This window comes from Biomphalaria glabrata, chromosome 4 (genome assembly GCF_947242115.1).
Source record: "Biomphalaria glabrata chromosome 4, xgBioGlab47.1, whole genome shotgun sequence".
In the NCBI taxonomy this organism is placed as follows: Eukaryota; Metazoa; Mollusca; class Gastropoda; family Planorbidae; genus Biomphalaria; species Biomphalaria glabrata.
Genome location: NC_074714.1, coordinates 36,306,359 through 36,449,948, shown reverse-complemented (window position 1 = coordinate 36,449,948; position 143,590 = coordinate 36,306,359). Strand labels below are relative to the sequence as shown.

General features: G+C 45.3%; 1 protein-coding gene across 1 annotated transcript; it reads right to left on the bottom strand.

Moving 5' to 3' along the window:
• Nucleotides 1-31,352: 31,352 nt before the first annotated feature.
• On the bottom strand, nucleotides 31,353-82,654 carry LOC106051722 (uncharacterized). Its single transcript, XM_056027624.1, has 55 exons — nucleotides 82,564-82,654; nucleotides 81,184-81,261; nucleotides 80,086-80,382; nucleotides 78,959-78,986; nucleotides 78,749-78,835; nucleotides 77,339-77,573; nucleotides 76,518-76,635; nucleotides 76,136-76,166; nucleotides 75,906-75,992; nucleotides 75,238-75,472; nucleotides 74,950-75,067; nucleotides 74,667-74,697; nucleotides 73,821-73,907; nucleotides 73,227-73,461; nucleotides 72,568-72,685; nucleotides 71,451-71,478; nucleotides 71,183-71,269; nucleotides 70,366-70,600; nucleotides 67,774-67,891; nucleotides 67,203-67,233; nucleotides 64,477-64,557; nucleotides 63,708-63,942; nucleotides 62,915-63,032; nucleotides 62,040-62,070; nucleotides 61,776-61,862; nucleotides 61,417-61,651; nucleotides 60,051-60,168; nucleotides 59,834-59,861; nucleotides 58,627-58,713; nucleotides 58,270-58,504; nucleotides 57,823-57,940; nucleotides 57,559-57,589; nucleotides 57,296-57,382; nucleotides 56,885-57,119; nucleotides 55,257-55,374; nucleotides 54,831-54,861; nucleotides 54,034-54,114; nucleotides 48,314-48,548; nucleotides 46,156-46,273; nucleotides 45,373-45,403; nucleotides 44,935-45,021; nucleotides 43,876-44,110; nucleotides 42,959-43,076; nucleotides 42,794-42,821; nucleotides 41,055-41,141; nucleotides 39,222-39,456; nucleotides 38,896-39,013; nucleotides 37,617-37,647; nucleotides 36,127-36,207; nucleotides 35,643-35,877; nucleotides 35,204-35,321; nucleotides 34,121-34,151; nucleotides 33,924-34,010; nucleotides 33,544-33,778; nucleotides 31,353-32,136 (listed from the first exon to the last, which is right to left on the bottom strand). Exons 2-55 carry the CDS (start codon nucleotides 81,242-81,244, stop codon nucleotides 32,014-32,016), a joined length of 6,456 nt encoding a protein of 2,151 aa, XP_055883599.1. The 5' UTR covers nucleotides 81,245-81,261; nucleotides 82,564-82,654; the 3' UTR covers nucleotides 31,353-32,013.
• Between the last annotated feature and the right edge of the window lie 60,936 nt (nucleotides 82,655-143,590).

The following is a 143,590-nucleotide window of genomic DNA, read 5'->3' as shown; positions in this document are numbered from 1 at the left end:
ATTTTCTTTATTTTAGGTAAGATTTTAATACTAAACCATCACTTGCCCCAGCGCAGCCAAAGGAGTTTTGAGTTTAAAAACCCTACCATGGGGTTTTGAGTTTGGAACCCCCTACCACACGGGGGGGGGGAGGGGGGGAGACGGACTTAAGTGACTGATTTTTTGCTTTGATTTTCTTTATTTTAGGTAAGATTTTAATACTAAACCATCACTTGCCCCAGCGCAGCCAAAGGAGTTTTGAGTTTAAAACCCCTACCATGGGGTTTTGAGTTTGGAACCCCCTACCACGGGGGGGGGGGAGAGGGGGGGAGACGGACTTAAGTGACTGATTTTTTGCTTTGATTTTCTTTATTTTAGGTAAGATTTTAATACTAAATCATCACTTGCCCCAGCGCAGCCAAAGGAGTTTTGAGTTTAAAACCCCTACCATGGGGTTTTGAGTTTGGAACCCCCTACCACGGGGGGGGGAGGGGGGAGACGGACTTAAGTGACTGATTTTTTGCTTTGATTTTCTTTATTTTAGGTAAGATTTTAATACTAAACCATCACTTGCCCCAGCGCAGCCAAAGGAGTTTTGAGTTTAAAACCCCTACCATGGGGTTTTGAGTTTGGAACCCCCTACCACGGGGGGGGGGGGAGGGGGGAGACAGACTTAAGTGACTGATTTTTTGCTTTGATTTTCTTTATTTTAGGTAAGATTTTAATACTAAACCATCACTTGCCCCAGCGCAGCCAAAGGAGTTTTGAGTTTAAAACCCCTACCATGGGGTTTTGAGTTTGGAACCCCCCTACCACGGGAGGGGGGGAGGGGGGAGACGGACTTAAGTGACTGATTTTTTGCTTTGATTTTCTTTATTTTAGGTAAGATTTTAATACTAAACCATCACTTGCCCCAGCGCAGCCAAAGTAGTTTTGAGTTTAAAACCCCTACCATGGGGTTTTGAGTTTGGAACCCCCTACCACGGGGGGGGGGAGAGGGGGGAGACGGACTTAAGTGACTGATTTTTTGCTTTGATTTTCTTTATTTTAGGTAAGATTTTAATACTATATCATCACTTGCCCCAGCGCAGCCAAAGGAGTTTTGAGTTTAAAACCCCTACCATGGGGTTTTGAGTTTGGAACCCCCTACCACGGGGAGGGGGGAGGGGGGAGACGGACTTAAGTGACTGATTTTTTGCTTTGATTTTCTTTATTTTAGGTAAGATTTTAATACTAAACCATCACTTGCCCCAGCGCAGCCAAAGGAGTTTTGAGTTTAAAACCCCTACCATGGGGTTTTGAGTTTGGAACCCCCTACCACGGGGGGGGGGGGGGGAAAGGGGGGGAGACGGACTTAAGTGACTGATTTTTTGCTTTGATTTTCTTTATTTTAGGTAAGATTTTAATACTAAACCATCACTTGCCCCAGCGCAGCCAAAGGAGTTTGAGTTTAAAACCCCTACCATGGGGTTTTGAGTTTGGAACCCCCTACCACGGGGGGGGGGAGGGGGGAGACAGACTTAAGTGACTGATTTTTTGCTTTGATTTTCTTTATTTTAGGTAAGATTTTAATACTAAACCATCACTTGCCCCAGCGCAGCCAAAGGAGTTTTGAGTTTAAAACCCCTACCATGGGGTTTTGAGTTTGGAACCCCCTACCACGGGGGGGGGGGAGGGGGGAGACAGACTTAAGTGACTGATTTTTTGCTTTGATTTTCTTTATTTTAGGTAATATTTTAATACTAAACCATCACTTGCCCCAGCGCAGCCAAAGGAGTTTTGAGTTTAAAACCCCTACCATGGGGTTTTGAGTTTGGAACCCCCTACCACGGGGGGGGGGGAGGGGGGAGACGGACTTAAGTGACTGATTTTTTGCTTTGATTTTCTTTATTTTAGGTAAGATTTTAATACTAAACCATCACTTGCCCCAGCGCAGCCAAAGGAGTTTTGAGTTTAAAACCCCTACCATGGGGTTTTGAGTTTGGAACCCCCTACCACGGGGGGGGGGGAGGGGGGAGACGGACTTAAGTGACTGATTTTTTGCTTTGATTTTCTTTATTTTAGGTAAGATTTTAATACTAAACCATCACTTGCCCCAGCGCAGCCAAAGGAGTTTTGAGTTTAAAACCCCTACCATGGGGTTTTGAGTTTGGAACCCCCTACCACGGGGGGGGGGGGAGGGGGGAGACGGACTTAAGTGACTGATTTTTTGCTTTGATTTTCTTTATTTTAGGTAAGATTTTAATACTAAACCATCACTTGCCCCAGCGCAGCCAAAGGAGTTTTGAGTTTAAAACCCCTACCATGGGGTTTTGAGTTTGGAACCCCCTACCACGGGGGGGGGGGAGGGGGGAGACGGACTTAAGTGACTGATTTTTTGCTTTGATTTTCTTTATTTTAGGTAAGATTTTAATACTAAACCATCACTTGCCCCAGCGCAGCCAAAGGAGTTTTGAGTTTAAAACCCCTACCATGGGGTTTTGAGTTTGGAACCCCCTACCACGGGGGGGGGAGAGGGGGGAGACGGACTTAAGTGACTGATTTTTTGCTTTGATTTTCTTTATTTTAGGTAAGATTTTAATACTAAATCATCACTTGCCCCAGCGCAGCCAAAGTAGTTTTGAGTTTAAAACCCCTACCATGGGGTTTTGAGTTTGGAACCCCCTACCACGGGAGGGGGGAGGGGGGAGACGGACTTAAGTGACTGATTTTTTGCTTTGATTTTCTTTATTTTAGGTAAGATTTTAATACTAAACCATCACTTGCCCCAGCGCAGCCAAAGGAGTTTTGAGTTTAAAACCCCTACCATGGGGTTTTGAGTTTGGAACCCCCTACCACGGGGGGGGGGAGGGGGGAGACGGACTTAAGTGACTGATTTTTTGCTTTGATTTTCTTTATTTTAGGTAAGATTTTAATACTAAACCATCACTTGCCCCAGCGCAGCCAAAGGAGTTTTGAGTTTAAAACCCCTACCATGGGGTTTTGAGTTTGGAACCCCCTACCACGGGGGGGGGGAGAGGGGGGAGACGGACTTAAGTGACTGATTTTTTGCTTTGATTTTCTTTATTTTAGGTAAGATTTTAATACTAAATCATCACTTGCCCCAGCGCAGCCAAAGGAGTTTTGAGTTTAAAACCCCTACCATGGGGTTTTGAGTTTGGAACCCCCTACCACGGGAGGGGGGGAGGGGGGAGACGGACTTAAGTGACTGATTTTTTGCTTTGATTTTCTTTATTTTAGGTAAGATTTTAATACTAAACCATCACTTGCCCCAGCGCAGCCAAAGGAGTTTTGAGTTTAAAACCCCTACCATGGGGTTTTGAGTTTGGAACCCCCTACCACGGGGGGGGGGGGGAGGGGGGAGACGGACTTAAGTGACTGATTTTTTGCTTTGATTTTCTTTATTTTAGGTAAGATTTTAATACTAAACCATCACTTGCCCCAGCGCAGCCAAAGGAGTTTTGAGTTTAAAACCCCTACCATGGGGTTTTGAGTTTGGAACCCCCTACCACGGGGGGGGGGGAGGGGGGAGACAGACTTAAGTGACTGATTTTTTGCTTTGATTTTCTTTATTTTAGGTAAGATTTTAATACTAAACCATCACTTGCCCCAGCGCAGCCAAAGGAGTTTTGAGTTTAAAACCCCTACCATGGGGTTTTGAGTTTGGAACCCCCTACCACGGGGGGGGGGGAGGGGGGAGACGGACTTAAGTGACTGATTTTTTGCTTTGATTTTCTTTATTTTAGGTAAGATTTTAATACTAAACCATCACTTGCCCCAGCGCAGCCAAAGGAGTTTTGAGTTTAAAACCCCTACCATGGGGTTTTGAGTTTGGAACCCCCTACCACGGGGGGGGGGGGGGAGGGGGGAGACGGACTTAAGTGACTGATTTTTTGCTTTGATTTTCTTTATTTTAGGTAAGATTTTAATACTAAACCATCACTTGCCCCAGCGCAGCCAAAGGAGTTTTGAGTTTAAAACCCCTACCATGGGGTTTTGAGTTTGGAACCCCCTACCACGGGGGGGGGGGAGGGGGGGAGACAGACTTAAGTGACTGATTTTTTGCTTTGATTTTCTTTATTTTAGGTAAGATTTTAATACTAAACCATCACTTGCCCCAGCGCAGCCAAAGGAGTTTTGAGTTTAAAACCCCTACCATGGGGTTTTGAGTTTGGAACCCCCTACCACGGGGGGGGGGAGGGGGGAGACGGACTTAAGTGACTGATTTTTTGCTTTGATTTTCTTTATTTTAGGTAAGATTTTAATACTAAACCATCACTTGCCCCAGCGCAGCCAAAGGAGTTTTGAGTTTAAAACCCCTACCATGGGGTTTTGAGTTTGGAACCCCCTACCACGGGGGGGGGGGGAGGGGGGAGACGGACTTAAGTGACTGATTTTTTGCTTTGATTTTCTTTATTTTAGGTAAGATTTTAATACTAAACCATCACTTGCCCAGCGCAGCCAAAGGAGTTTTGAGTTTAAAACCCCTACCATGGGGTTTTGAGTTTGGAACCCCCTACCTCGGGGGGGGGGAGGGGGGAGACGGACTTTAGTGACATGTTTTTTTGCTTTGATTTTGTTAATTTTAGGTGAGATTTTAATACTAAACAGTCACTTGCCCCAGCGCAGCCAAAGGAGTTTTGAGTTTAAAACCCCTACCATGGGGTTTTGAGTTTGGAACCCCCTACCACGGGGGGGGGAGGGGGGAGACGGACTTAAGTGACTGATTTTTTGCTTTGATTTTCTTTATTTTAGGTAAGATTTTAATACTAAACCATCACTTGCCCCAGCGCAGCCAAAGGAGTTTTGAGTTTAAAACCCCTACCATGGGGTTTTGAGTTTGGAACCCCCCTACCACGGGGGGGGGGAGGGGGGAGACGGACTTAAGTGACTGATTTTTTGCTTTGATTTTCTTTATTTTAGGTAAGATTTTAATACTAAACCATCACTTGCCCAGCGCAGCCAAAGGAGTTTTGAGTTTAAAACCCCTACCATGGGGTTTTGAGTTTGGAACCCCCTACCTCGGGGGGGGGGAGGGGGGAGACGGACTTTAGTGACATGTTTTTTTGCTTTGATTTTGTTAATTTTAGGTGAGATTTTAATACTAAACAGTCACTTGCCCCAGCACAGCTAAAGGGGTTTTGAGTTTAAAACCACTACCAGAGGGTTTAGAGTTTAAAACCCCTACCAGGGGGTTTTGAGTTTAAAACCCCCTACCAGGGGGTTTTGAGTTTGAAACCCCCCTACCAGGGGTTTTTGCAGTTAAATCCCCCTCTTTTATAAAACAAAACACACAAAAAATGCAAACGATAATCCCCAAATTCCAAGTGCACAGTTAAGGAAGATTTTGATTTTAAAACCCCTCCAAAATTTACGATAGACCCCCTCTTCAATATGGAAAAAATGCAAATTATGCACTCAAAATGTTATGAGCGTAGCTAAATGGGTTTTGACTCAGTTTTGAGTTTAAACCCCCCGCCAGCTGGGTTTGAAGTTAAAAAATACATCATCAATGTAAAAAAAAAAAGCAAATTACGGACTCAAAATGCTATGAGCGTTGCCAAAAGGGGTTTTGAGTTCATATCCCCCTTCACAACGGTTTGATGCTAAAAAAATACCTCTTCAATATAAAAAAAAGCAAATTACACACTAAAATTATTTGAGCGTAGCCAAGCGAATTGGGGGTTTTGAGTTTAAACTCCTTTCCTCCAGATGGTTTTGAGTTTAAAATCCCCTTACAGAGCGTTTTGAGGTGGGAAAACCTCTATCTTCAATATTACTCTAAAGCAAACTACAGTTACCTAATTTTATGATCGTAGCTAAATTGGGGTTTTGAATTTAAAAAACTAGAACAAAGTCCTGAGATTTTTAGTTTAAAACCTCTAACAGATGATTTTGACGATAAAACTCTACTTTTCGATATAAAATCTAATGCAAACTACAGTCACCCGATTCCAAGAGCGTATCCAAGAGAGGTTACATTTCTACCAGTTGCGGGGCTCCATTAATAAAGTGCAGTGAATAGTCATCTGCCAAAATTGAAAAACACTAAATGTGGCTCAACAAAGATGGCTAAGACAGATTTTAGGAGTTAGTTATTGAGATCGGGTCTAAATCAAGGAAATCCTATGCGGAACTGGGCGTCGACCCCTTAGTAAAATTGTGACAGACCGTCGCATGAGGTTTGCGGGACATGTTCTCCGACAAAATAAATTACGCATAATAAGAGTTGCGATGACATCCTAGTACAACTTGGCGCCACACATTCATGGAGGTCCTCAGAGCAGGTGGGAAGAGGCTTCAGAAATTACCAGTGACAGATTTTTGTGGAAACAGCTTGACGGCAAATGCGCCGAACGGCGCGGCAGGGTCTTAGTCAGTAAAAATAGCACATACATTTTTGAGATAAGACTTTTTAATAGCAGGAAAATGCACTGTAGATACCTCAGAATATGCATTTTGTTGACATTCTATGCCAGAAATAGTGCTTGGCGGCGGGGCTCCGCCCCGCTCTAGGGTGAGCTCCTAGAGCTCCCCCAGAGCCCCTTGCTGGCAATGGAGGGGAGTCAACAATTTTTCCACTAACTCCAGGAAGAACCTATTCTAGGGCACAATAAACGTGTTACAAAAGAATGAAGGTTCAGAATGTAATAAAGATTATGAACACACACACATATACATATATACAAATATTTTTTTCGCGAGGGGGGTGGCGGGGGGGGGGGGAGAAAAAATCCCCCCCTAAACCCCCCCCCCCCCCCGAAAAAAAATCCTGGCTACGCCCATGATCCGGTAAACAAACGCGTTTCTCTTAGTTGGTATTGTCATTTTATTTCACGCAAGTTGAAAAGAGATTGTTTTAAGTATTTTGAGGATTTGAATATAATATAAAAACACTAGAGCTAGTTGTGGAAGGGATACTAGGCCAAGAATGGATGTGATTCTATGGAGGAATGGCCTCAAAGTCATGTGACTAGTCAACGTTTTGGTGTATGCGGTGTACATATAGCTCTAGACAATGTGTGTGTGTGTTTTTTAAAGCATTTGATACTTTGTGTACACTTTAAAAACCTGTCCATTCAACTTTGGAAGCTCATTTATTTTTTACTTGATAACAGTGATCTTTCACCATGACGTTATTGATCTTGTTTTTTTTTGTCCACTTATTTAAAAAATCTCTCCCATCATATCACCACCACACATCTCCATATCGTTTTCTCTTTTTTTTTTCTCTTTCTATATTGTATTGCTTAAAAAACGTAAAGTGGATCTTGAAAATAAAAAATGTAAAGAAATCTTCAAAGTTAGACCTAATATCGTAAGAGTGAAACAGCACAGCTCGATTATTTCAAGCAAAATAGAAAAGCAATGCATACATTATTTCGCTTTGATCCAAGATGGAACAACCCCAGAACAACAAGAGGGAGGGGAGTGCCGGCGTTAAAATGCAGGGAGACGAGATCGCTATGGGCCTAAGAAGTGTTAGTGCTTAATATATATTGAAAGGGGCGGGCTCGGGCCTTTCGATTTAGGATGAAAGAGACACAAAAGTGATCTTATGGAATTTTAGGATCAGAAGAAAAATGTGTTGGGTGTGGGTGTAATTGTAATGCGGGCTGTTTTATGCCATTATCATTATTGACACTCACTTACGACGCACACTGGGCCGATAACATTTTTTTTTCACTTAGTACTATTGAAAGAGAAATTCCACGCGTATTAAGATACGATCAGATAAGATAAGATAAGATAAGATAATTTTTATTCTTCCAATCAAATGGAATCGAGACAGGTGTGAGACAGGGGTGCATCTTATCTCCCTTCCTTTTCCTCCTAGCCATCGACTACATAATGAGGAGAGCAATGAACCAGACTGCCTTTGTTATTCCATGGCATGAACAACTCCGATTGACGGACTTGGACTTTGCTGATGATGTTGCACTACTCGGGGCTACAAATAAATGCATTCAAGAAATGACGAAGAGCCTAGACAGAGAGGCACCCAAAATTGGCCTCCGCATAAACTTGGATAACACTAAAATTATGCGAGTTGGATATAAGGCAAAGGGTGTCCCCGTCAGACTTGGCGAGTCAAAGCTTGAAGAGCTGGACAAGTTCACGCATCATAACAAATGATGGAGATGCTTACCATGATGTAGCATGTCGAATAGGAAAGGCAGGGAGCATTTTCCAAAGGCTGCAGCCTATTTGGACTAGCCAAGCCATTGGACTCGAGAAAAAAATACACCTTCTCAACACAATCGTCATTCCAACTGCTACATATACATGTGAGACGTGGAAGTCATCTGTCAAAATTGAGAAAAGACTAAATGTGGCTCAACAGAGATGGCTGAGACGGATTTTGGGAGTCAGTTACACAAACCAGATCTCAAACAAGGAAATCCTATGCCGAACTGGGAGTCGAACACTTAGTGAGGTTGTGGCTGAGCGTCGCATGAGGTTTGCGGGACATGTTCTACGTCAAAATGAATTACGCACACCAAGAGTTGCGATAACATGGAAGCTAAAACGAGGAAAGCGCAAACAGGGACGTCCTCGTATAACCTGGCGACACACCTTCATGGAGGACCTCAGAACAGTGGACACCAGGTGGGAGGAGGCTTCAGACATTGCCAGTGACAGATCATTATGGAGACAGCTTGCCGCCCAATGCGCCGAACGGAGCGGGAGGACCTAAGTCTAAGTAATCTAATGGAAAGTCAGTTTGACTACAAGTGACAACAAGTGGGCCTAATAATTGCATAAATGTAAAATGTCGCATCATCTAAGAAATATATATTATATACTTGGTATTGCTAATTTAAAGCCTATGATTTACTGACATGTTACACATAGTTTTAAATCTGAACATTGTCATGTTATTTCTAGTTTTAAATCTGAACATTGCCATGTTATTTCTAGTTTTAAATCTGAACATTGCCATGTTATTTCTAGTTTTAAATCTGAACATTGTCATGTTATTTCTAGTTTTAAATCTGAACATTGCCATGTTATTTCTAGTTTTAAATCTGAACATTGCCATGTTATTTCTAGTTTTAAATCTGAACATTGTCATGTTATTTCTAGTTTTAAATCTGAACATTGTCATGTTATTTCTAGTTTTAAATCTGAACATTGCCATGTTATTTCTAGTTTTAAATCTGAACATTGTCATGTTATTTCTAGTTCTCAATGTGAACAAACATTGCCATGTTATTTCTAGTTTTAAATCTGAACATTGTCATGTTATTTCTAGTTTTAAATCTGAACATTGTCATGTCATTTCTAGTTTTAAATCTGAACATTGCCATGTTATTTCTAGTTTTAAATCTAAACATTGTCATGTTATTTCTAGTTTTAAATGTGAACATTGTCTTGTTATTTCTAGTTTTAAATCTGAACATTGTCATGTTATTTCTAGTTTTAAATCTGAACATTGTCATGTCATTTCTAGTTTAAAATGTGAACATTGTCATGTTATTTCTAGTTTTAAATCTGAACATTGTCATGTCATTTCTAGTTTTAAATCTGAACATTGCCATGTTATTTCTAGTTTTAAATCTGAACATTGCCATGTTATTTCTAGTTTTAAATGTGAACATTGTCATGTTATTTCTAGTTTTAAATGTGAACATTGCCATGTTATTTCTAGTTCTAAATGTGAACATTGCCATGTTATTTCTAGTTCTAAATGTGAACATTGCCATGTCATTTCTAGTTTTAAATGTGAACATTGTCATGTTATTTCTAGTTCTAAATGTGAACATTGCCATGCTATTTCTAGTTTTAAATCTGAACATTGTCATGTTATTTCTAGTTTTAAATCTGAACATTGTCATGTTATTTCTAGTTTTAAATCTGAACATTGTCATGTTATTTCTTTTTTGCTCCTCTTTAAGGTTTTGTCCACACTTGTATCCTCCTGTGAAGGTTCTGGTGGTTGTAGTTTTACGTTTGTTTATCCATAAGTATAGATATTATTAGATCAAAGAAGTAAAGATACAAAGTTCCGCTGTTTGAATTTAGAAACTAACTAGACCGTGCTGCTTCCAGTCATCATCAAAGTCTATTGGAGTGAAGGCTTGAGAAGCTAACTGGACCGTGCTGCTTCCAGTCATCATCAAAGTCTATTGGAGTGAAGTCTTGAGAAACTAACTAGACCGTGCTGCTTCCAGTCATTATCAAAGTCTATTGGAGTGAAGTCTTGAGAAGCTAACTGGACCGTGCTGCTTCCAGTCATTATCAAAGTCTATTGGAGTGAAGTCTTGAGAAGCTAACTAGACCGTGCTGCTTCCAGTCATCATCAAAGTCTATTGGAGTGAAGGCTTGAGAAGCTAACTGGACCGTGCTGCTTCCAGTCATCATCAAAGTCTATTGGAGTGAAGTCTTGAAAAGCTTACTAGACCGTGCGGCTTCCAGTCATCATCAAAGTCTATTGGAGTAAAGTCTTGAGAAGCTAACTGGACCGTGCTGCTTCCAGTCATCATCAAAGTCTATTGGAGTGAAGGCTTGAGAAGCTAACTGGACCGTGCTGCTTCCAGTCATCATCAAAGTCTATTGGAGTGAAGTCTTGAGAAGCTAACTAGACCGTGCTGCTTCCAGTCATCATCAAAGTCTATTGGAGTGAAGTCTTGAGAAGCTAACTAGACCGTGCTGCTTCCAGTCATCATCAAAGTCTATTGGAGTGAAGGCTTGAGAAGCTAACTGGACCGTGCTGCTTCCAGTCATCATCAAAGTCTATTGGAGTGAAGTCTTGAGAAGCTAACTAGACCGTGCTGCTTCCAGTCATCATCAAAGTCTATTGGAGTGAAGTCTTGAGAAGCTAACTAGACCGTCCTGCTTCCAGTCATCATCAAAGTCTATTGGAGTGAAGGCTTGAGAAGCTAACTGGACCGTGCTGCTTCCAGTCATCATCAAAGTCTATTGGAGTGAAGTCTTGAGAAGCTAACTAGACCGTGCTGCTTCCAGTCATCATCAAAGTCTATTGGAGTGAAGTCTTGAGAAGCTAACTGGACCGTGCTGCTTCCAGTCATCATAAAAGTCTATTGGAGTGAAGGCTTGAGAAGCTAACTGGACCGTGCTGCTTCCAGTCATCATCAAAGTCAATTGGAGTGAAGTCTTGAGAAGCTAACTAGACCGTGCTGCTTCCAGTCATCATCAAAGTCTATTGGAGTGAAGTCTTGAGAAGCTAACTAGACCGTGCTGCTTCCAGTCATCATCAAAGTCTATTGGAGTGAAGGCTTGAGAAGCTAACTGGACCGTGCTGCTTCCAGTCATCATCAAAGTCTATTGGAGTGAAGTCTTGAGAAGCTAACTAGACCGTGCTGCTTCCAGTCATCATCAAAGTCTATTGGAGTGAAGTCTTGAGAAGCTAACTGGACCGTGCTGCTTCCAGTCATCATCAAAGTCTATTGGAGTGAAAGCTTGAGAAGCTAACTGGACCGTGCTGCTTCCAGTCATCATCAAAGTCTATTGGAGTGAAGTCTTGAGAAGCTAACTAGACCGTGCTGCTTCCAGTCATCATCAAAGTCTATTGGAGTGAAGGCTTGAGAAGCTAACTGGACCGTGCTGCTTCCAGTCATCATCAAAGTCTATTGGAGTGAAGTCTTGAGAAGCTAACTAGACCGTGCTGCTTCCAGTCATCATCAAAGTCTATTGGAGTGAAGTCTTGAGAAGCTAACTAGACCGTCCTGCTTCCAGTCATCATCAAAGTCTATTGGAGTGAAGTCTTGAGAAGCTAACTGGACCGTCCTGCTTCCAGTCATCATCAAAGTCTATTGGAGTGAAGTCTTGAAAAGCTAACTAGACCGTCCTGCTTCCAGTCATCATCAAAGTCTATTGGAGTGAAGTCCTGAGAAACTAACTAGACCGCCCAGCTTCCAGTCATCATCAAAGTCTATTGGAGTGAAGTCTTGAGAAGCTAACTAGACCGTCCTGCTTCCAGTCATAATCAAAGTCTATTGGAGTGAAGTCTTGAGAAACTAACTAGACCGTGCTGCTTCCAGTCATTATCAAAATCTATTGGAGTGAAGTCTTGAGAAGCTAACTGGACCGTGCTGCTTCCAGTCATCATCAAAGTCTATTGGAGTGAAGGCTTGAGAAGCTAACTGGACCGTGCTGCTTCCAGTCATCATCAAAGTCAATTGGAGTGAAGTCTTGAGAAGCGAACTAGACCGTGCTGCTTCCAGTCATCATCAAAGTCTATTGGAGTGAAGTCTTGAGAAGCTAACTAGACCGTGCTGCTTCCAGTCATCATCAAAGTCTATTGGAGTGAAGGCTTGAGAAGCTAACTGGACCGTGCTGCTTCCAGTCATCATCAAAGTCTATTGGAGTGAAGTCTTGAGAAGCTAACTAGACCGTGCTGCTTCCAGTCATCATCAAAGTCTATTGGAGTGAAGGCTTGAGAAGCTAACTGGACCGTGCTGCTTCCAGTCATCATCAAAGTCTATTGGAGTGAAGTCTTGAGAAGCTAACTAGACCGTGCTGCTTCCAGTCATCATCAAAGTCTATTGGAGTGAAGGCTTGAGAAGCTAACTGGACCGTGCTGCTTCCAGTCATCATCAAAGTCTATTGGAGTGAAGGCTTGAGAAGCTAACTGGACCGTCCTGCTTCCAGTCATCATCAAAGTCTATTGGAGTGAAGGCTTGAGAAGCTAACTGGACCGTGCTGCTTCCAGTCATCATCAAAGTCTATTGGAGTGAAGTCTTGAGAAGCTAACTAGACCGTGCTGCTTCCAGTCATCATCAAAGTCTATTGGAGTGAAGGCTTGAGAAGCTAACTGGACCGTGCTGCTTCCAGTCATCATCAAAGTCTATTGGAGTGAAGTCTTGAGAAGCTAACTAGACCGTCCTGCTTCCAGTCATCATCAAAGTCTATTGGAGTGAAGGCTTGAGAAGCTAACTGGACCGTGCTGCTTCCAGTCATCATCAAAGTCTATTGGAGTGAAGTCTTGAGAAGCTAACTAGACCGTGCTGCTTCCAGTCATCATCAAAGTCTATTGGAGTGAAGTCTTGAGAAGCTAACTGGACCGTGCTGCTTCCAGTCATCATCAAAGTCTATTGGAGTGAAAGCTTGAGAAGCTAACTGGACCGTGCTGCTTCCAGTCATCATCAAAGTCTATTGGAGTGAAGTCTTGAGAAGCTAACTAGACCGTGCTGCTTCCAGTCATCATCAAAGTCTATTGGAGTGAAGGCTTGAGAAGCTAACTGGACCGTGCTGCTTCCAGTCATCATCAAAGTCTATTGGAGTGAAGTCTTGAGAAGCTAACTAGACCGTGCTGCTTCCAGTCATCATCAAAGTCTATTGGAGTGAAGTCTTGAGAAGCTAACTAGACCGTCCTGCTTCCAGTCATCATCAAAGTCTATTGGAGTGAAGTCTTGAGAAGCTAACTGGACCGTCCTGCTTCCAGTCATCATCAAAGTCTATTGGAGTGAAGTCTTGAAAAGCTAACTAGACCGTCCTGCTTCCAGTCATCATCAAAGTCTATTGGAGTGAAGTCTTGAGAAACTAACTAGACCGCCCAGCTTCCAGTCATCATCAAAGTCTATTGGAGTGAAGTCTTGAGAAGCTAACTAGACCGTCCTGCTTCCAGTCATAATCAAAGTCTATTGGAGTGAAGTCTTGAGAAACTAACTAGACCGTGCTGCTTCCAGTCATTATCAAAATCTATTGGAGTGAAGTCTTGAGAAGCTAACTGGACCGTGCTGCTTCCAGTCATCATCAAAGTCTATTGGAGTGAAGGCTTGAGAAGCTAACTGGACCGTGCTGCTTCCAGTCATCATCAAAGTCAATTGGAGTGAAGTCTTGAGAAGCTAACTAGACCGTGCTGCTTCCAGTCATCATCAAAGTCTATTGGAGTGAAGTCTTGAGAAGCTAACTAGACCGTGCTGCTTCCAGTCATCATCAAAGTCTATTGGAGTGAAGGCTTGAGAAGCTAACTGGACCGTGCTGCTTCCAGTCATCATCAAAGTCTATTGGAGTGAAGTCTTGAGAAGCTAACTAGACCGTGCTGCTTCCAGTCATCATCAAAGTCTATTGGAGTGAAGGCTTGAGAAGCTAACTGGACCGTGCTGCTTCCAGTCATCATCAAAGTCTATTGGAGTGAAGTCTTGAGAAGCTAACTAGACCGTGCTGCTTCCAGTCATCATCAAAGTCTATTGGAGTGAAGTCTTGAGAAGCTAACTGGACCGTGCTGCTTCCAGTCATCATCAAAGTCTATTGGAGTGAAGGCTTGAGAAGCTAACTGGACCGTCCTGCTTCCAGTCATCATCAAAGTCTATTGGAGTGAAGGCTTGAGAAGCTAACTGGACCGTGCTGCTTCCAGTCATCATCAAAGTCTATTGGAGTGAAGTCTTGAGAAGCTAACTAGACCGTGCTGCTTCCAGTCATCATCAAAGTCTATTGGAGTGAAGGCTTGAGAAGCTAACTGGACCGTGCTGCTTCCAGTCATCATCAAAGTCTATTGGAGTGAAGTCTTGAGAAGCTAACTAGACCGTCCTGCTTCCAGTCATCATCAAAGTCTATTGGAGTGAAGGCTTGAGAAGCTAACTGGACCGTGCTGCTTCCAGTCATCATCAAAGTCTATTGGAGTGAAGTCTTGAGAAGCTAACTAGACCGTGCTGCTTCCAGTCATCATCAAAGTCTATTGGAGTGAAGTCTTGAGAAGCTAACTGGACCGTGCTGCTTCCAGTCATCATAAAAGTCTATTGGAGTAAAGGCTTGAGAAGCTAACTGGACCGTGCTGCTTCCAGTCATCATCAAAGTCAATTGGAGTGAAGTCTTGAGAAGCTAACTAGACCGTGCTGCTTCCAGTCATCATCAAAGTCTATTGGAGTGAAGTCTTGAGAAGCTAACTAGACCGTGCTGCTTCCAGTCATCATCAAAGTCTATTGGAGTGAAGGCTTGAGAAGCTAACTGGACCGTGCTGCTTCCAGTCATCATCAAAGTCTATTGGAGTGAAGTCTTGAGAAGCTAACTAGACCGTGCTGCTTCCAGTCATCATCAAAGTCTATTGGAGTGAAGTCTTGAGAAGCTAACTGGACCGTGCTGCTTCCAGTCATCATCAAAGTCTATTGGAGTGAAGGCTTGAGAAGCTAACTGGACCGTGCTGCTTCCAGTCATCATCAAAGTCTATTGGAGTGAAGTCTTGAGAAGCTAACTAGACCGTGCTGCTTCCAGTCATCATCAAAGTCTATTGGAGTGAAGGCTTGAGAAGCTAACTGGACCGTGCTGCTTCCAGTCATCATCAAAGTCTATTGGAGTGAAGTCTTGAGAAGCTAACTAGACCGTGCTGCTTCCAGTCATCATCAAAGTCTATTGGAGTGAAGTCTTGAGAAGCTAACTAGACCGTCCTGCTTCCAGTCATCATCAAAGTCTATTGGAGTGAAGTCTTGAGAAGCTAAATAGACCGTGCTGCTTCCATTCATCATCAAAGTCTATTGGAGTGAAGTCTTAAAAAGCTAACTAGACCGTCCTGCTTCCAGTCATCATCAAAGTCTATTGGAGTGAAGTCTTGAGAAACTAACTAGACCGCCCAGCTTCCAGTCATCATCAAAGTCTATTGGAGTGAAGTCTTGAGAAGCTAACTAGACCGTCCTGCTTCCAGTCATAATCAAAGTCTATTGGAGTGAAGTCTTGAGAAACTAACTAGACCGTGCTGCTTCCAGTCATTATCAAAATCTATTGGAGTGAAGTCTTGAGAAGCTAACTGGACCGTGCTGCTTCCAGTCATCATCAAAGTCTATTGGAGTGAAGGCTTGAGAAGCTAACTGGACCGTGCTGCTTCCAGTCATCATCAAAGTCAATTGGAGTGAAGTCTTGAGAAGCTAACTAGACCGTGCTGCTTCCAGTCATCATCAAAGTCTATTGGAGTGAAGTCTTGAGAAGCTAACTAGACCGTGCTGCTTCCAGTCATCATCAAAGTCTATTGGAGTGAAGGCTTGAGAAGCTAACTGGACCGTGCTGCTTCCAGTCATCATCAAAGTCTATTGGAGTGAAGGCTTGAGAAGCTAACTGGACCGTGCTGCTTCCAGTCATCATCAAAGTCTATTGGAGTGAAGGCTTGAGAAGCTAACTGGACCGTGCTGCTTCCAGTCATCATCAAAGTCTATTGGAGTGAAGTCTTGAGAAGCTAACTAGACCGTGCTGCTTCCAGTCATCATCAAAGTCTATTGGAGTGAAGGCTTGAGAAGCTAACTGGACCGTGCTGCTTCCAGTCATCATCAAAGTCTATTGGAGTGAAGTCTTGAGAAGCTAACTAGACCGTGCTGCTTCCAGTCATCATCAAAGTCTATTGGAGTGAAGTCTTGAGAAGCTAACTAGACCGTCCTGCTTTTAGTCATCATCAAAGTCTATTGGAGTGAAGTCTTGAGAAACTAACTAGACCGTCCTGCTTCCAGTCATTATCAAAGTCTATTGGAGTGAAGTCTTGAGAAGCTAACTAGACCGCCCTGCTTCCAGTCATCATCAAAGTCTATTGGAGTGAAGTCTTGAGAAGCTAACTAGACCGTGCTGCTTCCAGTCATCATCAAAGTCTATTGGAGTGAAGTCTTGAGAAGCTAACTGGACCGTGCTGCTTCCAGTCATCATCAAAGTCTATTGGAGTGAAGGCTTGAGAAGCTAACTGGACCGTGCTGCTTCCAGTCATCATCAAAGTCAATTGGAGTGAAGTCTTGAGAAGCTAACTAGACCGTGCTGCTTCCAGTCATCATCAAAGTCTATTGGAGTGAAGTCTTGAGAAGCTAACTAGACCGTGCTGCTTCCAGTCATCATCAAAGTCTATTGGAGTGAAGGCTTGAGAAGCTAACTGGACCGTGCTGCTTCCAGTCATCATCAAAGTCTATTGGAGTGAAGTCTTGAGAAGCTAACTGGACCGTGCTGCTTCCAGTCATCATCAAAGTCTATTGGAGTGAAGGCTTGAGAAGCTAACTGGACCGTCCTGCTTCCAGTCATCATCAAAGTCTATTGGAGTGAAGGCTTGAGAAGCTAACTGGACCGTGCTGCTTCCAGTCATCATCAAAGTCTATTGGAGTGAAGTCTTGAGAAGCTAACTAGACCGTGCTGCTTCCAGTCATCATCAAAGTCTATTGGAGTGAAGGCTTGAGAAGCTAACTGGACCGTGCTGCTTCCAGTCATCATCAAAGTCTATTGGAGTGAAGTCTTGAGAAGCTAACTAGACCGTCCTGCTTCCAGTCATCATCAAAGTCTATTGGAGTGAAGGCTTGAGAAGCTAACTGGACCGTGCTGCTTCCAGTCATCATCAAAGTCTATTGGAGTGAAGTCTTGAGAAGCTAACTAGACCGTGCTGCTTCCAGTCATCATCAAAGTCTATTGGAGTGAAGTCTTGAGAAGCTAACTGGACCGTGCTGCTTCCAGTCATCATAAAAGTCTATTGGAGTGAAGGCTTGAGAAGCTAACTGGACCGTGCTGCTTCCAGTCATCATCAAAGTCAATTGGAGTGAAGTCTTGAGAAGCTAACTAGACCGTGCTGCTTCCAGTCATCATCAAAGTCTATTGGAGTGAAGTCTTGAGAAGCTAACTAGACCGTGCTGCTTCCAGTCATCATCAAAGTCTATTGGAGTGAAGGCTTGAGAAGCTAACTGGACCGTGCTGCTTCCAGTCATCATCAAAGTCTATTGGAGTGAAGTCTTGAGAAGCTAACTAGACCGTGCTGCTTCCAGTCATCATCAAAGTCTATTGGAGTGAAGTCTTGAGAAGCTAACTGGACCGTGCTGCTTCCAGTCATCATCAAAGTCTATTGGAGTGAAGGCTTGAGAACCTAACTGGACCGTGCTGCTTCCAGTCATCATCAAAGTCTATTGGAGTGAAGTCTTGAGAAGCTAACTAGACCGTGCTGCTTCCAGTCATCATCAAAGTCTATTGGAGTGAAGGCTTGAGAAGCTAACTGGACCGTGCTGCTTCCAGTCATCATCAAAGTCTATTGGAGTGAAGTCTTGAGAAGCTAACTAGACCGTGCTGCTTCCAGTCATCATCAAAGTCTATTGGAGTGAAGTCTTGAGAAGCTAACTGGACCGTGCTGCTTCCAGTCATCATCAAAGTCTATTGGAGTGAAGGCTTGAGAAGCTAACTGGACCGTCCTGCTTCCAGTCATCATCAAAGTCTATTGGAGTGAAGGCTTGAGAAGCTAACTGGACCGTGCTGCTTCCAGTCATCATCAAAGTCTATTGGAGTGAAGTCTTGAGAAGCTAACTAGACCGTGCTGCTTCCAGTCATCATCAAAGTCTATTGGAGTGAAGGCTTGAGAAGCTAACTGGACCGTGCTGCTTCCAGTCATCATCAAAGTCTATTGGAGTGAAGTCTTGAGAAGCTAACTAGACCGTCCTGCTTCCAGTCATCATCAAAGTCTATTGGAGTGAAGGCTTGAGAAGCTAACTGGACCGTGCTGCTTCCAGTCATCATAAAAGTCTATTGGAGTGAAGGCTTGAGAAGCTAACTGGACCGTGCTGCTTCCAGTCATCATCAAAGTCAATTGGAGTGAAGTCTTGAGAAGCTAACTAGACCGTGCTGCTTCCAGTCATCATCAAAGTCTATTGGAGTGAAGTCTTGAGAAGCTAACTAGACCGTGCTGCTTCCAGTCATCATCAAAGTCTATTGGAGTGAAGGCTTGAGAAGCTAACTGGACCGTGCTGCTTCCAGTCATCATCAAAGTCTATTGGAGTGAAGTCTTGAGAAGCTAACTAGACCGTGCTGCTTCCAGTCATCATCAAAGTCTATTGGAGTGAAGTCTTGAGAAGCTAACTGGACCGTGCTGCTTCCAGTCATCATCAAAGTCTATTGGAGTGAAGGCTTGAGAAGCTAACTGGACCGTGCTGCTTCCAGTCATCATCAAAGTCTATTGGAGTGAAGTCTTGAGAAGCTAACTAGACCGTGCTGCTTCCAGTCATCATCAAAGTCTATTGGAGTGAAGGCTTGAGAAGCTAACTGGACCGTGCTGCTTCCAGTCATCATCAAAGTCTATTGGAGTGAAGTCTTGAGAAGCTAACTAGACCGTGCTGCTTCCAGTCATCATCAAAGTCTATTGGAGTGAAGTCTTGAGAAGCTAACTAGACCGTCCTGCTTCCAGTCATCATCAAAGTCTATTGGAGTGAAGTCTTGAGAAGCTAAATAGACCGTGCTGCTTCCATTCATCATCAAAGTCTATTGGAGTGAAGTCTTAAAAAGCTAACTAGACCGTCCTGCTTCCAGTCATCATCAAAGTCTATTGGAGTGAAGTCTTGAGAAACTAACTAGACCGCCCAGCTTCCAGTCATCATCAAAGTCTATTGGAGTGAAGTCTTGAGAAGCTAACTAGACCGTCCTGCTTCCAGTCATAATCAAAGTCTATTGGAGTGAAGTCTTGAGAAACTAACTAGACCGTGCTGCTTCCAGTCATTATCAAAATCTATTGGAGTGAAGTCTTGAGAAGCTAACTGGACCGTGCTGCTTCCAGTCATCATCAAAGTCTATTGGATTGAAGGCTTGAGAAGCTAACTGGACCGTGCTGCTTCCAGTCATCATCAAAGTCAATTGGAGTGAAGTCTTGAGAAGCTAACTAGACCGTGCTGCTTCCAGTCATCATCAAAGTCTATTGGAGTGAAGTCTTGAGAAGCTAACTAGACCGTGCTGCTTCCAGTCATCATCAAAGTCTATTGGAGTGAAGGCTTGAGAAGCTAACTGGACCGTGCTGCTTCCAGTCATCATCAAAGTCTATTGGAGTGAAGGCTTGAGAAGCTAACTGGACCGTGCTGCTTCCAGTCATCATCAAAGTCTATTGGAGTGAAGGCTTGAGAAGCTAACTGGACCGTGCTGCTTCCAGTCATCATCAAAGTCTATTGGAGTGAAGTCTTGAGAAGCTAACTAGACCGTGCTGCTTCCAGTCATCATCAAAGTCTATTGGAGTGAAGGCTTGAGAAGCTAACTGGACCGTGCTGCTTCCAGTCATCATCAAAGTCTATTGGAGTGAAGTCTTGAGAAGCTAACTAGACCGTGCTGCTTCCAGTCATCATCAAAGTCTATTGGAGTGAAGTCTTGAGAAGCTAACTAGACCGTCCTGCTTCCAGTCATCATCAAAGTCTATTGGAGTGAAGTCTTGAGAAACTAACTAGACCGTCCTGCTTCCAGTCATTATCAAAGTCTATTGGAGTGAAGTCTTGAGAAGCTAACTAGACCGCCCTGCTTCCAGTCATCATCAAAGTCTATTGGAGTGAAGTCTTGAGAAGCTAACTAGACCGTGCTGCTTCCAGTCATCATCAAAGTCTATTGGAGTGAAGTCTTGAGAAGCTAACTGGACCGTGCTGCTTCCAGTCATCATCAAAGTCTATTGGAGTGAAGGCTTGAGAAGCTAACTGGACCGTGCTGCTTCCAGTCATCATCAAAGTCAATTGGAGTGAAGTCTTGAGAAGCTAACTAGACCGTGCTGCTTCCAGTCATCATCAAAGTCTATTGGAGTGAAGTCTTGAGAAGCTAACTAGACCGTGCTGCTTCCAGTCATCATCAAAGTCTATTGGAGTGAAGGCTTGAGAAGCTAACTGGACCGTGCTGCTTCCAGTCATCATCAAAGTCTATTGGAGTGAAGGCTTGAGAAGCTAACTGGACCGTGCTGCTTCCAGTCATCATCAAAGTCAATTGGAGTGAAGTCTTGAGAAGCTAACTGGACCGTCCTGCTTCCAGTCATCATCAAAGTCTATTGGAGTGAAGGCTTGAGAAGCTAACTAGACCGTGCTGCTTCCAGTCATCATCAAAGTCTATTGGAGTGAAGGCTTGAGAAGCTAACTGGACCGTGCTGCTTCCAGTCATCATCAAAGTCTATTGGAGTGAAGTCTTGAGAAGCTAACTAGACCGTGCTGCTTCCAGTCATCATCAAAGTCTATTGGAGTGAAGTCTTGAGAAGCTAACTGGACCGTGCTGCTTCCAGTCATCATCAAAGTCTATTGGAGTGAAGGCTTGAGAACCTAACTGGACCGTGCTGCTTCCAGTCATCATCAAAGTCTATTGGAGTGAAGTCTTGAAAAGCTAACTAGACCGTGCTGCTTCCAGTCATCATCAAAGTCTATTGGAGTGAAGGCTTGAGAAGCTAACTGGACCGTGCTGCTTCCAGTCATCATCAAAGTCTATTGGAGTGAAGTCTTGAGAAGCTAACTAGACCGTGCTGCTTCCAGTCATCATCAAAGTCTATTGGAGTGAAGTCTTGAGAAGCTAACTAGACCGTCCTGCTTCCAGTCATCATCAAAGTCTATTGGAGTGAAGTCTTGAGAAGCTAACTAGACCGTCCTGCTTCCATTCATCATCAAAGTCTATTGGAGTGAAGTCTTGAAAAGCTAACTAGACCGTCCTGCTTCCAGTCATCATCAAAGTCTATTGGAGTGAAGTCTTGAGAAACTAACTAGACCGCCCAGCTTCCAGTCATCATCAAAGTCTATTGGAGTGAAGTCTTGAGAAGCTAACTAGACCGTCCTGCTTCCAGTCATAATCAAAGTCTATTGGAGTGAAGTCTTGAAAAACTAACTAGACCGTGCTGCTTCCAGTCATTATCAAAATCTATTGGAGTGAAGTCTTGAGAAGCTAACTGGACCGTGCTGCTTCCAGTCATCATCAAAGTCTATTGGAGTGAAGGCTTGAGAAGCTAACTGGACCGTGCTGCTTCCAGTCATCATCAAAGTCAATTGGAGTGAAGTCTTGAGAAGCTAACTAGACCGTGCTGCTTCCAGTCATCATCAAAGTCTATTGGAGTGAAGTCTTGAGAAGCTAACTAGACCGTGCTGCTTCCAGTCATCATCAAAGTCTATTGGAGTGAAGGCTTGAGAAGCTAACTGGACCGTGCTGCTTCCAGTCATCATCAAAGTCTATTGGAGTGAAGTCTTGAGAAGCTAACTAGACCGTGCTGCTTCCAGTCATCATCAAAGTCTATTGGAGTGAAGGCTTGAGAAGCTAACTGGACCGTGCTGCTTCCAGTCATCATCAAAGTCTATTGGAGTGAAGGCTTGAGAAGCTAACTGGACCGTGCTGCTTCCAGTCATCATCAAAGTCTATTGGAGTGAATTCTTGAGAAGCTAACTAGACCGTGCTGCTTCCAGTCATCATCAAAGTCTATTGGAGTGAAGTCTTGAGAAGCTAACTAGACCGTCCTGCTTCCAGTCATCATCAAAGTCTATTGGAGTGAAGTCTTGAGAAACTAACTAGACCGTCCTGCTTCCAGTCATTATCAAAGTCTATTGGAGTGAAGTCTTGAGAAGCTAACTAGACCGCCCTGCTTCCAGTCATCATCAAAGTCTATTGGAGTGAAGTCTTGAGAAGCTAACTAGACCGTGCTGCTTCCAGTCATCATCAAAGTCTATTGGAGTGAAGTCTTGAGAAGCTAACTGGACCGTGCTGCTTCCAGTCATCATCAAAGTCTATTGGAGTGAAGGCTTGAGAAGCTAACTGGACCGTGCTGCTTCCAGTCATCATCAAAGTCTATTGGAGTGAAGTCTTGAGAAGCTAACTAGACCGTGCTGCTTCCAGTCATCATCAAAGTCTATTGGAGTGAAGGCTTGAGAAGCTAACTGGACCGTGCTGCTTCCAGTCATCATCAAAGTCTATTGGAGTGAAGTCTTGAGAAGCTAACTAGACCGTGCTGCTTCCAGTCATCATCAAAGTCTATTGGAGTGAAGTCTTGAGAAGCTAACTAGACCGTCCTGCTTCCAGTCATCATCAAAGTCTATTGGAGTGAAGTCTTGAGAAGCTAACTGGACCGTCCTGCTTCCAGTCATCATCAAAGTCTATTGGAGTGAAGTCTTGAAAAGCTAACTAGACCGTCCTGCTTCCAGTCATCATCAAAGTCTATTGGAGTGAAGTCTTGAGAAACTAACTAGACCGCCCAGCTTCCAGTCATCATCAAAGTCTATTGGAGTGAAGTCTTGAGAAGCTAACTAGACCGTCCTGCTTCCAGTCATAATCAAAGTCTATTGGAGTGAAGTCTTGAGAAACTAACTAGACCGTGCTGCTTCCAGTCATTATCAAAATCTATTGGAGTGAAGTCTTGAGAAGCTAACTGGACCGTGCTGCTTCCAGTCATCATCAAAGTCTATTGGAGTGAAGGCTTGAGAAGCTAACTGGACCGTGCTGCTTCCAGTCATCATCAAAGTCAATTGGAGTGAAGTCTTGAGAAGCTAACTAGACCGTGCTGCTTCCAGTCATCATCAAAGTCTATTGGAGTGAAGTCTTGAGAAGCTAACTAGACCGTGCTGCTTGCAGTCATCATCAAAGTCTATTGGAGTGAAGGCTTGAGAAGCTAACTGGACCGTGCTGCTTCCAGTCATCATCAAAGTCTATTGGAGTGAAGTCTTGAGAAGCTAACTAGACCGTGCTGCTTCCAGTCATCATCAAAGTCTATTGGAGTGAAGGCTTGAGAAGCTAACTGGACCGTGCTGCTTCCAGTCATCATCAAAGTCTATTGGAGTGAAGTCTTGAGAAGCTAACTAGACCGTGCTGCTTCCAGTCATCATCAAAGTCTATTGGAGTGAAGGCTTGAGAAGCTAACTGGACCGTGCTGCTTCCAGTCATCATCAAAGTCTATTGGAGTGAAGGCTTGAGAAGCTAACTGGACCGTGCTGCTTCCAGTCATCATCAAAGTCTATTGGAGTGAAGTCTTGAGAAGCTAACTAGACCGTGCTGCTTCCAGTCATCATCAAAGTCTATTGGAGTGAAGGCTTGAGAAGCTAACTGGACCGTGCTGCTTCCAGTCATCATCAAAGTCTATTGGAGTGAAGTCTTGAGAAGCTAACTAGACCGTGCTGCTTCCAGTCATCATCAAAGTCTATTGGAGTGAAGTCTTGAGAAGCTAACTAGACCGTCCTGCTTCCAGTCATCATCAAAGTCTATTGGAGTGAAGGCTTGAGAAGCTAACTGGACCGTGCTGCTTCCAGTCATCATCAAAGTCTATTGGAGTGAAGTCTTGAGAAGCTAACTAGACCGTGTTGCTTCCAGTCATCATCAAAGTCTATTGGAGTGAAGGCTTGAGAAGCTAACTGGACCGTGCTGCTTCCAGTCATCATCAAAGTCTATTGGAGTGAAGGCTTGAGAAGCTAACTGGACCGTGCTGCTTCCAGTCATCATCAAAGTCTATTGGAGTGAAGTCTTGAGAAGCTAACTAGACCGTGCTGCTTCCAGTTATCATCAAAGTCTATTGGAGTGAAGGCTTGAGAAGCTAACTGGACCGTGCTGCTTCCAGTCATCATCAAAGTCTATTGGAGTGAAGTCTTGAGAAGCTAACTAGACCGTGCTGCTTCCAGTCATCATCAAAGTCTATTGGAGTGAAGTCTTGAGAAGCTAACTAGACCGTGCTGCTTCCAGTCATCATCAAAGTCTATTGGAGTGAAGGCTTGAGAAGCTAACTGGACCGTGCTGCTTCCAGTCATCATCAAAGTCTATTGGAGTGAAGTCTTGAGAAGCTAACTAGACCGTGCTGCTTCCAGTCATCATCAAAGTCTATTGGAGTGAAGTCTTGAGAAGCTAACTGGACCGTGCTGCTTCCAGTCATCATCAAAGTCTATTGGAGTGAAGGCTTGAGAAGCTAACTGGACCGTGCTGCTTCCAGTCATCATCAAAGTCTATTGGAGTGAAGTCTTGAGAAGCTAACTGGACCGTGCTGCTTCCAGTCATCATCAAAGTCTATTGGAGTGAAGGCTTGAGAAGCTAACTGGACCGTCCTGCTTCCAGTCATCATCAAAGTCTATTGGAGTGAAGGCTTGAGAAGCTAACTGGACCGTGCTGCTTCCAGTCATCATCAAAGTCTATTGGAGTGAAGTCTTGAGAAGCTAACTAGACCGTGCTGCTTCCAGTCATCATCAAAGTCTATTGGAGTGAAGTCTTGAGAAGCTAACTGGACCGTGCTGCTTCCAGTCATCATCAAAGTCTATTGGAGTGAAGTCTTGAGAAGCTAACTAGACCGTCCTGCTTCCAGTCATCATCAAAGTCTATTGGAGTGAAGGCTTGAGAAGCTAACTGGACCGTGCTGCTTCCAGTCATCATCAAAGTCTATTGGAGTGAAGTCTTGAGAAGCTAACTAGACCGTGCTGCTTCCAGTCATAATCAAAGTCTATTGGAGTGAAGTCTTGAGAAACTAACTAGACCGTGCTGCTTCCAGTCATTATCAAAATCTATTGGAGTGAAGTCTTGAGAAGCTAACTGGACCGTGCTGCTTCCAGTCATCATCAAAGTCTATTGGAGTGAAGGCTTGAGAAGCTAACTGGACCGTGCTGCTTCCAGTTATCATCAAAGTCAATTGGAGTGAAGTCTTGAGAAGCTAACTAGACCGTGCTGCTTCCAGTCATCATCAAAGTCTATTGGAGTGAAGTCTTGAGAAGCTAACTAGACCGTGCTGCTTCCAGTCATCATCAAAGTCTATTGGAGTGAAGGCTTGAGAAGCTAACTGGACCGTGCTGCTTCCAGTCATCATCAAAGTCTATTGGAGTGAAGTCTTGAGAAGCTAACTAGACCGTGCTGCTTCCAGTCATCATCAAAGTCTATTGGAGTGAAGGCTTGAGAAGCTAACTGGACCGTGCTGCTTCCAGTCATCATCAAAGTCTATTGGAGTGAAGGCTTGAGAAGCTAACTGGACCGTGCTGCTTCCAGTCATCATCAAAGTCTATTGGAGTGAAGTCTTGAGAAGCTAACTAGACCGTGCTGCTTCCAGTCATCATCAAAGTCTATTGGAGTGAAGGCTTGAGAAGCTAACTGGACCGTGCTGCTTCCAGTCATCATCAAAGTCTATTGGAGTGAAGTCTTGAGAAGCTAACTAGACCGTGCTGCTTCCAGTCATCATCAAAGTCTATTGGAGTGAAGTCTTGAGAAGCTAACTAGACCGTCCTGCTTCCAGTCATCATCAAAGTCTATTGGAGTGAAGTCTTGAGAAACTAACTAGACCGTCCTGCTTCCAGTCATTATCAAAGTCTATTGGAGTGAAGTCTTGAGAAGCTAACTAGACCGCCCTGCTTCCAGTCATCATCAAAGTCTATTGGAGTGAAGTCTTGAGAAGCTAACTAGACCGTGCTGCTTCCAGTCATCATCAAAGTCTATTGGAGTGAAGTCTTGAGAAGCTAACTGGACCGTGCTGCTTCCAGTCATCATCAAAGTCTATTGGAGTGAAGGCTTGAGAAGCTAACTGGACCGTGCTGCTTCCAGTCATCATCAAAGTCTATTGGAGTGAAGTCTTGAGAAGCTAACTAGACCGTGCTGCTTCCAGTCATCATCAAAGTCTATTGGAGTGAAGGCTTGAGAAGCTAACTGGACCGTGCTGCTTCCAGTCATCATCAAAGTCTATTGGAGTGAAGTCTTGAGAAGCTAACTAGACCGTGCTGCTTCCAGTCATCATCAAAGTCTATTGGAGTGAAGTCTTGAGAAGCTAACTAGACCGTCCTGCTTCCAGTCATCATCAAAGTCTATTGGAGTGAAGTCTTGAGAAGCTAACTGGACCGTCCTGCTTCCAGTCATCATCAAAGTCTATTGGAGTGAAGTCTTGAAAAGCTAACTAGACCGTCCTGCTTCCAGTCATCATCAAAGTCTATTGGAGTGAAGTCTTGAGAAACTAACTAGACCGCCCAGCTTCCAGTCATCATCAAAGTCTATTGGAGTGAAGTCTTGAGAAGCTAACTAGACCGTCCTGCTTCCAGTCATAATCAAAGTCTATTGGAGTGAAGTCTTGAGAAACTAACTAGACCGTGCTGCTTCCAGTCATTATCAAAATCTATTGGAGTGAAGTCTTGAGAAGCTAACTGGACCGTGCTGCTTCCAGTCATCATCAAAGTCTATTGGAGTGAAGGCTTGAGAAGCTAACTGGACCGTGCTGCTTCCAGTCATCATCAAAGTCAATTGGAGTGAAGTCTTGAGAAGCTAACTAGACCGTGCTGCTTCCAGTCATCATCAAAGTCTATTGGAGTGAAGTCTTGAGAAGCTAACTAGACCGTGCTGCTTGCAGTCATCATCAAAGTCTATTGGAGTGAAGGCTTGAGAAGCTAACTGGACCGTGCTGCTTCCAGTCATCATCAAAGTCTATTGGAGTGAAGTCTTGAGAAGCTAACTAGACCGTCCTGCTTCCAGTCATCATCAAAGTCTATTGGAGTGAAGGCTTGAGAAGCTAACTGGACCGTGCTGCTTCCAGTCATCATCAAAGTCTATTGGAGTGAAGGCTTGAGAAGCTAACTGGACCGTGCTGCTTCCAGTCATCATCAAAGTCTATTGGAGTGAAGGCTTGAGAAGCTAACTGGACCGTGCTGCTTCCAGTCATCATCAAAGTCTATTGGAGTGAAGTCTTGAGAAGCTAACTAGACCGTGCTGCTTCCAGTCATCATCAAAGTCTATTGGAGTGAAGGCTTGAGAAGCTAACTGGACCGTGCTGCTTCCAGTCATCATCAAAGTCTATTGGAGTGAAGTCTTGAAAAGCTAACTAGACCGTCCTGCTTCCAGTCATCATCAAAGTCTATTGGAGTGAAGTCTTGAGAAGCTAACTAGACCGTCCTGCTTCCAGTCATCATCAAAGTCTATTGGAGTGAAGTCTTGAGAAACTAACTAGACCGTCCTGCTTCCAGTCATTATCAAAGTCTATTGGAGTGAAGTCTTGAGAAGCTAACTGGACCGTGCTGCTTCCAGTCATCATCAAAGTCTATTGGAGTGAAGGCTTGAGAAGCTAACTGGACCGTGCTGCTTCCAGTCATCATCAAAGTCTATTGGAGTGAAGTCTTGAGAAGCTAACTAGACCGTGCTGCTTCCAGTCATCATCAAAGTCTATTGGAGTGAAGGCTTGAGAAGCTAACTGGACCGTGCTGCTTCCAGTCATCATCAAAGTCTATTGGAGTGAAGTCTTGAGAAGCTAACTAGACCGTGCTGCTTCCAGTCATCATCAAAGTCTATTGGAGTGAAGTCTTGAGAAGCTAACTAGACCGTCCTGCTTCCAGTCATCATCAAAGTCTATTGGAGTGAAGTCTTGAGAAGCTAACTAGACCGTCCTGCTTCCATTCATCATCAAAGTCTATTGGAGTGAAGTCTTGAAAAGCTAACTAGACCGTCCTGCTTCCAGTCATCATCAAAGTCTATTGGAGTGAAGTCTTGAGAAACTAACTAGACCATCAGCTTCCAGTCATCATCAAAGTCTATTGGAGTGAAGTCTTGAGAAGCTAACTAGACCGTCCTGCTTCCAGTCATCATCAAAGTCTATTGGAGTGAAGTCTTGAGAAACTAACTAGACCGTGCTGCTTCCAGTCATTATCAAAATCTATTGGAGTGAAGTCTTGAGAAGCTAACTGGACCGTGCTGCTTCCAGTCATCATCAAAGTCTATTGGAGTGAAGGCTTGAGAAGCTAACTGGACCGTGCTGCTTCCAGTCATCATCAAAGTCAATTGGAGTGAAGTCTTGAGAAGCTAACTAGACCGTGCTGCTTCCAGTCATCATCAAAGTCTATTGGAGTGAAGTCTTGAGAAGCTAACTGGACCGTGCTGCTTCCAGTCATCATCAAAGTCTATTGGAGTGAAGGCTTGAGAAGCTAACTGGACCGTGCTGCTTCCAGTCATCATCAAAGTCTATTGGAGTGAAGTCTTGAGAAGCTAACTAGACCGTGCTGCTTCCAGTCATCATCAAAGTCTATTGGAGTGAAGGCTTGAGAAGCTAAGTGGACCGTGCTGCTTCCAGTCATCATCAAAGTCTATTGGAGTGAAGTCTTGAGAAGCTAACTAGACCGTGCTGCTTCCAGTCATCATCAAAGTCTATTGGAGTGAAGTCTTGAGAAGCTAACTAGACCGTCCTGCTTCCAGTCATCATCAAAGTCTATTGGAGTGAAGTCTTGAGAAGCTAACTAGACCGTCCTGCTTCCATTCATCATCAAAGTCTATTGGAGTGAAGTCTTGAAAAGCTAACTAGACCGTCCTGCTTCCAGTCATCATCAAAGTCTATTGGAGTGAAGTCTTGAGAAACTAACTAGACCGCCCAGCTTCCAGTCATCATCAAAGTCTATTGGAGTGAAGTCTTGAGAAGCTAACTAGACCGTCCTGCTTCCAGTCATAATCAAAGTCTATTGGAGTGAAGTCTTGAGAAACTAACTAGACCGTGCTGCTTCCAGTCATTATCAAAATCTATTGGAGTGAAGTCTTGAGAAGCTAACTGGACCGTGCTGCTTCCAGTCATCATCAAAGTCTATTGGAGTGAAGGCTTGAGAAGCTAACTGGACCGTGCTGCTTCCAGTCATCATCAAAGTCAATTGGAGTGAAGTCTTGAGAAGCTAACTAGACCGTGCTGCTTCCAGTCATCATCAAAGTCAATTGGAGTGAAGTCTTGAGAAGCTAACTAGACCGTGCTGCTTCCAGTCATCATCAAAGTCTATTGGAGTGAAGTCTTGAGAAGCTAACTGGACCGTGCTGCTTCCAGTCATCATCAAAGTCTATTGGAGTGAAGTCTTGAGAAGCTAACTAGACCGTGCTGCTTCCAGTCATCATCAAAGTCTATTGGAGTGAAGTCTTGAGAAGCTAACTAGACCGTCCTGCTTCTAGTCATCATCAAAGTCTATTGGAGTGAAGTCTTGAGAAACTAACTAGACCGTCCTGCTTCCAGTCATTATCAAAGTCTATTGGAGTGAAGTCTTGAGAAGCTAACTAGACCGCCCTGCTTCCAGTCATCATCAAAGTCTATTGGAGTGAAGTCTTGAGAAGCTAACTAGACCGTGCTGCTTCCAGTCATCATCAAAGTCTATTGGAGTGAAGTCTTGAGAAGCTAACTGGACCGTGCTGCTTCCAGTCATCATCAAAGTCTATTGGAGTGAAGGCTTGAGAAGCTAACTGGACCGTGCTGCTTCCAGTCATCATCAAAGTCTATTGGAGTGAAGTCTTGAGAAGCTAACTAGACCGTGCTGCTTCCAGTCATCATCAAAGTCTATTGGAGTGAAGTCTTGAGAAGCTAACTAGACCGTGCTGCTTCCAGTCATCATCAAAGTCTATTGGAGTGAAGTCTTGAGAAGCTAACTAGACCGTCCTGCTTCCAGTCATCATCAAAGTCTATTGGAGTGAAGTCTTGAGAAGCTAACTGGACCGTCCTGCTTCCAGTCATCATCAAAGTCTATTGGAGTGAAGTCTTGAAAAGCTAACTAGACCGTCCTGCTTCCAGTCATCATCAAAGTCTATTGGAGTGAAGTCTTGAGAAACTAACTAGACCGCCCAGCTTCCAGTCATCATCAAAGTCTATTGGAGTGAAGTCTTGAGAAGCTAACTAGACCGTCCTGCTTCCAGTCATAATCAAAGTCTATTGGAGTGAAGTCTTGAGAAGCTAACTAGACCGTCCTGCTTCCAGTCATAATCAAAGTCTATTGGAGTGAAGTCTTGAGAAGCTAACTAGACCGTGCTGCTTCCAGTCATCATCAAAGTCTATTGGAGTGAAGTCTTGAGAAGCTAACTAGACCGTGCTGCTTCCAGTCATCATCAAAGTCTATTGGAGTGAAGGCTTGAGAAGCTAACTGGACCGTGCTGCTTCCAGTCATCATCAAAGTCTATTGGAGTGAAGGCTTGAGAAGCTAACTGGACCGTGCTGCTTCCAGTCATCATCAAAGTCTATTGGAGTGAAGTCTTGAGAAGCTAACTAGACCGTGCTGCTTCCAGTCATCATCAAAGTCTATTGGAGTGAAGGCTTGAGAAGCTAACTGGACCGTGCTGCTTCCAGTCATCATCAAAGTCTATTGGAGTGAAGTCTTGAGAAGCTAACTAGACCGTGCTGCTTCCAGTCATCATCAAAGTCTATTGGAGTGAAGTCTTGAGAAGCTAACTAGACCGTCCTGCTTCCAGTCATCATCAAAGTCTATTGGAGTGAAGTCTTGAGAAACTAACTAGACCGTCCTGCTTCCAGTCATTATCAAAGTCTATTGGAGTGAAGTCTTGAGAAGCTAACTAGACCGCCCTGCTTCCAGTCATCATCAAAGTCTTTTGGAGTGAAGGCTTGACAAATTCAAATATTCTCATGCCAAAGCCCTGGACAGAGATCCTGCTGTCTTTGCGTAATGCATACATGTCAACGTACATGTCAACGTACATGTCAACGTACATGTCAACGTACAGGTCAACGTACAGGTCAACGTACAGGTCAACGTACAGGTCAACGTACATGTCAACGTACATGTCAACGTACATGTCAACGTACATGTCAACGTACAGGTCATGAAATTGTGGTTTCACATATCCCTGAGTCCAGTAACATTGTTTATTCTAAAGATAGGACTCTACCCTTAGATAAGTAAACTGAACTATTTCTTAGAGCAGGTAGAACTTTTATAGTTTTTCTACAAGGAAAGTGTCATAGACAAACAGGTGAGATTTTATTCAATGTAAATACTGTACCATCAATAGAAAGAAAAAAGACCAAGGTAGTATTTCAGTTGGAAGCATATCATTTATTACTCAACAATTTTACACACAAATGTTGCACGATTTTCTTGCACATTTTTTACACACTTTATTATTGGCAACAATTTTTATTCATAATTTTCATACACAATGTGTAATAAATAAATCAAGCAATACATGTATACAGGTCAGTGGTTCTAAAACAAAAATGTAAACCATGAAAATAATGATCTTTTTGGTCTTTATGTTTTAACCTCTTTCAAGACATTCTTTATTTAGCAAGTTTAACCTTCCACTTTTTTCAGGTTAATATTCCAATTGCAAACATTTATTTACTTTAGTTTACACTTGAAGAATGTAATCGATTTAAATTGTATTATTGCTTGATTTATTTTCGAAATGCACAATTTAGTATCGTAATAATATTTACTGGTATTTTTGGTGTTAAATTATTGAATGATTTTATTTAATTTTTAATTTTTATCATCTTGAAATTTAATATATTTACAAGTAAATGCATACAGAATAAGATACAACGCAGCTTTATTAAATTTTTTTCCTTCATATTTAACGAAACAATATTTTGTTACTTTTATAAATAATTTTTGTTTTTGTGTATGATATTTTTTGTGAGCAATAGATTCGTTGTCGTTGGGGGTCACGTGTCAAGTTTGTAGATGCCTAAGTTTATGCTTTCACCAGAACTTCATTGAAGGAGGCAAACATATTAGACCAAGCTTTGGACTCCACGCTGTCTGGTGCAACGTTGAGTCTTTGTTCAATGAACAGATGGATATATCTTTGTAGAGGCTGAAATAAAACAAACATTTGGTCCGTTTAATGTGGAGACAATTTACATCAATTCAGTTAGGAAAGATAACTTTAATATAAATAATCTACAAACCTATAGGCTATTTGGAATAAGACAAATGGTTAGAGGGTTTTGGCAAATCCCAAATATCCCATTAAGTGTGGGATCAAATAACGCATTCTCCCCTTTGTGCAGGATACCTAGGCTTGGACATGCTATAGGCCTAGTGTGGATAGGCCATTGTCACGTTAGTTCTAACGTTTGAACATGTTATAGGCCTAGTGAGGATAGTTCATTGTCACGTTAGTTCTAACATTTGAACATGTTATAGGCCTAGTGTGGATAGGCCAATTTAACGTTAGTTCTTATGTTTGGACATGTTATAGGCCTAGTGTGGATATGCCATTGTCACGTTAGTTCTAACATTTGAACATGTTATAGGCCTAGTGTGGATAGGTCATTGTCACGTTAGTTCTAACATTTGAACATGTTATAGGCCTAGTGTGGATAGGCCAATTTAACGTTAGTTCTAATGTTTGGACATGTTATAGGCCTAGTGTGGATAGGCCATTGTCACGTTAGTTCTAACATTTGAACATGTTATAGGCCTAGTGTGGATAGGCCAATTTAACGTTAGTTCTAATGTTTGGACATGTTATAGGCCTAGTGTGGATAGGCCATTGTCACGTTAATTCTAATGTTTGGACATTTTATAGGCCTACTGTGGATAGACCAATTTAAAGTTAGTTCTAATGTTTGGACATGTTATAGGCCTAGTGTGGATAGACCAATTTAAACTTAGTTCTAATGTTTGGACATGTTATAGGCCTAGTATGGATAGACCAATTTAAAGTTAGTTCTAATGTTTGGACATGTTATAGGCCTAGTGTGGATAGACCAATTTAAAGTTAGTTCTAATGTTTAGACATGTTATAGACCTAGTGTGGATAGACCAATTTAAAGTTAGTTCTAATGTTTAGACATGTTATAGGCCTAGTGTGGATAGACAATTTAAACATAGTTCTAATGTTTGGACATATTATAGGCCTTGTGTGGATAGGCCAATTCGACGTCAGTTCTAATGTTGCACTATCGGTTCTGTTCTTGCATATATCAGGCTACATGTCAACTTGCGTCCGAAGCTTGTAGAAGGAGGTAACTCTATTCACTATCTCAGAATTGCCGAATTCGACAGGTCGGGGAAACAGCTTTCTCTTGACTTATTTTGGACATTTACATGCATTAATCAGGCTTTTAGTGGAGGCTTTTAAAAGATCATTTTGAACCTCTCATGATTAGGCTCAAATGCAGTGTGATGATGATGATTTACTTTATATGTGTTGGTTATAGTTCTTGTATAAAATATTTCATTTGCTCAAACAGATTAAGTATCATATTATACTTACTTCAAAGTATTCGATTCCAATGCTGGGTGTTTTATTTTTGTGAATAGTGGATAATCTCTCCATGGCAGCCTGGAACTGACCAGGGTTCTCTACATTATTAACCAGGGATTCCACGCCAGATGTGATGCGGTCAACTTGGGCTCCAAACTCTCTGTCTTGTCTCAGGGCAGTGTCAGGTTGGTAGGCATTGAACTTGGTGAATCTGTCTCTCATGTGGGGCACATTCTCAAACATCCTGTTATGTTAAGAAGCATTTTATGCGTGAAGATACAAAGTCAATACAATAACTAAATTTTCTAGCAGATCAACAACGAAGTCCTGGATAGTATCTGTAACATTGGGAGAAAATAAAGTAAAACGGTCAACAGAACCACACTCACCACAGGACAAGATCGGTTCCAGCATTGTCTCTACCTCCAGCTCTACCGACAAGCTTCCTCCAGGAGCTAACAATGGCCTTCCTGTCTCTGTGGAAACATAAATATGCAGGTCAGTGTTTTGACTAAACTAGGGAAATATTTGAGAAATATTTTCAACTACAAAAAAAACAAACTATTCTATTAGAAAACAAACGTACTCATCTGTCAGACCAATTTTCTTGAGGGAATCTGAAACGTTCAAATATTTATAACGGGTGAATTACAAACAAACAAAACACTGTAACATATTTAGTGAGTTTATAAATCAATGTCAATGCAAGGAGGACAGTCATTAGCAAAGAAAACAGATCACAGAAGAAAACAATGCTGAGGGAAAAAAAAAACATGAAACTATGCAACAGACCAAATCGTTCCTTGTGGCGGCCAGATTTTCAAAGCCTTCTTCGAGTTATTAGATAAGATTGTGCTCATCTTCGACCACAAAGAAGTCGCGATTTATCGATATATTATATATATATAATATAAAATATACATATCAATGTAAAAGGTAGCATAAGAATGATTTATAACGTATATATTTTAGATCAACAAAGTTATATTCATATTGGGATTATGGATTTATTGATTATTCAAATCTATCCAACATCGATATGTAAAATTTCATTTTGAGTCACTGTACGATTATTTGTCAATGTGATAATTGATAAATTTCTATCAAATGTTTACAATAAATTGGAAAATAAAAATGGGCGCATAGCAGATGATTAGACAATGACCCGAAATTCTAAAGTCCAAACATCTTTGACCATAACGCCCGAGAGACTAAAACTGGTATAAAAAAATATATAATTGATTAGAATTTGGCATTCTACTATTCAATAGCCATTCCTTCAAGAAAGACAACAAGGCAAGAAAAGCAAAAGTACAAGTTGCATCAAGATTTAGACTTTATTTGACGTAGATGCATTTCGTAGACGTAGTCCTGGGCTTCCAAACAGTGCTAGAAGTACGGAGAGTCAAAATAAATTCAGCTAACCAAAGGACCTTATCACTAAGATAATGTATACAAAGGACCTAATCACTAAGATAATTTAAACAATGGACTCAATAAGATAATGTAAACAAAGGACTTAATCACTAAGATAATTTAAACAAAGGACTTAATCACTAAGATAATTTAAACAAAGGACTTAATCACTAAGAAAATGTAAACAATGACTTAATCACTAAGATAATGTAAACAAATGCGAACATTCTAGAAAAGTGTACAAATAACTTACGATCCTTCATGACCTTGTTGAAAGCACGGAACAAATGGGACCAGGCCTTGGCTTCGACACTGTTTGAACTTACTCCAAGAGTTTTCTCAATGAAGAGATGGATGTAATTTTCTAGTGGCTGTAGATAAGGTCAGTATCAGTAAATAAACTCATTGCACTAATAGTTAAACTGTTTGTTATAGTCTAAATTTTAAAATAGTTGCAGTGTGATGATATACTGTTTGATGGCCAGACGATGTCTTGATGTTACGATGAGATTGTGTTGAGACAATGCGTTTCTGATGTTATAATTGTGTACAGTTCTAGCTATTTAAACACTTATTAAACACTCAAATAATATCGTTAAGCTGAAAGAATTAATAATTTGTAATTCAAAATGGCCTTGCAGGCTTCCGTTCCGTAACATGTAGATATAAAGAATTAGAAAATATAAACTTACTCCGAAGTATTGAAGACCAACACTTGGTACCATGTGCAAGTGGTCATCCACTAGTTTCTCAAGGTTGGCCTGGAGTTGACCAGGTTCATTGAGGCTGTTGATCAGTAGCTCTAGACCTCCAACAATGACGTTGACCTGATTACGGAACTCTTTGTCTTTTCTGAGGGCGTCGTCTGATTGGGTGGCGTCGAATTTGGTGAATCTAGCTCTCATGTTGGGGACATTGTCGAACATCCTGTAATAAGTCAAGTAACTGAATCAGCCAGGAAAATCAATTCCTTAGCAGAGTTTCTAATTAACCTATACGACTATATGTTTTAGGGCGTAATTATCTTCGTCTATATTTTTAAATGGACGTCTGTAGTTTATAAGATAAGATAAACAACCTAGGATAACTAACAGAAAAACGTTTAAAGATTCGGTCAAGAGACCTCTGTTGTTCAATGTTGAACCAACTCCCAGTCAGTCATTATCAAATACTCACCAAAACACCAGTTTCTCTCCAGCACTTTCTTTGCCCCTAGCTGTCATTGTGCTCCAGGAACTGACCAAGGCCTGCTTGTCACTGTTGCAGACGATAAGATGCAAGATATTTTATATCGAACTTGTCATTGAAATGTTTACAATATAATTTCAGTTTCATAATTGACTTCATAACATTTCCGTTTTTATTTTTATCTAACGTTGTAATCTATTTTTGTTAGTGAAGGTTCTTTCTCTTGCTATTATTAAATATTTTGAGAGATTTAGTCAGCATATTCATTTCAAAGAAAAGCTAAACCATTTCACAGTCCAAAAGCACAAATGAAAATTATTTCACCACAATGTTTGGCGCGGAGGAAGTTGATCGTGCGCACTCGACACCCCCTCTGCATTAGGGGGTGTAGTTAGCTCGGTTCCGAGATAGCATGTATTCGATTACTGGTATGTACCCTTCACCATTACTTTATCTAACATTTATGTTGTTACCTCATTTGTTCCGATTTCGTAGAAATCCTTATAAATCATCAAATTAAGATATAATGGACATTTAATCCAACTATTTCAAACGTTTTGCCTGTGCTGTCGTGCTTTGATATTTTTAAAGACACGAATTTAATTGACGTATACTGGTTTTTCTTGCGAAGAAATAAATGTCATATTGTCAACTAAAGAAATTGGCTGACCTTGCTAAAAAGAAACGATGTATTTATAAACATAAATTTAGTGTATAAATTTTAAAACTGAAAATGTATGACGTATTATCAACACGAATTTTTAGTATATCAATAATGACCCACTAAAATATTTGTTTCGGATAGATCTATGGGCAGTAATCAGACCTAACTTTTATATATTTCCTTTGGTTTTGTTATCTTTCTATTATCTTCAATAGTCATTTTATTGTTACAACTGATTGCAAAGACTTTTATAATTAGGAAAAGAGAGAATGAAACTGAGAAGCAGAAAAGAAACATGGAAGAGAAAGAGAGACAAAGTGGGAAAGAAAAAAAAAGAGCGAGAGAAGAAGAAAAAAGGAATTGAAATTACAGTTTGAAAAAGAGGGTAGAAAGACATACTAGCAGAAAGACCTACTAGCAGAAAGAACTACTAGCAGAAAGAATTACTAGCAGAAAGACTGAAGGCAGAGGAAGAGAACAAACGAGGAACAGAAAAAAGAAAAAAAAACTGGGAGACGGAATGAGAGAATGAGAGAGGAAGAGAAAGACACAGAGAATCAGAGAGAGAGAGAGAGCAGACAAGAGAGAGAGAGAGAGAGAGAGAGAGAGAGGAGAGAGTGAAGCTAGAAAGATAAAGATAATCGGATACTTTGAAAATATTTATGAAATGAAAACAAAAATATTCTTGTATTATTTTATTTAACTTCAAACTGCAATGACCAGGCGTTAACTATAGTCAGTCCAAACACAGTATTCCAAGCTATCTGACTATCTCAAAAATAACAGTTTAGAAAACTCTTGCAAGGCTACTAACCTGTCTGATAGACCAATTTTCTCAATTGAACCTGTAGATAGATTTGAAGATTAAAATAAAACCAGTAACGTGAGATCCACTGATGTTTATTTTCTTACTTCAACAGTGTCTGCATTATATTCAACCATTTTTTCCTATTTTAAAAGTGACAGCCACTTTCTCTTTTAATGTCATCATGGCTTCAAGTTGATTTTATTGTGAGTGTACACCAAGAGATCAATAGCAGACTGGTTGGACGTGCAGAAGCAGGAGTCTTGGTTTTGTACTGAATGTAAACTGTTATTCTACAACTAAAAATGTATCTGGCACAGTCATGTTTAAAAAACATTCTAAGGAGATGGTCAAATTTAAAAAATTCATTTGAGTAAACTTGTTATTAGAAGGCGCGGAGGCTGAGTGGTTAAGCGATTGGCTTCGGAACCTGGGTTCTTGAGGTCGAACCTTGGTGAACACTTGGATTTTGAACTTCGGAATTTTTAGGGTGCCTTTGAGTCCACACAACTCTAATGGGTACCTGATTTTAGTTGGGGAAAAGTAAAGGCGGTTGGTCGTTGTGCTGGTCACATGAAACCTTCGTTAACCATTGGCCAAAGAAACAGATAACCTTAACATCATCTGCCCTATAGACGGCATGGTCTGAATGAGAAATTTTTAAACTTACTGTCAGTCAAGCAATAGTTGGCTTCTTACACAGAGAAGACTACGCTGGCCCGGTCACGTCACTCGCATGCCAGATAGAAAGATCCCTAAAGACATCCTATACACTGAGCGTGCATATAGATTCAGACCCAAGGGCCAAAACTAAGCTAGAGATGTCTGCAAGCGAGACATGAGAACCATGGGCATCGAACTAAGGATGTAGGAGGAAATTGGCCAAGACCGGGCAGAGTGGCTGGACAGAGTGGCTGGGCAGAGTGTACGTGCTGGTACGAACTTCGACGAGAGCAAAAGAATGGAAGGTGCATCAGTCAAGAGAAAGAAGAAGAAAGCTGCCCTGTCAGCTAGCCCTAGGACAGATGCATGCATATACATTCGCGAACTGTGGCAAACTATGCTGCTCCAGAATTGGCTTGATGAGTCACACCATACTCTGCCCCGTCTCAAGACGAAACCAAAGCCAGTGAATCACCTGGGCGCATCCATTGTCTTTCGAGACAGGAGGAGCCATATAGTTGGCTGATACATTCGTTTTTGTTTCATCTACAGTCAGTCAACAAATACACTGTATGTATTACCAAAAGAGCTCAGAAAATAGCGAGCTTAACGCTCTCACACTTACTGTATTTCATAACCTCATTGAAAGCTCCCAAGACGTCTGTCCAGGCGTTAGCTTCATCACTTCCAGCAGCAACACCCAGAGCGGACTCAATGTAAGTGTGGATGTTCTGTTGTAGTGGCTGCAGAAACAAAAGGTACTTTACATGTATGACTGCGTGATTGCGTGTCAATTTTCATTAAATAGAAAAAAAATGTTTATATGTGTTGATATTAACATAAAATATTTGGTATTTAAGGCAGCATCTTGTCTAGGAAAGTTTTATTCCTAACTTGGATATTGCTGCAACAATAAAAAAAAAACTTGTTCACATAAGATTTAAATCTTACCTCGAAGTATTCCAGTCCAATACTTGGCTTCATATTCAAGTGGACGAAACTAAGTCTCTCCAGGGCGTCCAAGAAACGGGCGGGGTTGTTCACATTCTTAACCAAAGATTCCAGGCCACCAGCAATACGGTCTACCTGATGGAGGAACTCTTGGTCATTTCTGAGGGCAGCGTCTGGCTGATTGCCGTTGAATTTGGTGAATTGGTTTCTCATGCTTGGAACATTAGCTAACATCCTGTTTTTTTTTAGAACATATAGAATTTCCCATTGAATTAAGGCTCCATGATAAGACTTTCAGTATTGTTTTGCTTATAAGAAACATTCCACCTGTGTTGCTTCTAAGACTTTCATGTTATTTTAAGGAATAATATAAAAAATCTGTTAGTCTTTTTAGGAAACTCCAAGAAGAACTAAAAATGTCTTGCTAGCAAAAAAAACTTATAATCTTTCCTACATGATAGAATAGCTTTACAGTGCAAGTAATAATGATTACAGTCGTCACAGCGAATCAAAAACAACCATGAATGATACTGCCAGAAAACTACATTTATCTCTTTAAAAAGAAAAGATAACTACAAATGTCAATGCGAAAAGAAAATATAACTACAAATGTCAATGCGAAAAAAAAAAGATAACTACAAGTGTCAATGCGAAAAGAAAAGATAACTACAAATGTCAATGCGAAAAGAAAAGATAACTACAAATGTCAATGCGAAAAGAAAAGATAACTACAAATGTCAATGCGAAAAGAAAAGATAGCTACAAATGTCAATGCGAAAAGAAAAGATAGCTACAAATGTCAATGCGAAAAGAAAAGATAGCTACAAATGTCAATGCGAAAAGAAAAGATAGCTACAAATGTCAATGCGAAAAGAAAAGATAGCTACAAATGTCAATGCGAAAAGAAAAGATAGCTACAAATGTCAATGCGAAAAGAAAAGATAGCTACAAATGTCAATGCGAAAAGAAAAGATAGCTACAAATGTCAATGCGAAAAGAAAAGATAGCTACAAATGTCAATGCGAAAAGAAAAGATAGCTACAAATGTCAATACAAAAAAAAACAAGCGAAACATAAACGATACTTTTCTTTTAAAACAATGCATATCTAAAAGAAAGAACTCCACACTTTCAGATATATCTCTCAGTAATATAAAAGTTTGTTCCTTATTCGATATCAAAGGAAATAATTATTACCAATAATAAATTGAATAACTGCTTAACTTTAAATGAATTCACGTTTTGTTAGGTGCAAATATAGCCGTTTAAAGTTTCAACATTTATCCGAGAAAGAATGGGTTTGGGAGAAATTACGTGTACAATAATGTAAGGGAAAAAAAACCTACATATTTAGCCAGGTCTGTGAATATTGAAGGATCAATCTCCCTTGTTGGTATCAAACAAAATAATTAATTGCCAGTAATTAATTGAATAATTGGTTAATTTTTCTATTGATTCATGCATTGTCTAGGGCAGTCTAGGCCAATGAATAATTGTGTACATTTTCAACTTGATCCAAGAATTGGAGTGGGAGAAATAATGTGTACAATTATTTACCAGACAGACAGGCAAACAGACAGAGTTGATATAAGGTTGTAAAAGTGACTACAAATTGTCACTGCCTGAAAAGAGTTGTGAAATTAAGAAAACATTTTGAATGTTTCTGCCGGACACTTTATTTGGTTCAAAGCCTATTAGTTCCGTAGTTTTTTAAACACATTTCAAATATCATTATTAACAACGCTAATTTTTAAGACAATAATTAATCAAATTGCTAATTTTGCACACAAGAGTTTAAGTAGAATTATAAATATTACTTGTTCAAATGACTCACCAGAGGACTAGATTGACACCTGCGTCACGTCTGCTGCCAGCTTTTTTAATCAAGTCGTTCCAGGTGCTGACGAATGCAGTCTTGTCACTATCCGAAGAAAGTTGTTTAAAAGCATTGAAAGATCAAACATTTGTAAATTTGTTACGCTTATACAGTTATACTCATGATTAAATTATACTTAAAGGTTCCTTCCATACCGTATCATATCGTAGGCACAAAGACTTCTAAACTGAATAATTGGGTAGACGTTTAAGCTAATGGTGGATAATTTGCAGGGGCGTAACTAGGGATTTGGGGGCCCGGGGGGGATTGACCTCTTTGGGGGCCCCTTGAATTTTGACATTCGACATATGACATGAGATAATGTACCCAAAAATATATAAGCCCCAAATCAAATTGGTTCAGTATATCAGTAAACTTAACAAAAAAATAATCATGAAGACTCTTTTAATGAATATTGCCGTTGTTTATTAGTTGAATAATGCACAAGTGACAAATCTAAATTGATATCGCTTCACGTCGTGCATTCTGTGCAGCAAAGACATCTATAACATCATCTACATCGATACTTTCTAGTATTTGTGACTTCACTGACATTAAAACCACGATAAGCCTTTCTTGCGTCATTGTGCTCCTGAAATAGTTTTTGATGAACTTGAGCTTTGAGAATGATCTCTCACATGACGTAATGGAAGTGGCCTGAGTTAGCGGTATTTGGTATTGCGAGCTTTCATTTGATAAAAATTTATTACAAAGAGGAAAGTTGGACTATTTTCTAATTCAAACAAAATAATTTTGACATTATGCTTATCCCTACCCAGACTAGGCCCCGCGCGATCCGTTTCGCATAGGGCCCCGCAAATGCTAGGGCCGGCCCTGCTAGTAGATATCACTCCTAAGAACTTTAAAAGGAAGGGTGTGATAATAACTTCAAAAGGAGGATGTGTCAATATTACATGATATTACGTCATTATTTTTTGTTCATGTTTTGTGTGAAAGCAAAAGGATTAGATGTATATAAAATGAGAGTTTCCATTGAATTGAGGAAAAATGAATAAAGGGGTAATAACTCGACTGTGAAGTTTAATTCTGAAATTATAGACGCCAAATCCGAATAATGGACAATTTTAGCATTATTAAGAATAACTTTTAGATCTGTTATACTCGATTCTATAAATTTTGCTTCAAGGTTAATTAGTGTAGCCATATAATACTCGCCATTTAGCTCTATTATTTGTAAAGGTAACAAGATACCTGGAATTCGCTGTATATCATGTAGTTTTATTCGTGGCAACAAAGTTTAAAATGTAATACTAACTTTTAAAAAAAATTGATCTCTTTGGGAAAAAAAATATTTTTAAAATGTCGACAAAGTCAACGTACTGATAGACCTAGATCTAGTCTTTGCGATAAATTTAATCCATAAATGTTGAAAAAAAAAGACACCCGTTGACACTATTTGTCAATCAAATATATTAATTTATGTATTTACAAATAAATTTCGGACACCCTTTTGGGGGCCCCCCCTAGGTGGGGGCCCGGGGGGATTTTAAAATTCTCCCCCCCCATCCCCCCCCTTAGTTACGCCACTGATAATTTGTGATCTAACCTCATTGGAATCTAATCAATCCACTGATTTCCAAATAGCCAAAAACCTATTGTTGTTAATACATATTTGATACATTTATAAAAGTAAATGATGTTAAAGAAATCTGCGATATTAAAAAATTAAAATGTACCTGTCGGAAACTTTCCTGAGAATACTTCCTGTCAAGATGGAAGAGAATAGAATAAGGGAGTGCACACACGTTGGTTCAGTCACGTGATATTGTAATCAGCATGCAATCATGCAATCAACTATAGTAAAGCAGTTAAAAAGTTGAAATGGTCAAAATTGCACATACTGTTTCTGACAACTTTGTTGAAGGCAGCCAAAAGGTCAGTCCATGCCTGAGATTCATCGCTGTCTGCGGTAACACCCAAAGAGCTTTCAATGAAGCGGTGGATATTCTGGGAAAGAGCCTGAAGACACAATAAAATGTCTAATGATAGACTTGTATCATCACATGTCTAATGATAGACTTGTATTGTCACATGTCTAATGATAGACTTGTATCATCACATGTCTAATGATAGACTTGTATTGTCACATGTCTAATGATAGACTTGTATTGTCACATGTCTAATGATAGACTTGTATCATCACATGTCTAATGATAGACTTGTATTGTCACATGTCTCATGATAGATCTGTATGTCACATATCTAATGATAGCATTGTATTGTCACATGTCTAATGATAGATCTGTATGTCACATATCTAATGATAGCATTGTATTGTCATGTGTCTTAAGATAGACTTGTATTGTCACATGTCAAAAGATAGACCTATAGTGTCACATGTCTAATGACAGACCATTAAAAACGCAAACTAAAATTCTATGGCCATATTACAATCTAATCAGGGTTCGCAAAGACCTTCCTTCAGGGAACTGTACCAGGAAAAAGAAGAAGTAGACAGAGATAGCGATGGGAAAGCAACATAAACAAATGGATGGGCCTGCCATTGAGGGAGATTCTGACCAAGTCAAATGGCAAAGAAGGACAATCAACAGATCTTGTGTGGTGCCCCAATGGTCAAAAAGACTAAAAGCTAGGTCAATGTAAAGGAACACAGAATTACAGACATTTGTACATTAACTTTTAATAGGCTAGAATGTCACTTAGGAAAATCCTATACACTTCCTTTGACTTCAATACATTGGCCATATAATGTCGCACTTTGCTTGTAACATTTGTCGACTGTTTCAGATTGACGTACCTTGAAGTAGTCCACACCAACAACTGGATCCATGCTCAAGTGAGCTTCTGCGACTCTGTCCATGTTGGCCTGGAGTGCGAGGGGATCATTCACGTGATCCAAGAAAGATTTAAGTCCTCCAATGATGACGTCCACCTGCTTCAGGAATTCAGCGTCGACTTTAAGAACATCGTCTGCTTGTTTAGCATTGAACTTTGTGAATCTGTCACGCATGTTGGGCACGTTGTTGAGCATCCTGTTGAAAAATATATCAACTCATTCAACATTCGACATGAACCTATTGAGTCCTATTGTTTCCTTATTTTACTTTTCTTCCACAATTCAAATGTATTGATTTTATGTTTAGAGTCTCTACCAAATGTTCGTTCTAGAAAGACAGGTGTTCAGAAATATATATAGATATAGATATATAGACATAGATAGATCAAATTAAGATGTTTTGTTCGTCGTTGCGCCTGTCTTCGGCAAGGACCCTTCTATGAGTCTCAAATGTGTGTCCTTCGATCTTCGACAGAGCTCTCCAGCTGTTTCTTTAAGAGGCTATCCGCTGCCAGCTGCTTTCCTCTATGGCAGTGAGAACAAAATGGCACCTGATTCAATCATTATGCGCTTTGAGGCATACTTCTGTTACGTCATCCTCCTTTAAGCTCGTCAAAAAAAAAAAGAAAGATCGCCTTTGATATGTGGTCATCCCCCATACAGGATAAGTATCGATGTAGCACTGGTGTCGAATGATAAGCAATGTTTTTATATATAAATTATTATAATATATTATAATCGAATATACTTTCAGAAAAACGTCCTACCAAAAGTAAATGTCTGATAATTACTTTAGTTTAATGCTAGTTATTTTTAAAAGTGAGAAGGTTTTGGTTGAAATTCTTCAGAACAATTGATCATTAAAATACATGTATGAATTTAAAAGTTAAGAATCTGTATTGCTATATTTGCTATTACCTTCCTAGTTTTGATAGAGTCAGAGTGAAAACACGAATAACTGAGTATTTGTCCAAATAATACCTAAAGACCGTTGATTAAAAAAAAAAGAAAACTACTCACCAGAGAACCAAATTAATTCCTGCTTTCTTAACTCCATCTTCACCAGCTGTGAGCCTCTTCCAGGAACTGTCCAGAGCTCTTCTGTCACTGAAAGTTTAACAACTTTTAGAATGGAAACTAGTAACAAAGTTCATAGCTAGGAGATAAGCTTTTTTGTAGCTGTTTCGAATGTGTTCTATAGGGGGGGGGGCAATCAGAAACTTAAACTTTAAATTGTCTATTTTATGATTTCGAATATAATATTTTTCAGTAAATAAATGTGTATTTGCAGAGACGTTTATTTATATATATGGTCTTTATTTAGACATAAGATCAATGTAATAAGTAATGCCAATGAAACTATGTACGCTGGGACAACTTCACCCCCAAGGTGCTACATATAGCTTTATTTGTGTTATTTGAAATGACAAAGTTAAAACGAAACAAACGATGTCTTACGCTTCAGAGAGACCAATATGTTGAATAGCATCTGAGGACAGAAATAAAGTATTTGGTAGTTAACATTAAGCGATTCAAATACATAGACTTTATTTGATAACACATTTTTGTTACAGTTTGCGACATCTATTTTATTCAAATTATCGACCAATAGGTCATGATCACAATGGCAACTGATCCCACGATGACCTGCTAACCACTGTAAAAAAAAAACATGAACTTTAAATTTATGGCCATATCACTGATCGTCAGTGCTCACAGAGAGCTTCCTTCATGGACTAGCCGGTGCTCACAAAGACCTTCCTTTAGGGACTAGTCAGTGCTCACAAAGACCTTCCTTCAGGGACTAGTGCCAGGTGAGAAGAGAAGAGGCAGACGGATAGTGAAGGGGAGGACAACATAAAAGAATGGACGGGCCTGTCATTGAAAGAGAGTTTATCCAGGCAAACGACAGAGGAATGGAGAAAGACGGTTGAAAGATGATGTGTAGTGCCCCAACAGACTAAGGGATAGGTGAAGGTGAAGTATTAGACATATGAAACATATGAAACTTACAAACAGCAAAATATTTTCTAAAGTTTTGCATTGAGTTTTTACATTTTTGCTACTGTAAAAGTAAAGTAAATATGTATGTTTTTGACATATGGTATTTTTCTTTATATAAAAATTAAAATAAGCTTTTTATTTATATGCTTTTATCAATCAATCAATCAATACTTCAATCAATCAATACTTCAATCAATCAATACTTCACTACAGATGTTCTTGAAAACGTTAACTTACGGTCTGTAAGAACTTTGTTAAAAGCACCAATCAAATCAGTCCAGGCTTTGGCCTCATCGCTGTCAGGGGCCACATGTAGAGCTTGTTCAATGAAGGTGTGAATGTTCTTTTCTAATGGCTGAGGAAATAAAATAGATTGAGTCCTAAAGTGTTGTCAGTTTGTGAGGCAAGAAATGTCTATTAGACGATGTTTTAGAAAAAGAGGATGAATTCGACCGATTTTTTTATTCATGTCACTTTTGTTTTCAAAACCTGATAAACTACATTTTTTTTTACAATACCTCTATTCAAGTCACTCCTTCATGGAACCTGGATGGTCGCGATTCTCGATTACTACTCTATCGGTTTTCCTAGAAATTTGACGGTTGATTTATATCGTCGGGAAAAGAATTAATAACTTGTTGGCCACACTGGGAAAACTCAAGTCTAATTTCTAAGAATATCGTTTGACCGTTATCATTTTTCAAAGTAAAAAATAAATAAATGTAAATTTGGCCAGGGACAAAATCTAGGTATAGATCCAGCATCGGTTTTGAAAGGTTTTGAAAGGAATATCGCGTTCTTGAAAGGACTATCGCGTTCGGGAATTTCCGAATGCAGGGCATTATTTATTCAAAAGTTTTATAACTTGAAATTATTTTACGCACCTTATGCTAATGAACATGAAGTTTTGTTATCAGTAAATGTTATACTTGGTACTAGCTCTAATTTTACCCGGCTTTGCGCGGGTTTTTCTTTCTACAAATAGCATGTATTTATTCCGTTTGAATAATCAATAATGACGTGAACAAAAAGATGATAATTTAAAAAATGAATCAATTCATCTAGTATTTTATAATCAAATCGAACGCGTGAATGTAATTGTTTATATAACATTGTTAGTTTAATTTTATGTAGCTCTAGATTTAGAATCTAAACCATTTGAATGCCACAGTAGTCTAGTCAATAAATAAAAACTTTGAGCTTGTTATAGTAAAAGACTATAAACACTGTGATGTGAGCTTGTGTCGACCTAGGTGCAATGTGTTGACCTAGGTACATTAGCCCTGTTTCATTCATCATTTCGTAGCTAAGTTGCTAATAGGTCTAAATGCGCATAAGTAAATCTTAAAGAAAAAAATACATTGAAAATAAAGATTTAAAATTAAACCGGAATCGGTAGCTGTAGGCTTAAATGCTTTAAAAAACACATTGAAAAAGTAAATTGTATTATGTAAGTAGTTTATTAGTTTAATAATATACCTTTATAATGCGCGATATTATGACCTCTGACGTTCATTTCATTTGTATCACTACGCGATATAATGGGGCCGCAAGTTACGGAAAAGTATGTCAAGACGTTTAAAGCTATTTACATTTAGAGCAAACGATTTTATCTAAAAAATGTTTTGTTAACTCAAATTTGAAGGTTAATGTGCCTCAAATAATGAAAGGAATAGACAGGTATTTGTATGTCCATGTGTAAAATAACAAAATTATGTTTTCTTGAATGAGAGCTAATTTAGGTCTAGAGATTTTCATTTCTGCGCATGCGTTACCTTTTCGTTTTGTCTCATCATTTTAATTTATAAGATACAATACTTTTATAGAGTTGGGCAACTTTTTTTTTTGAGGGTCTTAAGTTTGTTTTAGGGCTACAATACATACACTACGGTCTAAGTTAGTACCCAAGAAACATTTCTGCCAAGTTTTATCAAGATCGGTGAAACGGTTTTGATTTCTATGCGGGGACAAACATACATACATACGCCTTACTTTCTGCTTTATTTATTAGATTGAATTATAGGAGAAAGCATGCTCTTTTTACACAACACAAATTAAAGTTTATATATAAAAAAAAACAATTTTGTTTCATGGGCTCAAATCAACATTGGCATCGTCAATTAGGAAAAAAAGAGTTAAGTTGTTGAAAATTCATAACATTACAATGGCCCGATTTTCTTATAGGAAAATATATTTTCATCCCTCATCCATTGACCGTACCTGATTTATACTTGATATTAACGATATGTGACACCTTGTAAGGCAAGTTTTCGTTTGCTTTCTCTAAAGTGATTAAAAATATCTTTGCAACCAGTTTTGAGGGTCCCCAAGCTAGCTTGGTCCCCAGGGTATAGCTTATGTTGAATACCATTGAAACAATTAACAGTAAACTTACTACGAAGAATTCTGGGCCAACGCTTGGGACAAAGTGCAAGTGGATCTCAGAGAGTCTTTCCAGGTTGGCCTGAAGTTTGCCAGGGTCATTTACACTGTCCAGCATGTCACCAAGCCCATTGACAATACTGTTGACTTGTTTCAAGAAGTTAGGGTCTCTTCTCAGATCAGCATCAGATTGTTTAGCGTCAAACTTGGTGAATTGTTCACGCATGTTGGGAACATTGTTGAACATCCTGTTCATTTTTCCAATAAGAAAAGAGAAATTGTTTCCTTATATTCCACAAATATTCTTATATCAATACAAATTGCAGTAGCTGCATTAAATAGTGTTATGACATGATTAGGAAGTAGTTAGGAATTAGTTATTTGTTTCGGGAATAGGGTAAAGTTTTAATTAGCGACAAGTGACGTGACAGATCTTTTAAAAATAAGAACGCTCTAAACGACGCTAGAAGGAGGACGCTTATTGTAAAGTAGTAGACTTGAGTACGACATTATTGACATCGGACGATTCCCTTTTGAGTATTAAACGTATTGTTAGAACAACATATCAGCGTCGACTACATATTTGATTGTTTCGGCCTTTCGCCGGTGTTACTGAAGTGTTGAGTTCAGCGTTACCTACAGTTAGATCTACACTAGACAGATTGTCAAGAATCAACAAGAATCTGCAGCTAGACCCTGATCATACAGCCACGTCGGCGAAGGAAAGCCAGTGAGATCCTGGACTCGTAGACCTAGGAGGTAACGAAATATAGATCTAGATCTACATTTGTAATTTGTAAACGCCCATACGTTGGGGCAGCGTACTGAAGCCTGTAGTTCGGTATTGAGAGGGCTACAGTTTGTCGAAGGGAAGAAAACCGTCCTGTCGAAGCCGTACTGAATAGATATCGCCTGCCCGGCATCTTGAGAACGAACGTGAAGGTCACCTCTGCAAGGCCAAGATCGACCGTTGAGGTCACGCCAAAGAACTTGTGACGTAGGAACCATCTTACTGCCTACGGCACTTAAGTACAGTAGTGCTAATCTGATCTACGTCTCGGCTGAATCTGTGCTACACGTTAGATAGCCAGATAGCCGGTATTTTAGCACTGGACTTTGACTTTGTCGCTGGGTCAACTGTTGGACCGTTCCAGTTTCACTTTGGACAGACGACCACCCGGAACCACCGTACCTGCCTTGGAACCAGCAACCGGAACCAGACTCTACGTCACCGACGAACCGGAGCCAGACGACAGATCACCGTGAACCAGAACCAGACGCCGTACCACCGAAGAACCGGAGCCGTTGCAGACCAGTACCAAAGGACCTTGGAGAGCCGAAACGTTCGCTGTCTTTATCTCACCGCTAGGGAAGACATCGCTGTGAGCCTTGCCGCCGGGACAGACATTAGCGTAGGAAGAGTGGACCCGAGACTGATTGTGAAGTTATCGCCGCTTCTTAGACAGAGAAGTCAAGTGTTATTTAACTATTTTCTCCTTAGAATAATTAGAGTCTGTAGGGAAGTGACCACTCGCTAGATTATCACTACCAGGTTAAATCGTGGTGGATTGGGGATATCCTTAAAATTAGGTGTAATCTAGCAAGAGGTCCAGATATACATTTAGCTGTTAATTCGTCCTGTGTGTGAATGTGAATCATTTAGTTAATCATTTTTAGTAACGTCATGTATTAATTGTTTGCAATACTCCTGTCTTAAGTCTTACTGTCAGACGAAAGTCTCATTCATTAGAACTAGATCTATAGTTTGGTGTTTAACGTATTTAGGTTTAATTTCATAGTTTATTTGTATGAGTAAGTTATATACACTCCTGGCTGTGAAAGCAGGTAAGAAGTAACTAAGATCTAGCGTAATCTAGACTAGATCTGGGGAACAATCGAGGTGAAGCCTGATTGCCCATTTGTAAATTTTAGTAGTTGTAAATAGACAGGTTGGTCTATTTACCGGCGACTCGTGTGAGTAACACGTAGTCGGTTGGGTGTGCGTGTGTCGCACAGCGTATTCAGTCGGGTCAAAGGGTAGCCTACACACTGGTACCAAGGATACTAAGTGTATCTTGGAAAGTACAGAAGTTATTATAAGTCGGAGTTGGCAGTGTAGACGCCAAGGGTAGAGTGACGAATTTAATTTATTTGAATCAAGAGGTATTAGGTAGCCGCGGAGCGAGGTTACGCTCAAAAGGTAATTTGATTTATAGAACATAGGTAATAGACGCTATTAGGCCGGTGTGTAAGATAATTTAAATAAAAAAGCGAGGTAAAGTAACAAAGGTAATATGGCAGCTACTTCAGGTTACGACCTGGAAGAATTTAGGAAAAAGCTAATTCATGAAGCTAAGACAGAACTAGAACTGCGCGGCAAAGAACTAACTGCTTATGTACAGCAGATGGTGGCGGCAGAAGCAGAGCGCTTGGAGAAGGAAAGAATTAGAGAAGCGGAGCGCTTGGAGAAGGAAAGAAGTAGAGAAGCAGAACGCTTGGAGAGAGAGAAAGCTAGAGGCAGAGAAAAAGAAAAAGAAGAAGCAGATCGCATAGAGCGTGAAAAGGTTAGAGAGGCAGAAAAGTTGGAGAGGGAAAAGGTTAGAGAGGCGGAACGTGTAGAGAGGGAGAAAAAAGAAGAGGCGGACAGAAAAGTGAGAATTCAAGTAGAACAGATGAGGATAGAGGCTGGTGTAAGTGGGCCCACCGAAGGAAACAGCAACAATAGTGCCAACATAGAAAGCCATAGTAGCGCCGCATGGATGAAGAAGAAAATCCAACCTTTTGCGGAAGACAAGGACGACATCGGCGACTATCTGAAACGCTTTGAAATTAAACTTGCAAAGTTTAATGTTCAGGAGAAGGAGTGGTCCGAAATCTTGTTGGACTTCGTACATGGGAAAGCACTCACGATTTGCCAAAACCATGACCACTCGATGCAAAACAGCTATCAGGTGCTAAAGAAGGAACTGCTAAACGCATACGGGCACAACGCGGAAACATTCCGAAAGAAGTATTACGAAAACACTCCATCCAGCCAAGTTGATCCGCAAACAACTATCAACTCAGAGAAAGACTTCTTCACTAAATGGCTAGGATTCGAGAATGTGGAGAACACCTACGAGGGGTTGAAGAACTTTATCTTGATTGATAACTTTATCAATAAGTGCGACCCTCAGCTACAGTCCTTTGTAAAAGAAAGAAACCCGAAGGTAATTGAAGACTTGGTAGAAATCATTAGGATCTTTTAGAATGCTTACCCAAACAACCCACTTTCAGTTAGAGACCACAAAAAAGTTATTGACCTGGTAAATTATGTAAAGGGAAATGATGTTAGTGATAGGGATTATGGTAGGAGAAATGATAGGTCCAGGGAACGTGGGAACAATGGTCGGGATAGTTATGAGGGCTTAAATGATAGATCTTGGGAAAATGAAAACAATGGCAGGGAAAGTTATGATAGGAGAATAGATAGACCTAAAGCGGGTGATAGAAACCTTAGGGATGTTACATGTTTTAACTGTCAGGAAAAGGGGCACATGGCATATAGAGGGAATGGAGCTGGCAATAGAAATGCACAGGGTAATAGTGGCACTAGTGATAGGAGAGGTAATCAAGGAAACCGTAGACAAGAGAGGGATAATCGGCCACCAGATAGGGTTAATTTTGTAAGGAGCATTCAAGACAGGGATCGTGATAGTGGACATAGCGAACCAGATGAAGAAATTAATTACGTTGATTGTGGGGAAGATAGATTTAAATCATATCCGGGCATGATAAATAATAAACAGGTAAATGTGATCCGGGACACAGCTAGCAGTACACTCGCAGTTCGAGGGGGATTAGTGAAATCTAAGGATTATTTAGGATATACCAAATCAGTCAGGTTGGCAGACGGCGCAGTTAAGAGATTCGAAGCGTGCAAAGTGTTCCTTCGATCTCCATTATACACAGGGTATTGCGAAGGGGTAGCCATGCCGAGGTTATCTAGAGATGTTTTACTTGGAAATGTAGCAGGTGTCAGAGCCGCTTCTGACAAACAGGTTAGAAGTTGGAAAAGCAGGTATGGCAACAAGAAGCGAAATAAACCTAGAAAGGACATAATTTGTTTTAACTGCCATAAACATGGACACATCGCTAAAGACTGTTGGAGTAGGGCAGAACAGTCTAAACAGAAGATTGCGAGTTCGGAGAGGAGGCACAGGTCTGTATCCGACAGTGATGGTAGAAGAGATGACTATGGTAGCGGTAATCGCAAGTCATACAGAGGTAGAAGGCCACAAGCGGGCTATAGTGGTGTAAGAAGAGATGTTAACTCCAGTTGGAGAGAACAAATGTATGAGTCGTGTAGATAGCCTGTGAAACATAGCACTATGAGACCGTAGTGTGTAAATAAGTTGGAGTTTATTTAAATTGTTTATTCTTAATTAATTGACCTAACTAGTAGTCATAACTAGACGGATATTAGGTTGTTTAAGGTATCTTTGAATAGTATATTTATGTTATAATATACAGGGAATTTGGTTATCATTAGATTGACTCATATTAATTATGTAATTTCGGGTAGTATGTATGCATTGCATGTATGTGTGTATGAATAGAAAGGGCATTTATAAGGCGACGATGTAGTTACATCAAGGAAAAGTAAGTTTTATAATTTATTCTTTGTATTTGATCATGATCATACATCAGTAAAGAGTGAGGTCGTGTGGGGGACAAGTAAGTGGAGAGAGGAAATAAAATACACTTGTAAATGCCCGAAAGAACGTTAGGTGTATAGTGGGAGAACGAGCATTGATAAATGTCAATTTGTCATATTAGGTAAATTGTCTGTCCTGATGTGTGAGGGAAAGCGGTGTAACCTCTGGAACGTGATGTGATGAAGTATAGATAGACACACCTATAGTGTCAGAGCAAACCAACTATGTCTGCGGTCACCTATGGCACATCACATTGGACAGTATCAGTTAGTGACACTTGAGGGAAATATGGGTTCAGAGGAACTTGATTGTGGACACAGAAAGAGAAGTTGAAATCGCAATCAAGACTCAAGTTGTGTTGTCTTTTATGTTTCCCTACATTTTGGCCCTTGCACATTGTAAGACTAAGACAGTAGATTAAAAAATTGACAGGCAATTTTTTTTAGCGGGAGGGGGAGGAGTTGTTATGACATGATTAGGAAGTAGTTAGGAATTAGTTATTTGTTTCGGGAATAGGGTAAAGTTTTAATTAGCGACAAGTGACGTGACAGATCTTTTAAAAATAAGAACGCTCTAAACGACGCTAGAAGGAGGACGCTTATTGTAAAGTAGTAGACTTGAGTACGACATTATTGACATCGGACGATTCCCTTTTGAGTATTAAACGTATTGTTAGAACAACATATCAGCGTCGACTACATATTTGATTGTTTCGGCCTTTCGCCGGTGTTACTGAAGTGTTGAGTTCAGCGTTACCTACAGTTAGATCTACACTAGACAGATTGTCAAGAATCAACACCGCGCAGAGGTCTTAACAATAGTTTTAGTAGTTTAATTACGTATAAGTTTAAAATAAAATTAATATCTTGCTGTAAATAAAATTATTAAACAAAAATCATTCGTTTAATGCTTTCCATACTTTACAAATAGTTTTATGTTGAAAAAAAAACATAATATTCTTTTGAAATTTGTTTACGTTTTTTGTTCATTATGCTAAGCATTGCAAATAATTTAGTGAACATTTTAACAAACTTACCATAGAACCAAGTCAATACCAAAGCTTTGCCTACCACTAGCAGTTAATTTTTTCCAGGAGCTTACGACAGCTCGCCTGTCGCTGTAGAAATAATTTATAACATAAAAACAATTATAATGGATTATAACAGGTGTCCGTTAAATATTACACTGTGACAGTTGTTTTGTTTGAGGTTTCAGTTCTTGCAGAAAATTTTAGTTTTTTTTTATTCTCACACAAAATGTTATACTGATAGATAGACTCATCATCATTGTCTGTCCCTTGGTTTTCGTCCAAGTGGTGCTCTGACGTAACCAAATCCCTCACTGACTGTATAGAGTATGACTCAGTTTACAGCACTGACAATGTATAGTGTATAAATCAGTTTACAGCACTGACTGCTGCTAAAAATTTGGCTTTGAAAAGTTTCATTAAGATATTTCACGTTTTCTTTTGACACCATTAAAAAAATTGAAATTTAAAGCTCTGAGAAAGAAACTAATACACTACTACTTCTATTTAAAGCTCTGAGAAAGAAACTAATACACTACTACTTCTATTTAAAGCTCTGAGAATGAAACTAATACACTACTACTTCTATTTAAAGCTCTGAGAAAGAAACTAATACACTACTACTTCTATTTAAAGCTCTGAGAAAGAAACTAATACACTACTACTTCTATTTAAAGCTCTGAGAAAGAAACTAATACACTACTACTTCTATTTAAAGCTCTGAGAAAGAAACTAATACACTACTACTTCTATTTAAAGCTCTGAGAAAGAAACTAATACACTACTACTTCTGCTACAAAACGCACCTGTCAGAAAGTCCAATTTTTTGTAGAGAATCTGAAAAAAATTTTTAAAAATTCCTATTAATATCTATGTCAGTGATGTTACCTTCGGAGAAACAAATACAAACTATGAGTTCAAGAAAAAAACATGTTGATACATTTTTGTTTAATTTCATTCTTTTGTTAGAGAGCGTGTCTCTATTTAGAGTAAGTTAAATCTCAATTTTAAAAACTCCAGTGAGACTTGAGCTTGTGCCTTCTGACTTTGCCAGGCTATTTATACTACCCATTTCCTAAACCCTAATCCATCCCTTCACGATGAAAAAAAATTCTTTCAATCAGAATTAGTAGAGAATAATTAAAGCAGTTATCTTTGGTCATTGAATGACTACTGTCATTATTAGTTTTGTAAAAGACTTTAAACATTAAGATAATGCTCAATATACATACGTTCCTTTAGGACTTTGTTGAAGGCAGCGAACAAGTGAGTCCATGATTTGGCCTCATCACTGGTGGAAGCAACACCGAGAGCTTTGGCGATGTAGAGATGGACGTATTGTTGGACGGACTAAGCGAATGAAAATGTGACAGGAAAACATTTGTAAACATATGCCTCTGAATAATCAAAATGTATACTTCAAAATTATCTTGATGATAAATGATATTTTAAGTTCCATGTTTTATAGTAGTCTCACTGTTATTCGTTTCCGATAGCAAAGACAAACAGACACAAACACTCTTTTCTTGCCCTGGCAATCAAATCATTAAATAAGAACAATCTGTCACGTAAATTATGAGTGCGTCTGGTGTGAATGTACACTTTGGTTTCGTATAGTTATTATGTTTTTGTTTGGTGTAATGCACAAATTATAAGACAAATTTCCATACGGACAATAAAGATTATTATTATTATTATTACTATTATTAATACTAAGCTTTAAAAAAACAGCAACTATATATTAGTAACAAACAAACCTCAATCTAACAGCTATTTTATTTTAATTTAAAGAACTATTACATACATTTTAAACGTCAACAGGCAAATATGAGAAATCCTTTAAAAAAAACAACAAAGGTTATCTAGGGGAAAAAACTCTGGACTTACAACTATATATCTCAATAATGTAGAAGTTATTTCTCTTATTATATATTAAAAAATACCAATAATTAACTAATTGGTTAATTTTATAATCGATTCATGTGTTGTTAGGTACCATAAATAATTGTTTAAATATTCAACTTGATCCGAGAAGGAGTGTGGGAGAAAGAACCTGTTCAATTATCTAAGGGAACGAAACACGACATATTTAGCTGTATCTGTGAGTACTGAAGGATAATTTCCCTTGTTGGTATCAAACAAAATAGTTAATTAGCAGTTATTAATTGACTTATTTTTTAGTTATTTTTGTCTTGTCTATGCCAATGAATAATTGTGCAAAGTTTCAACTTGATCAGAGAATGGGTGTGGGAGGAATAACGTGTACAAACTTTTTGTCAAACAGACAGATGAATAGACAGACAGAGTGACTTGATATAAACACCTTTTAGGTCACAATTTAACATTTTACGATCATAATGGAGATACAAGACGCCGTGACAAAAAAACAGTCATAAAAACTCTTTCCTTCCCTAGTAATTTAATCATTGAATCCAATCCAACTTTCTGAAGTCAACTTGTCATGTTTGAGTGAAACTGGTGTATTTGTTTTAATATTTTGTTATTTGTATTTCAGAAATCGTATCAGTTCCTCAGAGATAATAAAGATATCATTATTAAACTTTAAAAGAACTTTGAATCTTGCTCATTCTAACAATGATATCTCTCCAACTAACAATAACCTGTCAGAAAACTAAAGGTCAAATTAGTTTAACTCTTTATCTACACGAAACTGAAACTCTCTAATGTTTAAGAAAAAAAAGTCACTTCTAAGATTTCCAAAAACTAAAACAGATGGAAAAACAATAATAACACTATCGACAGTTTTATATTATACGATTTGTTTATAAAGTCGAGACTGTTACTATATGTCTTTTAGAATATAGAAAGTAGCAAAGTTAGACGCTCTGTGTTCACTTACACCAAAGTATGAAAGACCAATGCTGGGCTGCATGTTCAAATGAGCATCGACCAAAGTTTCAATGCTGGACTGGAGAGCAGCGGGGTTGTTGACATTGTTCACAAATGACTCGATTCCACCGGTGATGGCCTTGACCTGGTTACGGAACTCCTCATCCTCTTGGAGGGCAGCATCTGATTGGTGGGCGTTAAATTTGGTGAATCTGTCTCTCATGTTGGGGACATTGTCCAACAACCTGTTTGTGTAAAGATACATTTATGATCAATTTTACTGAGGGCCGGACTCAAACAATGTTTGGGCTTTTCGTGGTAGGTAAAGTTTTTTTGTTTTTGCTTTTGAAAGGTTTATTTTGAATCCATATTATAGAAATACAAAATATTCAATCCAAATAAAATGTCGAAAAAGACTTACCAGAAGACAAAGTTTGTTCCAGCTTTCTCGCTTCCACCAGCAGCAGCAGTCAGTTTTGTCCATGAGCTTTCAATATATTTTCTGTCCCTGAGAAATGGAAAGCGTGAATAGGAAACAGTCTTGTACATTATACTATTTCTGTTGCCAGATATACATTAAATCAATAACACACAATAATTAAGAATGTATCTGTAGTGTAACATTTTTATCAATAAATTAAAACTATCTACAATTTTACTTTAGAAACAATCAACAAGTCTTACTCGTAGGAAAGTCCTATTTTCTCAAGGGAATCTGTGGAGAATGGAAATGAAAGATTACGTTTGATAAAAGTGTTTATACATGAACTTAATCATTTTGTCGTCTTTGAAATTGGCTATTATATGTTTACATACAAAATGTCTGTTTTTTTTTTCTCTCATTGGCTGCTGACACTTCACAATGATCACTTTTTTAGTTGTTTAGAAACTGATCCATGTGTGGAGATTAAAACACAGACATTTCTGAAAGACTTTATTCACACTTACGTTCTTTGAGAACTGTGTTAAAAGCACTAAGTAAATGTGTCCAGGCGTTAGCTTCATCACTACCAGCGGCAACATGCAGGGTGGCTTCAATGTAGTTGTGGATATTCTTTTGCAGTGGCTGGAGAGATTCAAACAGAAAATGTACAATTATCAAAACTCACTTAGTCAATGAAGTAAGAAGACTCATTCAAGCTATCTTAGAGGCCAAAGATATTATGGAAAGTCGTTGTGCTGGCTGTACTTTACCATTGTGGATTAAACTGAAGCTATTTGTTGATATTTAAAAATGATAGAGATCCATGTATTGTATATGAAAAAAACGTTTATCTTATGAAGTGAAATAAAATGAAACTATACACTCTCTAGCATTAGCCTGAGTAATTCTTAGTACCATGAAACAGATCATGCAAAAGTTTGCTTTGCAGTTGGTAACTGGGGAGAACTTACTTCAAAATATTCAAGTCCAACACTGGGTGTCATGTGCAAGTGGGCATCGACCAGTCTGTCAATAGCAGCTTGGAGCTTGCCTTGATTGTCTACGTTGTCAATCATAGACTCCAAGCCTCCTGTGATGCGCTGAACTTGCTTGATGAATTCTGCGTCGGCTTTAAGAGCGTCGTCTCCTTGGTGAGCATTGAACTTTGTGAACCTGTCACGCATGTTGGGCACGTTTTGCAACATCCTGAGCAATAAGAACAAGCCAAGAAAAATCATGGAAGATAAAATCCGAAGGTTTATGTAAAATCTCAAACAGTTTTGACAAGCTGGAAGCATTATGCCAAGGTTTATTCAAAAGTAACCAACCAGAGAACAAGATTGACTCCAGCCTCTTGGCTTCCACCAGCAGCACTTTTGAGTGAATCCCATGAACTTTTGAGGGCTTTTCTTTCTCTGCGAAAATATTGACAAATTATGTAAATTAAAAAAAAAGTTTACAGTAAACAAAAAAAAATATAGATGACTGTAGAATTAAGGTTTAAGTTATAAGGCTTTAAATTCGATTTCATTAGTATTTCGTAGTAATGTTTAAAATGTAAGTTTGTTTGTTACTTTACACATTGATCAGATAGTATTGTTACAAATGAACAGTGATTTGTAGAGGTCAACGTATGACCCCGGCGAGATGACACAGCAGCTAGTGTTCCCTGGAATCTACATGTACAAACAAAGACAGGATGTGACGTGTCCACACCTGTTGTTCCAGGGGACGAACAGATCTAAGTAGGGGGACAGTTACTAATGAACAGTGACAGATAAAGGTCACTACATGTGACCACGACTTGATGACACTGCAGCGAGTGTTTTCTGGAATGTACGTGTATAAATAAAGACAGGATGTGACGTTTCCTGACATGTTATTCCAGAGGATACTAGGAGTTTGTGCAACTTTGGAGAAGCGATTAGGGACTCTATATAAGCCTGAAAGTTAATGTGAAAGTCAGTCGTATGGAGTCGTGAGTGAGCCGTTACAGTCGATACAGACTATGTAAGACGTGTGCGGCTCTGTGGAAGAGAAATGTGTACGACTTGATGCAAGTTAACTAGGGTAGAGTTAACTGGAGTGGACTACTGTCGTTAAAGTCTATACAGCGAACTACAGTGGACTTGAGCCGTTACAGTCGATACAGTCGATGTAAGACGTGTGCGGCTCTGATTCGGTAGACTTGAGTACGACTTGGTTCAGCTTTGGGAGACCTGGAGCGACACTGGGAAGTGTGTCGTTGGTCTGTTCTGTGGAATACGGCTCGAGGAAAGTTGAGAAGAGATGAATTGCAACGAAGTGAAGAGATGAATTGCAACGAAGTATAGCTAACTGTAAACTGACAGATATTGTACATTCTTCTACGCTACATGTTACAGTAACGAATTGTTAGAGTTAATAGTCATTAAAGTTATATGAAACTGAAAGTTTAGTCGTCAAGTTCTTTGCTGTGTTTTTATTTGTGTGCCAACTAATACATCTAGCCAGAAAATTCAGAAATACGTAACAGTATGTTAAGAATAGACTTACTTGTCTGACACTATCTTGAGAACAGTACCTGAAAATACATGGTAGAAAGACTTAGTCAATGTGTAGACATTTTTAACACACTGAGTAGCACAACAATATTTGAGAAGAAATATATTTCTTTTATTGGCATTATTTACCTTTTTTACAGCTGAATAAGGATGTGTTTAAATTGACTTTGCGTTGCTAACACATGAAAGTTCATGAAAATATTACATACGTTCTTTGAGGACCTTGTTGAAGGCAGCGAAGAGATCAGTCCAGGCTTTAGCTTCGTCACTGTCAGCACCGACGCCTAGAGCTTCCTCGATGTAGTCGTGGATGTAGGTCTGGAGAGGCTGATGGTGAACACATTAGAACATATAGGGGAGAGCTAGTTTTGTTGCATTGATTCACAACTTAGAACAACTAATATATGTAACAAGATACCAACTATTAATAGTATCATTATTAGTTTCTAAGTTACTATGAATTGGTTCTAATACATCATCGTTTCTATTGACGTCAGTCACCCACAACAACAAAATTCGCAGAAAATAAAGCAAGAACGATAACTGTATGTAGAATTAAGTGATTTATTTTTACAAAGCTAAAATCAACTCACTCTGTCTGTGTAGTAAAAAGTGTGTACACGTTATTTCTCCCTCACCCATTGTCATATCAAGTTGAAACTTCTGACAATTATTCATTGACGTAGATAAGACATGAATATAATTTTTAAAAAGTAACCAATTAGTCAATGAATTACTGGTAATTAATTTTTTGTTTGATACAAACAAGGAAAACTAACCCCTCAGTAATCAGAGATATAGTTAGATTTGTCGGGTTTAGTTCCCTTAAATAATTGTTAACGCTATTTCTCACTCACGCATTCTCAAATCTAATTGATACTTAAAACAACTATTTATGGTACCTAACAAAACATGAATCAATGAAAAAAACCAACAACAATTAGTTAATTATTGGTAACTATTTTGCTTGATAGTGAATAAGGTAAATAACTTGTACATTACTGATAAATATAGTTTTACAGTCGGAGTTTTTTTTAAATATTTATATTTTGCTTGTTTATCTTTTTTACAGAAATCTCAATTCAGATGAGGCCAATAGCTATAACGAACCCACGGTATTGTGGTATAACTATTCAGCACACAACCAAAATACAGCTAAAAAGTGAAGCCAAGCATGAAAACAACAACTCAAAAACATTTTTTTTTCAAACCAAAATGAATCTATTAATAAAAAGTTGTTAGTCCTTGTAAAAATAAATAGAAGCGCAGTTTCCCATATATAGATATATCAACTTTCAAAAAGTACAGCCTCTAACTGTCTAATTTTGATCTGACAGTCATTTTTTTTTTCTTACAACAATATAACTGGCACAGTTTTTCAAAGCACAAGTCTGCAAGGGTTCAAAAGGAAAGTAGACACAAGGCACTCAAAGTTAGCTCCCAAACATCCAAATATTTCAGATTTGCTGTGAATACTCTGAAATTTATTTACTTACTTATACTAATTATCAACAGGAGGCCTAAGGGCAAGTTCTTGCTTTGGGAAAACAAATCAAAAATATAGAAACAACTTACTGCGAAAAAGGTAAGTCCAACTTCAGGTGTCATACTCAAATGTGCATCAGCCAGTCTATCAAAGGCGGCTTCAAGAGCGACGGGGTCGTCAACATTGTTGATCATGGACTCAACACCTCCTAGGATGCGGTCAACCTGGGCCAAAAACTCTGGGTCACGTTGCAGGACGGAATCAGGTTGGTGGGCATCGAATTTCTTAAATTGATTTCGCATGTTGGGGACATGGTCCAGCATCCTGGGATTGAATGTCGTCAGGTTAACATGACATTGTGTGTCTTTGTGTATCTGAATGTATGTTATTGACAATTACTTTAAACTATATACTCATCCAAAACGTTAAAAGAAAGATTAGAACTTACCAGAGCACAAGTCTAATACCAGCATTCTTTCTGCCACCAGCTCCAGATCTTAGTTTCTTCCAGGAACTGTCAAGAGCTTCCCTGTCGCTAGAATTAGAAAAGATGCACAATGTTTTTATTTTTGTAATGACTTATGTCTTTTGAGTAGTTTCATAGAAGACCCAAATGTTTTGGTGGAAATAGTGTGCATAGTCTAATTAGTTTAAAGTTTAAATTGTAATTGGAATTTAAAACGCGCAAATACAAATGTGACATTGAACTTACTGATCTGAGAGACCAAGTCTGTCCATAGCATCTGTTACGAGAAATGAAAGACTTTCAAAAACAACTTATTTAGGAATCAAGGTTTCATCATTCAACTACGTATGGAATACTAATACTAATTGCTAGCACTATATTTAGTTTCCTCATATTTCCTTCTTTTTTTCTCTCTCTTTCTCTTTCTCGCTCAGTCTTTCACTATCTCTACTTCTCTTGCAAAATATTAAAGATTTTCAGCTATTGCAGAAACCTAGACATAGCTAGCTGTTTGGTGTATCTGGTATACAGAATAGATGAAGTTTGAAGATGCCATGTTTGTTTGTTTTTTATATGATACTTTGTGTGCACCTTTAACACAGCAGAATCTAATTTTCTAAGCTCTTCCTCCTTTTGCGGCTCAAATTCTTTTTTCTAGTTGGCAACATTTAATTGAGCGTCCTTGATAGTGTTTAGTTTAAAGTGAAAATCCAAAATATAGGCCTATATCTTAGGATTCTGTTTCTGAGGTCAAGTATAGGCCTATATCTTAGGATTCTGTTTCTGAGGTCAAGTATAGGCCTATATCTTAGGATTCTGTTTCTGAGGTCAAGTATAATCCTATATCTTAGGATTCTGTTTCTGAGGTCAAGTATAGGCCTATATCTTAGGATTCTGTTTCTGAGGTCAAGTATAGGCCTATATCTTAGGATTCTGTTTCTGAGGTCAAGTATAGGCCTATATCTTAGGATTCTGTTTCTGATGTCAAATATAGGCCTATATCTTAGGATTCTGTTTCTGATGTCAAATATACGTATATATCTTATGATTCTGATTCTGAGGTATTTAAACGCCTATTATCGGTATTTAAATGAACGAAAAAATGAAATGAGAGCCCTTACGATCTCTGATGACTTTGTTCAAAGCAGTCAATAGATCTGTCCAAGCTCTAGATTCCTCACTGCCAACAGCAACATTCAGGGCACTCTCAATGTAGAGATGGATGTACTTTTGTAGAGGCTGGAGACATATATTTAAACACTTCACTGAGAAACAACAAAATCCAAAACGTATATACATTCTATACAGAGCTAAGAACAAATTCTGGTAACATAATATATGTAACAGTGCAGCACAAGAAACTTGATTTACATATATATTTTAATAAATGTCGCACAATTGCTTGAAGTAATTTCTTAGCTAAATATCTATTTTATAATCTCCAATAATTTATATTTGTATGTAAGGGATACAGAGGAATGGTATCAAATGTTTTTTGATCATAGTATTTGCTTCATAGACCTGCATCTTTAATGTTTATATTTCAAAGTCTACAAAGTGTATTAAACATGTACAGAAAGAGATTTCTGTATCAAAATGACGTTAAACAATTATCTTGATTGTTATTATCTGTTTTTAAAGGAAGTAAGCTACTCTTGCTAACTCTAATCTAAGCATGTTAGCATAGCAAATTAAAAAACTTGCATTTTATTCTTAAGCACAAAGAAGCCAATGAGCGTTAACTCACAGCCAGCAAGCACTTGGCCAAAATCTTCAATTCTTAACCACCAAGCATTTTACACCTTGTCTCTTAACTACACGTAAATTGACCAGGCAATCTCTAATGCATGACGCAAAGAGAAGGTTTCTTCTTTAGTACTCTTCAAACCAAGTTCACTACTTGCTCCTACTCACGCCGAAAAACTCCAGTCCAATTGTTGGCTTATGGTCCAAGTGAAAGTCTGCGAGATGCTCCAGGGCAGCTTGCAGTTGTCCAGGTTTGTCCAGATTGGTCAGAATGGAGTCCAGACCTCCAACAATGTTATTGACTTGGTTGATAAACTCAGCGTCGTTTCTCAGATCAGCGTCGGATTTGTGGGCGTCGAATTTGGAGAACTGGTCGCGCATGTTGGGAACATTGTTGAACATCCTAAGATTTCAAAAGAGTAAAAAAGAGAAAAATTTTCCTTTCAAACCTTGATATCTATAGGGCAGAGGATTTAAGGTCATCTGTTTCTTTGGCCAACGGTTAATGAGCAGGGTGTCATGTGGCCAGCACAACGACCAACCGCCTTTACTTTCCCTAACTAAAATCAGGTACCGTTAGAGTTGGGTCTCGGGTTGGACTCAGGGACGCCCTGAAAATCTGAAATTCAAAATCTCAGTCTTCACGGAGATTCGAACCAGGAAGGACGCCAGGTTCGGAAGCCAAGCGTCCTTTCATCCACCATGTAACTCTTCAAAAGAGTCTACATTGTACATTTAGAGTGCATGTCTCATGAATCATTGTCAAATACATTCTAAAAGATGAAGTCAGAACTGTTCGAATTGTAGTGACGGTAATAAATTAGTTATATTCGTGCTATAGACTTTCACTTTTGTTTCAAAAATGATTTTTTTGATTCAATGTCTATGTATTGCTACGAACATCAAATTCATGCTTGCAAGAAAGTGTGCCACCTACCAGAGAACAAATTTGATTCCAGCTTCCTGTTTGCCTGAACTGATCAACTGCTTCCAAGTTCTGTCAAGGACTTTTCTGTCACTGTCAAAAATTATTAAAGATATTGAGGTGTACGATCATTAGGCAATATTATTATGTGAATACTATCAAAATATTCTAAATTCCATAATTACAAATACTCATAATATAAAGAAAATTTGATTTGGCCCAACTTACTGCTAAAAAAGACAATCAATTTTTAGAACAAAACTCAAATTTAAACAAATTAGTTTATGCAATGATGTACTAGAGATCTCGAGACAAAATACAAATACATTGTATATACTGGCCTGGGCATTCTAAATAAATCTAATACCAATCCACAAGGTTCAAGAAGTTATATTCGCCGTAAAAAGGTTAGGGGCGCCTTATTCTTTTAACACTAGAAATCTCGTTACTCGATCTTGACCTTTTATGCGTGGCTTTAAGTTAACAGCTGCACCCTTATAAGTTTGAATTCTACCAAAGTTCCGAGAGGTCGAGACTACAGAAAGTTGTGTTAAGAAAGTCTTCGTTACTTTAGTGAAATCGAAAGAGAAACAAAACAGAAGCTGGTAGTGTCTTGAGTGTGAACATTGCCACGTTATGAAGGGCATACATGTCTTGAGTGTGAACATTGCCACGTTATGCAGGGCATACATGTCTTGAGTGTGAACATTGCCACGTTATGAAGGGCATACGTGTCTTGAGTGTGAACATTGCCACGTTATGAAGGGCATACATGTCTTGAGTGTGAACATTGCCACGTTATGAAGGGCATACATGTCTTGAGTGTGAACATTGCCACGTTATGAAGGGCATACATGTCTTGAGTGTGAACATTGCCACGTTATGAAGGGCATACATGTCTTGAGTGGGAACATTGCCACGTTATGAAGGGCATACGTGTCTTGAGTGTGAACATTGCCACGTTATGAAGGGCATACGTGTCTTGAGTGTGAACATTGCCACGTTATGAAGGGCATACATGTCTTGAGTGTGAACATTGCCACTTTTTGAAGGGCATACATGTCTTGAGTGTGAACATTGCCACTTTATGCAGGGCATGCATGTCTTGAGTGTGAACATTGCCACTTTATGCAGGGCATGCATGTCTTGAGTGTGAACATTGCCACTTTATGAAGGGCATACATGTCTTGCATGTGAACATTGCCACTTTATGAAGGGCATACATGTCTTGAGTGTGAACATTGCCACTTTATGAAGGGCATACATGTCTTGAGTGTGAACATTGCCACTTTATGAAGGGCATACATGTCTTGAGTGTGAACATTGCCACTTTATGAAGGGCATACATGTCTTGAGTGTGAACATTGCCACTTTATGAAGGGCATACATGTCTTGAGTGTGAACATTGCCACTTTATGAAGGGCATACATGTCTTGAGTGTGAACATTGCCACTTTATGAAGGGCATACATGTCTTGAGTGTGAACATTGCCACTTAATGAAGGGCATACATGTCTTGAGTGTGAACATTGCCACTTAATGAAGGGCATACGTGTCTTGAGTGTGAACATTGCCACTTAATGAAGGGCATACGTGTCTTGAGTGTGAACATTTCCACTTTTTGAAGGGCATACATGTCTTGAGTGTGAACATTGCCACGTTATGAAGGGCATACATGTCTTGAGTGTGAACATTGCCACTTTATGAAGGGCATACATGTCTTGAGTGTGAACATTGCCACTTTATGAAGGGCATACATGTCTTGAGTGTGAACATTGCCACTTAATGAAGGGCATACGTGTCTTGAGTGTGAACATTGCCACTTAATGAAGGGCATACGTGTCTTGAGTGTGAACATTTCCACTTTTTGAAGGGCATACATGTCTTGAGTGTGAACATTGCCACTTTATGAAGAGCATACATGTCTTGAGTGTGAACATTGCCACTTTATGAAGGGCATACATGTCTTGAGTGTGAACATTGCCACTTAATGAAGGGCATACATGTCTTGAGTGTGAACATTGCCACTTAATGAAGGGCATACGTGTATTGAGTGTGAACATTGCCACTTAATGAAGGGCATACGTGTATTGAGTGTGAACATTTCCACTTTTTGAAGGGCATACATGTCTTGAGTGTGAACATTGCCACTTTATGAAGGGCATACATGTCTTGAGTGTGAACATTGCCACTTTATGAAGGGCATACATGTCTTGAGTGTGAACATTGCCACTTTATGAAGGGCATACATGTCTTGAGTGTGAACATTGCCACTTAATGAAGGGCATACGTGTCTTGAGTGTGAACATTGCCACTTAATGAAGGGCATACGTGTCTTGAGTGTGAACATTTCCACTTTTTGAAGGGCATACATGTCTTGAGTGTGAACATTGCCACTTTATGAAGGGCATACATGTCTTGAGTGTGAACATTGCCACTTTATGAAGGGCATACATGTCTTGAGTGTGAACATTGCCACTTAATGAAGGGCATACATGTCTTGAGTGTGAACATTGCCACTTAATGAAGGGCATACATGTCTTGAGTGTGAACATTGCCACTTAATGAAGGGCATATGTGTTTTGAGTGTGAACATTTCCACTTTTTGAAGGGCATACATGTCTTGAGTGTGAACATTGCTACTTTATGAAGGGCACACGTGTTTTGTATTGATCTTCTTTGACGTTATATTCAAGTCCTTAGTCTTTAATCAAATCTATAATAAAAAAATGAGCTTACGTGACAGACAGTCCAATGTTCTGAGTGGTATCTGTAGACACGTGAAACAGAACATAAGACTCACTTGAAGTTCTCAATCTTAGCTTAAAACTGCTCTAATTAAGATTAATATGGGTCCTACAACCATTGTGATTCAAACAATGCTGTTTATGAGTCTTGGCTTTCTGGGACAAACATTACTTTATATTTACTGTTAGCCAAGAATTTAATTTTAGCGTCAACACTGAAATGTAAATTCTAACTTTTCATATGCATAACTACTTTTATTAACTCAGTCCGTCTGTCTGTCTGTCTGTCAGGATATTTTAAAACTTTTTTTCCTACCATTTCCCATTCTCAGATCAAGCAGAAACGTTTCACAATTAGTTATTGTCAATGACGACACATGAGTCAATATAAAAAATTAACCAATTGTTTATTTAATTAGTGACAATTAATTAATTTAGTTTTATAAAGAAAAGGAAAAAACCTTATGAAGAGAATTGGCAGTAATTGAGCAGTTCTTTTCTAATACCAGCTTTTTTTTTTTGTAAAGAATTTTTTACATTTTGTTTGTAAAGATTTCACTTACGGTCAGCTAAGAATTCATTAAAAGTGACAAATAGATGTGTCCAGGCTCTGGCCTCAGCACTGTCAGCAGTGACTCGAAGTTCTCTCTGCATGTAGGATCTACTATTTTGTTGTAATGCCTGGAGACACAAGCAAAGAAAGTATGATTCTGTAGGTTTAAAAAAGTGTAGTATTTAACCACTAAAAGTCTATTCTTTATTTCCACAGAAATATCTAGGTTTTATTTTAGATGGCAGGATAAACACAACCGAGACGATGGTATAATTTGGTGATTACAAATGAATATTTCTAGACGTGAACTTAGTGAAATAGCAACCAGGAAAGGAGGAGACTTGGGATCTAGTACTTCATTAACTTCAGAACTTTGTTAATTATAAACACCGTAACTAGAATTATATAATAAACAAGGTTACAAAGACAGTTCGTGTGGAAATACAAACTCAAAATAGGCCCCCGAAGTGGCACACCCAGGCAGGTAAAACGGCAGGTTTCAATATTTTCAGAAAGAACATCAAATTAAATTCTGTCAAAGACAAATGACAAAGAAGAATGGAGAAAGGAGGTTGACAGATCTTATGTGGTGCCCCAGCTGTCCAGCAGACCAAAGGATAGGTGAAAATGAATTTGAAGTTTTAGGCGAACCTGGCTTAAATGATGTCTTATAATGATTATCTAACTGATCTAATTGTTTTGTAAAGGGTCAATCTCTTATTCAAATCATCAAAAAAAATAATAATTTCCTTTAAAAAAAAAAGAGTACTTCTGTGTTTTATAGATTTGGAGTGTTGCGGCAGTTCACGCGATAATATGAAAACCTACTTATCAATTGTTGTTTTAAATTATGCCCAACTTATATGCATACTAAATAGATTTTTTCTCTTAAAAAAAAGTAAACTTTATTTTTGGGTAAATGTAGTAGTTAGTAGAACAGAACTTACATAACGTAGCAATAGAAATGTAAAATTTTTTTTTAACAAAGAGTCTAAAACCATTTGCATAAATTAGTTCAAAATATGGTAAATAGTCATCTCCCCTAATAAAGAGCCTCTCGTGTTTGTTACTATTAATAGTGAATAGTTGTAAAAGTGGTGTATTTTTATGAAAAAAATTGCTTGCATAAGTGATTTAAAAAATTAGATTTTTCGCTTTTAGAAAAGAAAAAAGTAGCCGTTGCATCAGAACTTTGAATGGACTAAAATATAATGATGTCGGATTTTCACTATCTTTTCTAGTTTACGAGATCTAAACGGGACGGACTGACAGACGGACAGACGGACAGACATTTCACACAAAACTAATAGCGTCTTTTCCCCTTTCGGGGGGCGCTAATAAATAATCACACAGTAATTCCTATGTAAAGGTGCAAAGTAAATTATTAAAATGTATTGAATTTCAAATTCATAATTAGCAACTGACCCCAAATTTAATCTTTATTATTTGTTTAATCGCCGACCTAAGAAATCTAGAAATATCTGAATTCCGGTAATTGCGCTATTGCGAAGTCAATTTGTTTTCTCCCCTAGGCTTTTATGAGCAACTATTAGTTTTACCGCACATTGTCACTGATTTCAAAATTAAATGTGAATTAAATCAACATTCATTGTTATTAGCCACCATCGACACAGTTTATCACGTAACAGTTATCTAACACTAGTTCAAGAAACAGATGTCCATAATACATCAGGGCCGACCGTATGCATAGGCAACCAAGGCAGGACTCCAATTGGTGGGGTCTCGCACAGGACTAAAATAATTCGAGAAAAACATGTCGAAACTTGGATCAGATCTCAAAAATAGTAGACCACTATAACTTTGTTTACTAGTCTTACTCTGTCTCTACTAAGGAAATTTCGATATAAGAATTTCATTTATTTGTTTATTTAGATATAAACAGGCAGGTTTTTAATCAATTGAGCAATTTTATTTTTTCCTTGTTTCTTTTTTTTTTTTTGGGTGGGGGGGGGGGAACCAAATTTACTTCGCCTCTGGCCTCCAATAATCCAAGGCCGGCCCTGTCTAGGTGGTATTTATTTACGATATGCATATTGAAATAAAGTTTATGAGATATATTTTTAATGTTTATTTTTTTAATAGCATAACAATTACAAGAACGAATCTTTCAGAGGACATACAGTTTCTATTCAGTGTTGTATAGCGGACGATTGATGACACTCTATGTCTAATATTCTCAGTTTTACAGGTGGGAGATAAGAGAAGCTATAGGCAGAGTGTAAGCGGTGTAAGCGGTGAACTTATTCCTGATAGCAGGCGAGCCAAAAAATAAACAGGTTCAGCTAAGACGCAAGAGGAAAGTGGGCAGACCCAAGCAAACCATCAGTGAAGCTGAGGGTACTGGAATGACCTGAGTGCAGATGAAGAAAGCTGCTCAGAACCGAATTCGGTGGAGAGTTGTGGTTGCGGCCCTGTGCTCCCCTGGGTGTGCATAGGATTAAATAGATCAAGTCAGCTACGACGTAAGCAGAAGCCTCTTTGACCTGTGGTCTAGGTGAGCGGAAATAAACGACTGAAAGGAGTGATAACACCATAACTGTAATTACTTGTTATCCAACTAAAATCATGAGTTTCAACTTACACCGAAGTATTCCAGACCAACACTTGGGGACATGTGCAAGTGAACATCTACAAGTCTCTCGACAGCAGCCTGGAAATGATCGCCATCATCCACATTGTTGATCATAGACTCTATCCCTCCAACAATGACATCGACTTGTTTAATGAACTCGGTATCTTTCCTCAGTGCCTCATCAGAAGAGTGGGCATTGAACTTGGTGAATCTGTCACGCATGTTGGGAACATTGTCAAACATCCTGAAAGAATTTAAAAGCCAAACTATTTATCAAGAGATCTATCTTAATGGTGTTTAACTTTGGAGCGTAGATTTCGTTCATTATTTTTATTGTACATTTTCAATGTTGATATACGGCGAAAAGAAAATCTAAATCGACCACCTGCGGACAATGGTTATGCTTGCCCTGAATGTGTGAAAAATATGTAGGTCACAGCTGGGGCCGCGCAACCACCGGAAAAACTGCATTCCTCACTAATCTTCGTACTCGAAGACAGGCCTTATTATTATTTCTTTGATTCATGAATTTGAGATTATTATTCAATGTCTTCATCTTTTATTGTTCTGTCCTAAACTAAAAAGTTTACAATAGATATCTATAATTAGGCCTAACATTATGAGCCACATCACATGCAGGTATTACAAATAATATATAATTATTTCAGTGATCTTTTAAGAGAATAATTGTAAAAATTGGGAGTACTTTTTTTTTTGGTTTCAAAGCAAACATATAAAACGATTACCAATATTGAACAAAGAAAGAAAATGAAGCAAGCAAGTTCATTACTTCCTGTCTTGTTATTTCTTGGTATTCCCCACTTACCAGAGTACCAGCTTAGTTCCAGCTCTCTGTTTGTCCCCAGCTTGAGTTACCAGGGTATTCCATGAACTATGAAGAGCTTTCTTGTCACTGAAAACAATATCGCAATATTACAACTACCGGAACATTACCTTTTATTTTGCTATACAGGTGCAAAGACGATCTAACCATACAAACACTAGGATGATCTAGCAATGACCATGAAATATTATACATAATTAAGTTGTAGATTATGAGCTTTGAACACAAGAGAATTTACACTAATACTTACTCAGAGGAAACAATTCTTAGGAATGTGCCTGAAAAATACGTTTATCAATATTTTCAAAACTATAACCAACTTTCATAAAATATTTGTATCTTACAAAATAATAATACAAAAACAATAACATATACTAAAAAGTTGCTATTAGTTTTGTGTGGTCTGTCTATCCCGTTTAGTTTATAGAGACTAGAAAAAAATATTGAAAATCCATTATCATGATATTTTAGATCTTACAAAGTTCTAGTGCATCAGCTACCTTTTTCTTTTCTGAAAGCGAACCGTTTAATTTTTATAATTAAATATGCAAACATTTTTTGAAAATAAAATACACTACTTTTTGAATGAAAACTTTAGGGGAGGTAAGTTTTTATCATAGGAGGTAAGTTTTTGTACGTTACTTATCAAGGAGGCACAATTCCGGACATAAGCAAATTTTTATTTTACTTTTATAAAGGCAGCACGGAAACCTTCCCCCACTGATCCGCAAAATAAATAAATAAAAATGGAGCATTGTTAAAAGCATGATTTTTGCGTCGTACAAAATCGATTGAATAAAAAAGCCTACGACTAAAACCAGTTGAAGCGGAGAAATGTCCAAATGTATTACATTTTACAGTGACGTCACGCCTTTGCCTGCATTCCGTGTACACGGTGGGCTACTTTGTCCCGGATAAGTCCCAAATAATCATTATTTATTATAAGATGAAAAGCCGCTCTTTTGTGTCGTCTGTCTGTCGGTCTGTCACATTTAGATCGAAAAACTGAAAAGCTATTTAAAAAAGGCTAATTTCTCCTTTTGGACAAAAAAATCATTGTAAGTCAGAAAAACTCATCATCAGTATTAGGTTGTTCAGTTTGGTTTTAATTGAAAAAAAAAGTCAAATGATACTTTAAAATTTAATTAATTTAGACAATGTAAACAAATCCATGAATTGAATATTCCTTGCCCATAGACGGATTATGGGGGGGGGGGCGCCTCTGAGTTTGTGTTATCACACAATCTTTGTTTATATTTTGTTTAATGTTTTTGAAACTATTTCTAAAGTACAAATGAGGAAATGTAGTTGATACATGAATGTATATACATATTGTTTTATCCTGTTTTAAAAGTATCTCTTCTTACGGTCTTTCAGAACGTTGTTGAAGGCTGTCAGTAGGTCTGTCCAGGCTCTAGGGGCAGCACTGTCAGCAGAAACACCCAGGGCTTTCTCAATGTAGGAGTGGATATGGCGTTGAAGAGGCTGGAAAAACAGACAGGGTTCACGATAATACATAATGCATGATATAATAAGAACTGTGATTAGAGTATATTACTAATCTTTGCAATATTTTCTATGTAAAAAAATAATCTCAAAATATACACGTCTATTGCATACTGTCATTTTTAAATCACAAAAAAAGAAAATCCCAGTCTTCACCAGAATTTGAACCAGGGACGCATCGGTTCGGGAACAAAAACAGTATGAATTAATTGATTAAACAATTAAACACAAAAAAGCATTACCTTAAAACTGACACCAACATTCTTGTCTCCCCTGTTATATCGATATATTAAATCTCGAAAAAATCAACAACAGGATTTGAAAGAATGTAAAATCTATTTATTTTTAGAGCAAGCACCTAGTCCTGCTGTGGACTCCTATGTGCTATTTTTAATTTTCTTGGAAAGGAAGTCATTCCACATTCATGCCAGATTTAATTGCTAGTTGAAAATGTCACCAAATAACTTCCGTTGTTACAAGCAATGCGTTTTAGTAAGTTGCAATAAATGAGAAAACTTACACTAAAGTATTCAAGACCAACTCTTGGTTTCAGGTTCATGTGGGCATCGGCCAGTCTGACCATAGTATCGTGAAGGAGAATAGGGTTATTAACATTGTCAATCATCGACTCAAGGCCACCAGTGATGAGGTCCACTTGTTTCACGAATTCGGTATCCTTTCTCAGATTGTCATCTGACTGTCGGGCGTTAAATTTGGTGAATCTGTCACGCATGTTGGGGACATTGTCGAGCATCCTATTATAGTGAGAGATAAATTTAAAAAAATAATTATTATTTAAATGTTTAATGATTAATTACATTTGAAAACAATTAATGTTTTTAGAACAAAACACGCTTCTTAACTTTAAGCTAGACGTTATTCCTAATGCTAACATTGCCTTGCAATACAAAAGAGACATTTGGACATAACATTTGCTTTGTGTCGAGGTTCTATACTCAATGTAGGCATCTCGTTCGTACAATTTCATAATACAATTTAAAACCTTCAATTTTATCACTAAACATTGAATGTCAGTCAATAAAATAAAGGTCATTCTAAATAAGAAGACAAGGTAGTGGGTCTAGAGTAGGTAACAATTGAGTTTAACGCTTACCAGAGGACGAGATTAGTACCAGCATTCCTGCTTCCACCAGCACGACCAGTGAGTTGGTTCCAGGAACTGACCAGAGCCTCTCTGTCACTGTAGAAAAAATGTTTTAGAAATTTTATTCGCAGCTTTTTAATATTGTTAACATTTTTTTTAGCTTTGTTAGAATACCATTTGTGTAAATAATGCAATCGTTAATTCATCAATCCACACATCAATTTATCCATTACATCAATCCAGCAGTTTAATCTATCAATTGAATCAATTTAATAATTCCACCGGTAAGAATTGTAACGAATTTTGAGGCAGACTGGGATTTTTAAATGTGGGTTTTTAAGGGCGCCTATGAGTCCACCCAGTTCTAATGGATACCATTTGTAAGCTTCCATGCACTAAGGCTCCGTACTGGGATTAAACCCTTACAGCACGGTCCAGGTATCTTGCAGTGTTCTGTAGGGTTCGCCTGTCTCCGTACAAGGCAAAACCCCCGCATGCACCAGTTCTAGACTAATCGTATCCTCGATTGTATTTCTGAGCACCCTGCAATCGTAGAGGATGTGTTCTGTCTTGTCTTCCGCGTGGCAGTGTCGACATCTGGGATCGTGATTCTCTCGGATCCTAGCGAAGTAGCTCCTATTGCCGCCTATCAGACAGTGTCCCGTGCGACATCGTGCCATAATTGCTTGGTCATTTTGTCTAACTGCCACCACTCGTCCTTCCTGTTTGGGCGTTTCAGAACTTTCCAGACTTTCCGTCCCGTGCTACATTGGTCCCATCTTTCGTACCACGTGGACATGATTATTGATGATTGGACTTGTATTATTACAAAAATTAGAAGAGTTTCCAACTTACACGTCAGACAGACCAAGATTGTGGATAGCATCTGCAGATAAACAGTTTAATAAAGTCTTTAATACTTTTGTATTATGCAAAAATAGAGAAATAATGTTCATTTTATGCTTGATATTATTTAATGTACTTAACGATACATTATTTTACGATGTAAGAAGAAAAACGTTCGGTGTTACACTTGTAAACAAAATATATTATTATTCTGATGAATACAGGAGAAAGATATGTTTTTTGGGTTTCAGTATTGCAAGACAGACTTCTAGTTGGCAAAGAGAATACTTACGATCTTTAATAACTTTGTTCAAAGCGCCAACCAAGTGAGTCCAGGCGCGAGCCTCATCACTGTCAGAGCCAACTCTGAGAGCGCCTTCAATGAATAGGTGAATCTTCTTCTGTAGAGGCTGAAAAGAGACACAAGATTCTTAGAACTAAGACATTCATAATTGATTCTTTAACCTATATAAAATTGCAACTTTGCCTAGATTTTTCTCGATCGAGCAAGTCAATATTATTATGTACATGAGTTACTGTATATATTTAAATTATACAAAAAAAATATTTTTAGACATACTCCAAAGTAATTAGAGCTGATGGCTGGTTTCTTTTTCAAATGCTCATCGGCAAGACTCTCCAGACGGTTGAGCAGCAGATCAGCGTCGTTCAGGTTGTTGATAAATGTTTCAAATCCTCCAATGATGGCATCAACCTGTTTTAGGAACTCAGCGTCGGTCTTGAGGGCTTCGTCAGACTTGTGAGCATTGAATTTGGTGAATCTGTCACGCATGTTGGGCACATTGTTAAACATCCTGTTTGGAGAGATACAGAAGTGACAGAAGTGTGCTATTAGTGAAAGGACATTTTTAGGCAAATATGGAAATGAAAGAATACTTTGACATGCAGCAAATAGTGAACCGATAGAGCACTTTAATATTGGGGAAAACTGATAGAACACTTTAATATTAAGGCAAATAGTGAACTGATAGAACACTTTAATATATGGGCAAATAGTGAACTGATAGAGCACTTTAATATTGATGCAACTTGTGAACTGATAGAACACTTTAACAATAAGGAAAACTGATAGAACACTTTAATATATGGGCAAATAGTGAACTGATAGAGCACTTTAATATTGGTGACAACAGTGAACTGATAGATCACATTAATGTTTTGGGCAAATAGTGAACTGATAGAACACTTTAATATTGGGGCAAATAGTGAACTATTATATATACTCACCAGAGAACAAGTTTCACCCCAGCATTTCTCTTGCCTTCAGCTCCAGCTGTAAGTTTTCTCCAAGAACTCTGAAGCGCCACCTTGTCTCTGTAGCAACAAAAGTCAGTCACAATTAGTTTCTGATTGTTAAAACAACAAATTAATACGGATAACAATTCTTTAATAAAAAAAAAATTATATTCATATTAACTTAGTTAGGGGGGTTGAACAAAAATACAACAAAAACTTACGTATCGGACAGTCCAATGTAATAGTTGGCATCTAGAAATAGAAATTAACATTGAAAAGTCAATTGTAAAACACTATATTACAGAGTTCGTTAACAATTGGTATAAATAAGCAAGATTAATTAATTACATTTTTAATAATAGTTATAAACAGTATAACTCTTTATGGAATCGATACTAAGAAATCGTTAAATACTAGAGCTAATGCAGATGTACCATCATTTGAAACAATGGTAATCGTTTTTATAACTTTTTATATGGAACGTTTATAAATTATTTCAAATCTAGTCTTACCATGAATGTATTTTAGATTTGTTTTAAAAAAATACATTTTATCAAATCATTTGTTACGTAAAAACTAAAGTCATCGAAGAATTCTATTTACAGCTGTTAAGAACATCGTTAAAGGCGGTCAGAAGGCGTGTCCAGGATTTGGGAGCGGCATCGTCGGCACCAACTTTAAGCGTATCCTCAATGAAATCGTGGATATTGTTTTGAAGTGGCTGAGGACAACAGAAAAAATAATTGGTTAGCAACATTTGTAACTAGAATGTGGCCAGATTGTGACCAGAATGTAACCAGAATGTGACCAAAATGTGGCCAGAATGTGACCAAAATGTGACCAAAATGTGGCCAGAATGTGACCAGAATGTAACCAGAATGTGACCAGAATGTGTCCAGAATGTGACCAAAATGTGGCCAGAATGTGAACAGAATGTGACCAGAATGTGACCAAAATGTGGCCAGAATGTGACCAAAATGTGGCCAGAATGTGACCAGAATGTGAACAGAATGTGACCAGAATGAGGCCAGAATGTGACCAAAATGTGAACAGAATGTGACCAGAATGAGGCCAGAATGTGACCAAAATGTGGCCAGAATGTGACCAGAATGTGACCAGAATGAGGCTTACTTCAAAGTGGATTGTGGCGAAAGTTTTTTTTCAACCTTCAGATAATTACAAGAATATTTTTAGAGACTGTCAGGTTGAATACAATGTGTCACGCTGAATATAATGTGTCAACGTGAATATAATGTGTCAATTCGAATACAGTTTGTCAAGTTGAATGTGTCAACCTGAATATAATATGTCAATTTGAATGTAATGTGTAAACTTGACTGTAACATTTGTACGCAATTATTTACATTAGATCACGATAATGTGAAAAAATTTTTTTAATGAAATTTCCGAGTAAAAAAACTAACCCCAAAATATCCCGCACCAATGCTGGGTCTCATTTTCAAGTGGATAGCGGCGAGTCTCTCAATGGTTGCTTGAAGCTGACCAGGATTTTCTAGGTTGTCAATGAAGGACTGCAGGCCTCCAACAATGAGTTTCACTTGCTTGACAAACTCGTTGTCGTTCTTCAGGGCCTCATCAGATTGGTGAGCGTTGAATTTCTCGAATCTTTCTCGCATGTTGGGAATAGTTTTCAGCATCCTGTTATATATTGGGTTTGTATTTTGTTAGGATCATAATACAAATAATGAATGACATCTTACATCAACATGCAATGCATTAGACCAGGGGCGTCAGAATCCCAGTCTCTATGGCCATATAAAAAACGATTTCCGTTTTCGCCCACAGAAAGTTCTAGCCCACGCCTGCTGGCTCACTTTTCAGTTATTGTATGAAATATTTATGTCAAAAATAGTTTCTAAATATAGTTTCTAAAATATATTTCAGTTTTTTTCTCAAACATTTTTCAGGTTATCCAGTTATCCAGTTATCAGAAAGATCTTTTTTTTTTAGATCTGGAAGGTCTAATGGTTTGTTCGCTGGACACTGCACTTGTGTAGCTCTGCTAGGCTGAGTTGTTGAACTGGAGGGTCCATGGTTCGTGCCTTGGTCAGTGCTGTCCCTTATTTCTTTAAATTTAATGTACCATTTTTCTCTCATTAAAAATGCACCCTTAATATATGTAATCAGTATGCATTATTAATTCGTACAGGACTTACATTTGTATATAGTATTAAATAGGAGAAACTGATGGACACACAAAAACTGTTAAGGTTTTACTTTGAGTAAACTTTAAACTTTAAATATTAGAGATACAGCTCACTTACGAAAAGAAAAGGAAATTGTCGCATCGACATAGAAATTATTATAGCCACATGTAACTTAGACTATTTTCTACAATCTCAAATAAATAAATATGTAAAGTTGATTCCGGTATGTATTCTCTAATATTTACAGTTCAGCTATAAAAAAAAAAAAAGGTATTTGACTTAAAAAATTTTCCCAACAGCTTAGAACCGCCCCATGAAATTTGAATATGACTGGAATGTTGTTTTTTTGTTCTTTTTTTTTTTAGTCTCACAAGATACAACTTTTTACATTTTTTGTTTGTTGTTTTATTGTGCACAGCCATTTTCTCTAAACTGAAGTTATTAATCTCTAAAAAATATCATTTTCAATTCTGAAGATTAAAAAATTTGTGACAACGATGACCCTTTTGCGACCTGCATATAATGTCAGATCTAACACAGACCAAGCCATGGTACATTGAAATATTAAATCACGAAATAAACCAGTCCTCTGGTCATTAATTATTTTAATTGCATAACTTTTGTTAAAAACATATTCACTAAAAAACGTAAAAAGTTGAAATGTACCAGAGGACGAAATTGTTTCCGAAAACGTTTCTGCCATCAGGGCCAGCAGTGAGTGTAGCCCAGGAACTCTTGAGAGCCTGGATGTCGCTGTGGACAAATTGATAAAAAAAACAAACTTATAGATCATGTATAGGTCTACCAAGGATGAGTTTGAATTGGAAAAAATGTCTAGAGACTTAGGTGACATTTAAAAAATGTACAATAACTTACCTATCTGTTACTAGTCTGTGGATAGTGTCTGTGAAAGACAACAGTTATTAATTATATTCATGATAGTAAATGGATTATTTTTTATGTGTGATTGTTTTATTAAGAATAAAAATAATCAAAGCAGTAAGAATTAATTTTTAAGCATGTTGATATATTGTATGTATAGTCAACTAGAATAAATTATTGTCATTGTCAATTTATGTAACTGAATTCTAAAAAAAAACTGAAATACCAATTTAATTTCTAGCTTCGATAAAAAAAATATTTTACTTTACTCTGAATAATTATGAAGAATTAGTTTTGAGTATCGCCAAAGTAGCTGAAAGTTGTCAAAATAATTGCCAGTTTCTATAAAATCCCAACTGATAGTCCTCCTAGTCTCCAATAGCAACTCTAAGTCTTACTTGTCAAACGAAACGTAAAGTAGGTTGCCAATTTATCCTATTTATTTACACCGTCATTAAGTGTTGCTTAAAACAATTGTACTACTCATAACAAGTTGGCATGTCCATGATCCTAGTTTACTGAAATCCAAAATGTAACTAGTAGATCTCATTGTTAGCATTAAATTCCTAAAAAAATTACTTTCTTAAAACTAAGCGTTTAATTTTTAATTTTAATATCCCTAGACAGAACTCTAATTTTTTTATAGGCCCATCTTATAAAACTATATAAGAAAAAAGGTCCCCTTTCATACCTTATGGTGTAAAGGTCATCTGATTCTGTGGCCTACGGTTAACGAGGGTGTCATGTGGCCAGCATAACGACCAACCGCCTTTACTTTTCCCAAACTAAGGTCAGGTACCCATTAGAGCTGGGTGGACTCAGAGGCGCACAAGCATCCCGAAATAAAAATCCCAGTCTTCACCAGGATTCGAACCCGAGACCCCAGGTTCAGAAACCAAGCGCTTTACCGCTCAGCCACCGCACCTCCAGACCTTGTGGTCTATAGTATAGTATAGATGATGTAAAGGTCGTCTGTTTCTGTAGCCTGCAGCCACCGCGTCTCCAGTAGCTAATATATTTAAACATTATTCAGTCATTTCGGTGATACCTAATTATTGTAACTTATTGTGTATACAAACATCTGAGCTCTAGCTTCAATGTAATACCCTTATAACACTGACCTGTTAGGTTGGCCTGAATCAGCATTAGCCTGTCCTTACGATCATTCTCCACCTGGCAGTCATCGTACTGAGACTCCAACTGCCTCATCTTTTCTTTGGCTTTTTTTATCTTGCTGGCATACTCAGCAGGAGGCTTCTGTCTGAACTTGACCTCAGTGCTGCAGGCTACTTCTTCGCTGTTATCTGCTAGACGTTTGGCCACGCAGAAGTGACTGCCCTCTTGATTTTGTTCTGGTCTTTTCCATTCAGCATTGACGTAGCGAACTCCATCATGGGCGATAGCAAGTTTAAGACAAACTAAGAATATAAGACACCATGTAGCTAAATCTAAGAATATCATACTTGATACAGCTATCTCAAGACAGTCTAAGAATATAAGACATGATGTAGCTATCTCAAGACAGTCTAAGAATATAAGACATGATGTAGCTATCTCAAGACAGTCTAAGAATATAAGACATGATGTAGCTATCTCAAGACAGTCTAAGAATATGAGACATGATATAGCTATCTCAAGACAGTCTAAAAATAATATTAGACATGGTGTAGCTATCTCAAGACAGTCTAAAAATAATATTAGACATGGTGTAGCTATCTCAAGACATATTAAGATTAAGCTAAGTAAAAAAAAGATCCATATATTGGTTTTATTCATTATGATGAAAGAAAAAAACATCTTTGAATTTAAATACATTAGTTCTCAATAACATTATGACTAGATTAGGAAAGTACATAGCACATTAAATAGAGATGTCTCAGATGTCCCAGATGTCTAAAAGTGTTTTGTTTGAGAACTAAAATAATGTTTCACAAAGACACGATAAAATCTGATGTATGTCTACGTTAATAAATGTGAAGGGAGGATTCATTTTAATTTATACTAAGATGTCCATGTTAACGGACGGAATGAAGTCCGCAATAAGTTCAATGGTATATGTGTGTATGTGAACGGAAGCTAAGGAAGTTTCATAAATATAAAATAAATGAAGTCCTTTAGTTTTACAACATGTAACGAATAGAAACAACTTCTTCCTCTCTAGGCCGTTGACACAGTAGCATGTCTGGTATAAACGTTTCTGTTCGTGAGTTTTCACTTACCTATACTGAAAAGGATGCAACCCAGGACGGCTTGCGCCACACTTGTCTTCCAGACAAACATGTTGATCAAGTCTCTCACTTCAGAGTACACAGAGAGAGATTGAAAATATCAATAGTAAAAGAGTGAAGGAAAGTGTTTAAATATTAGAACATTACAAAACCAGACACAAGAACTATTCTGTGTTCCCTTAGCAATGAAAACATCAAGTAAACTTAACTCTCTGATGTAAACTTCACGTGTCATATTTAGGTGAAACTGTGGTAATAAACAAATGTTGTTGCAATCATTTTTCTTATCATTATCACGTTTTGTGTAAGCCACAATAGGAAGGCAACGTTCCTCGCGGATAATAAACCATTATTATTAGTAGTAGTAGTATTATTATTATTATAAAAGAACGAGTTTTCATTCTCTGGCGAAGCCAGGGTCGAGTTTCGTTAAAGGGAAACAAAATTCATAGTAGTCCCTTTATCCCTTTATTACTATTATTATTATTATTATGATTATTGTTTTTATTACAATAATAATGAATATATCATTACTATTGCAGCTACTACTATAATCATTACATGTATAATAATTTCTGCCGTTCACAATGATATGTCTATCTCTACTGTAACATAGACCACAGACAATTATTTTCTGTTCTTATTACTGTGTGAGCTTGATAAAGTAGTTGCAGGTTGCAGTGTCATGTGTTGGTCAGTTCTTATGTCTGTAAAGGACGGACTAAGCTTCAAATTGTTCTAGAGAACTAGACGATCCACGAGTTCAAATTGTTCTAGAGAACTAGACGATCCACGAGTTCAAATTGTTCTAGAGAACTAGACGATCCACGAGTTCAAATTGTTCTAGAGAACTAGACGATCCACGAGTTCAAATTGTTCTAGAGAACTAGACGATCCACGAGTTCAAATTGTTCTAGAGAACTAGACGATCCACGAGTTCAAACTGTTCTAGAGAACTAGACGATCCACGAGTTCAAACTGTTCTAGAGAACTAGACGATCCACGAGTTCAAATTGTTCTAGAGAACTAGACGATCCACGAGTTCAAATTGTTCTAGAGAACTAGGCGATCCACGAGTTCAAATTGTTCTAGAGATCTAGACGATCCACGAGTTCAAATTGTTCTAGAGAACTAGACGATCCACGAGTTCAAATTGTTCTAGAGAACTAGGCGATCCACGAGTTCAAATTGTTCTAGAGATCTAGACGATCCACGAGTTCAAATTGTTCCGGCTGCCACCCCCCCCCCCCACAAGACGTCGTCCAAGAGTTTTGAGCTAAGACGTGAGAATGTTTCTTTCAGAAGTAGCGTTACAAATTTATAAACAAAACAACACAAGACAAAAGGGGATTACTCTCAAGAAATTGTTACCTTGTGGAATCTCCGTGCACTTGCTGGGTACAGGAGGCTCTGAAGTAACCACTTCTTTGCCCTTGTATATATACTCTTCGTCTGACTGGAGTGGTACCATAGCTGGTCACGAATACCCCCCCCCCCGCCCGAAGATAAGACTATCAAAAATATATAATGCATCAGCTATATTGTGACTTCAAGGCCATATGTACTTACTTCAAGGTCATATTGACAGAACTGACTGAAGATGAAGAACGTGAAAAAAAAAACATGGGGCATTATGAAATGTATTATGTATTTACACCAAACAACCATGTGGCATTATGAAATGTATTATGTATTTACACTAAACAACCATGGGCATTATGAAATGTACTATGTATTTACACTAAACAACCATGGGCATTATGAAATGTGTTATGTATTTACACTAAACAACCATGGGCATTATGAAATGTATTATGTATTTACACTAAACAACCATGGGCATTATGAAATGTATTATGTATTTACACTAAACAACCATGGGCATTATGAAATGTGTTATGTATTTACACTAAACAACCATGGGCATTATGAAATGTATTATGTATTTACACTAAACAACCATGGGCATTATGAAATGTATTATGTATTTACACTAAACAACCATGGGCATTATGAAATGTATTATGTATTTACACTAAACAACCATGGGCATTATGAAATGTATTATGTATTTACACTAAACAACCATGGGCATTATGAAATGTATTATGTATTTACACTAAACAACCATGGGCATTATGAAATGTATAATGTATTTACACTAAACAACCATGGGGCATTATGAAATGTATTATGTATTCACACCAAACAACCAAGTGGCAATATGAAATGTGTTATGTCTTATATTTACAACAAAAAAACAAGATTACAAAGAGAGTTTGTGTTGTCACACAAACTCAGAGTCGACCCCCGACGGAGTCGTATCCCTGTCGGATCCGCCTATTCGCAAGGAATATTCAAGACGTGATTTTGTTTTAATTGTCAAAAGTAATAATGTTTCAAAGATTCATTTTTCTATAAAATGTTTTACATGTTTTGGATGTTCCTTCAAAGTTAAAGATAATTAACTTCCTTATCCAAATCTCCCGCTGGACGAAGGGGGTTGGCAGAGAGCAGGGTAGGAAACCGGGACCGTCGAGATAATCAGTCCAGCGCGCTGACTGCACAACCAGGCATTGCTGTTAACTTAATAACAAACTAACAGCCTATTATTGATAAAGAGATATTTACACATTACGGCATAATAACTACCAGATATGTACAATATGTCAGACGAACGATTTTAGATAATCTTTTGGTATTGATTTGTAATTGAAAAAAAAAAAAGAAAAGAACAAGGCATCGAGCTTTTACTTCGGCAACGTCTGCTCGATGTTCAGCACAGTTACCAACAGACAAATTGGCATTTTCATTTAAATGGAACTAGAATGAGGATGTAGATCTACCTAAATTTAACTTATGATTTAGCACTCCTAAGATCTATATCTATTAGATCTAGATCTAAAATATAAATTTGGAATAATGTAGATGTAATTTAGATACGATTTATGTAAAAACAAGCATAGATAATCTATTAATAGACTGAATACAATACTAAATTTAAAAATAGATTGGTTTTAGTATTTTATAACATTATTGATCTAGACATTTGGAAGTAAAAATCTACACTTTAAGTCTAGAAATTGAAATTATAGATCTTGATCTAGTCTAAATCATGGCTGCCTGGTCGTGCGGTTTGCGCGCTGGAATGTCGTTTGAATTTATCGATGGTATCTATTTTGTGCAGTATTTTTAATTGCTATTTTCTTTCTCGCTTTAGTTCTTTATTTCGTTGACCTGTTTAATTGTTTCGTTTGTCTAGTTTTGAAGTTTTTCAAGTTTCTTTTTTTCTTTAGTCTCCATATAGTACTTTATTCGTTTAAACGTGACATTTTTTAATGTGTTTAGGTTTCTTCTACATTTAGCTAAATAGTTTATTTTGTTGATAAGTTGATTTATTGATTTAGTAGTATAATTATTTGTTTGTTTTGTTCAAGTGTTAAGTTTGTTTAGTTGTTCAGTTGTAAATTGTTTATTTATTCAGTTGTTCATTGTTGAATTGTTTAGTGATTTAGCTGTCTGTGGTGTTGTTTTGTTGGGTTTTATTTTGGTCTCTTCGTATTATGTTTTCTTATTATTCTTTAAACAAAAAAACAAAGACACTATGAACCTTAACATTAAAATGTTAATTAAAACATTTTTAAGAAATTAAAACAATCTGTATTTTATTTGAATCAAATCCAATCATTTCAATAACATTAAACAAAGTATTTGTGGTCGATCTATATGAGACCTGGTCAAGGGCTGTCCTTCACACATGCCTTGAAGGAGTTGTCCTTCAGCCAGGCTCATCATATTTCAAAAACAAACAGCTCACCATCAATGTACTCTAGCACGGGAACCTTGACCAGATACTAACAGCTAGAGGACAGTTTGAAAACTCAGCAGAAACGCAGGAGACTCTCGATGCATACAATCTAAGAGTACAGAGATCTTTCCAGCGGCGGACACAAAATAATTTTATACTATTGTCAGTGTTATTACTGGGTTTTTTTTTTGTGGTGTTGTAACTGTCATAGCTACCTCCGAATCGTGAAAAACCGCTTTTAGTTTTGTTTGGTCCGTCCGTCAGTGGCGTTTAGATAGTAAAATCTAGAAAAGATATTTTAAAAATCCGATTTCATTACATTTTGTTTGCAGCTGGTAAAGATCTGATGCAACGGTTACTTTTTATCTTGTAAACATGTTATGAGTGTATTCAAAGGGGTTTTGAGTTTAAACTCCCCTCCAGTGGAGTTTGAAGCTAAAAAATACCTCTTTAATATAAAAAAGAAGAAAATTACACATTCAGAAATCTATTAGCGTAGCCAAAGGGGGTTTGAGTTTAAACCCCCCGCAAGCGGGGTTTGAATTAAATAATGCATCTTCAATGTAAGAAAAAAGCAAATTACGCACTCTAAATGCTATGAGCGTTGCCAAAAGGAGTTTTGAGTTTAAACCCCCCTTCAGAGTGGTTTGATGCTAAAAAAATACCTCTTCAATATAAAATTAAAATTATTTGAGCGTAGCCAAGACAATTGGGGGTTTTGAGTTTAAATCCCTCTCCTACAGATGGCTTTTTTAAAAGTTTAAAACCCCCTCCAGATGGTTTTAAGTTTAAAATCCCCCCATAGAGCGTTTTGAGGTGGACAACCTCTATCTTCAATATTATTCTGAAGCAAACTAAAGTTACTAAATTCTATGTCCGGTTTTGAATTTAAAAAAAAAACAACATAACTCCAGAGATATTTTAGTTTAAACCCCCCAACAGATGATTTTGACGATAAAACTTCACTTTTCGATATAAAATCTAAAGCAAACTACAGTCACTTAATTTCAAGAGCGTATTCAAGAGAGGTTACACATTTCTACCAGTCGCGGGTCTCAATTAATAAAGTGCATTGAATAGTCATCTGCCGAAATTGAAAATCACTAAATGTGGCTCAACAAAGATGGCTAAGACAGATTTTAGGAGTCAGTTATAGGGATCGGGTGTAAATTAAGGAAATCCTATGCCGAACTGGGAGTCGACCCCTTACTAAGATTGTGACAGAGCGTCGCATGAGGTTTGCGGGACATGTTCTCCGACAAAATGAATAAGCCATAAGAATTGTTGCGATGACATCCTAGTACAACTTGGCACAACACATTCATGGAGGTCCTCAGAGCAGTTGGGAAGAGGCTTCAGACATTACCAGTGACAGATTTTGTGGAAAAAGCTTGACGGTAAATGCGCCGAACAGCGCGGGAGGGTCTAAGTCAGTAAGAATAGCACATTAGGTTTTTGAAATAAAACTTTTTAATAGCAGGAAAATGCACTGTAGATACCTCAGAATATGCATTTTGTTGGCTTTCAATATCAGAAATGGTGCTTGGCGGCGGGGGTCCGCGCCGCACTGGGGTAGCTCCTACGGCTCCCCCAGACCCTCTCGCTGGCAATGGCGGGGGGTCTACAATTTTCCCACTAACTCTAGGAAGAACCTATTCTAGGGCACAATAAGCGTCTTCCGAAAGAATGATGGGTCAGAATGTAATAAAGATTATATACACACACACATACTTACATATAAATATATTTTTTCGCGGGGGTGGGGGGGGGGGGGGAGAAAAAAAATCCCCTCAAAACCCCTCCCGAACAAAAATCCTGGCTACGCCCATGATATTTATATATATAGTTCCAAACTTATGCCCTGGGCATACAACAGAAACAGAGGAGTCTACAATAAGTAAGGGAAATGGTTATTTTATATATAGTTTTAAACCTTATGCATACATTCATTACATATTGTGAAATATTTTGTAAGAGCTTCTGATGTAGACCGAAAACATTTATTTGTATTGATTAGAAAGAAGATGTGTGTATGTACAGAACAAGACACATTTTTAAAGCAATAGCTTAGGCAGTGTTTCATTTTATTTATCATTAGTATGAATGCTATTTCATGGTCATTAGGCAGTTTAGTCACTTGACCAAAAGAAAGTATTTCCTCCAGAGACGAGGAATGAGAGCTTGACCGTTCAACATTCGTAGGTTAATCATCAGTTAGATGATTATTTAATCATATTCGCTAGTGCAGGCTGACACTGAACCATATCTTCATAGTAATGTATGGATGTTAACAATCTTATAACACTAATATCTTCAGTCGGGCCAACAATCGCACCGGTAAAGCTTCTACTACGGCACACGTCTATTTTGTATTGAGACAGGTAGATTGTGTTGACAGTTTGTACATCGGTTGATAGTTTGTACATCGGTTGATAGTTTGTACATTGGTTGATAGTTTGTACATCGGTTGATAGTTTGTACATCGGTTGATAGTTTGTACATCGGTTGATAGTTTGTACATCGGTTATTCGTTCATAAAATATGAAACCTTTCTCTTTACTTGTATTGTGTACTCTCAACTTTCGGGGGCCGCATTTGAGTTTGTGTGAAAATGTTTTCATTGTCAGTGTTGTGTTTTTTCTTGATGTTTTCATTGTCAGTGTTGTGTTTGTTCTTGATGTTTTCATTGTTAGTGTTTTTGTTCTTGATGTTTTCATTGTTAGTGTTTTTGTTCTTGATGTTTTCATTGTTAGTGTTTTTGTTAATGTTGTTGATGTTTTAGTTTCTTGTCTCTTTCTAACGAGTCCATGACTTCAGATTCGGCTTCCACCGAGCGCTTTCTCACGTGTCTATGACTTCGGATTCGCCTTCCACCGAGCGCTTTCTCACGTGTCTATGACTTCGGATTCGCCTTCCACCGAGCGCTTTCTCACGTGTCCATGACTTCGGATTCGCCTTCCACCGAGCGCTTTCTCATGTGTCCATGACTTCGGATTCGCCTTCCACCGAGCGCTTTCTCATGTGTCCATGACTTCGGATTCGCCTTCCACCGAGCGCTTTCTCATGTGTCCATGACTTCGGATTCGCCTTCCACCGAGCGCTTTCTCACGTGTCCATGACTTCGGATTCGCCTTCCACCGAGCGCTTTCTCACGTGTCCATGACTTCGGATTCGCCTTCCACCGAGCGCTTTCTCATGTGTCCATGACTTCGGATTCGCCTTCCACCGAGCGCTTTCTCACGTGTCTATGACTTCGGATTCGCCTTCCACCGAGCGCTGTCTCACGTGTCTATGACTTCGGATTCGCTTTCCACCAAGCGCTGTCTCACGTGTCCATGACTTCGGATTCGCCTTCCACCGAGCGCTGTCTCACGTGTCCATGACTTCGGATTCGCCTTCCACCGAGCGCTGTCTCACGTGTCCATGACTTCGGATTCGCCTTCCACCGAGCGCTGTCTCACGTGTCCATGACTTCGGATTCGCCTTCCACCGAGCGCTGTCTCACGTGTCCATGACTTCGGATTCGCCTTCCACCGAGCGCTTTCTCATGTGTCCATGACTTCGGATTCGCCTTCCACCGAGCGCTGTCTCACGGGTCTATGACTTCGGATTCGCCTTCCACCGAGCGCTGTCTCACATGTCCATGACTTCGGATTCGCCTTCCACCGAGCGCTTTCTCATGTGTCCATGACTTCGGATTCGCCTTCCACCGAGCGCTTTCTCACGTGTCTATGACTTCGGATTCGCCTTCCACCGAGCGCTGTCTCACGTGTCTATGACTTCGGATTCGCCTTCTACCGAGCGCTGTCTCACGTGTCCATGACTTCGGATTTGCCTTCCACCGAGCGCTGTCTCACGTGTCCATGACTTCGGATTCGCCTTCCACCGAGCGCTGTCTCACGTGTCCATGACTTCGGATTCGCCTTCCACCGAGCGCTGTCTCACGTGTCCATGACTTCGGATTCGCCTTCCACCGAGCGCTGTCTCACGTGTCCATGACTTCGGATTCGCCTTCCACCGAGCGCTTTGTCACGTGTCTATGACATCGGATTCGCCTTCCACCGAGCGCTTTCTAACGTGTCTATGATTTCGGATTCGCCTTCCACCGAGCGCTTTCTCACGTGTCTATGACTTCGGATTCGCCTTCTACCGAGCGCTTTCTCACGTGTCCATGACTTCGGATTCGCCTTCCACCGAGCGCTGTCTCACGTGTCTATGACTTCGGATTCGCCTTCCACCAAGCGCTTTCTCATGTGTCCATGACTTCGGATTCGCCTTCCACAGAACGTTTTCTCACGTGTCTATGACTTCGGATTCGCCTTCCACCGAGCGCTTTCTCATGTGTCCATGACTTCGGATTTGCCTTCCACCGAGCGCTGTCTCACGTGTGTATGACTTCGGATTCGCCTTCCACCAAGCGCTTTCTCATGTGTCCATGACTTCGGATTCGCCTTCCACCGAGCGCTTTCTCATGTGTCCATGACTTCGGATTCGCCTTCCACCGAGCGCTTTCTCACGTGTCTATGACTTCGGATTCGCCTTCCACCGAGCGCTGTCTCACGTGTCTATGACTTTGGATTCGCCTTCCACTGAGCGCTGTCTCACGTGTCGATGACTTCGGATTCGCCTTCCACCGAGCGCTGTCTCACGTGTCTATGACTTCGGAATCGCCTTCCACCGAGCGCAGTCTCACGTGTCCATGACTTCGGATTCGCCTTCCACCGAGCGCTGTCTCACGTGTCTATGACTTCGGATTCGCCTTCCACCGAGCGCTGTCTCACGTGTCTATAACTTCGGATTCGCCTTCCACCGAGCGCTGTCTCACGTGTCCATGACTTCGGATTCGCCTTCCACCGAGCGCTGTCTCACGTGTCCATGACTTCGGATTCGCCTGCCACCGAGCGCTGTCTCACGTGTCCTTGACTTCGGATTTGCCTTCCACCGAGCGCTGTCTCACGTGTCCATGACTTCGGATTCGCCTTCCACCGAGCGCTTTCTCATGTGTCCATGACTTCGGATTCGCCTTCCACCGAGCGCTGTCTCACGTGTCCATGACTTCGGATTCGCCTTCCACCGAGCGCTGTCTCACGTGTCCATGACTTCGGATTCGCCTTCCACCGAGCGCTGTCTCACGTGTCCATGACTTCGGATTCGCCTTCCACCGAGCGATGTCTCACGTGTCTATGACTTCGGATTCGCCTTCCACCGAGCGCTGTCTCACGTGTCCATGACTTCGGATTCGCCTTCCACCGAGCGCTGTCTCACGTGTCCATGACTTCGGATTCGCCTTCCACCGAGCGCTGTCTCACGTGTCTATGACTTTGGATTCGCCTTCCACCGAGCGCTGTCTCACGTGTCGATGACTTCGGATTTTCCTTCCACCGAGCGCTGTCTCACGTGGCTATGACTTCGGATTCGCCTTCCACCGAGCGCTTTCTCATGTGTCCGTGACTTCGGATTCGCCTTCCACCGAGCGCTTTCTTATGTATCCATGACTTCGGATTCGCCTTCCACCGAGCGCTGTCTCACGTGTCTATGACTTCGGATTCGCCTTCCACCGAGCGCTGTCTCACGTGTCCATGACTTCGGATTCGCCTTCCACCGAGCGCTGTCTCACGTGTCCATAACTTCGGATTCGCCTTCCACCGAGCGCAGTCTCACGTGTCCATGACTTCGGATTCGCCTTCCACCTAGCGCTGTCTCACGTGTCCATGATTTCGGATTCGCCTTCCACCGAGCGCTGTCTCACGTGTCCATGACTTCGGATTCGCCTTCCACCGAGCGCTGTCTCACGTGTCCATGACTTCGGATTAGCCTTCCACCGAGCGCTTTCTCACGTGTCCATGACTTCGGATTCGCCTTCCACCGAGCGCTGTCTCACGTGTCCATGACTTCGGATTCGCCTTCCACCGAGCGTTGTCTCACGTGTCCATGACATCGGATTCGCCTTCCACCGAGCGCTTTCTCACGTGTCTATGACTTCGGATTCGCCTTCCACCGAGCGCTGTCTCACGTGTCTATGACTTCGGATTCGCCTTCCACCGAGCGCTGTCTCACGTGTCTATGACTTCGGATTCGCCTTCCACCGAGCGCTGTCTCACGTGTCCATGACTTCGGATTCGCCTTCCACCGAGCGCTGTCTCACGTGTCTATGACTTCGGATTCGCCTTCCACCGAGCGCTTTCTCATGTGTCCATGACTTCGGATTCGCCTTCCACCGAGCGCTTTCTCACGTGTCTATGACTTCGGATTCGCCTTCCACCGAGCGCTGTCTCACGTGTCCATGACTTCGGATTCGCCTTTCAGCGAGCGCTTTCTCATGTGTCCATGACTTCGGATTCGCCTTCCACCGAGCGCTGTCTCACGTGTCTATGACTTTGGATTCGCCTTCCACCGAGCGCTGTCTCACAGGTCGATGACTTCGGATTCGCCTTCCACCGAGCGCTGTCTCACGTGTCTATGAATTCGGATTCGCCTTCCACCGAGCGCTTTCTCATGTGTCCATGACTTCGGATTCGCCTTCCACCGAGCGCTGTCTCACGTGTCTATGACTTTGGATTCGCCTTCCACCGAGCGCTGTCTCACGTGTCGATGACTTCGGATTCGCCTTCCACCGAGCGCTGTCTCATGTGTCTATGACTTCGGATTCGCCATCCACCGAGCGCAGTCTCACGTGTCCATGACTTCGGATTCACCTTCCACCGAGCGCTGTCTCACGTGTCTATGACTTCAGATTCGCATTCCACCGAGCGCTGTCTCACGTGTCTATGACTTCGGATTCGCCTTCCAAAGAGCGCTGTCTCACGTGTCCATGACTTCGGATTCGCCTGCCACCGAGCGCTGTCTCACGTGTCCTTGACTTCGGATTCGCCTTCCACCGAGCGCTGTTTCACGTGTCCATGACTTTGGATTCGTATGCCTTCGAGCGCTGTCTCACGTGTCTATGACTTCGGATTCGCCTTCCACCGAGCGCTTACTCACGTGTCCATGACTTCGGATTTGCCTTCCACCGAGCGCTGTCTCACGTGTCCATGACTTCGGATTCGCCTTCCACCGAGCGCTTTCTCATGTGTCCATGACTTCGGATTCGCCTTCCACCAAGCGCTGTCTCACGTGTCTATGACTTCGGATTCGCCTTCCACCGAGCGCTGTCTCACGTGTCCATGACTTCGAATTAGCCTTCTACCGAGCGCTGTCTCACGTGTCTATGACTTCGGATTCGCCTTCCACCGAGCGCAGTCTCACGTGTCCATGACTTCGGATTCGCCTTCCACCGAGCACTGTCTCACGTGTCTATGACTTCGGATTCGCCTTCCACCGAGCGCTGTCTCACGTGTCTATGACTTTGGATTCGCCTTCCACCGAGCGCTGTCTCACGTGTCGATGACTTCGGATTCGCCTTCCACCGAGCGCTGTCTCACGTGGCTATGACTTCGGATTCGCCTTCCACCGAACGCTTTCTCATGTGTCCATGACTTCGGATTCGCCTTCCACCGAGCGCTGTCTCACGGGTCTATGACTTCAGATTCGCCTTCCACCGAGCGCTGTCTCACATGTCCATGACTTCGGATTTGCCTTCCACCGAGCGCTTTCTCATGTGTCCATGACTTCGGATTCGCCTTCCACAGAGCGTTTTCTCACGTGTCTATGACTTTGGATTCGCCTTCCACCGAGCGCTGTCTCACGGGTCTATGACTTCAGATTCGCCTTCCACCGAGCGCTGTCTCACATGTCCATGACTTCGGATTCGCCTTCCACCGAGCGCTTTCTCATGTGTCCATGACTTCGGATTCGCCTTCCACAGAGCGTTTTCTCACGTGTCTATGACTTCGGATTCACCTTCCACCGAGCGCTGTCTCACGTGTCCATGACTTCGGATTCGCCTGCCACCAAGCGCTGTCTCACGTGTCCATGACTTCGGATTCGCCTGCCACCGAGCGCTGTCTCACGTGTCCATGACTTCGGATTCGCCTTCCACCGAGCGCTGTCTCACGTGTCCATGACTTCGGATTCGCCTGCCACCGAGCGCTGTCTCACGTGTCCATGACTTCGGATTCGCCTTCCACCGAGCGCTGTCTCACGTGTCTATAACTTAGGATTCGCCTGCCACCGAGCGCTGTCTCACGTGTCTAAGACTTCGGATTCGCCTTCCACCGAGCGCTGTCTCACGTGTCCATGACTTCGGATTCGCCTTCCACCGAGCGCTTTCTCACGTGTCCATGACTTCGGATTCGCCTTCCACCGAGCGCTGTCTTACGTGTCCATGACTTCGGATTCGCCTTCCACCGAGCGCTTTCTCATGTGTCCATGACTTCAGATTCGCCTTCCACCGAGCGCTGTCTCACGTGTCTATGACTTTGGATTCGCCTTCCACCGAGCGCTGTCTCACGTGTCGATGACTTCGGATTCGCCTTCCACCGAGCGCTGTCTCACGTGTCTATGACTTCGGATTCGCATTCCACCGAGCGCTGTCTCACGTGTCTATGACTTCGGATTCGCCTTCCAAAGAGCGCTGTCTCACGTGTCCATGACTTCGGATTCGCCTGCCACCGAGCGCTGTCTCACGTGTCCTTGACTTCGGATTCGCCTTCCACCGAGCGCTGTCTCACGTGTCCATGACTTTGGATTCGCCTGCCACCGAGCGCTGTCTCACGTGTCTATGACTTCGGATTCGCCTTCCACCGAGCGCTTACTCACGTGTCCATGACTTCGGATTTGCTTTCCACCGAGCGCTGTCTCACGTGTCCATGACTTCGGATTCGCCTTCCACCGAGCGCTTTCTCATGTGTCCATGACTTCGGATTCGTCTTCCACCGAGCGCTGTCTCACGTGTCTATGACTTCGGATTCGCCTTCCACCGAGCGCTGTCTCACGTGTCCATGACTTCGAATTAGCCTTCTACCGAGCGCTGTCTCACGTGTCTATGACTTCGGATTCGCCTTCCACCGAGCGCAGTCTCACGTGTCCATGACTTCGGATTCGCCTTCCACCGAGCACTGTCTCACGTGTCTATGACTTCGGATTCGCCTTCCACCGAGCGCTGTCTCACGTGTCTATGACTTTGGATTCGCCTTTCACCGAGCGCTGTCTCACGTGTCGATGACTTCGAATTCGCCTTCCACCGAGCGCTGTCTCACGTGGCTATGACTTCGGATTCGCCTTCCACCGAGCGCTTTCTCATGTGTCCATGACTTCGGATTCACCTTCCACCGAGCGCTGTCTCACGGGTCTATGACTTCAGATTCGCCTTCCACCGAGCGCTGTCTCACATGTCCATGACTTCGGATTCGCCTTCCACCGAGCGCTTTCTCATGTGTCCATGACTTCGGATTCGCCTTCCACAGAGCGTTTTCTCACGTGTCTATGACTTCGGATTCGCCTTCCACCGAGCGCTGTCTCACGGGTCTATGACTTCAGATTCGCCTTCCACCGAGCGCTGTCTCACATGTCCATGACTTCGGATTCGCCTTCCACCGAGCGCTTTCTCATGTGTCCATGACTTCGGATTCGCCTTCCACAGAGCGTTTTCTCACGTGTCTATGACTTCGGATTTGCCTTCCACCGAGCGCTTTCTCACGTGTCTATGACTTCGGATTCGCCTTCCACCGAGCGCTGTCTCACGGGTCTATGACTTCGGATTCGCCTTGCACCGAGCGCTGTCTCACGTGTCCATGACTTTGGATTCCCCTTCCACCGAGCGCTGTCTCACGTGTCCATGACTTCGGATTCGTCTTCCACCGAGCGCTGTCTCACGTGTCCATGACTTCGGATTCGCCTTCCACCGAGCGCTGTCTCACGTGTCTATGACTTCGGATTCGCCTTCCACCGAGCGCTTTCTCACGTGTCTATGACTTCGGATTCGCCTTCCACCGAGCGCTGTCTCACGTGTGTATGACTTCGGAATCGCCTTCCACCGAGCGCTTTCTCATGTGTCCATGACTTCGGAATCGCCTTCCACCGTGCGCTGTCTCACGTGTCCATGACTTCGGATTCGCCTTCCAATGAGCGCTGTCTCACGTGTCCATGACTTCGGATTCGCCTGCCACCAAGCGCTGTCTCACGTGTCCATGACTTCGGATTCGCCTGCCACCGAGCGCTGTCTCACGTGTCCATGACTTCGGATTCGCCTTCTACCGAGCGCTGTCTCACGTGTCCATGACTTCGGATTCGCCTGCCACCGAGCGCTGTCTCACGTTTCCATGACTTCAGATTCGCCTTCCACCGAGCGCTGTCTCACGTGTCCATGACTTCGGATTCGCCTTCTACCGAGCGCTGTCTCACGTGTCCATGACTTCGGATTCGCCTTCCACCGAGCGCTGTCTCACGTGTCCATGACTTCGGATTCGCCTTCCACCGAGCGCTTTCTCATGTGTCCATGACTTCGGATTCGCCTTCCACCGAGCGCTGTCTCACGTGTCTATGACTTTGGATTCGCCTTCCACCGAGCGCTGTCTCACGTGTCTATGACTTTGGATTCGCCTTCCACCGAGCGCTGTCTCACGGGTCTATGACTTCGGATTCGCCTTCCACCGAGCGCAGTCTCACGTGTCCATGACTTCGGATTCACCTTCCACCGAGCGCTGTCTCACGTGTCTATGACTTCGGATTCGCATTCCACCGAGCGCTGTCTCACGTGTCTATAACTTCGGATTCGCCTTCCACCGAGCGCTGTCTCACGTGTCCATGACTTCGGATTCGCCTGCCACCGAGCGCTGTCTCACGTGTCCTTGACTTCGGATTCGCCTTCCACCGAGCGCTGTCTCACGTGTCCATGACTTCGGATTCGCCTGCCACCGAGCGCTGTCTCACGTGTCTATGACTTCGGATTCGCCTTCCATCGAGCGCTTACTCACGTGTCCATGACTTCGGATTTGCATTCCACCGAGCGCTGTCTCACGTGTCCATGACTTCGGATTCGCCTTCCACCGAGCGCTTTCTCATGTGTCCATGACTTCGGATTCGCCTTCCACCGAGCGCTGTCTCACGTGTCCATGACTTCGGATTCGCCTTCCACCGAGCGCTGTCTCACGTGTCCATGACTTCGGATTCGCCTTCCACCGAGCGCTGTCTCACGTGTCCATGACTTCGGATTCGCCTTCCACCGAGCGATGTCTCACGTGTCTATGACTTCGGATTCGCCTTCCACCGAGCGCTGTCTCACGTGTCCATGACTTCGGATTCGCCTTCCACCGAGCGCTGTCTCACGTGTCCATGACTTCGGATTCGCCTTCCACCGAGCGCTTTCTCATGTGTCCGTGACTTCGGATTCGCCTTCCACCGAGCGCTGTCTCACGGGTCTATGACTTCAGATTCGCCTTCCACCGAGCGCTGTCTCACATGTCCATGACTTCGGATTCGCCTTCCACCGAGCGCTTTCTCATGTGTCTATGACTTCGGATTCGCCTTCCACAGAGCGTTTTCTCACGTGTCTATGACTTCGGATTTGCCTTCCACCGAGCGCTGTCTCACGGGTCTATGACTTCGGATTCGCCTTGCACCGAGCGCTGTCTCACGGGTCTATGACTTCGGATTCGCCTTCCACCGAGCGCTGTCTCACGTGTCCATGACTTCGGATTCGCCTTCCACCGAGCGCTGTCTCACGTGTGTATGACTTCGGATTCGCCTTTTACCGAACGCTTTCTCATGTGTCCATGACTTCGGAATCGCCTTCCACCGAGCTCTGTCTCACGTGTCCATGACTTCGGATTCGCCTTCCACCGAGCGCTTTCTCACGTGTCCATGACTTCGGATTCGCCTTCCACCGAGCGCTGTCTCACGTGTCCATGACTTCGGATTCGCCTTCCACCGAGCGCTTTCTCACGTGTCCATGACTTCGGATTCGCCTTCCACCGAGCGCTGTCTTACGTGTCCATGACTTCGGATTCGCCTTCCACCGAGCGCTTTCTCATGTGTCCATGACGTCGGATTCGCCTTCCACCGAGCGCTGTCTCACGTGTCTATGACTTTGGATTCACCTTCCACCGAGCGCTGTCTCACGTGTCGATGACTTCGGATTCGCCTTCCACCGAGCGCTGTCTCACGTGTCTATGACTTCGGTTTCGCCTTCCACCGAGCGCAGTCTCAGGTGTCCATGACTTCGGATTCGCCTTCCACCGAGCGCTGTCTCACGTGTCTATGACTTCGGATTCGCCTTCTACCGAGCGCTGTCTCACGTGTCTATGACTTCGGATTCGCCTTCCACCGAGCGCTGTCTCACGTGTCCATGACTTCGGATTCGCCTGCCACCGAGCGCTGTCTCACGTGTCCATGACTTCGGATTCGCCTTCCACCGAGCGCTGTCTCACGTGTTCATGACTTCGCATTTGCCTTCCACCGAGCGCTGTCTCACGTGTCCATGACTTAGGATTCGCCTTCCACCGAGCGCTGTCTCACGTGTCCATTACTTCGGATTCGCCTTCCACCGAGCGCTTTGTCACGTGTCCATGACTTCGGATTCGCCTTCCACCGAGCGCTTTCTCTCGTGTCTATGATTTCGGATTCGCCTTCCACCGAGCGCTTTCTCACGTTTCTATGATTTCGGATTCGCCTTCTTTCGAGCGCTTTCTCACGTGTCCATGACTTCGGATTTGCCTTCCAAAGAGCGTTTTCTCACGTGTCTATGACTTCGGATTCGCCTTCCACCGAGCGCTTTCTCATGTGTCTATGACTTCGGATTCGCCTTCCACCGAGCGCTGTCTCACGGGTCCATGACTTCGGATTCGCCTTCCACCGAGCGCTGTCTCACGTGTCCATGACTTCGGATTCGCCTTCCACCGAGCGCTGTCTCACGTGTCCATGACTTCGGATTCGCCTTCCACCGAGCGCTGTCTCACGTGTCCATGACTTCGGATTCGCCTTCCACCGAGCGCTGTCTCACGTGTCCATGACTTCGGATTCGCCTTCCACCGAGCGCTTTGTCACTTTGTTATGACTTCGGATTCGCCTTCCACCGAGCGCTTTCTCACGTGTCTATGATTTCGGATTCGCCTTCCACCGAGCGCTGTCTCACGTGTCTATGACTTCGGATTCGCCTTCCACCGAGCGCTGTCTCACGGGTCTATGACTTCGGATTCGCCTTCCACCGAGCGCTGTCTCACGTGTCCATGACTTCGGAATCGCCTTCCACCGAGCGCTTTGTCACGTTGTTATGATTTCGGATTCGCCTTCCACCGAGCGCTTTCTCACGTGTCTATGATTTCGGATTCGCCTTCCACCGAGCGCTGTCTCACGTGTCCATGACTTTGGATTCGCCTTCCACCGAGCGCTGTCTCACGTGTCCATGACTTCGGATTCGTCTTCTACCGAGCGCTTTCTCACAAGTCCATGACTTCGGATTCGCCTTCCAACGAGCGCTGTCTCACGTGTCTATGACTTCGGATTCGCCTTCCACCGAGCGCTGTCTCACGGGTCTATGACTTCGGATTCGACTTCCACCGAGCGCTGTCTCACGTGTCCATGACTTCGGATTCGCCTTCCACCGAGCGCTTTCTCACGTGTCTATGACTTCGGATTCGCCTTCCACCGAGCGCTTTCTCACGTGTCCATAACTTCGGATTCGCCTTCCACCGAGCGCTTTCTCATGTGTCCATGACTTCGGATTCGCCTTCCACCGAGCGCTGTCTCACGTGTCTATGACTTTGGATTCGCCTTCCACCGAGCGCTGTCTCACGTGTCGATGACTTCGGATTCGCCTTCCACCGAGCGCTGTCTCACGTGGCTATGACTTCGGATTCGCCTTTCACCGAGCGCTTTCTCATGTGTCCATGACTTCGGATTCGCCTTCCACCGAGCGCTGTCTCACGGGTCTATGACTTCGGATTCGCCTTCCACCGAGCGCTTTCTCACATGTCCATGACTTCGGATTCGCCTTCCACCGAGCGCTTTCTCATGTGTCCATGACTTCGGATTCGCCTTCCACAGAGCATTTTCTCACGTGTCTATGACTTCGGATTCGCCTTCCACCGAGCGCTTTCTCATGTGTCCAAGACATCGGATTTGCCTTCCACCGAGCGCTTTCTCACGTGTCTATGACTTCGGATTCGCCTTCCACCGAGCGCTGTCTCACGGGTCTATGACTTCGGATTCGCCTTACACCGAGCGCTGTCTCACGTGTCCATGACTTTTGATTCCCCTTCCACCGAGCGCTGTCTCACGTGTCCACGACTTCGGATTCGCCTTCCACCGAGCGCTGTCTCACGTGTCTATGACTTTGGATTCACCTTCCACCGAGCGCTGTCTCACGTGTCGATGACTTCGGATTCGCCTTCCACCGAGCGCTGTCTCACGTGTCTATGACTTCGGTTTCGCCTTCCACCGAGCGCAGTCTCAGGTGTCCATGACTTCGGATTCGCCTTCCACCGAGCGCTGTCTCACGTGTCTATGACTTCGGATTCGCCTTCCACCGAGCGCTGTCTCACGTGTCTATGACTTCGGATTCGCCTTCCACCGAGCGCTGTCTCACGTGTCCATGACTTCGGATTCGCCTGCCACCGAGCGCTGTCTCACGTGTCCATGACTTCGGATTCGCCTTCCACCGAGCGCTGTCTCACGTGTTCATGACTTCGCATTTGCCTTCCACCGAGCGCTGTCTCACGTGTCCATGACTTAGGATTCGCCTTCCACCGAGCGCTGTCTCACGTGTCCATGACTTCGGATTCGCCTTCCACCGAGCGCTGTCTCACGTGTCCATGACTTCGGATTCGCCTTCTACCGAGCGCTGTCTCACGTGTTCATGACTTCGCATTTGCCTTTCACCGATCGCTGTCTCACGTGTCCATGACTTAGGATTCGCCTTCCACCGAGCGCTTTCTAACGTGTCTATGATTTCGGATTCGCCTTCCACCGAGCGCTGTCTCACGTGTCTATGACTTCGGATTCGCCTTCCACCGAGAGCTGTCTCACGTGTCCATGACTTCGGATTCGCCTTCCACCGAGCGCTTTGTCACGTTGTTATGACTTCGGATTCGCCTTCCACCGAGCGCTTTCTCACGTGTCTATGATTTCGGATTCGCCTTCCACCGAGCGCTGTCTCACGTGTCTATGACTTCGGATTCGCCTTCCACCGAGCGCTGTCTCACGGGTCTATGACTTCGGATTCGACTTCCACCGAGCGCTGTCTCACGTGTCCATGACTTCGGATTTGCCTTCCACCGAGCGCTTTCTCACGTGTCTATGACTTCGGATTCGCCTTCCACCGAACGCTGTCGCACGTGTCAATAACTTCGGATTCGCCTTCCACCGAGCGCTTTCTCATGTGTCCATGACTTCGGATTCGCCTTCCACCGAGCGCTGTCTCACGTATCTATGACTTTGGATTCGCCTTCCACCGAGCGCTGTCTCACGTGTCGATGACTTCGGATTCGCCTTCCACCGAGCGCTTTCTCACGTGGCTATGACTTCGGATTCGCCTTCCACCGAGCGCTTTCTCATGTGTCCGTGACTTCGGATTCGCCTTCCACCGAGCGCTGTCTCACGGGTCTATGACTTCAGATTCGCCTTCCACCGAGCGCTGTCTCACATGTCCATGACTTCGGATTCGCCTTCCACCGAGCGCTTTCTCATGTGTCTATGACTTCGGATTCGCCTTCCACAGAGCGTTTTCTCACGTGTCTATGACTTCGGATTTGCCTTCCACCGAACGCTGTCTCACGGGTCTATGACTTCGGATTCGCCTTGCACCGAGCGCTGTCTCACGGGTCTATGACTTCGGATTCGCCTTCCACCGAGCGCTGTCTCACGTGTCCATGACTTCGGATTCGCCTTCCACCGAGCGCTGTCTCACGTGTGTATGACTTCGGATTCGCCTTTTACCGAACGCTTTCTCATGTGTCCATGACTTCGGAATCGCCTTCCACCGAGCTCTGTCTCACGTGTCCATGACTTCGGATTCGCCTTCCACCGAGCGCTTTCTCACGTGTCCATGACTTCGGATTCGCCTTCCACCGAGCGCTGTCTCACGTGTCCATGACTTCGGATTCGCCTTCCACCGAGCGCTTTCTCACGTGTCCATGACTTCGGATTCGCCTTCCACCGAGCGCTGTCTTACGTGTCCATGACTTCGGATTCGCCTTCCACCGAGCGCTTTCTCATGTGTCCATGACGTCGGATTCGCCTTCCACCGAGCGCTGTCTCACGTGTCTATGACTTTGGATTCACCTTCCACCGAGCGCTGTCTCACGTGTCGATGACTTCGGATTCGCCTTCCACCGAGCGCTGTCTCACGTGTCTATGACTTCGGTTTCGCCTTCCACCGAGCGCAGTCTCAGGTGTCCATGACTTCGGATTCGCTTTCCACCGAGCGCTGTCTCACGTGTCTATGACTTCGGATTCGCCTTCTACCGAGCGCTGTCTCACGTGTCTATGACTTCGGATTCGCCTTCCACCGAGCGCTGTCTCACGTGTCCATGACTTCGGATTCGCCTGCCACCGAGCGCTGTCTCACGTGTCCATGACTTCGGATTCGCCTTCCACCGAGCGCTGTCTCACGTGTTCATGACTTCGCATTTGCCTTCCACCGAGCGCTGTCTCACGTGTCCATGACTTAGGATTCGCCTTCCACCGAGCGCTGTCTCACGTGTCCATGACTTCGGATTCGCCTTCCACCGAGCGCTTTGTCACGTGTCCATGACTTCGGATTCGCCTTTTACCGAGCGCTTTCTCTCGTGTCTATGATTTCGGATTCGCCTTCCACCGAGCGCTTTCTCACGTTTCTATGATTTCGGATTCGCCTTCTTTCGAGCGCTTTCTCACGTGTCCATGACTTCGGATTCGCCTTCCAAAGAGCGTTTTCTCACGTGTCTATGACTTCGGATTCGCCTTCCACCGAGCGCTTTCTCATGTGTCTATGACTTCGGATTCGCCTTCCACCGAGCGCTGTCTCACGGGTCCATGACTTCGGATTCGCCTTCCACCGAGCGCTGTCTCACGTGTCCATGACTTCGGATTCGCCTTCCACCGAGCGCTGTCTCACGTGTCCATGACTTCGGATTCGCCTTCCACCGAGCGCTGTCTCACGTGTCCATGACTTCGGATTCGCCTTCCACCGAGCGCTGTCTCACGTGTCCATGACTTCGGATTCGCCTTCCACCGAGCGCTTTGTCACTTTGTTATGACTTCGGATTCGCCTTCCACCGAGCGCTTTCTCACGTGTCTATGATTTCGGATTCGCCTTCCACCGAGCGCTGTCTCACGTGTCTATGACTTCGGATTCGCCTTCCACCGAGCGCTGTCTCACGGGTCTATGACTTCGGATTCGCCTTCCACCGAGCGCTGTCTCACGTGTCCATGACTTCGGAATCGCCTTCCACCGAGCGCTTTGTCACGTTGTTATGATTTCGGATTCGCCTTCCACCGAGCGCTTTCTCACGTGTCTATGATTTCGGATTCGCCTTCCACCGAGCGCTGTCTCACGTGTCCATGACTTTGGATTCGCCTTCCACCGAGCGCTGTCTCACGTGTCCATGACTTCGGATTCGTCTTCTACCGAGCGCTTTCTCACAAGTCCATGACTTCGGATTCGCCTTCCAACGAGCGCTGTCTCACGTGTCTATGACTTCGGATTCGCCTTCCACCGAGCGCTGTCTCACGGGTCTATGACTTCGGATTCGACTTCCACCGAGCGCTGTCTCACGTGTCCATGACTTCGGATTCGCCTTCCACCGAGCGCTTTCTCACGTGTCTATGACTTCGGATTCGCCTTCCACCGAGCGCTTTCTCACGTGTCCATAACTTCGGATTCGCCTTCCACCGAGCGCTTTCTCATGTGTCCATGACTTCGGATTCGCCTTCCACCGAGCGCTGTCTCACGTGTCTATGACTTTGGATTCGCCTTCCACCGAGCGCTGTCTCACGTGTCGATGACTTCGGATTCGCCTTCCACCGAGCGCTGTCTCACGTGGCTATGACTTCGGATTCGCCTTCCACCGAGCGCTTTCTCATGTGTCCATGACTTCGGATTCGCCTTCCACCGAGCGCTGTCTCACGGGTCTATGACTTCGGATTCGCCTTCCACCGAGCGCTGTCTCACATGTCCATGACTTCGGATTCGCCTTCCACCGAGCGCTTTCTCATGTGTCCATGACTTCGGATTCGCCTTCCACAGAGCATTTTCTCACGTGTCTATGACTTCGGATTCGCCTTCCACCGAGCGCTTTCTCATGTGTCCATGACATCGGATTTGCCTTCCACCGAGCGCTTTCTCACGTGTCTATGACTTCGGATTCGCCTTCCACCGAGCGCTGTCTCACGGGTCTATGACTTCGGATTCGCCTTACACCGAGCGCTGTCTCACGTGTCCATGACTTTGGATTCCCCTTCCACCGAGCGCTGTCTCACGTGTCCACGACTTCGGATTCGCCTTCCACCGAGCGCTGTCTCACGTGTCTATGACTTTGGATTCACCTTCCACCGAGCGCTGTCTCACGTGTCGATGACTTCGGATTCGCCTTCCACCGAGCGCTGTCTCACGTGTCTATGACTTCGGTTTCGCCTTCCACCGAGCGCAGTCTCAGGTGTCCATGACTTCGGATTCGCCTTCCACCGAGCGCTGTCTCACGTGTCTATGACTTCGGATTCGCCTTCCACCGAGCGCTGTCTCACGTGTCTATGACTTCGGATTCGCCTTCCACCGAGCGCTGTCTCACGTGTCCATGACTTCGGATTCGCCTGCCACCGAGCGCTGTCTCACGTGTCCATGACTTCGGATTCGCCTTCCACCGAGCGCTGTCTCACGTGTTCATGACTTCGCATTTGCCTTCCACCGAGCGCTGTCTCACGTGTCCATGACTTAGGATTCGCCTTCCACCGAGCGCTGTCTCACGTGTCCATGACTTCGGATTCGCCTTCCACCGAGCGCTTTGTCACGTGTCCATGACTTCGGATTCGCCTTCCACCGAGCGCTTTCTCTCGTGTCTATGATTTCGGATTCGCCTTCCACCGAGCGCTTTCTCACGTTTCTATGATTTCGGATTCGCCTTCTACCGAGCGCTTTCTCACGTGTCCATGACTTCGGATTTGCCTTCCACCGAGCGCTGTCTCACGTGTCTATGACTTCGGATTTGCCTTCCACCGAGCGCTTTCTCATGTGTCCATGACTTCGGATTCGCCTTCCAAAGAGCGTTTTCTCACGTGTCTATGACTTCGGATTCGCCTTCCACCGAGCGCTTTCTCATGTGTCTATGACTTCGGATTCGCCTTCCACCGAGCGCTGTCTCACGGGTCCATGACTTCGGATTCGCCTTCCACCGAGCGCTGTCTCACGTGTCCATGACTTCGGATTCGCCTTCCACCGAGCGCTGTCTCACGTGTCCATGACTTCGGATTCGCCTTCCACCGAGCGCTGTCTCACGTGTCCATGACTTCGGATTCGCCTTCCACCGAGCGCTGTCTCACGTGTCCATGACTTCGGATTCGCCTTCCACCGAGCGCTGTCTCACGTGTTCATGACTTCGCATTTGCCTTTCACCGATCGCTGTCTCACGTGTCCATGACTTAGGATTCGCCTTCCACCGAGCGCTTTCTAACGTGTCTATGATTTCGGATTCGCCTTCCACCGAGCGCTGTCTCACGTGTCTATGACTTCGGATTCGCCTTCCACCGAGAGCTGTCTCACGTGTCCATGACTTCGGATTCGCCTTCCACCGAGCGCTTTGTCACGTTGTTATGACTTCGGATTCGCCTTCCACCGAGCGCTTTCTCACGTGTCTATGATTTCGGATTCGCCTTCCACCGAGCGCTGTCTCACGTGTCTATGACTTCGGATTCGCCTTCCACCGAGCGCTGTCTCACGGGTCTATGACTTCGGATTCGACTTCCACCGAGCGCTGTCTCACGTGTCCATGACTTCGGATTTGCCTTCCACCGAGCGCTTTCTCACGTGTCTATGACTTCGGATTCGCCTTCCACCGAACGCTGTCGCACGTGTCAATAACTTCGGATTCGCCTTCCACCGAGCGCTTTCTCATGTGTCCATGACTTCGGATTCGCCTTCCACCGAGCGCTGTCTCACGTATCTATGACTTTGGATTCGCCTTCCACCGAGCGCTGTCTCACGTGTCGATGACTTCGGATTCGCCTTCCACCGAGCGCTGTCTCACGTGGCTATGACTTCGGATTTGCCTTCCACCGAGCGCTTTCTCATGTGTCCATGACTTCGGATTCGCCTTCCATCGAGCGCTGTCTCACGGGTCTATGACTTCGGATTCGCCTTCCACAGAGCGCTGTCTCACATGTCCATGACTTCGGATTCGCCTTCCACAGAGCGTTTTCTCACGTGTCTATGACTTCGGATTCGCCTTCCACCGAGCGCTTTCTCATGTGTCTATGATTTCGGATTTGCCTTCCACCGAGCGCTGTCTCACGTGTCTATGACTTCGGATTCGCCTTCCACCGAGCGCTTTCTCACGGGTCTATGACTTCGGATTCGCCTTACACCGAGCGCTGTCTCACGTGTCCATGACTTTGGATTCCCCTTCCACCGAGCGCTGTCTCACGTGTCCACGACTTCGGATTCGTCTTCCACCGAGCGCTGTCTCACGTGTCCATGACTTCGGATTCGCCTTCCACCGAGCGCTGTCTCACGTGTCTATGACTTCGGATTCGCCTTCCACCGAGCGCTGTCTCACGGGTCTATGACTTCGGATTCGCCTTCCACCGAGCGCTGTCTCACGTGTCCATGACTTCGGATTCGCCTTCCACCGAGCGCTGTCTCACGTGTCCATGACTTCGGATTCGCCTTCCACCGAGCGCTGTCTCACGGGTCTATGACTTCGGATTCGCCTTCCACCGAGCGCTGTCTCACGTGTCTATGACTTCGGATTCGCCTTCCACCGAGCGCTGTCTCACGGGTCAATGACTTCGGATTCGCCTTCCACCGAGCGCTGTCTCACGTGTCCATGACTTCAGATTCGCCTTCCACCGAGCGCTGTCTCACGTGTGTATGACTTCGGATTCGCCCTCCACCGAGCGCTTTCTCATGTGTCCATGACTTCGGAATCGCCTTCCACCGAGCGCTGTCTCACGTGTCCATGACTTCGGATTCGCCTTCCACCGAGCGCTTTCTCACGTGTCCATGACTTCGGATTCGCCTTCCACCGAGCGCTGTCTCACGTGTCCATGACTTCGGATTCGCCTGCCACCGAGCGCTGTCTCACGTGTCCATGACTTCGGATTTGCCTGCCACCGAGCGCTGTCTCACGTGTCCATGACTTCGGATTCGCCTTCCACCGAGCGCTGTCTCACGTGTCCATGACTTCGGATTCGCCTGCCACCGAGCGCTGTCTCACGTGTCCATGACTTCGGATTCGCCTTCCACCGAGCGCTGTCTCACGTGTTCATGACTTCGGATTCGCCTGCCACCGAGCGCTGTCTCACGTGTCTAAGACTTCGGATTCGCCTTCCACCGAGCGCTGTCTCACGTGTCCATGACTTCGGATTCGCCTGCCACCGAGCGCTGTCTCACGTGTCTAAGACTTCGGATTCGCCTTCCACCGAGCGCTGTCTCACGTGTCCATGACTTCGGATTCGCCTGCCACCGAGCGCTGTCTCACGTGTCTATGACTTCGGATTCGCCTTCCACCGAACGCTGTCTCACGTGTCCATGGTTTCGGATTCGCCTTCCACCGAGCGCTGTCTCACGTGTCCATGACTTCGGATTCGCCTTCCACCGAGCGCTGTCTCACGTGTCCATGACTTCGGATTCGCCTTCCACCGAGCGCTGTCTCACATGTCTATGACTTCGGATTCGCCTTCCACCGAGCGTTGTCTCACGTGTCCATGACTTCGGATTCGCCTTCCACCGAGCGCTTTCTCACGTGTCTATGACTTCGGATTCGCCTTCCACCGAGCGCTGTCTCACGTGTCTATGACTTCGGATTCGCCTTCCACCGAGCGCTGTCTCACGTGTCTATGACTTCGGATTCGCCTTCCACCGAGCGCTGTCTCACGTGTCCATGACTTCGGATTCGCCTTCCACCGAGCGCTTTCTCACGTGTCTATGACTTCGGATTCGCCTTCCACCGAGCGCTGTCTCACGTGTCTATGACTTTGGATTCGCCTTCCACCGAGCGCTGTCTCACGTGTCGATGACTTCGGATTCGCCTTCCACCGAGCGCTGTCTCACGTGGCTATGACTTAGGATTCGCCTTCCACCGAGCGCTTTCTCATGTGTCTATGACTTCGGATTCGCCTTCCACCGAGCGCTGTCTCACGGGTCTATGACTTCAGATTCGCCTTCCACCGAGCGCTGTCTCACATGTCCATGACTTCGGATTCGCCTTCCACCGAGCGCTTTCTCATGTGTCCATGACTTCGGATTTGCCTTCCACAGAGCGTTTTCTCACGTGTCTATGACTTCGGATTCGCCTTCCACCGAGCGCTTTCTCATGTGTCCATGACTTCGGATTTGCCTTCCACCGAGCGCTTTCTCACGTGTCTATGACTTCGGATTCGCCTTCCACCGAGCGCTGTCTCACGGGTCTATGACTTCGGATTCGCCTTGCACCGAGCGCTGTCTCACGTGTCCATGACTTTGGATTCCCCTTCCACCGAGCGCTGTCTCACGTGTCCACGACTTCGGATTCGTCTTCCACCGAGCGCTGTCTCACGTGTCCATGACTTCGGATTCGCCTTCCACCGAGCGCTGTCTCACGTGTCTATGACTTAGGATTCGCCTTCCACCGAGCGCTGTCTCACGGGTCTATGACTTCGGATTCGCCTTCCACTGAGCGCTGTCTCACGTGTCCATGACTTCGGATTCGCCTTCCACCGAGCGCTGTCTCACGTGTCCATGACTTCGGATTCGCCTTCCACCGAGCGCTGTCTCACGTGTCCATAACTTCGGATTCGCCTTCCACCGAGCGCTTTGTAACGTTGTTATGACTTCGGATTCGACTTCCACCGAGCGCTTTCTCACGTGTCTATGATTTCGGATTCGCCTTCTACCGAGCGCTTTCTCACGTGTCCATGACTTCGGATTCGCCTTCCACCGAGCGCTGTCTCACGTGTCTATGACTTCGGATTTGCCTTCCACCGAGCGCTTTCTCATGTGTCCATGACTTCGGATTCGCTTTCCAAAGAGCGTTTTTTCACGTGTCTATGTTTTCGGATTCGCCTTCCACCGAGCGCTTTCTCATGTGTCTATGACTTCGGATTCGCCTTCCACCGAGCGCTGTCTCACGGGTCTATGACTTTGGATTTGCCTTCCACCGAGCGCTGTCTCACGTGTCCATGACTTCGGATTCGCCTTCCACCGAGCGCTGTCTCACGTGTCGATGACTTCGGATTCGCCTTCCACCGAGCGCTGTCTCGTGTGGCTATGACTTCGGATTCGTCTTCCACCGAGCGCTTTCTAACGTGTCTATGACTTCGGATTTGCCTTCCACCGAGCGCTGTCTCACGGGTCTATGACTTCAGATTCGTCTTCCACCGAGCGCTGTCTCACGTGTCCATGACTTTGGATTCCCCTTCCACCGAGCGCTGTCTCACGTGTCCACGACTTCGGATTCGTCTTCCACCGAGCGCTGTCTCACGTGTCCATGACTTCGGATTCGCCTTCCACCGAGCGCTTTCTCATGTGTCCATGACTTCGGATTCGCCTTCCACCGAGCGCTGTCTTACGTGTCCATGACTTCGGATTCGCCTTCCACCGAGCGCTTTCTCATGTGTCCATGACTTCGGATTCGCCTTCCACCGAGCGCTGTCTCACGTGTCTATGACTTTGGATTCGCCTTCCACCGAGCGCTGTCTCACGTGTCGATGACTTCGGATTCGCCTTCCACCGAGCGCTGTCTCACGTGTCTATGACTTCGGTTTCGCCTTCCACCGAGCGCAGTCTCACGTGTCCATGACTTCGGATTCGCCTTCCACCGAGCGCTGTCTCACGTGTCTATGACTTCGGATTCGCCTTCCACCGAGCGCTGTCTCACGTGTCTATGACTTCGGATTCGCCTTCCACCAAGCGCTGTCTCACGTGTCCATGACTTCGGATTCGCCTGCCACCGAGAGCATTCTCACGTGTCCTTGACTTCGGATTCGCCTTCCACCGAGCGCTGTCTCACGTGTCCATGACTTCGGATTCGCCTGCCACCGAGCGCTGTCTCACGTGTCTATGACTTCGGATTCGCCTTCCACCGAGCGCTTACTCACGTGTCCATGACTTCTAATTCACCTTCCACCGAGCGCTGTCTCACGTGTCCATGACTTCGGATTCGCCTTCCATCGAGCGCTGTCTCACGTGTTCATGACTTCGCATTTGCCTTCCACCGAGCGCTGTCTCACGTGTCCATGACTTAGGATTCGCCTTCCACCCAGCGCTGTCTTACGTGTCCATGACTTCGGATTCGCCTTCCACCGAGCGCTTTGTCACGTGTCCATGACTTCGGATTCGCCTTCCACCGAGCGCTTTCTCTCGTGTCTATGATTTCGGATTCGCCTTCCACCGAGCACTTTCTCACGTTTCTATGATTTCGGATTCGCCTTCTACCGAGCGCTTTTTCACGTGTCCATGACTTCGGATTCGCCTTCCACCGAGCGCTGTCTCACGTGTCTATGACTTCGGATTTGCCTTCCACCGAGCGCTTTCTCATGTGTCCATGACTTCGGATTCGCTTTCCAAAGAGCGTTTTTTCACGTGTCTATGTTTTCGGATTCGCCTTCCACCGAGCGCTTTCTCATGTGTCTATGACTTCGGATTCGCCTTCCACCGAGCGCTGTCTCACGGGTCTATGACTTTGGATTTGCCTTCCACCGAGCGCTGTCTCACGTGTCCATGACTTCGGATTCGCCTTCCACCGAGCGCTGTCTCACGTGTCGATGACTTCGGATTCGCCTTCCACCGAGCGCTGTCTCGTGTGGCTATGACTTCGGATTCGTCTTCCACCGAGCGCTTTCTAACGTGTCTATGACTTCGGATTTGCCTTCCACCGAGCGCTGTCTCACGGGTCTATGACTTCAGATTCGTCTTCCACCGAGCGCTGTCTCACGTGTCCATGACTTTGGATTCCCCTTCCACCGAGCGCTGTCTCACGTGTCCACGACTTCGGATTCGTCTTCCACCGAGCGCTGTCTCACGTGTCCATGACTTCGGATTCGCCTTCCACCGAGCGCTTTCTCATGTGTCCATGACTTCGGATTCGCCTTCCACCGAGCGCTGTCTTACGTGTCCATGACTTCGGATTCGCCTTCCACCGAGCGCTTTCTCATGTGTCCATGACTTCGGATTCGCCTTCCACCGAGCGCTGTCTCACGTGTCTATGACTTTGGATTCGCCTTCCACCGAGCGCTGTCTCACGTGTCGATGACTTCGGATTCGCCTTCCACCGAGCGCTGTCTCACGTGTCTATGACTTCGGTTTCGCTTTCCACCGAGCGCAGTCTCACGTGTCCATGACTTCGGATTCGCCTTCCACCGAGCGCTGTCTCACGTGTCTATGACTTCGGATTCGCCTTCCACCGAGCGCTGTCTCACGTGTCTATGACTTCGGATTCGCCTTCCACCGAGCGCTGTCTCACGTGTCCATGACTTCGGATTCGCCTGCCACCGAGAGCATTCTCACGTGTCCTTGACTTCGGATTCGCCTTCCACCGAGCGCTGTCTCACGTGTCCATGACTTCGGATTCGCCTGCCACCGAGCGCTGTCTCACGTGTCTATGACTTCGGATTCGCCTTCCACCGAGCGCTTACTCACGTGTCCATGACTTCTAATTCACCTTCCACCGAGCGCTGTCTCACGTGTCCATGACTTCGGATTCGCCTTCCATCGAGCGCTGTCTCACGTGTTCATGACTTCGCATTTGCCTTCCACCGAGCGCTGTCTCACGTGTCCATGACTTAGGATTCGCCTTCCACCCAGCGCTGTCTTACGTGTCCATGACTTCGGATTCGCCTTCCACCGAGCGCTTTGTCACGTGTCCATGACTTCGGATTCGCCTTCCACCGAGCGCTTTCTCTCGTGTCTATGATTTCGGATTCGCCTTCCACCGAGCACTTTCTCACGTTTCTATGATTTCGGATTCGCCTTCTACCGAGCGCTTTCTCACGTGTCCATGACTTCGGATTCGCCTTCCACCGAGCGCTGTCTCACGTGTCTATGACTTCGGATTTGCCTTCCACTGAGCGCTTTCTCATGTGTCCATGACTTCGGATTCGCTTTCCAAAGAGCGTTTTTTCACGTGTCTATGTTTTCGGATTCGCCTTCCACCGAGCGCTTTCTCATGTGTCTATGACTTCGGATTCGCCTTCTACCGAGCGCTTTCTCACGGGTCTATGACTTTGGATTTGCCTTCCACCGAGCGCTGTCTCACGTGTCCATGACTTCGGATTCGCCTTCCACCGAGCGCTGTCTCACGTGTCCATGACTTCGGATTCGCCTTCCACCGAGCGCTTTGTCACGTTGTTATGACTTCGGATTCGCCTTCCACCGAGCGCTTTCTCACGTGTCTATGATTTCGGATTCGCCTTCCACCGAGCGCTGTCTCACGTGTCTATGACTTCGGATTCGCCTTCCACCGAGCGCTGTCTCAAGGGTCTATGACTTCGGATTCGCCTTCCACCGAGCGCTGTCTCACGTGTCCATGACTTTGGATTCGCCTTCCACCGAGCGCTATCTCGCGTGTCCATGACTTCGGATTCGTCTTCTACCGAGCGCTTTCTCACGTGTCCATGAATTCGGATTCGCCTTCCACCGAGCGCTGTCTAACGTGTCTATGACTTCGGATTCGCCTTCCACCGAGCGCTGTCTCACGGGTCTATGACTTCGGATTCGACTTCCACCGAGCGCTGTCTCACGTGTCCATGACTTCGGATTTGCCTTCCACCGAGCGCTTTCTCACGTGTCTATGACTTCGGATTCGCCTTCCACCGAGCGCTGTCTCACGGGTCTATGACTTCGGATTCGCCTTACACCGAGCGCTGTCTCACGTGTCCATGACTTCGGATTCGCCTTCCACCGAGCGCTGTCTCACATGTCCATGACTTCGGATTCGCCTTCCACCGAGCGTTGTCTCACGTGTCCATGACTTCGGATTCGCCTTCCACCGAGCGCTTTCTCACGTGTCTATGACTTCGGATTCGCCTTCCACCGAGCGCTGTCTCACGTGTCTATGACTTCGGATTCGCCTTCCACCGAGCGCTGTCTCACGTGTCTATGACTTCGGATTCGCCTTCCACCGAGCGCTGTCTCACGTGTCCATGACTTCGGATTCGCCTTCCACCGAGCGCTTTCTCACGTGTCTATGACTTCAGATTCGCCTTCCACCGAGCGCTGTCTCACGGGTCTATGACTTCGGATTCGCCTTCCACCGAGCGCTGTCTCACGTGTCCATGACTTTGGATTCGCCTTCCACCGAGCGCTATCTCACGTGTCCATGACTTCGGATTCGTCTTCCACCGAGCGCTGTCTCACGTATCTATGACTTTGGATTCGCCTTCCACCGAGCGCTGTCTCACGTGTCGATGACTTCGGATTCGCCTTCCTTCGAGCGCTGTCTCACGTGGCTATGACTTCGGATTCGCCTTCCACCCAGCGCTTTCTCATGTGTCCATGACTTCGGATTCGCCTTCCACCGAGCGCTGTCTCACGGGTCTATGACTTCGGATTCGCCTTCCACCGAGCGCTTTCTCATGTGTCCATGACTTCGGATTCGCCTTCCACAGAGCGTTTTCTCACGTGTCTATGACTTCGGATTCACCTTCCACCGAGCGCTTTCTCATGTGTCTATGACTTCGGATTTGCCTTCCACCGAGCGCTTTCTCACGTGTCTATGACTTCGGATTCGCCTTCCACCGAGCGCTGTCTCACGGGTCTATGACTTCGGATTCGCCTTACACCGAGCGCTTTCTCACGTGTCCATGACTTTGGATTCCCCTTCCACCGAGCGCTGTCTCACGTGTCCACGACTTCGGATTCGTCTTCCACCGAGCGCTGTCTCACGTGTCCATGACTTCTGATTCGCCTTCCACCGAGCGCTGTCTCACGTGTCTATGACTTCGGATTCGCCTTCCACCGAGCGCTGTCTCACGGGTCTATGACTTCGGATTCGCCTTCCACCGAGCGCTGTCTCACGTGTCCATGACTTCGGATTCGCCTTCCACCGTGCGCTGTCTCACGTGTCCATGACTTCGGATTCGCCTTCCACCGAGCGCTGTCTCACGGGTCTATGACTTCTGATTCGCCTTCCACCGAGCGCTGTCTCACGTGTCTATGACTTCGGATTCGCCTTCCACCGAGCGCTGTCTCACGGGTCAATGACTTCGGATTCGCCTTCCACCGAGCGCTGTCTCACGTGTCCATGACTTTAGATTCGCCTTCCACCGAGCGCTGTCTCACGTGTGTCTGACTTCGGATTCGCCTTCCACCGAGCGCTTTCTCATGTGTCCATGACTTCGGAATCGCCTTCCACCGAGCGCTGTCTCACGTGTCCATGACTTCGGATTCGCCTTCCACCGAGCGCTTTCTCACGTGTCCATGACTTCGGATTCGCCTTCCACCGAGCGCTGTCTCACGTGTCCATGACTTCGGATTCGCCTGCCACCGAGCGCTGTCTCACGTGTCCATGACTTCGGATTCGCCTGCCACCGAGCGCTGTCTCACGTGTCCATGACTTCGGATTCGCCTTCCACCGAGCGCTGTCTCACGTGTCCATGACTTCGGATTCGCCTGCCACCGAGCGCTGTCTCACGTGTCCATGACTTCGGATTCGCCTTCCACCGAGCGCTGTCTCACGTGTCCATGACTTCGGATTCGCCTGCCACCGAGCGCTGTCTCACGTGTCTAAGACTTCGGATTCGCCTTCCACCGAGCGCTGTCTCACGTGTCCATGACTTCGGATTCGCCTGCCACCGAGCGCTGTCTCACGTGTCCATGACTTCGGATTCGCCTGCCACCGAGCGCTGTCTCACGTGTCCATGACTTCGGATTCGCCTTCCACCGAGCGCTGTCTCACGTGTCTATGACTTCGGATTCGCCTTCCACCGAGCGCTGTCTCACGTGTCCATGACTTCGGATTCGCCTTCCACCGAGCGCTGTCTCACGTGTCCATGACTTCGGATTCGCCTTCCACCGAGCGCTTTCTCACGTGTCCATGACTTCGGATTCGCCTTCCACCGAGCGCTGTCTCACATGTCCATGACTTCGGATTCGCCTTCCACCGAGCGTTGTCTCACGTGTCCATGACTTCGGATTCGCCTTCCACCGAGCGCTTTCTCACGTGTCTATGACTTTGGATTCGCCTTCCACCGAACGCTGTCTCACGTGTCCATGACTTCGGATTCGCCTTCCACCGAGCGCTGTCTCACGTGTCTATGACTTCGGATTCGCCTTCCACCGAGCGCTGTCTCACGTGTCCATGACTTCGGATTCGCCTTCCACCGAGCGCTTTCTCACGTGTCTATGACTTCAGATTCGCCTTCCACCGAGCGCTGTCTCACGTGTCTATAACTTCGGATTCGCCTTCCACCCAGCGCTTTCTCATGTGTCCATGACTTCGGATTCGCCTTCCACCGAGCGCTGTCTCACGTGTCTATGACTTTGGATTCGCCTTCCACCGAGCGCTGTCTCACGTGTCTATGACTTCGGATTTGCCTTACACCGAGCGCTGTCTCACTTGGCTATGACTTAGGATTCGCCTTCCACCGAGCGCTTTCTCATGTGTCCATGACTTCGGATTCGCCTTCCACCGAGCGCTGTCTCACGGGTCTATGACTTCAGATTCGCCTTCCACCGAGCGCTGTCTCACATGTCCATGACTTCGGATTCGCCTTCCACCGAGCGCTTTCTCATGTGTCCATGACTTCGGATTCGCCTTCAACCGAGCGCTGTCTCACGTGTCTATGACTTTGGATTTGTCTTCCACCGAGCGCTGTCTCACGTTTCGATGACTTCGGATTCGCCTTCCACCGAGCGCTGTCTCACGTGGCTATGACTTAGGATTCGCCTTCCACCGAGCGCTTTCTCATGTGTCCATGACTTCGGATTCGCCTTCCACCGAGCGATGTCTCACGGGTCTATGACTTCAGATTCGTCTTCCACCGAGCGCTGTCTCACATGTCCATGACTTCGGATTCGCCTTCCACCGAGCGCTTTCTCATGTGTCCATGACTTCGGATTCGCCTTCCACAGAGCGTTTTCTCACGTGTCTATGACTTCGGATTCGCCTTCCACAGAGCGTTTTTTCACGTGTCTATGACTTCGGATTCGCCTTCCATTGAGCGCTTTCTCATGTGTCTATGACTTCGGATTCGCCTTCCACCGAGCGCTGTCTCACGGGTCTATGACTTTGGATTCGCCTTCCACCGAGCGCTGTCTCACGTGTCCATGACTTCGGATTCGCCTTCCACCGAGCGCTGTCTCACGTGTCCATGACTTCGGATTCGCCTTCCACCGAGCGCTGTCTCACGTGTCCATGACTTCGGATTCGCCTTCCACCGAGCGCTGTCTCACGTGTCCATGACTTCGGATTCGCCTTCCACCGAGCGCTTTGTAACGTTGTTATGACTTCGGATTCGACTTCCACCGAGCGCTTTCTCACGTGTCTATGATTTCGGATTCGCCTTCTACCGAGCGCTTTCTCACGTGTCCATAACTTCGGATTCGCCTTCCACCGAGCGCTGTCTCACGTGTCTATGACTTCGGATTTGCCTTCCACCGAGCGCTTTCTCATGTGTCCATGACTTCGGATTCGCTTTCCAAAGAGCGTTTTTTCACGTGTCTATGTTTTCGGATTCGCCTTCCACCGAGCGCTTTCTCATGTGTCTATGACTTCGGATTCGCCTTCCACCGAGCGCTGTCTCACGGGTCTATGACTTTGGATTTGCCTTCCACCGAGCGCTGTCTCACGTGTCCATGACTTCGGATTCGCCTTCCACCGAGCGCTGTCTCACGTGTCCATGACTTCGGATTCGCCTTCCACCGAGCGCTTTGTCACGTTGTTATGACTTCGGATTCGCCTTCCACCGAGCGCTTTCTCACGTGTCTATGATTTCGGATTCGCCTTCCACCGAGCGCTGTCTCACGTGTCTATGACTTCGGATTCGCCTTCCACCAAGCGCTGTCTCAAGGGTCTATGACTTCGGATTCGCCTTCCACAGAGCGCTGTCTCACGTGTCCATGACTTTGGATTCGCCTTCCACCGAGCGCTGTCTCACGTGTCCATGACTTCGGATTCGTCTTCTACCGAGCGCTTTCTCACGTGTCCATGAATTCGGATTCGCCTTCCACCGAGCGCTGTCTCACGTGTCTATGACTTCGGATTCGCCTTCCACCGAGCGCTGTCTCACGGGTCTATGACTTCGGATTCGACTTCCACCGAGCGCTGTCTCACGTGTCCATGACTTCGGATTTGCCTTCCACCGAGCGCTTTCTCACGTGTCTATGACTTCGGATTCGCCTTTCACCGAGCGCTGTCTCACGTGTCAATAACTTCGGATTCGCCTTCCACCGAGCGCTTTCTCATGTGTCCATGACTTCGGATTCGCCTTCCACCGAGCGCTGTCTCACGTATCTATGACTTTGGATTCGCCTTCCACCGAGCGCTGTCTCACGTGTCGATGACTTCGGATTCGCCTTCCTTCGAGCGCTGTCTCACGTGGCTATGACTTCGGATTCGCCTTCCACCGAGCGCTTTCTCATGTGTCCATGACTTCGGATTCGCCTTCCACCGAGCGCTGTCTCACGGGTCTATGACTTCGGATTCGCCTTCCACAGAGCGCTGTCTCACATGTCCATGACTTCGGATTCGCCTTCCACCGAGCGCTTTCTCATGTGTCCATGACTTCGGATTCGCCTTCCACCGAGCGCTTTCTCATGTGTCTATGACTTCGGATTTGCCTTCCACCGAGCGCTTTCTCACGTGTCTATGACTTCGGATTCGCCTTCCACCGAGCGCTGTCTCACGGGTCTATGACTTCGGATTCGCCTTACACCGAGCGCTGTCTCACGTGTCCATGACTTTGGATTCCCCTTCCACCGAGCGCTGTCTCACGTGTCCACGACTTCGGATTCGTCTTCCACCGAGCGCTGTCTCACGTGTCCATGACTTCGGATTCGCCTTCCACCGAGCGCTGTCTCACGTGTCTATGACTTCAAATTCGCCTTCCACCGAGCGCTGTCTCACGGGTCTATGACTTCGGATTCGCCTTCCACCGAGCGCTGTCTCACGTGTCCATGACTTCGGATTCGCCTTCCACCGAGCGCTGTCTCACGTGTCCATGACTTCGGATTCGCCTTCCACCGAGCGCTTTGTCACGTTGTTATGACTTCGGATTCGCCTTCCACCGAGCGCTTTCTCACGTGTCTATGATTTCGGATTCGCCTTCCACCGAGCGCTGTCTCACGTGTCTATGACTTCGGATTCGCCTTCCACCGAGCGCTGTCTCAAGGGTCTATGACTTCGGATTCGCCTTCCACCGAGCGCTGTCTCACGTGTCCATGACTTTGGATTCGCCTTCCACCGAGCGCTATCTCACGTGTCCATGACTTCGGATTCGTCTTCTACCGAGCGCTTTCTCACGTGTCCATGAATTCGGATTCGCCTTCCACCGAGCGCTGTCTAACGTGTCTATGACTTCGGATTCGCCTTCCACCGAGCGCTGTCTCACGGCTCTATGACTTCGGATTCGACTTCCACCGAGCGCTGTCTCACGTGTCCATGACTTCGGATTTGCCTTCCACCGAGCGCTTTCTCACGTGTCTATGACTTCGGATTCGCATTCCACCGAGCGCTGTCTCACGTGTCAATAACTTCGGATTCGCCTTCCACAGAGCGTTTTCTCACGTGTCTATGACTTCGGATTCACCTTCCACCGAGCGCTTTCTCATGTGTCTATGACTTCGGATTTGCCTTCCACCGAGCGCTTTCTCACGTGTCTATGACTTCGGATTCGCCTTCCACCGAGCGCTGTCTCACGGGTCTATGACTTCGGATTCGCCTTACACCGAGCGCTGTCTCACGTGTCCATGACTTTGGATTCCCCTTCCACCGAGCGCTGTCTCACGTGTCCATGACTTCGGATTCGCCTTCCACCGAGCGCTTTGTCACGTTGTTATGACTTCGGATTCGCCTTCCACCGAGCGCTTTCTCACGTGTCTATGATTTCGGATTCGCCTTCCACCGAGCGCTGTCTCACGTGTCTATGACTTCGGATTCGCCTTCCACCGAGCGCTGTCTCAAGGGTCTATGACTTCGGATTCGCCTTCCACCGAGCGCTGTCTCACGTGTCCATGACTTTGGATTCGCCTTCCACCGAGCGCTATCTCACGTGTCCATGACTTCGGATTCGTCTTCTACCGAGCGCTTTCTCACGTGTCCATGAATTCGGATTCGCCTTCCACCGAGCGCTGTCTAACGTGTCTATGACTTCGGATTCGCCTTCCACCGAGCGCTGTCTCACGGGTCTATGACTTCGGATTCGACTTCCACCGAGCGCTGTCTCACGTGTCCATGACTTCGGATTTGCCTTCCACCGAGCGCTTTCTCACGTGTCTATGACTTCGGATTCGCATTCCACCGAGCGCTGTCTCACGTGTCAATAACTTCGGATTCGCCTTCCACAGAGCGTTTTCTCACGTGTCTATGACTTCGGATTCACCTTCCACCGAGCGCTTTCTCATGTGTCTATGACTTCGGATTTGCCTTCCACCGAGCGCTTTCTCACGTGTCTATGACTTCGGATTCGCCTTCCACCGAGCGCTGTCTCACGGGTCTATGACTTCGGATTCGCCTTACACCGAGCGCTGTCTCACGTGTCCATGACTTTGGATTCCCCTTCCACCGAGCGCTGTCTCACGTGTCCACGACTTCGGATTCGTCTTCCACCGAGCGCTGTCTCACGTGTCCATGACTTCTGATTCGCCTTCCACCGAGCGCTGTCTCACGTGTCTATGACTTCGGATTCGCCTTCCACCGAGCGCTGTCTCACGGGTCTATGACTTCGGATTCGCCTTCCACCGAGCGCTGTCTCACGTGTCCATGACTTTGGATTCGCCTTCCACCGAGCGCTATCTCACGTGTCCATGACTTCGGATTCGTCTTCCACCGAGCGCTGTCTCACGTATCTATGACTTTGGATTCGCCTTCCACCGAGCGCTGTCTCACGTGTCGATGACTTTGGATTCGCCTTCCTTCGAGCGCTGTCTCACGTGGCTATGACTTCGGATTCGCCTTCCACCGAGCGCTTTCTCATGTGTCCATGACTTCGGATTCGCCTTCCACCGAGCGCTGTCTCACGGGTCTATGACTTCGGATTCGCCTTCCACCGAGCGCTTTCTCATGTGTCCATGACTTCGGATTCGCCTTCCACAGAGCGTTTTCTCACGTGTCTATGACTTCGGATTCACCTTCCACCGAGCGCTTTCTCATGTGTCTATGACTTCGGATTTGCCTTCCACCGAGCGCTTTCTCACGTGTCTATGACTTCGGATTCGCCTTCCACCGAGCGCTGTCTCACGGGTCTATGACTTCGGATTCGCCTTACACCGAGCGCTGTCTCACGTGTCCATGACTTTGGATTCCCCTTCCACCGAGCGCTGTCTCACGTGTCCACGACTTCGGATTCGTCTTCCACCGAGCGCTGTCTCACGTGTCCATGACTTCTGATTCGCCTTCCACCGAGCGCTGTCTCACGTGTCTATGACTTCGGATTCGCCTTCCACCGAGCGCTGTCTCACGGGTCTATGACTTCGGATTCGCCTTCCACCGAGCGCTGTCTCACGTGTCCATGACTTCGGATTCGCCTTCCACCGTGCGCTGTCTCACGTGTCCATGACTTCGGATTCGCCTTCCACCGAGCGCTGTCTCACGGGTCTATGACTTCGGATTCGCCTTCCACCGAGCGCTGTCTCACGTGTCTATGACTTTGGATTCGCCTTCCACCGAGCGCTGTCTCACGGGTCAATGACTTCGGATTCGCCTTCCACCGAGCGCTGTCTCACGTGTCCATGACTTTAGATTCGCCTTCCACCGAGCGCTGTCTCACGTGTGTCTGACTTCGGATTCGCCTTCCACCGAGCGCTTTCTCATGTGTCCATGACTTCGGAATCGCCTTCCACCGAGCGCTGTCTCACGTGTCCATGACTTCGGATTCGCCTTCCACCGAGCGCTTTCTCACGTGTCCATGACTTCGGATTCGCCTTCCACCGAGCGCTGTCTCACGTGTCCATGACTTCGGATTCGCCTGCCACCGAGCGCTGTCTCACGTGTCCATGACTTCGGATTCGCCTGCCACCGAGCGCTGTCTCACGTGTCCATGACTTCGGATTCGCCTTCCACCGAGCGCTGTCTCACGTGTCCATGACTTCGGATTCGCCTGCCACCGAGCGCTGTCTCACGTGTCCATGACTTCGGATTTGCCTTCCACCGAGCGCTTTCTCACGTGTCTATGACTTCGGATTCGCATTCCACCGAGCGCTGTCTCACGTGTCAATAACTTCGGATTCGCCTTCCACAGAGCGTTTTCTCACGTGTCTATGACTTCGGATTCACCTTCCACCGAGCGCTTTCTCATGTGTCTATGACTTCGGATTTGCCTTCCACCGAGCGCTTTCTCACGTGTCTATGACTTCGGATTCGCCTTCCACCGAGCGCTGTCTCACGGGTCTATGACTTCGGATTCGCCTTACACCGAGCGCTGTCTCACGTGTCCATGACTTTGGATTCCCCTTCCACCGAGCGCTGTCTCACGTGTCCACGACTTCGGATTCGTCTTCCACCGAGCGCTGTCTCACGTGTCCATGACTTCTGATTCGCCTTCCACCGAGCGCTGTCTCACGTGTCTATGACTTCGGATTCGCCTTCCACCGAGCGCTGTCTCACGGGTCTATGACTTCGGATTCGCCTTCCACCGAGCGCTGTCTCACGTGTCCATGACATTGGATTCGCCTTCCACCGAGCGCTATCTCACGTGTCCATGACTTCGGATTCGTCTTCCACCGAGCGCTGTCTCACGTATCTATGACTTTGGATTCGCCTTCCACCGAGCGCTGTCTCACGTGTCGATGACTTCGGATTCGCCTTCCTTCGAGCGCTGTCTCACGTGGCTATGACTTCGGATTCGCCTTCCACCGAGCGCTTTCTCATGTGTCCATGACTTCGGATTCGCCTTCCACCGAGCGCTGTCTCACGGGTCTATGACTTCGGATTCGCCTTCCACCGAGCGCTTTCTCATGTGTCCATGACTTCGGATTCGCCTTCCACAGAGCGTTTTCTCACGTGTCTATGACTTCGGATTCACCTTCCACCGAGCGCTTTCTCATGTGTCTATGACTTCGGATTTGCCTTCCACTGAGCGCTTTCTCACGTGTCTATGACTTCGGATTCGCCTTCCACCGAGCGCTGTCTCACGGGTCTATGACTTCGGATTCGCCTTACACCGAGCGCTGTCTCACGTGTCCATGACTTTGGATTCCCCTTCCACCGAGCGCTGTCTCACGTGTCCACGACTTCGGATTCGTCTTCCACCGAGCGCTGTCTCACGTGTCCATGACTTCTGATTCGCCTTCCACCGAGCGCTGTCTCACGTGTCTATGACTTCGGATTCGCCTTCCACCGAGCGCTGTCTCACGGGTCTATGACTTCGGATTCGCCTTCCACCGAGCGCTGTCTCACGTGTCCATGACTTCGGATTCGCCTTCCACCGTGCGCTGTCTCACGTGTCCATGACTTCGGATTCGCCTTCCACCGAGCGCTGTCTCACGGGTCTATGACTTCGGATTCGCCTTCCACCGAGCGCTGTCTCACGTGTCTATGACTTTGGATTCGCCTTCCACCGAGCGCTGTCTCACGGGTCAATGACTTCGGATTCGCCTTCCACCGAGCGCTGTCTCACGTGTCCATGACTTTAGATTCGCCTTCCACCGAGCGCTGTCTCACGTGTGTCTGACTTCGGATTCGCCTTCCACCGAGCGCTTTCTCATGTGTCCATGACTTCGGAATCGCCTTCCACCGAGCGCTGTCTCACGTGTCCATGACTTCGGATTCGCCTTCCACCGAGCGCTTTCTCACGTGTCCATGACTTCGGATTCGCCTTCCACCGAGCGCTGTCTCACGTGTCCATGACTTCGGATTCGCCTGCCACCGAGCGCTGTCTCACGTGTCCATGACTTCGGATTCGCCTGCCACCGAGCGCTGTCTCACGTGTCCATGACTTCGGATTCGCCTTCCACCGAGCGCTGTCTCACGTGTCCATGACTTCGGATTCGCCTGCCACCGAGCGCTGTCTCACGTGTCCATGACTTCGGATTCGCCTTCCACCGAGCGCTGTCTCACGTGTCCATGACTTCGGATTCGCCTGCCACCGAGCGCTGTCTCACGTGTCTAAGACTTCGGATTCGCCTTCCACCGAGCGCTGTCTCACGTGTCCATGACTTCGGATTCGCCTGCCACCGAGCGCTGTCTCACGTGTCCATGACTTCGGATTCGCCTGCCACCGAGCGCTGTCTCACGTGTCCATGACTTCGGATTCGCCTTCCACCGAGCGCTGTCTCACGTGTCTATGACTTCGGATTCGCCTTCCACCGAGCGCTGTCTCACGTGTCCATGACTTCGGATTCGCCTTCCACCGAGCGCTGTCTCACGTGTCCATGACTTCGGATTCGCCTTCCACCGAGCGCTTTCTCACGTGTCCATGACTTCGGATTCGCCTTCCACCGAGCGCTGTCTCACATGTCCATGACTTCGGATTCGCCTTCCACCGAGCGTTGTCTCATGTGTCCATGACTTCGGATTCGCCTTCCACCGAGCGCTTTCTCACGTGTCTATGACTTCGCATTCGCCTTCCACCGAGCGCTGTCTAACGTGTCTATGACTTCGGATTCGCCTTCCACCGAGCGCTGTCTCACGTGTCTATAACTTCGGATTCGCCTTCCACCGAGCGCTGTCTCACTTGTCCATGACTTCGGATTCGCCTTCCACCGAGCGCTTTCTCACGTGTCTATGACTTCAGATTCGCCTTCCACCGAGCGCTGTCTCACGTGTCTATAACTTCGGATTCGCCTTCCACCGAGCGCTTTCTCATGTGTCCATGACTTCGGATTCGCCTTCCACCGAGCGCTGTCTCACGTGTCTATGACTTTGGATTCGCCTTCCACCGAGCGCTGTCTCACGTGTCGATGACTTCGGATTTGCCTTACACCGAGCGCTGTCTCACGTGGCTATGACTTAGGATTCGCCTTCCACCGAGCGCTTTCTCATGTGTCCATGACTTCGGATTCGCCTTCCACCGAGCGCTGTCTCACGTGTCCATGACTTCAGATTCGCCTTCCACCGAGCGCTGTCTCACATGTCCATGACTTCGGATTCGCCTTCCACCGAGCGCTTTCTCATGTGTCCATGACTTCGGATTCGCCTTCAACCGAGCGCTGTCTCACGTGTCTATGACTTTGGATTTGTCTTCCACCGAGCGCTGTCTCACGTGTCGATGACTTCGGATTCGCCTTCCACCGAGCGCTGTCTCACGTGGCTATGACTTAGGATTTGCCTTCCACCGAGCGCTTTCTCATGTGTCCATGACTTCGGATTCGCCTTCCACCGAGCGATGTCTCACGGGTCTATGACTTCAGATTCGTCTTCCACCGAGCGCTGTCTCACATGTCCATGACTTCGGATTCGCCTTCCACCGAGCGCTTTCTCATGTGTCCATGACTTCGGATTCGCCTTCCACAGAGCGTTTTCTCACGTGTCTATGACTTCGGATTCGCCTTCCACAGAGCGTTTTTTCACGTGTCTATGACTTCGGATTCGCCTTCCATTGAGCGCTTTCTCATGTGTCTATGACTTCGGATTCGCCTTCCACCGAGCGCTGTCTCACGGGTCTATGACTTTGGATTCGCCTTCCACCGAGCGCTGTCTCACGTGTCCATGACTTCGGATTCGCCTTCCACCGAGCGCTGTCTCACGTGTCCATGACTTCGGATTCGCCTTCCACCGAGCGCTGTCTCACGTGTCCATGACTTCGGATTCGCCTTCCACCGAGCGCTGTCTCACGTGTCCATGACTTCGGATTCGCCTTCCACCGAGCGCTTTGTAACGTTGTTATGACTTCGGATTCGACTTCCACCGAGCGCTTTCTCACGTGTCTATGATTTCGGATTCGCCTTCTACCGAGCGCTTTCTCACGTGTCCATGACTTCGGATTCGCCTTCCACCGAGCGCTGTCTCACGTGTCTATGACTTCGGATTTGCCTTCCAACGAGCGCTTTCTCATGCGTCCATGACTTCGGATTCGCTTTCCAAAGAGCGTTTTTTCACGTGTCTATGTTTTCGGATTCGCCTTCCACCGAGCGCTTTCTCATGTGTCTATGACTTCGGATTCGCCTTCCACCGAGCGCTGTCTCACGGGTCTATGACTTTGGATTTGCCTTCCACCGAGCGCTGTCTCACGTGTCCATGACTTCGGATTCGCCTTCCACCGAGCGCTGTCTCACGTGTCCATGACTTCGGATTCGCCTTCCACCGAGCGCTTTGTCACGTTGTTATGACTTCGGATTCGCCTTCCACCGAGCGCTTTCTCACGTGTCTATGATTTCGGATTCGCCTTCCACCGAGCGCTGTCTCACGTGTCTATGACTTCGGATTCGCCTTCCACCAAGCGCTGTCTCAAGGGTCTATGACTTCGGATTCGCCTTCCACAGAGCGCTGTCTCACGTGTCCATGACTTTGGATTCGCCTTCCACCGAGCGCTGTCTCACGTGTCCATGACTTCGGATTCGCCTTCCACCGAGCGCTGTCTCACGTGTCCATGACTTCGGATTCGCCTGCCACCGAGCGCTGTCTCACGTGTCCATGACTTCGGATTCGCCTTCCACCGAGCGCTGTCTCACGTGTCCATGACTTCGGATTCGCCTGCCACCGAGCGCTGTCTCACGTGTCTAAGACTTCGGATTCGCCTTCCACCGAGCGCTGTCTCACGTGTCCATGACTTCGGATTCGCCTGCCACCGAGCGCTGTCTCACGTGTCCATGACTTCGGATTCGCCTGCCACCGAGCGCTGTCTCACGTGTCCATGACTTCGGATTCGCCTTCCACCGAGCGCTGTCTCACGTGTCTATGACTTCGGATTCGCCTTCCACCGAGCGCTGTCTCACGTGTCCATGACTTCGGATTCGCCTTCCACCGAGCGCTGTCTCACGTGTCCATGACTTCGGATTCGCCTTCCACCGAGCGCTTTCTCACGTGTCCATGACTTCGGATTCGCCTTCCACCGAGCGCTGTCTCACATGTCCATGACTTCGGATTCGCCTTCCACCGAGCGTTGTCTCACGTGTCCATGACTTCGGATTCGCCTTCCACCGAGCGCTTTCTCACGTGTCTATGACTTCGGATTCGCCTTCCACCGAACGCTGTCTCACGTGTCTATGACTTCGGATTCGCCTTCCACCGAGCGCTGTCTCACGTGTCTATGACTTCGGATTCGCCTTCCACCGAGCGCTGTCTCACGTGTCCATGACTTCGGATTCGCCTTCCACCGAGCGCTTTCTCACGTGTCTATGACTTCAGATTCGCCTTCCACCGAGCGCTGTCTCACGTGTCTATAACTTCGGATTCGCCTTCCACCCAGCGCTTTCTCATGTGTCCATGACTTCGGATTCGCCTTCCACCGAGCGCTGTCTCACGTGTCTATGACTTTGGATTCGCCTTCCACCGAGCGCTGTCTCACGTGTCTATGACTTCGGATTTGCCTTACACCGAGCGCTGTCTCACGTGGCTATGACTTAGGATTCGCCTTCCACCGAGCGCTTTCTCATGTGTCCATGACTTCGGATTCGCCTTCCACCGAGCGCTGTCTCACGGGTCTATGACTTCAGATTCGCCTTCCACCGAGCGCTGTCTCACATGTCCATGACTTCGGATTCGCCTTCCACCGAGCGCTTTCTCATGTGTCCATGACTTCGGATTCGCCTTCAACCGAGCGCTGTCTCACGTGTCTATGACTTTGGATTTGTCTTCCACCGAGCGCTGTCTCACGTTTCGATGACTTCGGATTCGCCTTCCACCGAGCGCTGTCTCACGTGGCTATGACTTAGGATTCGCCTTCCACCGAGCGCTTTCTCATGTGTCCATGACTTCGGATTCGCCTTCCACCGAGCGATGTCTCACGGGTCTATGACTTCAGATTCGTCTTCCACCGAGCGCTGTCTCACATGTCCATGACTTCGGATTCGCCTTCCACCGAGCGCTTTCTCATGTGTCCATGACTTCGGATTCGCCTTCCACAGAGCGTTTTCTCACGTGTCTATGACTTCGGATTCGCCTTCCACAGAGCGTTTTTTCACGTGTCTATGACTTCGGATTCGCCTTCCATTGAGCGCTTTCTCATGTGTCTATGACTTCGGATTCGCCTTCCACCGAGCGCTGTCTCACGGGTCTATGACTTTGGATTCGCCTTCCACCGAGCGCTGTCTCACGTGTCCATGACTTCGGATTCGCCTTCCACCGAGCGCTGTCTCACGTGTCCATGACTTCGGATTCGCCTTCCACCGAGCGCTGTCTCACGTGTCCATGACTTCGGATTCGCCTTCCACCGAGCGCTGTCTCACGTGTCCATGACTTCGGATTCGCCTTCCACCGAGCGCTTTGTAACGTTGTTATGACTTCGGATTCGACTTCCACCGAGCGCTTTCTCACGTGTCTATGATTTCGGATTCGCCTTCTACCGAGCGCTTTCTCACGTGTCCATGACTTCGGATTCGCCTTCCACCGAGCGCTGTCTCACGTGTCTATGACTTCGGATTTGCCTTCCACCGAGCGCTTTCTCATGTGTCCATGACTTCGGATTCGCTTTCCAAAGAGCGTTTTTTCACGTGTCTATGTTTTCGGATTCGCCTTCCACCGAGCGCTTTCTCATGTGTCTATGACTTCGGATTCGCCTTCCACCGAGCGCTGTCTCACGGGTCTATGACTTTGGATTTGCCTTCCACCGAGCGCTGTCTCACGTGTCCATGACTTCGGATTCGCCTTCCACCGAGCGCTGTCTCACGTGTCCATGACTTCGGATTCGCCTTCCACCGAGCGCTTTGTCACGTTGTTATGACTTCGGATTCGCCTTCCACCGAGCGCTTTCTCACGTGTCTATGATTTCGGATTCGCCTTCCACCTAGCGCTGTCTCACGTGTCTATGACTTCGGATTCGCCTTCCACCAAGCGCTGTCTCAAGGGTCTATGACTTCGGATTCGCCTTCCACAGAGCGCTGTCTCACGTGTCCATGACTTTGGATTCGCCTTCCACCGAGCGCTGTCTCACGTGTCCATGACTTCGGATTCGTCTTCTACCGAGCGCTTTCTCACGTGTCCATGAATTCGGATTCGCCTTCCACCGAGCGCTGTCTCACGTGTCTATGACTTCGGATTCGCCTTCCACCGAGCGCTGTCTCACGGGTCTATGACTTCGGATTCGACTTCCACCGAGCGCTGTCTCACGTGTCCATGACTTCGGATTTGCCTTCCACCGAGCGCTTTCTCACGTGTCTATGACTTCGGATTCGCCTTCCACCGAGCGCTGTCTCACGTGTCAATAACTTCGGATTCGCCTTCCACCGAGCGCTTTCTCATGTGTCCATGACTTCGGATTCGCCTTCCACCGAGCGCTGTCTCACGTATCTATGACTTTGGATTCGCCTTCCACCGAGCGCTGTCTCACGTGTCGATGACTTCGGATTCGCCTTCCTTCGAGCGCTGTCTCACGTGGCTATGACTTCGGATTCGCCTTCCACCGAGCGCTTTCTCATGTGTCCATGACTTCGGATTCGCCTTCCACCGAGCGCTGTCTCACGGGTCTATGACTTCGGATTCGCCTTCCACAGAGCGCTGTCTCACATGTCCATGACTTCGGATTCGCCTTCCACCGAGCGCTTTCTCATGTGTCCATGACTTCGGATTCGCCTTCCACCGAGCGCTTTCTCATGTGTCTATGACTTCGGATTTGCCTTCCACCGAGCGCTTTCTCACGTGTCTATGACTTCGGATTCGCCTTCCACCGAGCGCTGTCTCACGGGTCTATGACTTCGGATTCGCCTTACACCGAGCGCTGTCTCACGTGTCCATGACTTTGGATTCCCCTTCCACCGAGCGCTGTCTCACGTGTCCACGACTTCGGATTCGTCTTCCACCGAGCGCTGTCTCACGTGTCCATGACTTCGGATTCGCCTTCCACCGAGCGCTGTCTCACGTGTCTATGACTTCAAATTCGCCTTCCACCGAGCGCTGTCTCACGGGTCTATGACTTCGGATTCGCCTTCCACCGAGCGCTGTCTCACGTGTCCATGACTTCGGATTCGCCTTCCACCGAGCGCTGTCTCACGTGTCCATGACTTCGGATTCGCCTTCCACCGAGCGCTTTGTCACGTTGTTATGACTTCGGATTCGCCTTCCACCGAGCGCTTTCTCACGTGTCTATGATTTCGGATTCGCCTTCCACCGAGCGCTGTCTCACGTGTCTATGACTTCGGATTCGCCTTCCACCGAGCGCTGTCTCAAGGGTCTATGACTTCGGATTCGCCTTCCACCGAGCGCTGTCTCACGTGTCCATGACTTTGGATTCGCCTTCCACCGAGCGCTATCTCACGTGTCCATGACTTCGGATTCGTCTTCTACCGAGCGCTTTCTCACGTGTCCATGAATTCGGATTCGCCTTCCACCGAGCGCTGTCTAACGTGTCTATGACTTCGGATTCGCCTTCCACCGAGCGCTGTCTCACGGCTCTATGACTTCGGATTCGACTTCCACCGAGCGCTGTCTCACGTGTCCATGACTTCGGATTTGCCTTCCACCGAGCGCTTTCTCACGTGTCTATGACTTCGGATTCGCATTCCACCGAGCGCTGTCTCACGTGTCAATAACTTCGGATTCGCCTTCCACAGAGCGTTTTCTCACGTGTCTATGACTTCGGATTTACCTTCCACCGAGCGCTTTCTCATGTGTCTATGACTTCGGATTTGCCTTTAACCGAGCGCTTTCTCACGTGTCTATGACTTCGGATTCGCCTTCCACCGAGCGCTGTCTCACGGGTCTATGACTTCGGATTCGCCTTACACCGAGCGCTGTCTCACGTGTCCATGACTTTGGATTCCCCTTCCACCGAGCGCTGTCTCACGTGTCCATGACTTCGGATTCGCCTTCCACCGAGCGCTTTGTCACGTTGTTATGACTTCGGATTCGCCTTCCACCGAGCGCTTTCTCACGTGTCTATGATTTCGGATTCGCCTTCCACCGAGCGCTGTCTCACGTGTCTATGACTTCGGATTCGCCTTCCACCGAGCGCTGTCTCAAGGGTCTATGACTTCGGATTCGCCTTCCACCGAGCGCTGTCTCACGTGTCCATGACTTTGGATTCGCCTTCCACCGAGCGCTATCTCACGTGTCCATGACTTCGGATTCGTCTTCTACCGAGCGCTTTCTCACGTGTCCATGAATTCGGATTCGCCTTCCACCGAGCGCTGTCTAACGTGTCTATGACTTCGGATTCGCCTTCCACCGAGCGCTGTCTCACGGGTCTATGACTTCGGATTCGACTTCCACCGAGCGCTGTCTCACGTGTCCATGACTTCGGATTTGCCTTCCACCGAGCGCTTTCTCACGTGTCTATGACTTCGGATTCGCATTCCACCGAGCGCTGTCTCACGTGTCAATAACTTCGGATTCGCCTTCCACAGAGCGTTTTCTCACGTGTCTATGACTTCGGATTCACCTTCCACCGAGCGCTTTCTCATGTGTCTATGACTTCGGATTTGCCTTCCACCGAGCGCTTTCTCACGTGTCTATGACTTCGGATTCGCCTTCCACCGAGCGCTGTCTCACGGGTCTATGACTTCGGATTCGCCTTACACCGAGCGCTGTCTCACGTGTCCATGACTTTGGATTCCCCTTCCACCGAGCGCTGTCTCACGTGTCCACGACTTCGGATTCGTCTTCCACCGAGCGCTGTCTCACGTGTCCATGACTTCTGATTCGCCTTCCACCGAGCGCTGTCTCACGTGTCTATGACTTCGGATTCGCCTTCCACCGAGCGCTGTCTCACGGGTCTATGACTTCGGATTCGCCTTCCACCGAGCGCTGTCTCACGTGTCCATGACTTTGGATTCGCCTTCCACCGAGCGCTATCTCACGTGTCCATGACTTCGGATTCGTCTTCCACCGAGCGCTGTCTCACGTATCTATGACTTTGGATTCGCCTTCCACCGAGCGCTGTCTCACGTGTCGATGACTTCGGATTCGCCTTCCTTCGAGCGCTGTCTCACGTGGCTATGACTTCGGATTCGCCTTCCACCGAGCGCTTTCTCATGTGTCCATGACTTCGGATTCGCCTTCCACCGAGCGCTGTCTCACGGGTCTATGACTTCGGATTCGCCTTCCACCGAGCGCTTTCTCATGTGTCCATGACTTCGGATTCGCCTTCCACAGAGCGTTTTCTCACGTGTCTATGACTTCGGATTCACCTTCCACCGAGCGCTTTCTCATGTGTCTATGACTTCGGATTTGCCTTCCACCGAGCGCTTTCTCACGTGTCTATGACTTCGGATTCGCCTTCCACCGAGCGCTGTCTCACGGGTCTATGACTTCGGATTCGCCTTACACCGAGCGCTGTCTCACGTGTCCATGACTTTGGATTCCCCTTCCACCGAGCGCTGTCTCACGTGTCCACGACTTCGGATTCGTCTTCCACCGAGCGCTGTCTCACGTGTCCATGACTTCTGATTCGCCTTCCACCGAGCGCTGTCTCACGTGTCTATGACTTCGGATTCGCCTTCCACCGAGCGCTGTCTCACGGGTCTATGACTTCGGATTCGCCTTCCACCGAGCGCTGTCTCACGTGTCCATGACTTCGGATTCGCCTTCCACCGTGCGCTGTCTCACGTGTCCATGACTTCGGATTCGCCTTCCACCGAGCGCTGTCTCACGGGTCTATGACTTCGGATTCGCCTTCCACCGAGCGCTGTCTCACGTGTCTATGACTTTGGATTCGCCTTCCACCGAGCGCTGTCTCACGGGTCAATGACTTCGGATTCGCCTTCCACCGAGCGCTGTCTCACGTGTCCATGACTTTAGATTCGCCTTCCACCGAGCGCTGTCTCACGTGTGTCTGACTTCGGATTCGCCTTCCACCGAGCGCTTTCTCATGTGTCCATGACTTCGGAATCGCCTTCCACCGAGCGCTGTCTCACGTGTCCATGACTTCGGATTCGCCTTCCACCGAGCGCTTTCTCACGTGTCCATGACTTCGGATTCGCCTTCCACCGAGCGCTGTCTCACGTGTCCATGACTTCGGATTCGCCTGCCACCGAGCGCTGTCTCACGTGTCCATGACTTCGGATTCGCCTGCCACCGAGCGCTGTCTCACGTGTCCATGACTTCGGATTCGCCTTCCACCGAGCGCTGTCTCACGTGTCCATGACTTCGGATTCGCCTGCCACCGAGCGCTGTCTCACGTGTCCATGACTTCGGATTCGCCTTCCACCGAGCGCTGTCTCACGTGTCCATGACTTCGGATTCGCCTGCCACCGAGCGCTGTCTCACGTGTCTAAGACTTCGGATTCGCCTTCCACCGAGCGCTGTCTCACGTGTCCATGACTTCGGATTCGCCTGCCACCGAGCGCTGTCTCACGTGTCCATGACTTCGGATTCGCCTGCCACCGAGCGCTGTCTCACGTGTCCATGACTTCGGATTCGCCTTCCACCGAGCGCTGTCTCACGTGTCTATGACTTCGGATTCGCCTTCCACCGAGCGCTGTCTCACGTGTCCATGACTTCGGATTCGCCTTCCACCGAGCGCTGTCTCACGTGTCCATGACTTCGGATTCGCCTTCCACCGAGCGCTTTCTCACGTGTCCATGACTTCGGATTCGCCTTCCACCGAGCGCTGTCTCACATGTCCATGACTTCGGATTCGCCTTCCATTGAGCGTTGTCTCACGTGTCCATGACTTCGGATTCGCCTTCCACCGAGCGCTTTCTCACGTGTCTATGACTTCGGATTCGCCTTCCACCGAACGCTGTCTCACGTGTCTATGACTTCGGATTCGCCTTCCACCGAGCGCTGTCTCACGTGTCTATAACTTCGGATTCGCCTTCCACCGAGCGCTGTCTCACTTGTCCATGACTTCGGATTCGCCTTCCACCGAGCGCTTTCTCACGTGTCTATGACTTCAGATTCGCCTTCCACCGAGCGCTGTCTCACGTGTCTATAACTTCGGATTCGCCTTCCACCGAGCGCTTTCTCATGTGTCCATGACTTCGGATTCGTCTTCCACCGAGCGCTGTCTCACGTGTCTATGACTTTGGATTCGCCTTCCACCGAGCGCTGTCTCACGTGTCGATGACTTCGGATTTGCCTTACACCGAGCGCTGTCTCACGTGGCTATGACTTAGGATTCGCCTTCCACCGAGCGCTTTCTCATGTGTCCATGACTTCGGATTCGCCTTCCACCGAGCGCTGTCTCACGGGTCTATGACTTCAGATTCGCCTTCCACCGAGCGCTGTCTCACATGTCCATGACTTCGGATTCGCCTTCCACCGAGCGCTTTCTCATGTGTCCATGACTTCGGATTCGCCTTCAACCGAGCGCTGTCTCACGTGTCTATGACTTTGGATTTGTCTTCCACCGAGCGCTGTCTCACGTGTCGATGACTTCGGATTCGCCTTCCACCGAGCGCTGTCTCACGTGGCTATGACTTAGGATTTGCCTTCCACCGAGCGCTTTCTCATGTGTCCATGACTTCGGATTCGCCTTCCACCGAGCGATGTCTCACGGGTCTATGACTTCAGATTCGTCTTCCACCGAGCGCTGTCTCACATGTCCATGACTTCGGATTCGCCTTCCACCGAGCGCTTTCTCATGTGTCCATGACTTCGGATTCGCCTTCCACAGAGCGTTTTCTCACGTGTCTATGACTTCGGATTCGCCTTCCACAGAGCGTTTTTTCACGTGTCTATGACTTCGGATTCGCCTTCCATTGAGCGCTTTCTCATGTGTCTATGACTTCGGATTCGCCTTCCACCGAGCGCTGTCTCACGGGTCTATGACTTTGGATTCGCCTTCCACCGAGCGCTGTCTCACGTGTCCATGACTTCGGATTCGCCTTCCACCGAGCGCTGTCTCACGTGTCCATGACTTCGGATTCGCCTTCCACCGAGCGCTGTCTCACGTGTCCATGACTTCGGATTCGCCTTCCACCGAGCGCTGTCTCACGTGTCCATGACTTCGGATTCGCCTTCCACCGAGCGCTTTGTAACGTTGTTATGACTTCGGATTCGACTTCCACCGAGCGCTTTCTCACGTGTCTATGATTTCGGATTCGCCTTCTACCGAGCGCTTTCTCACGTGTCCATGACTTCGGATTCGCCTTCCACCGAGCGCTGTCTCACGTGTCTATGACTTCGGATTTGCCTTCCACCGAGCGCTTTCTCATGCGTCCATGACTTCGGATTCGCTTTCCAAAGAGCGTTTTTTCACGTGTCTATGTTTTCGGATTCGCCTTCCACCGAGCGCTTTCTCATGTGTCTATGACTTCGGATTCGCCTTCCACCGAGCGCTGTCTCACGGGTCTATGACTTTGGATTTGCCTTCCACCGAGCGCTGTCTCACGTGTCCATGACTTCGGATTCGCCTTCCACCGAGCGCTGTCTCACGTGTCCATGACTTCGGATTCGCCTTCCACCGAGCGCTTTTTCACGTTGTTATGACTTCGGATTCGCCTTCCACCGAGCGCTTTCTCACGTGTCTATGATTTCGGATTCGCCTTCCACCGAGCGCTGTCTCACGTGTCTATGACTTCGGATTCGCCTTCCACCAAGCGCTGTCTCAAGGGTCTATGACTTCGGATTCGCCTTCCACAGAGCGCTGTCTCACGTGTCCATGACTTTGGATTCGCCTTCCACCGAGCGCTGTCTCACGTGTCCATGACTTCGGATTCGTCTTCTACCGAGCGCTTTCTCACGTGTCCATGAATTCGGATTCGCCTTCCACCGAGCGCTGTCTCACGTGTCTATGACTTCGGATTCGCCTTCCACCGAGCGCTGTCTCACGGGTCTATGACTTCGGATTCGACTTCCACCGAGCGCTGTCTCACGTGTCCATGACTTCGGATTTGCCTTCCACCGAGCGCTTTCTCACGTGTCTATGACTTCGGATTCGCCTTCCACCGAGCGCTGTCTCACGTGTCAATAACTTCGGATTCGCCTTCCACCGAGCGCTTTCTCATGTGTCCATGACTTCGGATTCGCCTTCCACCGAGCGCTGTCTCACGTATCTATGACTTTGGATTCGCCTTCCACCGAGCGCTGTCTCACGTGTCGATGACTTCGGATTCGCCTTCCTTCGAGCGCTGTCTCACGTGGCTATGACTTCGGATTCGCCTTCCACCGAGCGCTTTCTCATGTGTCCATGACTTCGGATTCGCCTTCCACCGAGCGCTTTCTCATGTGTCCATGACTTCGGATTCGCCTTCCACCGAGCGCTTTGTAACGTTGTTATGACTTCGGATTCGACTTCCACCGAGCGCTTTCTCACGTGTCTATGATTTCGGATTCGCCTTCTACCGAGCGCTTTCTCACGTGTCCATGACTTCGGATTCGCCTTCCACCGAGCGCTGTCTCACGTGTCTATGACTTCGGATTTGCCTTCCACCGAGCGCTTTCTCATGCGTCCATGACTTCGGATTCGCTTTCCAAAGAGCGTTTTTTCACGTGTCTATGTTTTCGGATTCGCCTTCCACCGAGCGCTTTCTCATGTGTCTATGACTTCGGATTCGCCTTCCACCGAGCGCTGTCTCACGGGTCTATGACTTTGGATTTGCCTTCCACCGAGCGCTGTCTCACGTGTCCATGACTTCGGATTCGCCTTCCACCGAGCGCTGTCTCACGTGTCCATGACTTCGGATTCGCCTTCCACCGAGCGCTTTGTCACGTTGTTATGACTTCGGATTCGCCTTCCACCGAGCGCTTTCTCACGTGTCTATGATTTCGGATTCGCCTTCCACCGAGCGCTGTCTCACGTGTCTATGACTTCGGATTCGCCTTCCACCAAGCGCTGTCTCAAGGGTCTATGACTTCGGATTCGCCTTCCACAGAGCGCTGTCTCACGTGTCCATGACTTTGGATTCGCCTTCCACCGAGCGCTGTCTCACGTGTCCATGACTTCGGATTCGTCTTCTACCGAGCGCTTTCTCACGTGTCCATGAATTCGGATTCGCCTTCCACCGAGCGCTGTCTCACGTGTCTATGACTTCGGATTCGCCTTCCACCGAGCGCTGTCTCACGGGTCTATGACTTCGGATTCGACTTCCACCGAGCGCTGTCTCACGTGTCCATGACTTCGGATTTGCCTTCCACCGAGCGCTTTCTCACGTGTCTATGACTTCGGATTCGCCTTCCACCGAGCGCTGTCTCACGTGTCAATAACTTCGGATTCGCCTTCCACCGAGCGCTTTCTCATGTGTCCATGACTTCGGATTCGCCTTCCACCGAGCGCTGTCTCACGTATCTATGACTTTGGATTCGCCTTCCACCGAGCGCTGTCTCACGTGTCGATGACTTCGGATTCGCCTTCCTTCGAGCGCTGTCTCACGTGGCTATGACTTCGGATTCGCCTTCCACCGAGCGCTTTCTCATGTGTCCATGACTTCGGATTCGCCTTCCACCGAGCGCTGTCTCACGGGTCTATGACTTCGGATTCGCCTTCCACAGAGCGCTGTCTCACATGTCCATGACTTCGGATTCGCCTTCCACCGAGCGCTTTCTCATGTGTCCATGACTTCGGATTCGCCTTCCACCGAGCGCTTTCTCATGTGTCTATGACTTCGGATTTGCCTTCCACCGAGCGCTTTCTCACGTGTCTATGACTTCGGATTCGCCTTCCACCGAGCGCTGTCTCACGGGTCTATGACTTCGGATTCGCCTTACACCGAGCGCTGTCTCACGTGTCCATGACTTTGGATTCCCCTTCCACCGAGCGCTGTCTCACGTGTCCACGACTTCGGATTCGTCTTCCACCGAGCGCTGTCTCACGTGTCCATGACTTCGGATTCGCCTTCCACCGAGCGCTGTCTCACGTGTCTTTGACTTCAAATTCGCCTTCCACCGAGCGCTATCTCACGGGTCTATGACTTCGGATTCGCCTTCCACCGAGCGCTGTCTCACGTGTCCATGACTTCGGATTCGCCTTCCACCGAGCGCTGTCTCACGTGTCCATGACTTCGGATTCGCCTTCCACCAAGCGCTGTCTCACGGGTCTATGACTTCGGATTCGCCTTCCACCGAGCGCTGGCTCACGTGTCTATGACTTCGGATTCGCCTTCCACCGAGCGCTGTCTTACGGGTCAATGACTTCGGATTCGCCTTCCACCGAGCGCTGTCTCACGTGTCCATGACTTCAGATTCGCCTTCCACCGAGCGCTGTCTCACGTGTGTCTGACTTCGGATTCGCCTTCCACCGAGCGCTTTCTCATGTGTCCATGACTTCGGAATCGCCTTCCACCGAGCGCTGTCTCACGTGTCCATGACTTCGGATTCGCCTTCCACCGAGCGCTTTCTCACGTGTCCATGACTTCGGATTCGCCTTCCACCGAGCGCTGTCTCACGTGTCCATGACTTCGGATTCGCCTGCCACCGAGCGCTGTCTCACGTGTCCATGACTTCGGATTCGCCTGCCACCGAGCGCTGTCTCACGTGTCCATGACTTCGGATTCGCCTTCCACCGAGCGCTGTCTCACGTGTCCATGACTTCGGATTCGCCTGCCACCGAGCGCTGTCTCACGTGTCCATGACTTCGGATTCGCCTTCCACCGAGCGCTGTCTCACGTGTCCATGACTTCGGATTCGCCTGCCACCGAGCGCTGTCTCACGTGTCTAAGACTTCGGATTCGCCTTCCACCGAGCGCTGTCTCACGTGTCCATGACTTCGGATTCGCCTGCCACCGAGCGCTGTCTCACGTGTCCATGACTTCGGATTCGCCTGCCACCGAGCGCTGTCTCACGTGTCCATGACTTCGGATTCGCCTTCCACCGAGCGCTGTCTCACGTGTCTATGACTTCGGATTCGCCTTCCACCGAGCGCTGTCTCACGTGTCCATGACTTCGGATTCGCCATCCACCGAGCGCTGTCTCACGTGTCCATGACTTCGGATTCGCCTTCCACCGAGCGCTTTCTCACGTGTCCATGACTTCGGATTCGCCTTCCACCGAGCGCTGTCTCACGTGTCTATGACTTTGGATTCGCCTTCCACCGAGCGCTGTCTCACGTGTCGATGATTTCGGATTCGCCTTCTACCGAGCGCTGTCTCACGTGGCTATGACTTAGGATTCGCCTTCCACCGAGCGCTTTCTCATGTGTCCATGACTTCGGATTCGCCTTCCACCGAGCGCTGTCTCACGGGTCTATGACTTCAGATTCGCCTTCCACCGAGCGCTGTCTCACATGTCCATGACTTCGGATTCGCCTTCCACCGAGCGCTTTCTCATGTGTCCATGACTTCGGATTCGCCTTCCACCGAGCGCTGTCTCACGTGTCTATGACTTTGGATTCGCCTTCCACCGAGCGCTGTCTCACGTGTCGATGACTTCGGATTCGCCTTCCACCGAGCGCTGTCTCACGTGGCTATGACTTAGGATTCGCCTTCCACCGAGCGCTTTCTCATGTGTCCATGACTTCGGATTCGCCTTCCACCGAGCGATGTCTCACGGGTCTATGACTTCAGATTCGCCTTCCACCGAGCGCTGTCTCACATGTCCATGACTTCGGATTCGCCTTCCACCGAGCGCTTTCTCATGTGTCCATGACTTCGGATTCGCCTTCCACAGAGCGTTTTCTTACGTGTCTATGACTTCGGATTCGCCTTCCACAGAGCGTTTTTTCACGTGTCTATGACTTCGGATTCGCCTTCCACCGAGCGCTTTCTCATGTGTCTATGACTTCGGATTCGCCTTCCACCGAGCGCTGTCTCACGGGTCTATGACTTTGGATTCGCCTTCCACCGAGCGCTGTCTCACGTGTCCATGACTTCGGATTCGCCTTCCACCGAGCGCTGTCTTACGTGTCCATGACTTCGGATTCGCCTTCCACCGAGCGCTGTCTCACGTGTCCATGACTTCGGATTCGCCTTCCACCGAGCGCTGTCTCACGTGTCCATGACTTCGGATTCGCCTTCCACCGAGCGCTTTGTAACGTTGTTATGACTTCGGATTCGCCTTCCACCGAGCGCTTTCTCACGTGTCTATGATTTCGGATTCGCCTTCCACCGAGCGCTGTCTCACGTGTCTATGACTTCGGATTCGCCTTCCACCGAGCGCTGTCTCACGGGTCTATGACTTCGGATTCGCCTTCCACCGAGCGCTGTCTCACGTGTCCATGACTTCGGATTCGCCTTCCACCGAGCGCTTTGTCACGTTGTTATGACTTCGGATTCGCCTTCCACCAAGCGCTTTCTCACGTGTCTATGATTTCGGATTCGCCTTCCACCGAGCGCTGTCTCACGTGTCTATGACTTCGGATTCGCCTTCCACCGAGCGCTGTCTCAAGGGTCTATGACTTCGGATTCGCCTTCCACAGAGCGCTGTCTCACGTGTCCATGACTTTGGATTCGCCTTCCACCGAGCGCTGTCTCACGTGTCCATGACTTCAGATTCGTCTTCTACCGAGCGCTTTCTCACGTGTCCATGACTTCGGATTCGCCTTCCACCGAGCGCTGTCTCACGTGTCTATGACTTCGGATTCGCCTTCCACCGAGCGCTGTCTCACGGGTCTATGACTTCGGATTCGACTTCCACCGAGCGCTGTCTCACGTGTCCATGACTTCGGATTCGCCTTCCACCGAGCGCTTTCTCACGTGTCTATGACTTCGGATTCGCCTTCCACCGAGCGCTGTCTCACGTGTCCATAACTTCGGATTCGCCTTCCACCGAGCGCTTTCTCATGTGTCCATGACTTCGGATTCGCCTTCCACCGTGCGCTGTCTCACGTGTCTATGACTTTGGATTCGCCTTCCACCGAGCGCTGTCTCACGTGTCGATGACTTCGGATTCGCCTTCCACCGAGCGCTTTCTCATGTGTCCATGACTTCGGATTCGCCTTCCACCGAGCGCTGTCTCACGTGTCTATGACTTCGGATTCGCCTTCCACCGAGCGCTGTCTCACGTGTCTATGACTTCGGATTCGCCTTCCACAGAGCGTTTTGTCACGTGTCCATGACTTCGGATTCGCCTTCCAACGAGCGCTGTCTCACGTGTCCATGACTTCGGATTCGCCTTCCACCGAGCGCTTTCTCATGTGTCCATGACTTCGGATTCGCCTTCCACAGAGCGTTTTGTCACGTGTCTATGACTTCGGATTTGCCTTCCACCGAGCGCTGTCTCACGTGTCCATGACTTCGGATTCGCCTTCCACCGAGCGCTTTGTCACGTGTCCATGACTTCGGATTCGCCTTCCACCGAGCGCTTTCTCTCGTGTCTATGATTTCGGATTCGCCTTCCACCGAGCGCTTTCTCACGTTTCTATGATTTCGGATTCGCCTTCTACCGAGCGCTTTCTCACGTGTCCATGATCTCGGATTCGCCTTCCACCGAGCGCTGTGTCACGTGTCTATGACTTCGGATTTGCCTTCCACCGAGCGCTTTCTCATGTGTCCATGACTTCGGATTCGCCTTCCACAGAGCGTTTTCTCACGTGTCTATGACTTCGGATTCGCCTTCCACCGAGCGCTGTCTCACGTGTCCATGACTTCGGATTCGCCTTCCACCAAGCGCTTTCTTACGTGTCTATGATTTCGGATTCGCCTTCCACCGAGCGCTGTCTCACGTGTCTATGACTTCGGATTCGCCTTCCACCGAGCGCTGTCTCAAGGGTCTATGACTTCGGATTCGCCTTCCACAGAGCGCTGTCTCACGTGTCCATGACTTTGGATTCGCCTTCCACCGAGCGCTGTCTCACGTGTCCATGACTTCAGATTCGTCTTCTACCGAGCGCTTTCTCACGTGTCCATGACTTCGGATTCGCCTTCCACCGAGCGCTGTCTCACGTGTCTATGACTTCGGATTCGCCTTCCACCGAGCGCTGTCTCACGGGTCTATGACTTCGGATTCGACTTCCACCGAGCGCTGTCTCACGTGTCCATGACTTCGGATTCGCCTTCCACCGAGCGCTTTCTCACGTGTCTATGACTTCGGATTCGCCTTCCACCGAGCGCTGTCTCACGTGTCCATAACTTCGGATTCGCCTTCCACCGAGCGCTTTCTCATGTGTCCATGACTTCGGATTCGCCTTCCACCGAGCGCTGTCTCACGTGTCTACGACTTTGGATTCGCCTTCCACCGAGCGCTGTCTCACGTGTCGATGACTTCGGATTCGCCTTCCACCGAGCGCTGTCTCACGTGGCTATGACTTCGGATTCGCCTTCCACCGAGCGCTTTCTCATGTGTCCATGACTTCGGATTCGCCTTCCACCGAGCGCTGTCTCACGTGTCTATGACTTCGGATTCGCCTTCCACCGAGCGCTGTCTCACGTGTCTATGACTTCGGATTCGCCTGCCACCGAGCGCTGTCTCACGTGTCCATGACTTCGGATTCGCCTTCCACCGAGCGCTGTCTCACGTGTCCATGACTTCGGATTCGCCTTCCACCGAGCGCTGTCTCACGTGTCTATGACTTCGGATTCGCCTTCCACCGAGCGCTTTCTCATGTGTCCATGACTTCGGATTCGCCTTCCACAGAGCGTTTTGTCACGTGTCTATGACTTCGGATTTGCCTTCCACCGAGCGCTGTCTCACGTGTCCATGACTTCGGATTCGCCTTCCACCGAGCGCTTTGTCACGTGTCCATGACTTCGGATTCGCCTTCCACCGAGCGCTTTCTCTCGTGTCTATGATTTCGGATTCGCCTTCCACCGAGCGCTTTCTCACGTTTCTATGATTTCGGATTCGCCTTCTACCGAGCGCTTTCTCACGTGTCCATGACTTCGGATTTGCCTTCCACCGAGCGCTGTCTCACGTGTCTATGACTTCGGATTTGCCTTCCACCGAGCGCTTTCTCATGTGTCCATGACTTCGGATTCGCCTTCCACAGAGCGTTTTCTCACGTGTCTATGACTTCGGATTCGCCTTCCACCGAGCGCTGTCTCACGTGTCCATGACTTCGGATTCGCCTTCCACCGAGCGCTGTCTCACGTGTCCATGACTTCGGATTCGCCTTCCACCGAGCGCTGTCTCACGTGTCCATGACTTCGGATTCGCCTTCCACCGAGCGCTTTCTCACGTGTCCATGACTTCGGATTCGCCTTCCACCGAGCGCTGTCTCACGTGTCCATGACTTCGGATTCGCCTTCCACCGAGCGCTGTCTCACGTGTCCATGACTACGGATTCGCCTTCCACCGAGCGCTTTGTCACGTTTTTTCGACTTCGAATTCGCCTTCCACCGAGCGCTTTCTCACGTGTCTATGATTTCGGATTCGCCTTCCACCGAGCGCTTTCTCACGTGTCTATGACTTCGGATTCGCCTTCTACCGAGCGCTTTCTCACGTTTCCATGACTTCGGATTCGCCTTCCACCGAGCGCTTTCTCATGTGTTTATGACTTCGGATTCGCCTTCCACAGAGCGTTTTCTCACGTGTCTATGACTTCGGATTCGCCTTCCACCGAGCGCTTTCTCATGTGTCCATGACTTCGGATTTGCCTTCCACCGAGCGCTTTCTCAAGTGTCTATGACTTCGGATTCGCCTTCCACCGAGCGCTGTCTCACGGGTCTATGACTTCGGATTCGCCTTCCACCGAGCGCTGTCTCACGTGTCCATGACTTTGGATTCGCCTTCCACCGAGCGCTGTCTCACGTGTCCATGACTTCGGATTCGTCTTCTACCGAGCGCTTTCTCACGTGTCCATGACTTCGGATTCGCCTTCCACCGAGCGCTGTCTCACGTGTCTATGACTTCGGATTCGCCTTCCACCGAGCGCTGTCTCACGGGTCTATGACTTCGGATTCGCCTTCCACCGAGCGCTGTCTCACGTGTCCATGACTTCGGATTCGCCTTCCACCGAGCGCTGTCTCACGTGTCCATGACTTCGGATTTGCCTTTCACCGAGCGCTGTCTCACGGGTCTATGACTTCGTATTCGCCTTCCACCGAGCGCTGTCTCACGTGTCTATGACTTCGGATTCGCCTTCCACCGAGCGCTGTCTCACGTGTGTATGACTTCGGATTCGCCTTCCACCGAGCGCTTTTTCATGTGTCCATGACTTCGGAATCGCCTTCCACCGAGCGCTGTCTCACGTGTCCATGACTTTGGATTCGCCTTCCACCGAGCGCTTTCTCACGTGTCCATGACTTCGGATTCGCCTTCCACCGAGCGCTGTCTCACGTGTCCATGACTTCGGATTCGCCTTCCACCGAGCGCTGTCTCACGTGTCCATGACTTTGGATTCGCCTTCCACCGAGAGCTTTCTCACGGGTCTATGACTTCGGATTCGCCTTCCACCGAGCGCTGTCTCACGTGTCTATGACTTCGGATTCGCCTTCCACCGAGCGCTGTCTCACGTGTCTATGACTTCGGATTCGCCTTCCACCGAGCGCTGTCTCACGGGTCTATGACTTCGGATTCGCCTTCCACCGAGCGCTGTCTCACGTGTCCATGACTTTGGATTCGCCTTCCACCGAGCGCTATCTCACGTGTCCATGACTTCGGATTCGTCTTCCACCGAGCGCTGTCTCACGTATCTATGACTTTGGATTCGCCTTCCACCGAGCGCTGTCTCACGTGTCGATGACTTCGGATTCGCCTTCCTTCGAGCGCTGTCTCACGTGGCTATGACTTCGGATTCGCCTTCCACCCAGCGCTTTCTCATGTGTCCATGACTTCGGATTCGCCTTCCACCGAGCGCTGTCTCACGGGTCTATGACTTCGGATTCGCCTTCCACCGAGCGCTTTCTCATGTGTCCATGACTTCGGATTCGCCTTCCACAGAGCGTTTTCTCACGTGTCTATGACTTCGGATTCACCTTCCACCGAGCGCTTTCTCATGTGTCTATGACTTCGGATTTGCCTTCCACCGAGCGCTTTCTCACGTGTCTATGACTTCGGATTCGCCTTCCACCGAGCGCTGTCTCACGGGTCTATGACTTCGGATTCGCCTTACACCGAGCGCTTTCTCACGTGTCCATGACTTTGGATTCCCCTTCCACCGAGCGCTGTCTCACGTGTCCACGACTTCGGATTCGTCTTCCACCGAGCGCTGTCTCACGTGTCCATGACTTCTGATTCGCCTTCCACCGAGCGCTGTCTCACGTGTCTATGACTTCGGATTCGCCTTCCACCGAGCGCTGTCTCACGGGTCTATGACTTCGGATTCGCCTTCCACCGAGCGCTGTCTCACGTGTCCATGACTTCGGATTCGCCTTCCACCGTGCGCTGTCTCACGTGTCCATGACTTCGGATTCGCCTTCCACCGAGCGCTGTCTCACGGGTCTATGACTTCTGATTCGCCTTCCACCGAGCGCTGTCTCACGTGTCTATGACTTCGGATTCGCCTTCCACCGAGCGCTGTCTCACGGGTCAATGACTTCGGATTCGCCTTCCACCGAGCGCTGTCTCACGTGTCCATGACTTTAGATTCGCCTTCCACCGAGCGCTGTCT

Bases quoted from the DNA above. Each gene is read 5' to 3' on its own strand.
- LOC106051722 (XM_056027624.1), bottom strand. From the start codon at position 81,244: ATGTTTGTCTGGAAGACAAGTGTGGCGCAAGCCGTCCTGGGTTGCATC. The intron at 63,943-64,476 runs GTAGGTGGCACA...TTGAAATCTTAG, and splicing joins GGAATCAAATTTGTTCTCTG to GATGTTCAACAATGTTCCCA. The intron at 57,941-58,269 runs GTAAGTTCTCCC...GAATCTCTCCAG, and splicing joins TTGGACTTGAATATTTTGAA to CCACTGCAAAAGAATATCCA.